At 43.8% G+C, this 144,179-nt stretch overlaps 2 protein-coding genes and 1 long non-coding RNA gene across 9 annotated transcripts; 1 reads left to right on the top strand and 2 right to left on the bottom strand.

Moving 5' to 3' along the window:
- Positions 1-6,996: 6,996 nt before the first annotated feature.
- LOC135555917 (uncharacterized) lies at positions 6,997-19,199 on the bottom strand. Of its 6 annotated transcripts, none has more exons than XR_010457921.1 (4): positions 19,181-19,199; positions 16,236-16,360; positions 7,902-8,009; positions 6,997-7,300 (listed from the first exon to the last, which is right to left on the bottom strand). It is a non-coding gene; the product is annotated as an uncharacterized LOC135555917 (long non-coding RNA). The 6 variants fall into 6 exon arrangements; XR_010457919.1 differs by lacking the exon at positions 19,181-19,199 and adding an exon at positions 18,959-18,977; XR_010457918.1 differs by lacking the exon at positions 19,181-19,199 and adding an exon at positions 18,611-18,715.
- Positions 19,200-33,985: 14,786 nt separating this feature from the next.
- On the top strand, positions 33,986-38,045 carry prl (prolactin). The gene is made up of 5 exons (XM_064988722.1): positions 33,986-34,074; positions 34,169-34,281; positions 36,083-36,190; positions 37,061-37,243; positions 37,381-38,045. The coding sequence occupies exons 1-5, from the start codon at positions 34,035-34,037 to the stop codon at positions 37,567-37,569; spliced, it is 633 nt and encodes a 210-aa protein (XP_064844794.1). The 5' UTR covers positions 33,986-34,034; the 3' UTR covers positions 37,570-38,045.
- A 13,219-nt stretch (positions 38,046-51,264) lies between these two features.
- On the bottom strand, positions 51,265-143,707 carry LOC135555913 (thyroid hormone receptor alpha). Of its 2 annotated transcripts, XM_064988721.1 has the most exons (11): positions 143,427-143,707; positions 99,131-99,523; positions 93,843-93,991; positions 76,003-76,285; positions 69,129-69,190; positions 66,556-66,677; positions 65,944-66,091; positions 65,592-65,797; positions 56,344-56,490; positions 55,350-55,608; positions 51,265-55,058 (listed from the first exon to the last, which is right to left on the bottom strand). In XM_064988721.1, exons 4-11 carry the CDS (start codon positions 76,056-76,058, stop codon positions 54,808-54,810), a joined length of 1,251 nt encoding a protein of 416 aa, XP_064844793.1. In that variant the 5' UTR covers positions 76,059-76,285; positions 93,843-93,991; positions 99,131-99,523; positions 143,427-143,707; the 3' UTR covers positions 51,265-54,807. The 2 variants fall into 2 exon arrangements, with proteins under 2 accessions (XP_064844793.1, XP_064844792.1); XM_064988720.1 differs by lacking the exon at positions 93,843-93,991.
- Between the last annotated feature and the right edge of the window lie 472 nt (positions 143,708-144,179).

The following is a 144,179-nucleotide window of genomic DNA, read 5'->3' as shown; positions in this document are numbered from 1 at the left end:
GTGGTCACCAAATGGTCGATCGGCAGTTGATTCAGAAGCCCTGCGCACCAGGGCTGCATTCCCAACATGAATTCAATTATGGGGCGTTTCAGGTCCGAAGAGAAAATAATTGTACACTCGCAGACCCCGTTAAAAACGAGGGCTGAGGGGCTTACATTGCAAACTTCCCTTGCTTGGCTAATCATTTGGACCCACGACAAATATGGCCGCGGGGATTCCCCCAAGGGCTTGAGGGTTTAGGCCCGAGGGCTGTCTACTTTGAGTTTGAAACGCAGCCCAGGTAGGTAAAGTGTATCCATTTGGAACCATTCAATTTGTGTGAAAACACAAACTCGCCCTATCAGGCGAACCGGCAGATCTGTGGCTAAATCGAGTGCGCCTACTGTGCTGGCCAATTGGATTGCTCAAATCACCGTGCCAACAGCTTCGAAGACCCGGCAACAGCGAAGTTTGATTTCATGACTTTTAAAAACATGACCAGAGAGACTGTCAAATAATACAGCAAATAGCTGCTGTTTTTATGAGTAAGTTTTGATTCGGCACACAGTTTTTATTAATCACTATTACAAAATATAAAACGGCAGCTGCAATGGATGAGTAGCCAAGTGTATAGATAGCCCAGCGTTTGTATTATTATTAGCAGCTTATGTCTATTTTAATATCAAGGAATATTTCACTTTCTCTGGTCATAGATGCGGCTCGAGTTTCGCCATCAGGTGGAAGACGGTGTCCGCTCTTTGCTCAGTCTAACGGGAGGAGAGGAACCGAAGGAGAGAGCAGTGACCTTCAGAGGTGGACCCTCTGCTGCTATCTCCCTACCTCCGCTGAGACTAATGCCGTGTTCAAAACTGGGCATTTTTACATCTCCTACTTCAGTGCGTTCAATACAACTGGGTTCTCGGGAGAGAAAAAACACTAGATCAGACTAGGAATAAATAGTTTTGAACGGTCATCCAACTCGGAATTTCAAGACGGAAACTCAGGCATCTTTTCTAGAGCTCCGACTTTCCGACCTGAATATCCCTGTTGTCATGATTTGAACTCGTTTTTCTCCCCAGTTCTCAGTTGTCTGATCATGGCGCAAGGCACATCAGTCCGGTCAAATAAAACATGGTCTGAGAAGAGAGAACATCGCTGGCATATATAGCCAATATGCTGTGTTAATCTGTTAGGCCTACTGCACAAACCTAATTCCTACAGAACTGATTGAGTTTGATTGTATTTTTACAGGGACAGTGCACATTAATCAACGTTTCAGTAAAAGTGCCGGTTTTAGCCAGCCGGCTAATTTCAACCGCAGTCCCTGGGCAGGTAAAAACAATTACAATATAGACAATCATTGAGCAGTGAGCACACGCAGAGCAACATAGGACAAGCAAGACAAAATTCATAAAAGCAACAAAGTGTTTCCACACCTCACAGACAACGTGGAAAGTGGCAATACACAGCTAGGGTTAATGATCACAAATCTGATTGACCTTTAGCAATGTCTTCGTGCATTTTGTGAAAGTGTGATAGGTGTTGCAGTTATGTGTGTCTGGTAGCATAACTGTTTTTATTAGGTTAATATAAATAAAATGCAAGACATGTTTAAAGGTTGGTGACCACTGATGTAATTGATTGAAGTCTTCTTATCCCCTGTGTATCCACAGACAGTAATAAATTAATCCTGTTAGTGTCTTTACAACGAATCATTCTCAATAACCGATAGAGTTCAGACTGTTGACCAGTCAGGTCAAGCAGCAGGTAACCTAGTGGTTTGAGCATTGGGCCAGTAACCAAAAGGTTGCTGGATTGAATCCTTGAGCGGACAAGGTAAAGAACTGTTGTTCTGGCTCTGAACAAGGCAGTTAACCCATTGTTCCCCGGTACGCCGTCATTGTAAATAAGAATGTGTTCTTAACTGATTTGCCTAGTTAAATACAGTTTTTTTAAAGCTTGGTGTAGGCTACTACTATGTGCACTACTATGTGCCCTAATAGACCAGCGTGGAGCTTAAAATGTTACCTACCATACACTACCACCTCCCAGTAGGGCTGAGCAGTATACTGTATTTTACGATATACCAGTATTGACGCATGGACCGGTTTTAGTTTTTACTTTACCTTCTATAACGGTATTTTAATGTTTGGTTTGTTATATGTGATAAGCCGTGTTTAACGTCCATTTTTATAATTTACTTCGCTACTTGAGTCATCCCTCTCCGCTCTCCCCATACGCCGCTTTCCACACAGGCCTAGCCCCGCCCCCTGTCACTCAACGAGCGCATGTGTTGCGCTCAATCTGCACGGTCAATGCAGCGCATTGCAACAATGTTGTTTTCGCTTTTCCCTCTTCATATAAATCCAGTAGTATTCTATAATTACACTATTAGTTTATGTTGCTTACATCTGCAAACAGCTAGTTTGTCTGTTCTTAGCAAGTTGGGCCTACATCTTGTTAGCCGATAATGCTAATCGCTAGGTAGCTAGCTAATACATGTACTGAGTCGGAGCTAACATAATTACTTATACAGCCTGATAATAGCAGTGATGGTGTAGACCTAAATCAGCATGTTGTTTGTGCAGCAGTACCTTCTAAATCAAAGAGGAATACAAGAAGCGTTAATGTGTTAGCGACATGAACTAGCCAAGAGAAAACACAATGTAGCCAAAGATTATAGGGTTCCCTAAGGAAGCAATTATCAACCATTTGGTTCCTAAAAAAACATTTTGGTTCCTACCCTATCACAATAACTCCTCCCTGGCATTTTCATTCGTTTTCATGTCAAACAACACTATTCAAACTGCCCACTATCATATTCCAACTATAGAATTAGAATAGTAATTCTATGTCCGTGATTCCAACATTTCACCGAAGTGTTTTGCTCCAAATCACAAGTCAAATCGCTATTACAACATTAGGTACAAAATAAGTTTGATATTGTTTGCCCATATCTTGCAGCCCTACATGGCAGTGTGGAAATGATCTCAAATGAGTGCAGGAAATGCAGAATTGTACTAACATGCAAAAAAATATATATTTTGGGTTGAAGTTAAATTGAACAGTATAAAACAATCAGAATGGAGAAGGACCCATTGAAATAATGTAGAATGTATGTGTTGCCACCCCGAGGTCATGCACTACCTATAAAGACATTTTAGAAATGTTATAGTTTAAAAACAAAATATCGTCAACGTTTTTTAAAAATAGCGTGATATATTTTGGCCATATCGCCCAGCACTCCCCGCGTCTTTATCCCCAGTCAAGTCAAGCAAGTGTACTATTGTTTACCCCTATCCCTTTTAAAGCCCCGGGGGAAAGTTGACCAGCGGGCGGTTTAAATGGTATTGTCATGAAACAGCAGGGAGCATGTCTCGAACCCTCGACCATCTAATCAAGCCCGAGGTCCGGCGCGCCATCGACTGTGCCGCAAAAGCATGCTCGTGCGGCAGAGTCGATTTCCGCGCTTATAAACCGAGGGTCGTTAAGGTATGTACCCCCGTCCACATAGACTACCCCACCCCTTCTCAACGCCCCCTTCCCATATGCCTCCCTGACACATAACTCTGGGATGAACCGAAATATCTCCTCCCTCAGTAAAATTCCACTCAGGCATAGGAGTCCCACTGAAGATCCAGGGGTCCAGTGAGGTTAGAGTAAATATGTCTGGATTGAGCGCTGTCCTGCGGGGTATACGAAGCAAGCTAGATCTACTCAGGGTTCTCTAAAACTAACCAGCTTCAGTTAGCTTCACCTTCCAATTCAGGCTTCATCCTTACGGTGGATATTGCGTGGCCACCTGCCGCTAACCCTAGCATGTTGCACATGGCTAATCAAACGCCGAACTGTTCGTTGAGACAATGCTGAAACTGATACAATACTTTATTTTATTTCTTATCCTTAATGCCGTCTTTGGTGTGCTTATCAATGCACTCACCTTTTTTCCCCCATTCCTTAAGTCATACTGTGCGTGGTTTAAAATGTATTCCGTCATTACTACATTTGCAAAGTGATATGTAACATTTTTTTTAACACACAAAACATTTGATTAATACAATATTGAATCAAGTCTTCCTCAAATCAAGGGTAGATGATGCAATCTTTGCAAGAGGGAGGCAATCTGATTTCAATGGTTCTCAACTCATGGTTCAGACATTTCATTCAGGGTAAGTGGAGTTAGCCTGCCCTGCCCCGGAGCTGGTTAGTTCTGAAGGATATGTTGCCATAGAAATTTACCTGGCTAAAAGGTGAGCCACTTTCGTATGACCGGTTATCCCATGTTGACCAAAGTTGCCTTGTTAACTCCTCAAACCTGTTTCGTAGGATACCCCTCCGGTGAGTGTTTTGTGTGTGTGTGTGTGGGGGGGGGGGTTAGTAAAGGTATGTTCTTTCACATGGAACTTTCCTGGGAAAGAAGTTGTTACGCACACACCCTCTATCCCTCACATGCAAGTACAGTCCCACCACCTACATGGCAATATCTCCTCTCCCATACACAGTCCACACATGCATACTAACCCTAATCCATAGCATGTGTTTCTCCTTTCTCACACACTCAGTTCACAGAGCATTTAACTCACATTTAAAGATATCAACTACAAGAGAGTAAGACTTCACGGTCTGGCGTCCACTTATGTGGCGCTCCTAGTTGTGTTGTGCCATGTCCCACTGCCCAGCCCCCTTCACACTCATACCCTCCTTACATGCACACATATTCCTTGCGTGCGGTCCCAGCTCTCTCTCTCTCGCTCTCTCTCCCCCATCAGCAGTCTGATTCTGGAGCACAGTGGGTTAGATTGACACTTTCATGTACTCACACCCCGAGTATCCTTTGAGTCTACTCACACACACACACACCATAGAAAGTGTGTGTGTCATACCTCCCTGAACCCAACCTCACCCACCTCTGGGCCTTCAGCCAATCTGCAGGACAAACACATATGCACTTAACCCTCAATGTCAGGACCCACTGATCCTGTGCAGTGTGGCCGAGTCGCAGTCGCAGTTCTACACCCTTTTCCAGAAGTGTACTTGCACTTTCCCTCCCCATCATGTTTTTAAAAGCATATGATTGGTGCAAGCATTAGCTGGAGTCAGTTTACACCATTCTGATGACCAGGTGGCGAATCGCATCTCTGCATGTCTGGCAGACATATCAGTGTGGATGACGGATCACCACCTCAAGCTGAACCTCGGCAAGACGGAGCTGCTCTTCCTCCCGGGGAAGGACTGCCCGTTCCATGATCTCGCCATCACGGTTGACAACTCCATTGTGTCCTCCTCCCAGAGCGCTAAGAACCTTGGCGTGATCCTGGACAACACCCTGTCGTTCTCAACCAACATCATGGCGGTGGCCCGTTCCTGTAGGTTCATGCTCTACAACATCCGCAGAGTACGACCCTGCCTCACACAGGAAGCGGCGCAGGTCCTAATCCAGGCACTTGTCATCTCCCGTCTGGATTACTGCAACTCGCTGTTGGCTGGGCTCCCTGCCTGTGCCATTAAACCCCTACAACTCATCCAGAACGCCGCAGCCCGTCTGGTGTTCAACCTTCCCAAGTTCTCTCACGTCACCCCGCTCCTCCGCTCTCTCCACTGGCTTCCAGTTGAAGCTCGCATCCGCTACAAGACCATGGTGCTTGCCTACGGAGCTGTGAGGGGAACGGCACCGCAGTACCTCCAGGCTCTGATCAGGCCCTACACCCAAACAAGGACACTGCGTTCATCCACCTCTGGCCTGCTCGCCTCCCTACCATTGAGGAAGTACAGTTCCCGCTCAGCCCAGTCAAAACTGTTCGCTGCTCTGGCCCCCCAATGGTGGAACAAACTCCCTCACGACGCCTGGACAGCGGAGTCAATCACCACCTTCCGGAGACACCTGAAACCCCACCTCTTCAAGGAATACCTAGGATAGGATAAGTAATCCTTCTCACCACCCCCCCCCTTAATGATTTAGATGCACTATTGTAAAGTGGCTGTTCCACTGGATGTCAGAAGGTGAATTCACCAATTTGTAAGTCGCTCTGGATAAGAGCGTCTGCTAAATTACTTAAATGTAAATGTTCAATCCATACGAGAAAGAGCAAGTGTACAGTTTGGTGGAAAATGGGGATGCAGGCGCTGTGTGCCTAGTTCAGAGTGCGTTCATGTAATCCGTGAGAATTAAGAGTGCATGAGTCGCATTTGACAGATTAAGGCTTAACTGCAGTAGTCAAATTAAGGGTTTATATCTCCTGGTCCTTTAAACCCATTACAAAGAGACAGAATAGTCCCAGGTTCAAACGCTTTCGGATTAAAGAGTTGAATCTTGAAGTAAGAAGTGCAAAGAGCGACGACGTCTTCAAATTAGACACATTCACCAGCTTTTGATGGTCTGAGCCCGTAATTCATGAAGCACCTCAGAGTAGGAGTTGTGATGTAGGATCATGTCCCCCTCTAATCTTGTTCATTAGGCGCTAAAAAGGCTAAACTGATCCTAGATCAGCACTCCTGAGAAGCTTTATAAATAAGGGCCCTGGTCTGCAACAGGTCTAAAAACCCAAAGCCATAGCCCAATTCAGAACATGAAACTGTAGAGACGGGCTAGCCGACAACGTCAGGATAACGACGAGCACGCTTCAATGGGGAAGAAGTCTGTGTGTCGTGACTATGACAAGAAGCTGCCATGGGGAGGGAATCGTCAGTGGCTCGTTTCACCTAGTTCTGGATTACCGTGGTCTTGTTTTGACTGATATCACGTCTATGCTAATGTGGCTCAAATTCGCTAGCTAGCTAACCAGCAACTGTAACGATGTATTTAAGAGACATTGTGCACATTAGGTTTTCAATAAACATTGGCGGCGAAACAGTTTCCATGCCAACAATCTAAGCCAACAAAGTCTGTTTCGCCCCATAGTTTCGCAAGCGTCGCTTTTGTTGCGCAACAACCAACCTGTCTGTTGAGGTTACAAAACTGTTCAAAGAAACCAGAATGACATTTCACATCATTTAAAAAGGAGAAAGCAAGACGCAAAATGTTATACCAATTTCATTTAGACTTTATTATTCCATTTAAAATGTATGCATCTCATGTGGACAACTTACATAAAACCCATGGGCTATCTGGGAATTGTCTACCAATGGATTTACTCAGCCACGGGTGGGAGCAGAGGATACAAATCGGAAGACACCATTTAAGCTGGGGGGGGGGGGGGGGGGGGGATGTAGGTAAGAGGTGGAGGGTTTCTGCCAGGCGCCGAGCACCGCCAGTATCATTCAGCCCAGTGCTCGTTGTGCAGAAGGGAATACTGGTAAACATGGAGGACTCAATGCAGTGGACCTGGAGAGAAAGTGTGCAGGAACAGAAAAGAGAGGGAGAGAAATTAGTTTCAGTCATACTGGCTTGACATCTGCCTTCCTGGCTAGAGTGGATAGACTGGCTGGCACACCATAAGCCAGGTCCTGCAGGCTATTCAAATCAAATTTTATTGGTCACATACACATGGTTAGCAGATGTTATTGCGAGTGTAGCGAAATGCTTGTGCTTCTAGTTCCGACAACAACTACCTAATACACACAAATCTAAGTAAAGGAATGGAATAAGAATATATATATATAAATATATGGACGAGCAATGACAGAGCGGCAAAGGCAAGATGCAGTAGATGGTATAAAATACAGTATATACATATGAGATGAGTAATGCAAGATATATAAACATTGTTAAAGTGATTAGTGATCCATTTATTAAAGTGGCCAATGATTTCAAATCTGTATGTAGGCAACAGCCTCTCTGTGATATTCAATTCACATTCCATGAGTGTGCCCCAATATTCAGCGAAGCATTTCCTGTGGCATGACAGAAAGTCCATTACTGGACAAAGGTTGGCTTTTGTTTTAGGAGTCTTATCAGGACATAGCGACCCTGCATGTGAACTTACATTTCCTGTGAGCCTAGCTCCTCCTCTCCTCACGACGCCTCCGCCGCACTCTTCAGACAGGCTGCAAACGCCTCCATCAGATCCTTACAGTCACCGCCCTCCTTCACACTGCAGAGAGAACACAAACACATGGTTAGGACCTCTGAGGTGGGGGACCTTGGATCCTCTCCTCCAATGCTAGTAACAGTTTGACAGAGATCTTTGAAGCACTTAGATAGGTTGGCATCGAGCTCAGCACCAAATGATCCCTGTCAATTCAACTAAAAATGTTTTGGCGTCAAGCAGTCAGCCCTGAAGTGTCCTGGTCCTACCCTGTCCCAGTATGACCTTTTCTAAACAATGTTGGCATTCCTCAGATTGAACCAAGTCAGACTGGTCATACAGACAAACACCCTCACTGAAAGGAGGAGTGAACTGGTTACATAGGTAGAGACTGTTGGCAGACTGGTTGAGGGAGATTATTTCAGGAACTCAGCACCAAACTGCAGGCAGACACTGACACAACGCATTAGGGTGATGGGGCGAAAGGGAGCGAGGGAAGAGAGAAGGGCGGCAGTAGCAAGAGAGAGAGAAACCAATCTGTGAGGGAGGGCGGACATCAGACGAAAAGTACGGGTAGGAGGGCAATGGTCAGAGACGGCAGGAGGGGATGGATTGACATGGCTTTCTGCAACCCCACACTACCTCACCATTCACCAGGGTGCATTTCAGGGTGCCCCCCCCTCCCCCGGTTCCATGCCCCCTCCCACCCCATCCCCTTGTCACTGGGCTGATCTCTATGATGTAACTCACAGCTGGTTTCTGCAGATTAAAAAGGTTTATGCAGCCGGTTGCTAGAGGGGGGTAGTGTAGTGTGTCTGTCAAGTCACTGAATGCATAAGAGTACATGTGTGCGTTTGGCAGAGGCATGGGGGGAGGGTGGGAAGTGATGCAGAGGCAGCAGAGATGACCCAACAGCAGCAGCAGAGGACCTGGCCCTGAGGCTGTGTGGCCAGATAATCCATCCACCATAGACACCCCCTGCTTTTACCACAGAGGAAGTGCAAAAACAGATATGGCTGGACCAAACCTACTATGAGAAGCAGGGGGGGGATAAACCCAAAACAGGCAGCCATTTTAATAATGAAATTACATTGAACTGTAATGAGGGAGGGAAGGGAAAGCGGGATGGATAGAAACACATTCCTTCTGCCATTTGTGGGTGCCCCACAAGTATAGCCCGGGGCCTCGTCAACCAACCAAACCAATTAAGATTCGTTATGTAATGCTGCCTGAACAGAACAGAATTCTCCTCTCTGTCCGGCTTCAGCTCCACACAAATGATTGGGGGAATCCTTTGTGAATGAACCAAGGGGATAACTTTTGGGGTTTGAATATACTGTACATAAAAAAAAGTATTAGTTTCAAGTTAAAATCTTGGGATTGAGTGGACAACATGCAAGAGTCATCTGCCGCAGAGTGTTATCTCTGGGCATCATAGAGGTTGCAAAGGCAGCGAATGGTGACATCACCGTGATAGCGATCACACAACGTGAGGGGGATGGGGGGCATCAGTCACGTTAGGGCATCGCCCCCATGTTGGCATGGCAATGGGCACCGACCACGTTAGGGCGCATCACAGAGCAAGTTAAAGAGGGTAGGATAGGGTGGCAAGGGCTGGGTTTGTATGGAAGGAAGATGACCGATCAGGTGGTTGGACTGGTGGAAACACTGCCTTTACAATCATGAAATTAAGATGTGAATTATTTAGGTCTGTCAGCCGGCCACTAGTTATGCATGGTTGAGCGGTTTGTTTATTAGCCATTGCTAATAACCCGTTCGATTTAGATATGTTTCTGCTTATAATTTCCAACATTTTGGTAGACTATTTATTAATCAACTTGTCTGTAATTAGATACATGCAGCTTCTCTTCTGTCATTAAACAGTTGAAGACGGAAGTCATTAAAACTTATTCTTCAGCCACTCCACAAATTTCTTGTTAACAAACTGTAGTTTTGGCAAGTCGATTAGGAGAGTAGTTTTTCCAACAATTGTTTAGACAGATTATTTCACTGTATCACAATTCCAGTGGGTCAGAAGTTTACATACACTAAGTTGACTGCCTTTAAACAGCTTGGAAAATTCCAGAAAAAGATGTCATGGCTTTAGAAGCTTCTGATAGGCTAATTGACATCATTTGAGTCAATTGGAGGTGTACCTGTGGATGCATTTCAAGGCCTACCTTCAAACTCAGTGCTTTTTTGCTTGACATCATGGGAAAATCAAAAGAAATCAGCCAAAACCTCAGAAAACAAATTGTACATCTTCACAAGTCTGGTTAATCCTTGGGACCAATTTCCAAACACCTGAAGGTACCACGTTCATCTGTACAAACAATAGTACGCAAGTATAAACACCATGGGGCCACGCAGTTGTCATACCGCTCAGGTAGGTGATGCGTCTGTCTCCTAGAGATTAATGTAATTTGGTCTGAAAAGTGCAAATCAATCCCAGAACAACAGCAAAGGACCTTGTGAAGATGCTGGAGGAAACATGTACAAAAGTATCTATATCCACAGTAAAAATTTGTCCTATATCAACGTAACCTGAAAGGCAGCTAAGCAAGGAAGAAACCACTACACCAAAACCGCCATAAAAAAGCCAGACTACGGTTTGCAACTGCACATGGGGACAAAGATCGTACTTTTTGGAGAAAGGTCCTGTGGTCTGATGAAACAAAAATAGAACTGTTTGGCCATAATGACCATCGTTGTGTTTGGAGGAAAAAGGGGGAGGCTTGCAACCCGAAGAACACCATCCCAACCGTGAAGCACGGGGGTGGCAGCATGTTGTTGTGGGGGTGCTTTGCTGCAGGAGAGATTGGTGCACTTCACAAAATAGATGGCTTCATGAGGGAGGAACATTATATGGATATATCGAAGCAACATCTCAAATCAGGAAGTTAAAGCTTGGTCGCAAATGGGTCTTCCAAATGGACAATGACCCCAAGCATACTTCCAAAATGGCTTAAGGATAACAAAGTCAAGGTATTGGAGTGGCCATCAAAGCCCTGACCTCAATTCCATAGAAATTTGTGGGCAGAACTGAAAAAGTGTGTGCCGAGCAAGGAGGCCTACAAACCTGACTCAGTTACACCAGCTGTCAGGAAGAATGGGACAAAAATCACCCAACTTATTGTGGGAAGCTCGTGGAAGGCTACCCGAAACATTTGACCCAAGTTAAACAATTTAAAGGCAATGCTACCAAATATTAATTGAGTGTATGTAAACTTCTGACTCATTTGGAATGTGATGAAAGAAATAAAAGCTGAAATAAGTAATTCTCTCTACTATTATTCTGACATCTCACATTCTTAAAATAAAGTGGTGATCCTAACTGACCTAAGACAGGGAATTTTTATTTGATTAAATGCCAGGAATTGTGAAAAACTGAGTTTAAATGTATTTGGCTAAGGTGTTTGGCTAAGGTATATGTAAACTTCCAACTTCAGCTGTATGTTACCCTAAAAGACTAAATAAATCCTTGTCCACCAGAATGTCATAAATCAATGCTTTAATCTGGTTGTCATTGGTAAAGTTCTGTAATCTCTGCATCTTTTGCAGAGCAAAGATGTTTAGGGACCGGGGAGAAAATACAATAAAAAATAAGTGAAAGATTGATCGGTTTCAAGAGAAAATACTGAACCAAAATATAAATGAAACATGTAACAATTTCAAAGATTCTACTGAGTTTCAGTTCATGAGGAAAATCAGTCAATTGAAATAAATTCATTAGGCCCCAATCTACGGCTTTCACATGACTGGGAATACAGATATGCATCTGTTAGTTACAGATAACTTCTTTTAAAAATGGGCCTCAGTATCTCATCGCGGTATTTTTGTGCATTCATATTACCAATCTAGAAAATGCAAATTGTGTTAGTTTTCCGCAGCTTATGCCTGCCCAATACCATGACCCCACCACCACAGGGCACTCTATTCACAATGTTGACATCAGCAAACCTCTCGCCCACACGACACCATACACATGATCTGCGGATGTGGGGCCGGTTGTACGTACTAACAAATTCCCTAAAACGTAGTTGAATAGGCAGCTTATGGTAGAGAAATTAACAATCAACTCTCTGCCAACAGCTCTGGTGGACATTTCTGCAGCCAGAAAGCCAATTGTTCACTCCCTCAAAACATCTATGGCATTGTGTTGTGACAAAACTGCACATTGTAGAGTGGCCTTTTATTGTCCCCAGCACAAGGTGCACCTGTGTAATGACCATGCTGTTTAAAATCAGCTTTTGGGGAACAAAACCAGCAATTGACATGTTCTGATAATATTTTTGTTTAGTGTAGAAAGCGGTGAAAACAACCCAACATGTTTCTGATAAGATTTCAGTTCAGGCTTGGATGCATATTTTATGTGATTAGTATTTCAATCAGCTTTTATGATGCTGATAAAAACCGTATCTCTACAGACTGTATCTAACACATTCTCTCAAGAAGCTAAAATAAAAAAATCATATTTCTCCACTTCTGTTAACTAGTATATATTTTTCCTACATTTGGTGTATCATTTAACTGCAGAAAATGCTTAATTCTGCCAGAGTTAATAATATTAAGGCTATGTAAGAGGTTATATACCTAGTCAGTATCCAGATTTCAATTTCCATTTAACCCATCTGAACAGTAGGCTTCAGTTCCCTTGACGTACCATAGGCCTATTTAAAGTCCCCATCTTTTGACTGTCAAATTTGTATAGAGCCTCAACCACTTCACTACATCTTTCCCTTGTTAGTATCCCAAAGGAACTCCTGCTCAATTCTGAGTATCAATCAAGTTTGCAGAACTCAGACTAAAAAAAGCATTGGTTTGGACTAGAACTCAACTAATTAGGGCCGATTTCAAGTTTTCATAAAAATCAGTCATCTGTGTTTTTGGACGCCGATTATGGCCGATTACATTGCAATCAATGAGGAAACTGAGTGGTAGGCTGACCACCTGTTACACGAGTGCAGCATCAGAAGGACCTTGTGGCTGCAATGAGCCAAGGTAAGTTGCTAGCTAGCGTTAAACTTATCTTTATAAAAAATAAATCAATCTTAACATAATCACTAGTTAAACTAGTAATATCAACCATGTGTAGTTAACTACCTTGTCCTGTGTTGCATATAATAAATGAGGTGCCTGTTAATTTATCAAATCACAGCCTACTTATCCAAATGGGTGATGATTTAACAAAAGTGCATTTGCGAAAAAAGCACATTCGTTGCACAAATGTACCGAACCATAAACATCAATGCCTTTCTTAAAATCAATACACAGAAGTATATATTTTTAAACCTATAAACCATATTTAGTTAAAATAAATGCATGTCAGCAGGCAATATTAAACTAGGGAAATTGTGTCACTTCTCTTGCATTAAGTGCAAGCAGAGTCAGGGTATTTGCAACAGTTTGGGTTGCGAAAGTCACTACACGGTGAAGAGTTCAATGGCATTGGGACGCCTGCGAGTGAACAACTATGGAGGGAACTAAGGGAATGCCCACAATGACAGGGATATCATTCTAGTACCAACACAAAACATTGTCTCAAATGGTTCACTGGGCTCTGGTCAAAAGTAATGCACTATGTAGGGAATAGGGTGTAATCTGGGACAGAATAATTATCGACGGAGCAGGAGGAGAAGAAAGATCAAAGCTGTGATAAAACTAAAGAAAACTAACTGCGAATGACTTGGTCGGTTTCCAGCTGGAACCCTGTTGAAGCGACGGGGTCTCGAATTGCATACCATCCACGTAAACCATACTTTCTGTCAAGCAGAGCAAGCACACACGTCTACATACAAGCCATCGGCCAGGGTCTGTGTGGAAGGCTAGAGTGTTGGCTTACAGGTTACACACAGTTAAGGAAGACTACCGAAGTTACCACAGAACCACATTTCAAAGTACACAGCAGGACCCATACAGGTAGCAGACATCCTGCAACATTTTAATGTACAGCACTTTGAGATATCAGCTGATGTACGAAGGGCTATATAAATACATTTGATTTGATTTAATGTTTAAAGGGGGCCGTTAGTTATCCGAGTCACACATTTACACGGCTAACTTCTAGGTCTCCATGTCCTGACTATGAGATGCACTACATACCGCGGGTAACAGGGAGGTCAGTAAAGGCCCTACAAAACACACACAAATACCAGGTTCAAAGGTCAGCCAATACAGGTTCTAGAATGTTAAGGCCGGGGGAAGCAAACTGAGCTCAAAGTACTTTCCAGGGAACTTGTTTGGCCCAGTGCCAAACTGACCCCTAGACCCTAAGGCATGTTTACTTCTGGATAACCGAGGATTATGCAGGTGTACCCAACAACATGATTTTTTTTTAGTTTGAAGCTGTCAAGGTGACCCCTCCAACTAATCCATGTCTTTCTAGGTGACATGTCTTGGGCACGTCAAGCCAGCCAAGATGGCCGCAGTTAGCTGTGCATATAAGTTTATACAGTACGTTTGCAAGTTCCAAGGGAAGTCGGCAACATGATTATGATCTATGGTCATAGGACCGGGGACAAGGTATCCTGGACGTTTACACACCAATCCATGCGTGACTATTTAGGATTCACGAGTGGAAGCTCGAAATACATCGTCCTGGTATACATTACTCAGTCAGCCCTCTGGTACAGCTAGCTACGCTGCCTTCAGCAGGTCCACTGCCGTCACGTGGGCCAGGTTACAGGATACAGTACCGTTTTGGCTCGTCGATGACAAAAAGCCCCAAGGACCGTGAGGTAAACAGTAGAACCCCCGGCCTGTAGGTTAGCAGTACAACCGTTGCCTGTAGGATTAACAAAGTGCCCTGAAAATTGCGCCAACACAGCACAGGGCCCTTGACTCATTTTCAAAGTAGATGTGATTTATTGTGACATAGACCAAAGTGCTGTACACTACAAAAAAAGTATAATAATTATAAAAAGAAATTGCAATATATGCCCTTGACCCAAGTGTTGAGAAATCCTTAATCTATTATCTAATGCAAAATGTACAAATTAAAAAAGTATAAATGCTGAGTTAAAAGGGCACTTGAAGCAAAGTGAACTATAGTAAAGGCCTACAACGTGCATCAACACTACCCTCCATTCATAAAAGGTGCCATACCATAAACACAGGGAACTTAATGCAAGGACATTCAATTCACCATGACTCAAGACCGCTTAGGCCCACTGAAAATGTTACTAAAACAAAACGTTACATCCAGCAGCCAACCTAGCCCATCCCGAGCATGCCCTGCAACCTACCACCCCCTAAACCCTTATCTCATCCCTCACACCCATCGGGCAGGACTTATCTGGCCTATATAGCCTGAGACACTCCAGGCCCTAGCCTATCCTAGCCTAGCCTATCCTAGCTCCAAACCCTGCAACAACACATCAAAATACAACACCAAGGGTCAAGATGCATTTTGGTTTTGGTGCAATGTCAATGTGAAGATTGACAGAGTTGAAAACAGCTGAAGGCTAGAGTAGACACGTTACATCAGCCATCGAACCGGGCTTTGACATTGCACTGTCATTGAGCCCTCACACAAACACCCGGGTTTCCTGTGTCTACACATTTCTAGAGATAAAACCAGCAATAATCTCACTCTGCACTAATCTTGCAGAGGGAGGACGGGGGGGGGACGGGTGTGCGCACACCTGTCGGGACAATGAAGCAGTGAGTTAGCGACGGCTAACGCTCACTCAGCGCACTGTTGACACAGCAAGGCCAGGGAAGCTGAGCGGGGACAGACATGGCAACATAACGAGGGGGGTGGAGTGGGGCAGCGAGCGGGAGAGAACATGACGTAGGCAAATTCCCTGCCTTCGATCAGGCGTGTGCGAGAGAGACTGCCGTGCTTTGACCCCCAAGACCCCTACGTGCGGACCCCCCATTACACTACAATAGGACCCCCCCCTCCTAACCACAATTTAAATTCAGTTACATTTAGAACATTAGAATTCTTCCATCACCATGCATTGAATTACTCAACTGTTCCACCATTTTATCATGGCGCAACACAAGGACGCCACACGACATCTGCTCATCATGCACCACTTTAGCCTATCTCTAAACCTGCAAGGGGGGGGGGGGATTCCACTAGCCGCTTCAAATAAACACAATTCGACACTGAAATCCACTTGGATACATTGGGAACCTCCAAGTGAAATGCACTTGAAGCACTGCGGCATTGCCATGTCCATCCATGGCTTCCAACTCATTGGATGGACATCCCGGAGACGTTGGTCCCGGTGGCAATAGAGGACACGAACAGAGAAAACCACATCTGTCCGTACGGACACTCACCATTTGTCCAGGTCTGCCTTGATGCTTGCACATGCGGCAGGGACGGGGGCCTCAGCGGGAGCGGCGGTCTCGGAGTCTGACATGTCTGTAGAGTTGCTGTGTGTGGGAGTGTCTCCTCTGTACGCCTGTGGGTTGAGTGTTCCAGAGAGAGAGGAAGAGAGTGAGAGGAGAGAAGAGAGCAGAGGAGCGTGTTAGTGGGAGGGGCAAGTGAACACATGAGGGGAGGGGAGAAAAAGTAACGGGCAGGACACATGTGAAAATAAGGGGCAGCTCAGTGACCCAGACAAAGTTCATCGGGAAAATAAATCAAGTGGAAAGATGGAGTAGAGAATAGTTCAATAGACTAAAAACGACTCTTCAAATATCATGAAATGCCAGATGGATACCCTTAATGTTCATGTAGGCCTAAAATTCATTCACCAACGATGTGGCAGTTGGCAACCCATACCGACAACCGTCTATTAAAGCAGCGGACAAAGCAAAAGTGATATTTTGCGCGCACTTCGCCACAGATACGCACGTTTTGGGGCCCGTGCGCGCACACGAATATGGAGCGCTGAGCGCAGCAGAAGGAAACATTTTTAAATCCATCAAAACGAAAGGATCCCTGCACGACCCATGGACGAGTGCCACCTACTGGCCTGTTTAAGAAATGACGCGCCCACTGTAGTAAATGCCCGAAAATGTCACCCCAAATAATGATGGATAACGTATACCTCAGTTGGTAAGCAAAACACGACTCCTACAATTAACCTATAGCTAAACTTAAAAAAAAAAAATCAAAACATGAATATTATAACTACTAGTCAGTAGTCCATACAGGAGTTTTTTTTTTAAATCAAGCATGTTTCGGCTATGGAACATAATGGGCGTGTTTGAGTGGTAAAGCGAAAGCAACCGACTGCAGAGAAAAGAGGAGTGAAGTCAGGGAGGTGCATGTGAGAAATACGACAGTCAGACACTAATGTGGTTTTCAACCAGCAAGGCTCAGATCATTGTTCTCTATAATGTCGAAATAAACATGGCTCCAACCGCCACATCACACACTCACAAACTGAACTGGTATGCGTGTGCATTGTACAATCAATGACAGAGAGAGACTGAGCTATCACATTGATTTGTATATATTATTCCACTGTATAGCCTACGTGAAGTTGGTTCCTGTTTCAGTCTTGTCTTTGGTCACGTTGGCTTAGGTCAAACAAACATCCTAATGATTGGTTGACAATAAAGCCTCCCACAATGCAGGTGACGGATGCAGGATGAAGTGCAGAAACTTGCAGTCACATCTTCATGACCTTTGATCATATGATTTCTGTAAAGCTCATGCAGTCCACTTGTCAACACACTTAAAAGCGGTGACCAACGACGGTCCCCGACCAGACAAAAGCGATCTCCTCGAACGCTCCCAATTTCCTCGGCAAAGGCGGCAGTGTCAGTCAGGCCCAATTCGTGCCCTTGCATGAACAGATCTATAGGGTTCTCAAGGGCACGGACATACAACCGTCATACAAGTTGTTATCTTCAAAGGCTACCGGCAGAAGTCAGTGCCATAGTTTGATAGCCAATGTTCAGTAACCATCCACGTGTTTATAGAACATTAAGTAACCAAAACATTTTCTCCCCAACCATGAACGGTTACGAACCCATTTAATATTAATCGAGCCTGGGCAAGGATGCGCAATAAATCCAGATGAGTAGCCTACATCAAAGTAGACTACACATGTACAGGGTTGGGGGAGACTACGGAAATTAATTTCAGTTCGTGTTCAAACTCCGTGGTAAACTTTCATAAAACTGTCATTATATTACTCTGTATTTGTCATGTCACTTTTCGTTGTTGTGAAACCCTTAATATTTTTTTAGTTGTTCATATTTTTTCAATAACTATCGTAATTAATTCAAACACACTACACTCCGAGGACATACAGCTAAAAATAATTTTTGCACGGGGTGTGCACATTCTGCTAAGCAAAAACCACAATCGTGTTAAGTATACAAAGGCTAATAGCATTGACTCTATGTAGGCTACTACACAATTCGAAACGCATATTTAATACATTTACTGTCAAGTATTTGCATTTTGGCAGCTGTCATTGCGACCAGTCACAAACCAAAAGCCTAAACACAGGAATGTGGCACATGGAGCACAGGTAACCCTTTTGCAAACAGTCCAGTTAACAGTTGTTTTTTACCGAAATATTCGCGACTCAAAAAAGAGGAATGGCGAATAAATCTCAAGTCTAGGGCGTACGTGTGTATATTTGTAAGTCGCTCTGGATAAGAGCGTCTGCTAAATGACTTAAATGTAAATGTTAAATGTATTTCAGTAAAACAGGTTAAACCGCAAACATTTCTCAACCAGGATGTCTTACCTGATCCCCCTGTTGTCTGTTTCAACAAACGCTATCGGCTTTGCTTTATAGGCTACCTCATCCCCTCAACACACTAGCAACCAATTAAAAGTAGTGATGGGTCGTTCGCGTACGAGTCAGCTCTAAGAGCCAGCTCTTGTACGTTGGGAGCCGGCTCGCATATCAGAAGAGCCGAAGAAGAGCCGAATCTATTTTTTAAAATATATATTTTTTTATGAATAATCAAAATATTTAAATGAATAGAATTAACGAATTCAAAGAACGAAAAAACAACAACAATTATATAGGCCTAAATGCTCAAGTGCACACACATTCTTTCTGACTGTCTGCTCAGAATAACAGCCTCACCTGTTGTTCCTGTCAATCAGACACACCGAGCCAACTCACTCACAGTCACACACTAAGCAGCCGAGGAGAGAGAGGAAGGACAGCTGTGAAAAACCAGCTGGAAAATGAGTCGGAAGCACAGTAGCATTTGGATGCATTCTAATAATGTAGACAATGTTAGAGCACAGTGTAGAATTTTCCAAAACATATTCTCATATAAAGCCGGTTCTATGTACAACCTACACCAGCATATGTGAACTGTGCACCCAACTGTGGAGCGAGCTGTAGTGGAGCTTCAAGAAACTAGCGGTCCTTCTAGTGATAGTGGTGGAGCCAGCACCTCCACACGTGGAGATGTATCCACTCAGTCAAGTCGACCTACTCCGCGACCCACAGCAACACAGTCTTCTATGGATCAGTTTATACCAAAGTCCATGTCTGTAGCAAAACAAAGCCAAATTGATATTGCATTGGCTAAAATGATTGCCACCGATTTCCAGCCATTTTCGATCGTGGAGAACAGAGGTTTTAGAAATTATAGCAATAGTCTAAATCCAATGTACACAGTTCCAAGCAGGAAACCCCTTTCAAAATCACTTATTGCACAACTGTACAAGAGCACACAGGTTTCAGTGCTGGAAAGAGTCCAAAAAGCTACTGCAGTTTGCCTTACCATTGACTGTTGGCCATCAAGGGTAACCACTTCTTACATGTCGGTTACATGTCACTTCATTGAAGATTTTTTTATGTCTGGTTGTCTTCTGGACTGCTTTGAGTTCAGCGACAGACACACCTCAGAGAACTTGGCAGAGGAACTGTTGAGAGTGGCAAGAGAATGGCAAGTAGATGGAAAAGTGTTCTGTTGTGTTAGCGACAATGCAGCTAATATAACCAAAGCCATGAAAATGTTAAAATGGACCCATCATCCATGTCTTGCCCACACAATCAACCTGATTGTAAGAGATGCTCTGAAGGTGATGAACCCCACTGTGGACAAAGTGTTAGCAGCTGTGGAATACTTCCACAGGAGCACAGTAGGTGCTGAACAACTAGTCTACACAACGCCAGATGGGGATGCCTGAGCTGAGGCCTAAACAAGACTGCAAATACAAGGTGGAATTCAACATTTAAATGTTGCAGCGGTTTCTTGAGTCAAAGGACGCCATCATCGCTACCCTGGCCATTGTCAATGCACCTGTTGATGCTCTGACCCAAGAGGAATGGGAGGTGGTGGTGGAGGTGTGCAGAGTCCTGGAACCCTTTGAGCAGGTCACTGTGGAGATCAGTGGAGAGAGGTACAGTAATCAGTTATTACTACATCATTATTTAATCCAGTATTATATATGTATATGAGCAGTAGGTGAGAGTGTAGTATCAGTAGACAAAACATGAACCTGAACTAATAAGTTACTGTTCTCTCTTTTCAGCTATGTGACAGCCTCAAAAATGATACTCCTGTGTAAGGGTCTGCAGCGAATCACAGTCAGCCGCCAGAGAGAAGCAAATGTAACCACAGGACATGTGACAGAGTTGATGGACACCCTATGTTTAACAATAGACAGAAAGTTCCACAGAATGGAATATAATCACATTCTATCAGAAACCGCTGCACTTGACCCAGGTTTAAAAAGTTAGCCTTCAGTGATGCCAGAGCGAGTGATGAGGCTCAAAGAATAACCTCAGCAGCAGGGAGGGACAGCCCCAGCAGTCAGCTGGCTCAGGCACCAGGGCAACAGGAAGTAGAGGGAGCAGATAGAGCAGAAGCACCAGTAGTAGTGCCACAAATGTCTGCTGTCAGGATGCTGTTTGACGAGAGAGCAACTGGGGATGCAGCACGAAGGAGTCCCTCATCCATAATGGAGGGCCAATCCTATTTGGAGGATCTGCAGATCCTCTGAGCTGGTGGAAGAACAAGGCCTCTGTCAACCCACGGCTTACTAAAGTCATGACAGGGAGACTCTGCATAGTGGCCACATCCGTTCCCTCTGAGAGGGTCTTCTCGAAAACAGGACAAATAATTACTGAGAGAAGAAAACGCAACAGCCCCTCAAAAGTGAGGCAGCTTGCATTACTGAATGCAAATCCTAATAAAATCAGAATATGGTCAGCATTGCTGTGTGCTGCTGGTTATAACATGGGAATAAAGAAGAGAGAGAAAAAGGGACCAGTTTAATGTTTTAAGTGGGATGCTGCAGATTGGCACATTATTTATTTTTCTATTTTATTTCACCTTTATTTAACCAGGTAAGCTAGTTGAGAACAAGTTCTCATTTACAACTGCAACCTGGCCAGGATAAAGCAAAGCAGTGCGACACATACAACAACACAGAGTCACACATGGAATAAACAAACGTACAGTCAATAAAACAATAGAAAAAGCTTATATACAGTGTGTGCAAATGAGGTAGGATAAGGGAAGTAAGGTAATAAATGGGTCATAGTGGCAAAATAATTACAATATAGCAATTAAACACTGGAGTGATAGATGTGCAGAAGATGAGTATGCAAGCAGAGATACTGGGGTGCAAAGGAGCAAAATAAATAACAGTATGGGGATGAGGTAGTTGGATGGGCTATTTACAGGTGCAGTGATCTGTGAGCTGCTCTGACAACTGGTGCTTAAAGTTAGTGAGGGAGATATGAGTCTCCAGCTTCAGTGATTTTTGCAGTTTGTTCCAGTCATTGGCAGCAGAGAACTGGAAGGAAAGGCGGCCAAAGTAGGAATTGGCTTTGTGGGTGACCATACCTCCTGGAGCGCGTGCTATGGGTGGGTGCTGCTATGGTGACCAGTGAGCTGAGATAAGGCGGGGCTTTACCTAGCAAAGACTTATATATGACCTGGAGCCAGTGGGTTTGGCGACGAATATGAAGCGAGGGCCAGCCAACGAGAGCATAAAGGTCACAGTGGTGGGTAGTATATGGGGCTTTGGTGACAAAACGGATGACATTGTGATAGACTGCATCCAATTTTCTGAGTAGAGTGTTGGAGGATATTTTGTAAATGACATCGCCGATGTCAAGGATCGGTAGGATAGTCAGTTTTACGAGGGCATGTTATGGTAGCATGAGTGAAGGATGCTTTGTTGTGAAATAGGAAGCCGATTCTAGATTTCATTTTGGATTGGAGATGCTTAATGTGAGTCTGGAAGGAGAGTTTACAGTCTAACCAGACAGCTAGGTATTTGTAGTTGTCCACATATTCTAAGTCAGAACCGTCCAGAGTAGTGATGCTGGACGGGCGAGCAGGTGTGGGCAGCGATCGGTTGAAAAGCATGCATTTAGTTTTACTTGCATTTAAGAGCAATTGGAGGCCACAGAAGGAGAGTTGTATGGCATTGAAGCTCGTCTGGAGGTTAGTTAACACAGTGTCCAAAGAAGCACCAGAAGTATACAGAATGGTGTCGTCTGCGTAGAGATGGATCAGAGAATCACCAGCAGCAAGAGCGACATCATTGATGTATACAGAAAAGAGAGTTGGCCCGAGAATTGAACCCTGTGGCACCCCCATAGAGACTGTCAGAGGTCCGGACAACACGCCCTCCGATTTGACACACTGAACTCTGTCTGAGAAGTAGTTGGTGAACCAGGCGAGGCAATCATTTGAGAAACCAAGGCTGTTGAGTCTGCCGATAAGAATGTGGTGATTGACAGAGTCGAAAGCCTTGGCCAGGTCGATGAATGGGGGATGACCGCGGCAGCTTTCCAATTTTTCGGGATCTCAGACGATATGAAAGCGAGGTTGAACAGGCTAGTGATAGGGGTTGCAACCATTTCAGCTGATAATTTTAGAAAGAGATTGTCTAGCCCGGCTGATTTGTAAGGGTCCAGATTTTGCAGCTCTTTCAGAACATCTGCTATCTGGATTTGGGTGAAGGAGAAATGGGGGAGGCTTGGGCAAGTTGCTGTGGGGGATGCAGGGCTGTTGACCGGGGTAAGGGTAGCCAGGTGGAAAGCATGGCCAGCCGTAGAAAAATGCTTATTGAAATTCTCAAATATCATGGATTTATCGGTGGTGACAATGTTTCCTAGCCTCAGTGCAGTGGGCAGTTGGGAGGAGGTTCTCTTATTCTCCATGGACTTTACAGTGTCCCAGAACTTTTTGGAGTTTGTGCTACAGGATGCAAATTTCTGTTTGAAAAAGCTCGCCTTTGCTTTCCTAACCGCGTGTGTATATTGGTTCCTAACTCCCCTGAAAAGTTGCATTTCACGGGGGCTATTCAGTGATAATGCAATACGCCACAGGATGTTTTTGTGCTGGTCAAGGGCAGTCAGGTCTGGAGTGAACCAAGGGCTATATCTGTTCTTAGTTCTACATTTGTTGAATGGGGCATGCTTATTTAAGATGGTGAGGAAAGCACTTTTAAAGAATAACCAGGCAACCTCTACTATGGTGCAATATTCTATTATTATGTTGTTCAGATTGTATTAGTTTTGAATGGTTACATTTATATGCACTGTTGATATACATTCAAAAAGTTATACATTAAATGCAAATGTTTAACAGCATTCTTTTTAATAACAAACCAATGCATTTTTAAATACATTGTGGTTAAGGTAGAGTATGATTTAATTTAATAATTTAATTAGAATTGTTTTAACACTAATCACAGTCAAACTATCTCAAACTGTTTGACTTGGAAAAAATACAAAACATATATTTTTTTAAAGAGCCATTTGGGAGCAAAAAGAGCCAGCTCTTTTTGAGGAGCTGAGTCGAACGAGCCGGCTCACTGGAAAGAGCCGGAATGCCCATCATGAATTACAAGGGGTCTATGACTCGGGTCTGGTAAACGTAGTCTTTTGGACACAGCCTACAGCTGTGTCCAAACCTCCTAAACCTAACCTCCTATTACTATACCATGTTCTGTACTTTGCATAATGCTACATAAGAAAGCATAGGCATTTAACGTCCAACCTCCCAACAAGTGACGTTGCTCGCAACAACAACAAAAAAATGAGGATACTGAAGAGAGAACCTAACATCCGTGGTGAGATCGCCCCCCGATGTTCTTATACCATCTTTGCTGACGCCCCCCTTCACCCAACCCACTTCCCTCCGTCCTCCCGAGATAAGCCTTGTGCATGTCCATTAATAGCTCCTATAGATTCATATTCACCACGAGAGGCTCAACTCTAGTTCTAATTAAATTACCATTAAATGCCACCCAATTACCTTGTCCTGCAGCAGGACTGGATTAGACCGGAATGAACAGGGACTTCAGTTCAATGCATAACTGAAACAGGAACACAAATGTACTAAAAGCAGTAGGCGTACACTACACATAGCAGCAGTGCACCTGTCAGACCCTCTTGATGTGAGAGTTACATGTACATAGCCCGTGTTTGAATCAACGAGAACACCTTGGAGCCTAAGCTTTTACAAAACATACAGAAACTTGGTCGAAGTCAGCGCATGGCTATTGAAGTGTATTCCCAGGGCATCTGTTCTTTTCCCTCTGTAGGCGATAGCTGTTCTTCCTCTGTCCATCCAAAGCCTTCTGCTTGTCACAATGAGCAACATAGCAAGAACGTTACGGAGGCCGGAGACAAAGAGATCATGGTGGCACACAATAAAAGTATCCATTGTGCCAAAACTGACCACAGAACAGCTTTAATCCCAGTGTAAAGTATCAAATCCCACCTATCCGTGCAGATGTCTGATCGTAGTCTTGTGTGACAGCAGGTGTATTGAGGAATTGTGATGCTGAAGTCTCCAAACACCTTCAACGGTTTCCTAAGGTACCGGTGAATGTGATCCTATGGACAGAGGGGGTGTGTTGCAGTTGGGTCTGTGTGTTTGTGTCTGTGTCTCTATGTGTGCTGCACTACAGTAACGTATAGAGTGCCATAGAGGTAGTGGACTTTCCTTTACACAAACTAAGCAGAGCCAACCCCTTTCACTGGAGAGAGAGAATTCACAAAATGGGACAAACACCAAATTGAGACTCTGCATGCAGAATTCTGCAAAAATGTCCTCTGTGTATAACGTAAAACACCAAATAATGCACGCAGAGCAGAAGTAGGCCAATACCCGCCAATTATCAAAATCCAGAAAAGAGACGTTAAATTCTACAACCACCTAAAAGGAAGCGATTCCCAAACCTTCCATAACCAAGCCATCACCAACAGAGAGATGAACCTTGAGAAGTGCCCTAAGCAAGCTGGTCCTGCCTCAGTTCACAAACACAAACAAATCCACAGTTCCCCAGGACAGCAACGCAATTTGACCCAACCAAATCGTGAGGGAAAAAAATATAATTACTTGACACTTTGGAAAGAATTAACAAAAAAACAGGGCAAACTAGAATGCTATTTGGCCCTTAACAGAGATTACAGAGGCAGAATACCTGACCACTGTGACTGACCCAAATTTAAGGGAAGCTTTGACTATGTACATACTCAGTGAGCATAGCCTTGCTATTGAGAAAGACTGCCATAGGCAGACCTGGCTCTCAAGACAAGACAGGCTATGTGCAGACTGCCCACAGAATGAGGTGGAAACTGAGCTGCACTTCCTAACCTCCAGCCAAATGTATGACCATATTAGAGAGACATATCTCCCTCAGATTACACAGATCCACAAAGAATTCGAAAACAAACACGATTGTGATAATCTCCCATGTCTACTGGGTAAAATACAAGAGTACAGAAGTAAGATTTGTGACCTGTTACCACAAGAAAAGGGCAACCAGTGAAGAACAAACACCATTGTAAAAATTTCCCCTTTGTACTTCCCCTTTGTACTTTAACCATTTGCACATTGTCACAACCCTGTATATATACATCATTTGACATTTGTAATGTCTTTATTCTTTTGGAACATCTGTGAGTGTAATGTTTACTGTTCATTTTTATTGTTCATTTCACTTTTGTACATTATCTATTTCACTTGCTTTGGTAATGTTAACATATGTTTCTCATGCCAATAAAGCCCCTTGAATTGAATTGAGAGAAGTTGCAACAACCCCTTTTAGAAAGAGAGGGAGAGCAGAGGAGGGACAAGGACAGAGAGAGATATATATATGATAGGCGCAGCGAGAGATAGAGGCTCTGCCAACCATTTTAGGTGAGTGAGTGAATGAGCAAGGGATAAGAAAAAAAGAACAGTAAAGCCAACTCTTTGAGGAAGAAAAGGAGGGAGAGAGAGAACAACAGAGAGAGAAAAGGGTGGAGAGAGAGAGGCACCATGGTTAGATTCCACATGGGCAGGACATGACAAATAATTGTTTCATCATGGCAGGGGAGGAGTGTTTCAGATGGTTTTTCAGGTCCTCTCTCTCTGTCTCTCTCTTTCTCCCCCCTCTCTCTACCCCCCTACCCCTCACTCTCTCTACCCCCCACTCACTCTCTCTCTACCCCCCACTCTCTCTCTCTCTACCCCCCACTCTCTCTCTCTACACCCCCCACTCTCTCTACACCCCCACTCTCTCTCTATACACCCCCCCACTCTCTCTCTCTACCCCCCACTCTCTCTCTCTCTACCCCCACTCTCTCTCTCTCTACCCCCCACTCTCTCTCTCTACCCCCACTCTCTCTCTCTCTCTACCCCCCCACTCTCTCTCTCTCTACCCCCCACTCTCTCTCTCTCTACCCCCCACTCTCTCTCTCTCTACCCCCCTCTCTCTCTCTACCCCCCACTCTCTCTACCTCCCACTCTCTCTCTCTACCCCCCACTCTCTCTCCCCCCCCCCCTCTCTCTCTCTCTCTACCCCCCACTCTCTCTCTCTACCCCCCACTCTCTCTCTCTCTACCCCCCACTCTCTCTCTCTCTCTACCCCCCACTCTCTCTCTCTCTACCCCCCACTCTCTCTCTCTCTACCCCCCACTCTCTCTCTCTCTACCCCTCACTCTCTCTCTCTACCCCTCACTCGCTCTCTCTACCCCTCACTCGCTCTCTCTACCCCTCACTCGCTCTCTCTCTACCCCCCACTCTCTCTCTCTCTACCCCCCACTCTCTCTCTACCCCCCACTCTCTCTCTACCCCCACTCTCTCTCTCTACCCCCCACTCTCTCTCTCTTGCTTTGTTGTCTCTTTACACCCTCCCTCTAATCATTTTGTTTTCCTCATATTTGTGGTTTCATCACTGGTTTGCATAAGATCAGGCTGGCCAACTCTTCTTCAGGCTCCTACAGAGATCACATCTACCTGAGACTATCATCCATAGCCACACCCCTGGCCTGAAGCCATTTCCCCCATTCCTCTACTCCACATCACATCACATCACATCAAGCCAGCACAGCACAAATACAGCCACACCTACAATTATTGTTTTAGTAACAGTAAGCAGTGGAACATTTTGAGAGAAAAAGACGAGAGAGAGATTTGGAGAAGTTTTTATATTTTGTGTTACAGCAGTTGGTAAGGAAATGTTTGGGAGTAGTTTTGTGTTCAAGTAGGAGTTGGTAAGGAAAGGGTTGGTAAGGAGAGAGAGCCAGTGGGAGTTACTTAACTCCAGGGGCACCTCTAAGGGGAAGTAAATTACAATTAAAGTCAGATGTATAGGTCATACTAGGGGGGAGAGGAGGAGTGTTTCATGTGTGTGTGTTGTATGTGTGTTAGTGTTCCTGTGTGTGTGTGTGTGGTTAGAAACAGCCACTGTGAAAGGACGACGTAGGGGGAGGGTGTCAGCCAGCAGCAGAGGCACATGGGTAATCTATAGGGTGAACGTCCATACGGTGAGACCGGTTGTTCCACACATGTTGTCTTTGTGTACTGAAACCCCATATATAGGACCTTGTGTTTATCTCATAACCACCACCCACAGGGCTGGAGAGCAACTTGTGAACGATTCACTAAATAGTCTACCCTCCATGCATGCACCATATAGATACACACCATATAGACGCCTGCACACACACACACACACACACACACAAAGTTACAAGCTTATACAGGGCACACACATAAAATAAAGCTATATACCTTAAATTCACACACACATAGATAGCACACATAAGCATACATTCGTTCTCATGCCAAACACACACACTGCTCTAGATTCATAAGGAGCAATGCTCTGGCTTGATGGCTTTCTATGAGCTGTCTATAATTTATTCCCCAATAATGGCAGTTTTAGACCATTTCTTGAGGACACAGGAGCCCTTCAGTGAAGTGTAGGCCTAATACCAAACACATGAATTCTAGCCTGGGTCTCTCTCTGTCTGGAGAGAAGAGCAACCTCTGCTGGCTCAACAAGGTGTGACAGTCCTGAACAACTCTGGCCCAGTCCATGGAAAAGATAAATAGAATTTGTGCCATTAGGCTGGATTTGAGCCCACTGTGATACAATATATTGGTGCACTAACTGCTATACCACCCCATATGTAGATCATGTTTTTATTTTATCTTTATTTAACTAGGAAAGTCAGGTAAACAACTTCTTATTTTCAATGATGGCCTAGGACCCGTGGCGCAGAATGACAGATTTGTACCTTGTCAGCTCAGGGATTTGAACTTCCAAACTTTCGGTTACAAGTCCAACACTCTAACCACAAGGCTACCCTGCCGCCCCATTATTGAAGATAATTTATTGATGTCAATGGGATGAAAATTCTAGACTACATTTTTATTTAAAAAAAATAAAAAAATACAAATTATTAAAAATTTAACAAAAAACAGCCCTGAAACTAAACGTAGGCTGAAAATAATTTGCACGTCATCTTACAGGAAAAGACTCACAGAACCACCTGAAGTCACACATTCAGATTTGCCACTTCAAGCACAAATATTTCATACTTTGACAAAAACGACGACTTATTGACTTCCATGGTTGTGCAACACCATGGGGAAGCATTGGCCATCGTCTTTCAGCTGGGAAAGGTGGATTTCTAATGGTGTAGGCGTTTAACGTTCTCAAAACGGAAACTATTGGTTATTTTAAGGTAATTACAGTGCCTTCAGAAAGTATTCACATTCCTTGAATTTTTCCACATTTTGTGTTACAGCCTGAATTTAAACTGGGTTAAAATGTGATTTTATGTCATGTCATCTATACACAATTACCCAAAATGTCAAATTAATTAAAAATGAAAAGCTGAAATGTCTTGAGTCAATAAGTATTAAAACCCTTCGTTATTGCAAGCCTAAATAAGTTCAGGAGTAAAATTTTGCTTAATTAACAAGTCACACAAGAAGTTGCATGGATTCACTCTGTGTGCAATAATAGGGTTTAACATGATTTTTTGAATGACTACCTCATCTCTGTACCCTACACATACAATGATATGTAAGGTCCCTCAGTTGAGCAGTGTATTTTGAAAACAGATTCTACCACGAAGACCACTGAGGTTTTCCAATGCCTCGCAAAGAAGGGCACATAATTGGTAGATAAAAAAAAGCAAACATTGAATATCCCTTTGAGCATGGTGAAGTTATTTATTATTTATTTATTTGATTTATATTATACTTTGGATGGTGAATCAATACACCCCTCACTACAAAGATACAGGCGTCCTTCCTAACTCAGCTGTTGGAGAGGAAGGAAACCGCTCAGGTATTTCACTGTGAGGCCAATGGTGATATTCCAAAACATGGATTATGTTTGCAATAAGGCACTAAAGTAAAACTGCAAAGAATTTGGCAAAGAAATTAATATTTTGTTTGGGGCAAATCAAACACAACACATCACTGAGTACCACTATTAATTTTTTTTAAACATGATGGTGGCTGCATCATGTTGTGGGTATGCTTGTCATCGGCAAAGACTAGGGAATTTTTTAGGATAACATTTTACGGAATAGAGCTAAGCACATGCATAATCCTAGAGGAATACCTGGTTCAGTCTTCTATCCAACAGACAAATTCACCTTTCAGCAGGAAAATAACCTAAAACACAAGGCCAAATATACACTGGAGTTGCTTACCAAGACAACATTGAAAGTTCCTGAGTGACCGAGTTACAATTTAGCCTTAAATCAGCTTGAAAATGTATGGCAAGACTTGAAAATAGCTGTCGAGCAATGATCAACGACCAACTTGACAGAGCTTGAATAATTTTAAGAATAATGCACAAATATTATACAATCCAGGTGTGTAAAGCTCTTATGAGATTAACCCAGAAAAAGTCACAACTATAATTACTGACAAAGGTGATTCTAACATGTATTGATATTGATATAGATATTTCTGTATTTCATTTTGAATAAATGTGGTGATTCTAACATGTATTGATATTGATATTTCTGTATTTCATTTCAATACATTTGCAAAAGATTTCAAAAACATGTTTTCAATTTGTCATTACCTGGAATTGTGTGTAGATGGTGAGATTTTTTATTTATTTAACTCATTTTGAATTGGGACTGTAACACTACAAAATGTGCAATAAGTCAATGGGTATGAATACTTTCTGAAGGCACTGTAAATAACTTTCTGAGAACAACAGACTTTTAATAACACTGCTCGCGTAATTTGGGTTAGCTGTTTTGAACTCCACAGATACGACACATGTAAATTAAGTTGCTTAGGCAAAACATGTCTTTTTAATTGTGGCACGGCGTCAGTGAGATTTGAACCTATGCTCTTTTGCTCTCTATCCATGGAATTAATCCACTATGCCACCAGAAAAACATGCCATGTTTTTAATCTCATAAAAAGCTGTTCATTTTTAGTCTATTCACACAGACTCTGTTTCAAATGAAACAGGCACTCATTAAGATCAGATGTGGCCAAATAATGGACAAACTTAACACATTTAACAAGATAGAATTTTATATTTTTTGATGCCGAGAACGGAATATATACGTTTTAAATACCTTTTTTTAACATTACTAAGGTTTTCTGTTTTTTTTTTAATGGACAATTTTCTTAAAGTTCTGAGAACATGACTTTAAATAGAACCATGAGGAAACCTGTAGAAAAAGTATTGCTGAAGTTCTGAAATTCCAACAGAAGAAAAGTGTTTGTTAACATTCTCTGAACAATTTGAGAACATTACTTTCAATAGAACCATGAGGAAACGTTCTGGGAAGGTTGTATGCAAAATAACCATAGGACCACTACGCTCTCACCAAATTCTAAGAAACATATGGTTCTCAGAATGTTATGTGCCAACTGGGGTGTGCTTCACAACGGTAATGTTACTCATTTATTGACACATTGGCATCATTGATGCTGATAGGATGTGTGTGAAGACAGTAATGGTACAGGTACAAGGTTGGAATTATGCTCTGACACTTGAGGTTTGCCCTGTAAAGATAATGGTCTGGGCTAACATTTTAAACACATATGGGGTCATCTAGGCTGCCTGTGCTAGCCTGTTGAGCTAAAGTCTAGGCATTCTCTTAGGGAGATAACACAAGTCTTCAGGACTCAGGAAACTCATATGTTAGCGCAAAGTGCTGCTTCAGATGAACCGGCCTCAACAATTGTCCAACCTCACCCCAATTGAGATGGTTTGGGATGAGTTGGACCGCAGAGTGAAAGAAAAATCAGCCAGAAAGTGCTCAGCATATGTGGGAACTCCTTCAAGATTGTTGGAAAAGCTTGCCAGGTGAAGCTGGTTGAGAGAATGCCAAGAGTGTGCAAAGCTGTCATCAAGGCAAAGGGTGGCTACTTTAAGGAATCTCAAATATAAAATATTTTTTTGATTTGTTTAACACTTTCTTGGTAACTACATGATTCCATATGTGTAATTTTATAGTTTCGATGTCTTCACTATTATTCTACAATGTAGAAAATAGTAAAAAATAAAGAAAAACCCTTGAATGAGTAGGTGTGTCCAAACTTTTGACTGGTACTGTATACATTTTTAAAGGGAATTTTTGCTTTTAATTAGACCGATAAGATTTAGAATCAACGGGGGAGACAAATTTGGGAAAGGTGGAGAGGGGGATTGAACCCCAGATTTGAACTCCAGGGTTGACTGTATGTGGGCCTGCATAAAGGATTGTTGAGAGGCGTTTGTGTCACATCGCTGTGGGAAAGTTTGTGTAAGTCACCCGTGATTGGTGGGACTTATTCAACAGTCATGAAGAACCTTCCAGATCAAGACCAGGATCCAATATTGTAGTCAGCCTTCTGGAATATTCTTAATATTCTTAGCCTTCTGGAATATTCTCACGTTCTTGTGATGAGGTAGCCCTGCCTGCGACTTCAAAACCAGTGTCACCATCTAATGCATTGATATTCACAGTCGGAGTCCCTGCAGTTGGGTTGCCAAATGTATTTATTTATTTTGGGAACAAAACATTTACACTACAGATAATTGTATGGGACAATATACAAACGTTTTTGAGAAAGATCATTTGACAAATATAATTTTATTGAGTAAAGGTATTTATAGGTTTCTTTTCAATTTGATAAGAGATGATAATGCAATTAATAAAAGGTTGTGTCATTAGATTTGGAGTGGGGCTGCAAGAAATTTTGGTGGGAAAAAAAAATGGGGTCCCTGCTGAAAAAGTTTGACTACCAATGCTCTAATGGTTAAGATGTTAGTTACCGAGCGGGAGACTGGGGTTCAGATCTTGGGTCATCAGTGGCAGAGATGGAAGGTATTACATCACCACACATACTAGTCTGCCAGAGGACAATAGAATGGTTACTTTCCTCTCTGTTTTGTATTTTTTCAGATATTTAATTCTAGAGAATAGACAGTATATAGAAGGGAAGAGATGAGCTGGTGGCAGTGATTCCTGGATTCAAACCTAACACATGCGTTCACGAGCACACACGTGCTGATAGCAGTGGTGTTAACCACTAAACCACTCCAGTCCAGGCCATGTGGAAAGATGACTTGTGTGGAATACAAACTGGCTCATAGAAAGTGGTTTATTTGTATTTACATTTTTTTTGTGTATTTTCTCTCCAATTTCGTGATATCCAATTGCGAACTTGACGGAAGAGGCGAAGGTCGAGTCATGCGTCCTCCGAAACATGACCCGCCAAACCGCGCTCCTTAACACCCGCCCGCACCAATGAGTTGGAGGAAACACAGTTCAACTGACGACCAAAGTCAGCCTACAGGTGCCCGGCTCACCATGAGGAGTCGCTAGAGCGCAATGAGCCAAGTAAAGCCCCCCCCCGGCCAAACCGACCCCCAACCCAGATTATGCTGGGCCAATTGTGTGCCACCCTATGGGACTCCCGGTCATGGCCGATTGTGACACAGCCTGGGATCGAACTCGGGTCTGTGCCTCAAGCACTGCGATGAAAGTGGTTTTAGTGAGAGAGAATGAGACAGTGTAATAATGATATGATAAGAAAGATGGTAATTTAGCAAATGCTTCTAGCTGGTGAATATACCTACAGGGTGCAGTGAACACTGGTTACACTGGCCAAACTAAAGGGAAGAAAGGGTTGTTCGTGTGCTGTTGGCTCTATCAAATACACTTCTAAACAACCCTATCAAATACTCTGCTAACAACCCTATCAAATACTCTGCTAACAACCCTATCAAATACTCTGCTAACAACCCTATCAAATACTCTGCTAACAACCCTATCAAATACTCTGCTAACAACCCTATCAAATACTCTGCTAACAACCCTATCAAATACTCTGCTAACAACCCTATCAAATACTCTGCTAACAACCCTATCAAATAAACAGCCAACAACCCTATCAAATAAACAGCTAACAACAGGAAAAAGACCAGATGTGGTGTTCTCTCAAATCTGGGAGTAACACATGACAGTTAAAGAGGCTGTACAGAATTTCTGACAGAAACAATTAGTAACTTAGCTTCCATCGTGTACCGTGTATTCAAGTTACACAAATACAGACGATCCCACCTTGTGGGACGAGTCAATGATTCCATTCAAAACTCATACTAAATGGAATCTAATTGCCCTTCACCCCCCCCCCCAGACCCCCTCTCTTTTTTCCAAAAGCTTTTATCCACCTCACTATCTCACCTTAAAAAAATACCATGGGTATTGATGAGTACATGCCTAAGGGACAGACCACCCCGAAAACAATGTTTCTCATTAGTGATCAGGAGAGAACTAGTTCTGAACAATACGCACAGTCACCAGACTTATGCATTCACAAATGAAGAAGACAAGGGCATTATATAAAGGGGGCGAGAAGGAACAACAGCCAAAAAGCAGGAGAGGAAGGACAAGAAGATAAGGAGAGAACCGAAAAGAAGGAAAGATGGCTCGCCGATCCCAGGGTACCAAACTCCACTTAGCAGGTGAGATGAAATGTGTGTGTTTAGTCCGTGTGTGAGTTTTTGATGGAGGCAAATTGACTAAAGCCAAACCTCTCTCTTTCTCTCTCACCTCTAGTTCTGTGTCTTGTTGTGTCCTGTCATGCCATTGGTCTTAGTGACCTAATGGAGAGAGCTTCCCAGAGATCAGACAAGCTTCATTCACTCAGCACTTCCCTCACCAAGGACCTGGTCAGTAACAACCATCCCAGCTAGCACATTTGGTTCCTTGGAAGTTGTGGGAACGTATGTTTTTGGTTTCACATTGGTTGTGGGAACGAATACGTTTCCTGACCGGTAAAACTGAACGCTTTTTAAATGTTCTGAGAACAGAGGTGAAAATGTTGCCTTTTCTGGGAACATTTATCTTTAGGTTGCAGGGACGTTCAGAGAACATTTTTGCTCTGGTTCCTTGAAAGTTTTCCTGGGAGGTTTTATTATCGCTCTGAGAACTAAAATGATAGGTTATTTGTAGGATTTTTAATAACTTCCTGAAAACTTTCACTGAATATTTCAATAACACTTTCAGATTATTTTGGGTAAACTTTTTTTAGCTCCAATCCCAGATGTGGCACATGGAAATGCATTTTCTTTGGCATTCATCATGCAACTTTAAAAAAATGTGACACGCCATCAGTACGGTTCAAACCTATAATCTTCCGTCCTCTATCTGTGGAATTTGTCCACTGCACCACCAGGATGGAGAAAATATGCCATGTTTTTTTTACGCATACAAAGCTGTTAATTTTAGTCTATTCAAACAGAACCCATTTCTAAAGGAAACAAGAACTCATTAAGATCAGGTGGGGCCAATTAGTACACGCAGCCAACCCACCTGAACATGATTTTAAATAGACCCAGGAGGAAACCTGTAGGAAACGTTATGCTGAAGAACTGAAATAAACGTTCTCTGAACTATTTGAGAATATTCTCAATGCCAAACCAGTTTACGAACGATAGAACATTTCAAAAAGGAAAATTAAATGTAACCACGTTTGAACTTTTAGGAAACGTCATGTAAAAGTAATGAAATACCAAGAAATTGTTTTTTTGTCAAGTTCCTTAATACAAATCAAATGTATTTATATAGCCCTTCGTACATCAGCTGATATCTCAAAGTGCTGTACAGAAACCCAGCCTAAAACCCCAAACAGCAAGCAATGCAGGTGTTGAAGCACGTTGGCAAGGAAAAACTCCCTAGAAAAGCCAAAACCTTGGAAGAAACCTAGAGAGGAACCAGGCTATGAGGGGTAGCCAGTCCTCTTCTGGCTGTGCCGGGTGGAGATTATAACAGAACATGGCCAAGATGTTCAAATGTTCATAAATTACCAGCATGGTCAAATAATAGGTCTGGGACAGGTAGCACATCCGGTGAACAGGTCAGGATTCCATAGCCGCAGGCAAAACAGTTGAAACTGGAGCAGCAGCACGGCCAGGTGGACTGGGGACAGCAAGGAGTCATCATGCCAGGTAGTCCTGAGGCATGGTCCTAGGGCTCAGGTCCTCCGAGAGAGAGAAAGAGAGAGCATACTTAAATTTACACAGGACACCGGATAAGACAGGAGAAGTACTCCAGATATAACAAACTGACCCTAGCCCCCCGACACATAAACTACTGCAGCATAAATACTGGAGGCTGAGACAGGAGGGGTCAGGAGACACTGTGGCCCCATCCGATGACACCCCCGGACAGGGCCAAACAGGAAGGATATAACAATAAAACAATAATAATTAAATAATTAAATGTGCTGAGAATGTTCCAAAGCCAAACAACTAGCCTGCACCATTCCCAGAAAGTTGTGAGAAGGTTAATAACCATGGACAACAATGCACGTGTACTTGGGTCTGTGTGCGCATGTATCTGTGTGTATACCTGGTCTGTTTGTGTTCAAGATGTATATATCGTTCGTTACATTATGTTCAGAGTATTGTGTCAGCGCATGTTCAACTTGAGTTAACTTTATAACCACTTTTGTGCCGTTCTCTCTCTCAGGACTCTCACTTCCCACCAATGGGACGAGTGATGATGCCACGCCCATCTATGTGTCACACCTCCTCACTCCAGACACCCAAGGACAAGGAGCAAGCGCTCAGAGTATCGGTCAGTAGAGCTCTGTGCTCTCCTCACTCATCTATTTCATCTCTCTATTTAGTTATAATCTATCCCCCTTCTCTCTTTTCCCAATCTACCTGCTTGAGTACTTTATTGAAAAAATCTACAGCCCTGTCCAGCAACAACATCTAGCACCTAGGCACAGATCTGAGAGGATTGGAGAGCTGGGGGCAATATGCATCCAGCAGTCTAAGATTAGTGGAGTCGTGCAGATGAAGGAAAGGAGACAAGGAGAGGAAGCCCCCTAACTCAGATGTACCCTTCCTCTCCTCTCACTCTAGATTTGTCTCCTCCCTGTGGTGTATCTATGTTAGTATTCACTCCGTTCTAAAAGAGCAGCACATTTAACAACCTGCACAAGGCCTTCCTTGACTAAACCCCCAATGCCTAGTCCCTACTCCTACTCCCTGTCACGCCCTGACCTTAGAGAGCCTTTATGTCTCTTTTTGGTTTGGTCAAGGTGTCATTTGGGTGGGCATTCTATGTCCTTTATTTCTATGATTTGTGTTTCTATGTGTTGGCCGGGTACGGTTCTCAATCAGGGACAGCTGTCTATCGTTGTCTCTGATTGGGAATCATACTTAGGTAGCCCCCCCCCCCTCCTTTCAGTGTGGGTAGTTGACTTTGTTAGTTTTACTATAGCCCTCTTAAGCGTCACGGTCGTTTCCTTGGCTACATTTTCTATATATAAAAGGAATATGTACGCTCACCACGCTGCACCTTGGTCCACTTCTTATGATGCTCCCCTTCGTCGAGCTTGATTAAGACCTTTTGTGTTGGAGCATTGCACTCCGTAAAACTGCAGGAGCATTCTACAGCGTGCAGGATCTATCTTTCTTTCATGACTGTGTTCGTCAGGAGAATGAGCTGATCTCCCTGGCTCGCTCCCTCCTCCTGGCCTGGAACGATCCCCTGCTGCTGCTCTCCTCAGAGGCGCCCACTCTGCCACACCCCTCCAATGGCGACATCAGCAGTAAGATCAGGGAACTGCAGGACTACTCCAAGAGCCTGGGAGATGGACTGGACATAATGGTCAACAAGGTGGGTGACTTACGCTGTGTATCTGTTTTTATGTGAAGCATACCAAACTGTTTATGTACTAGTGGGTTTAGTTCAACAATTGAACACTGTGCAAGGTGACAACTTTTTGCTTTAAAAAAGTGTCTCTTTCTCTATAGATGGGACCCTCCTCCCAGTACATTTCTTCAATCCCCTTCAAGGGTGGAGACCTCGGCAATGACAAGACCTCCCGCCTCATCAACTTCCACTTCCTCATGTCCTGCTTCCGCAGGGACTCCCACAAAATCGACAGTTTCCTCAAGGTCCTTCGATGCCGGGCTACCAAAATGCGACCAGAAACATGTTAGGAGAAAATGACAGGCATTTTGGTTCTGGATTGTTCCATTTTCAAACTGATAGTCAAAATGGGGTAGCCATTTGAAGGAGAATTCAGGGGATTGTTTGTTGAGTTTGATTATGTGAAATGACTAATGCTGCCATCTACATCACATTTGGACTATTCATAGACTATACGTTCTATTCAACCTGTTATCTGAACCACATTTGACCATACAACTTAAGGTAGTTTATGTTCGGTAATGCATATCAAAAATATGCAACCTAATATTGGCACTTATAATCATATTCAATGATTTATATAGATAACAAAGGATCCCTCCAAGTCATTCTTAGTAGATACAGAGGGCTGATATCATGACGGTCATTGGTCAACTAACATTTGCACTTTAGAATATTTCTCAAGTCACTTCTATTACTTCTCTTATACTATACTCAATGTACTGTTTCACTAAATACCAAATAAAATCTTTATTGCATTATAAAACATGAATACTTGCAGTCCAACCAGAGCTGTAGATCAGTTCAAACCGTGAAACAGGGTTCAAACCTTCTGCGGCAAGTCTGTGTGTCCTTGTTATTACTGTCGGTGTATGATGAGAGAGATGTGAAAAGCTGACTCCTCTCCTGGCCGCTCCGTAACCTGACACCTGCTCGCCATATGACAGCTCTGCTCTAGTCAAGAAGAGGATGAAGCAAAACCAGAGAGCAGCCTACCGTGCCAGCGCCAGAGTTGACATGTCAGTGCAGCAGCTCAATGATCTGTGTGCCAACGGTGACGGTTACAACAGCATGCCAATACACCGTGTCGTCGAGGTGTTCCGCCAAGAGATATGTTGGAAACGCATGCGTTTCATTTGCTTGAGTTCAATGTGTCAATGAAATGTTAATTCTAAACTTTATAGATGGGTATGAGGCTATTTGATCAACTTTGGTCTTGGCAACACTTATCTGAAGCATTATGATATTCAAATGGAGTATAGCCTAAGTACATCCACACTGGTTGTATAAAACATTAAGAACACCTGCTCTTTCCATGACAGCCTGACCAGGTGAATCCAGATCATCTATGATCCCTTCTTGGAGTCACTTGTTAAATCCACTTCAATCAGTGTACATGAAGGGGAGGAGACGGGTTAAAGGAGGATGTTCAAGCATGGAGACAATTGAGACTTGGATTGTGTATGTGTGTCATTCAGAAAGTGAATGGGCAAGATAAAAGACTGAAGTAGCTTTGAACGGGTTATGGTAGTAGATGCCAGGCACACCAGTTTGTGTGTCAAGAACGGCAATGCTGCTGGGTTTTTCACACTCAATGGTTTCCTGTCTGTATCAAGAATGGTCCACCACCCAAATGGCATATAGCCAACTTCCCACAACAGTGGGAAGCATTGGAGTCAACGTGGGATCAGCATCCCTGTGGAACACTTGACACCTTGCCCATGCTCCAACGAATTCAGGCTGTTCTGAGAGCAGGTGGTGCAACTCAATATCAGGAAGGTGTCCCTAATGTTTTGTACACTCAGCGTACAGTAGTTCTGATAGCCAATAGGACTACTGCAGCCTATGTTGTGAAAATAACTTAATGGTTTTATGTTTGCTTTTATCATCCTGATTTCTTTATGAAACATTTGTTGACAAAAGCCATACTGAAACAAAACTGATTAGATGGATTAAATATTAGCATATCACATAAGATAGTCTATGATGGAACAATGAGTTTAAAATAAGCTGACAGTTTAGTTAGGGAATAAGTATAAGGCAAAATTTTAATAATTTGATGGCATGCATGCTCTCTACCTGAATCTACCATACACACCCCCCATCCATCATCGACCTGGCCAAGGCTTTCGACTCTGTCAATCACCGTATTCTCATCGGCAGACTCAACAGCCTTGGTTTCTCTTATGGCTGCCTCACTAACTACTTCTCAGATAGAGTTCAATGTGTCAAATCGGAGGGCCTGTTGTTCGGACCTCTGGCAGTCTCTATGGGGGTGCCACAGGGTTCAATTCTCGGGCCGACTCTTTTCTCTGTATACAATGATGTTGCTCTTGCTACGGGTGATTCTTTGATCCACCTCTACGCAGACGACACCATTCTGAATACATCTGACCCTTCTTAGGACTCTGTTATCAAACCTGCATACGAGCTTCAACACCATACAACACTCCTTCCATAGCCTCCAACTGCTCTTAAATGCAAGTAAAACAAAATGCATGCTTTTCAACCGATCGCTGCCCGCCAGCCTAGCATCACTATACTGGACAGTTCTGACTTAGAATATGTGGACAACTACTTTGCTTTGCTTTATCTTGGCCAGGTTGCATTTGTAAATGAGAACTTGTTCTCAAACTGGCCTACCTGAAATAAAGGTGAAATAAAAATGGCAAAATCCTAGAGGAAAAGCTGGTTCAGTCTGCTTTCCACCAGACACTGATAGATGAATTCACCTTTCAGCAGGACAATAACCTAAAACACAAGTCCAAATCTTCACTGGACTTGCTTACCAAGAAGAGAGTGAATGTTCCGGAGTGGCCAAGTTGAGTTGACTTAAATCTACGTCAAGACCTGAAAATGGAATGTCTAGCAATGATTAACAACCAATGACAGCTTGAAGGATTAAAAAAATAAACTGACAAAATGTTGCACAATCCAGGTGTGGAAAGCTCTTAGAGACGTACTCAGAAAGACTCACAGTTGTCATTACTGTCAAAGGTGCTTCTACAAAGTGTTGACTCAGGGGAGTGAATACTTATGTAAATTAGATATTTAATTTAAAATAAATGAGCAAGAAACAAATCTATTTAAGCCATTTTTAATTCAGGATGTAACACAACAAAATGTGAAATAAGTCAAGGGGTATGGACAGTACCACTCCAGGTTTGTGACAGTTATGACACCTACGGTACTTTGTTGCACACGAGTTGGTGAAGTGCAGGCCGACGGAACAAAACACTTTGAGCGATAGTGTCTAGCCACCTCTTTCTTTTAAAATAAAACAAAGATGGGAAGGGTAAGGTAACAGTGTATTGTTGTGGCGTCCACCTCTGGATGAGATCAGTGGAATAGAATACAATACAGTACATGACATTATCGAGCGAAGATGATGAAGAAGGGCTGTTGTGGTCTAATGGGATGACTCCGTTTCAACACGATCACTCTAGGGATGGTTGCAGAGTCGACTTCAGAAGAATCAATTATTTTAATAGATTTTTGGCATCGTGCATTTAGAAACTGGAAATTTAGTTGAATTCAAATGCAGAATTGTCTCAACTTAGAAATAAATTAAATACATTTTGATGGAACATTTTATCCCGGTATGTGATGTAATATTTTATCCTTATTTGTTGCAATATTGCATCCTATTAGTTGATGCTATATTGTGTCCCGTTCTCTCGGACCTCGAGCCCCTCACCCTGTCCCTCAGGTAAAGTGTATGTCTACTGCAGAGAGGGTGACAGCCGCTCCCCGAAGCTGGTCATCGCATACCTGATGCTGCGCCACAGGATGGACGTTCTCTCCGCCCAGTCCATGGTACGACTGAAGAGAGAGAGATCAACCCTAACGACGGCTTCATGCGGCAGCTGTGTCGCCTTAATGAGATGCTGGCGGCCGAAGGAAAGTTCTAGAACCAATTCCAGTTTTGGCTGGAGGGGGTTTCTTTCCCTTGTACCCGTACCTTACAAGTATATACAAATAAACAGACACGTGAAAGTGAGTAGGTATTCAGGACACCTGAAAAGTATGTACCTGTAGATGTACACAGACACACACATTCACCGACTGCCATCCTTGTTTTGTAGGCTGGCTCAAGCATGACTTATCCTTTGATTTCTATTCAGACAGGCATTGTATACAAGTGGATCTTCACACTCCGGAACAATGCTGCTACCATCCCTACAACTCCCCCTCCGTCTCTCTCCATCCAACCTTGACCCAATTCCTTCAGTCAGTCACACTGCCAGTCTTGTCTAGCCTCTATGCTGTGTAGCTTCCATCTACTCGTCAAGGTGATTTCTAGCGAACCATTGAATGGTTATGTTGTCAGGTTTACTTTTCCTCCTGTTCCATCGAGTGTCTAAAAGAGAAATAGTTCTCATTTTGTTGTAGCATGTATTTTCTTGCACATTTATGAGAAACTGTGTGATGGTTAACATAGTGAGGCCTACAGTCTTACTGAGATCATGCTATATTCTTACACACACACACACACACACACACACACACACACACACACACACGAGGACTAAACTATGACCCCTGGCCAATCGTTTGTATGACAGACAGAACAGATGGGATTTGGTTACTTTTTAGTTAGAGACTTATGTAGTTAACCTATGTACTGAATATTAAAATGTACAATTTTGATGTCTTATTGTTTGTAGGCTATGAAATATGATTGAAGATAAACAGAAATGCATTTATTTTTGTATCTGCACGTCATTGACGTGTTTTTCTCCATTACTGAATCTTTATGCAAAGTAAGCGCTGTGTACATTTCGGTTCTTGTGGGCACAGAAGCGCACTTTTTACTGATAAACACTGGTCCGTGCACTTTGTCCCAAACAAGGTCCTGTCATTGTTCTCTCTTTTCATGATACAGCGTCATACGGCTCTGGTCAACGGAATAGGGCGCAATTTGGGACAAGCCTAAAGATGAGCTTCCATCATATTGTCGTCACCCGTATTTTTCAAACATTGCAGATGAAGGGGAGGAGACGAGCAGAGGGCAGTAAGTAAATTAAGAAATTTGGGACATTCATCAGTTTGTGCTGGTGAGAACACTGTGGTAAGACTGTAAAAGAGCAGCTGCATATTATATCTCAGGTTTAATAGTTTGCGTTTTGTTTGAAAGAAGAAACTAGAAATTACAGATTGTATTTCTTATTAAGTTTGGTTGTTATTTTTTCAAATTATAATTCTTCAGTGAATACCAGGTATACTGACAATACTGAAACAGTTGTGGAGAGATTCTGCTATTGACCAGCATGGGTATGGAGTCCACTATACCTTTATGAGAGCAGCAGAATATCAGGCTGGACAACATTTGATGTTCTCTGTCTGTATCAACTGGTCTGGGGCTGGCTCTGCTGATACTCCTGTAATGCCTGCATACCGTTAGGAATGGGATAGGAAGAGGGTAACTGGACCTGTATTCAGCAAGCGTCTCAGAGTAGTGGTACGTAACAACACACCCGCCACGCTGATCTTCAACATAGGGGCCCCTCAGAGGTCTGTGCTCAGCCCCCTCCTGTACTCCCTGTTCACTCATGACTGCACGGCCAGGCACGACTCCAACACCATCATTAAGTTTGCCGATGACACAACAGTGGTAGGCCTGAACAGCTACAACGACGAGACAGCATATAGAGAGGAGGTTAGAGACCTGGCAGTGTGGTGCCAGGACAACAACCTCTCCCTCAACGTGATCAAGACAAAGGAGATTATTGGGGACCACAGGAAAGAGGACTGAGCACATTCCCATTCTCATAGACAGGGCTGTAGTGGAGCAGGTTGAGAGCTTCAAGTTCCTCGGTGTCCACATCACCAACATGGTTCGAGCACACCGAGACAGTCGTGAAGAGGGCACGACAAAACCCATTTCTCCTTAGGAGTCTGAAAAGATTTGGCATGGGTCCTTAGATCCTCAAAAGGTTCAACAGCTGCACCAGAGAGCATCCTGACTGGTTGCATCACTGACTGGTATGGAAACTGCTCGGCCCCCGACAGCAAGAAACTACAGAGGGTAGTGCTTACGGCTGAGTACATCACTGGGGCCAAGCTCCCTGCCATCCAGGACCTTTATACCAGGCGGTGTCAGAGGAAGGCCCTAAGACACCACGTCAAAGACTCCAGCCACCCTAGTCATAGACGGTTTTCTCTGCTACCACACAGCAAGCAGTACCGAAGCGCCAAGTCTAGGTCCAAGAGGCTTCTAAAACAGCTTCTACCCCCAAGCCATAAGACTACTGAACACCTAATCAAATGGCTACCCAGACAGTGTTGAACTAAACTGAGCAAGAATTCAGTCATAGAATTCACTGGCTTGTATGTGAAGCAGTAATCGTTTCAAAACATCTCCTGCCATGTCACTGATGCGTCATGAAACAGTGATGAAGGTATCGTCTGTATCCTGTTTTTGGCCTTTTCCCCCAGCATTGTTCAAGCCATATCAAAGGCAGCAGGAAGAATTAAGTCCACCACAATAGTATGGGGCTTGCCTGTCCTAGCCACTCGGTAGTTCACCATATAAGATGCTTCGAGCTCCTTCTTAATGTCATCTGTTGCTTTTATAAGTGTCTTACTACTCAAAAGTAATTCATTCATTCTCACTCCAAATATTCCTGGGGCTTATTTTTCAAATGGGCATGTTTTGTTTCTTAATGCCTGCGCAAGGGTGAAGGTGTCATTCGAGTTGTGAGATAGTACTTTTGCACATATCACACACTGTGGCTGCGGAAAGGCACTACTCCCAATATAAGTGAACCCCAAATCAATGTAATTCTCATCATATTTGTGCCTCTCCGATGGTCCAATGTCCCGGTCTGTTGTTTGGTGCTTTCCCGGGTAAGGGGGCAGTAGCTCTTCAGCTGCATCAGATTCACAACTGTCAGTGTCCATGCTCGCTGGGCTAACACCACATGTAGAATTACTGATGCTAGTATTGGATGTGCTTGTGGAAGCAGAACAGCTTGTGTTGTCGTCAGGTGCAGGTGTAGTACTGCTGGTAGTAGCAGTACTACCAGTAGAGCTGGTATGCATCTCTATGGACACAAGCCTTTTTTTAACCATTTATCCCTTTTCGAGCAAACAGAATTCCAGCGAGAGAGTAACGGTTAATGTGATTGATATTAATTATTTGACTAGGCTACCTGTTTTTGACATTGTGTTATTTCACTGAACACTACACAGGCGAGAGAAGAAAAAAAATCACCCAAATGTATCACCTGTTGGAAAATGTAAATAACTGTTTGAAAACATGATTTTTTTGTTTTGTTACATCAGCATAGCTCAGGCAGTAGGAAGCTCTCATCCCTTTATATGCAGATGATAATCTTCTACTCAACTGGCCCCTCCCTGGATTTTGTGTTAAACGCTCTAAAACAAACTTTTTAGTGTCCAACAAGCTTTCTCTGCCCTTAAACTTGCTCTGAACACCTACAAAACAAAGGTCATGTGGTTTGGTAAGAAGAATGCCCCTCTCCCCACCGGTGTGATTATTACTTCTGAGGGTTTAGAGCTTGAGGTAGTCACCTCAATCAAATACTTGGGAGTATGGCTAGATGGCACACTGTCCTTCTCTTAGCACAAAATTAAATCTAGACTTGGTTTCCTCTATCTTAAATTGCTCCTCTTTCACCCCAGCTTCCAAATTAACCTCGACTCAGATTACCATCCTACCCATGCTAGATTATGGAGACGTAATTTATAGATCGACAGGTAAGGGTGCTCTCGAGCAGCTAGATGTTCTTTATCATTCGGCCATCAGATTTGCCACCAATGTTCCTTATAGGACACATCACTGCACTCTATACTCCTCTGTAAACTGGTAACCTCTGTATATCCATCGCAAGACCCACTGGTTGTTGCTTATTTATAAAACCCTCTTAGGCCTCACTCCTCCCTATCTGAGATATCTACTGCAGCCCTCATCCTCCACATACAACACCCGTTCCGCCAGTCACATTCTGTTAATGGTCCCCAAAGCACACACATCCCTGATTCTTTTCAGTTTGCTGCAGTTAGCGACTGGAACGAGCTGCAAAAAAAACTCAAACTGGACAGTTTTATCTCCATCTCTTCATTCAAAGACTCGACCATGGACACTCTTACTGACAGTTGTGGCTGCTTTGCGTGATATATTGTTGTCTCTACCTTCTTGCCCTTTTGCTGTTGTCCATGCCCAGCAAATGTGTGTACCCTGATTTGTGCTGCTCTATGTTGTGTTGGTACCATATTGTTGTCATGTGTTGCTACCATGTTGTTGTCATGTGTTGCAACCATGCTATGTTGTCGTCTTAGGTCTCTATGTAGTGTTGTCTCCCTTGTCGTGATGTGTGTTTTGTCCTATATTTTTATTGAATAGATTTTTATTTCTAATCCCAGCCACCATCCCCGTAGGAGGCCGTTCGCCTTTTGGTAGGCCGTCATTGTAAATAATAATTGGTTCTTAACAGACTTCCCTAGTTAAATAAAAGTAAAAAAAATATATAAAAAAAACTCGGGTCTGAAAATGTTGGAAACATTAACTTGCTTGACCTTGCTGTAGGTCATGTTTCCTTGCTGTAGGTCTGTTACTGTACCTGCAATATGCTTTGTGGACTTCACTGGACAGAGTTTGCCATCTGGCGTTGTGATAAAACAAAAAGTTGTGGTTGAATTAATTCTGCCACTGTCTTCTTATCGTCTCGGCCTCTAGGCCTACAGTATATATCACGGTGACAAGGCATATGAATAAACATGTCGTAGAGCAAACAGCACAATTATCACAACACATATGGCCTCGGCTTCCCCAGTGATTTTACCCACACACCGCTACTGCTTATGTAACACCGTTATGCATGTGTGTGTGTGTGTGTAGAGGGGGTTGGGTGGTATTGTTGTATGACGCATGAACGGCAGGCTATTTAGATTTGCAGAGTGAAGGAACTCGTGCTTGAATTAACCTGTGCTCAGGCACGTGCGCAAACACTGTACTGATGCCATGGACACCTCACTTTACTCAAACATTGGTTTCAATCTAACAACAGTCTCATACAGTACCTGCAAGGTTTCTAAGTGTGTGTTTGAGCACTAAGTAGTGTCCTTTTTTAATGTAATGCAATTTGATAAGTGTGTGTGTGTATGTGAGCACGCTATTTTTGTGCCTTTGTGGTGCTGCAAGCACTCTCCTCTCCTGAGCAGATAAATCTGTAATGGATGTCTGAGTGAGTCTGTCAGCCTGTGTGTGTGTGTGTGTCTGCGTTACTCTGTGAACTCAGAGATGTTTGCAATCTGTCTGACGCAGAGAGGAGCCGCTCTCTCTGCACAGAGAACAAGGGCCGGGAGCGAGGTGGGAAAGACAGGCTCGTGATTGGTTGAGAGGAAGACTGCTTTTATGACGTCATCTCCTCCACAACAAATCTAAAGCAAACTCCCACCGAGTTCACAGTGCTGTACTTACTCAGGTTCAAGTTCAAAACAGAAGCTGCACCAAGACAGATAAATACATACTCTATTAGATGGATATACTGTGAATAGACTAGCCACAACTACCATACAAATTACATTGGTGTCAGAAGTGATCAGACCTCGCATTTGTGTCGTTGTAGTACACCGCTTGTATAATTCAATACTTATTTATTTTTTACATTTTAGTCTGACAAAACCCCTGAATTTTTATTTGACTAAAGAACCTTGGCACATTATAGCCACATGGGTTAACAACAGTAACGTTTAAATAACTTTAATACTTGTAGGACCTAGGCTGTGAAACCCTAATGATTACTGCATGAGGTTGTGTTTCTGGGGGAGAGAGACACACTCCCCCAGAAACACAAAAAATAAGCAACGACGACCAGTGGGTCTTGCGACGGGTATACAGAGATGACCAATTTACCGAAGCACCCTGTGCTTTCACTTGAGCGAAAATTGCGGTTTTATAAGAGAACAAGTGTCAACAAGTGGCCATCAAAATGGAGGGGGAAAAAAAGAAAGAGACGCCCATCTTGCTCGTATCATAGCCCAGTTAAGTGGCAGATATGGTGTAGCAGTAACACTTAACGCACGCCGGAGGCCTGGATTCAATCCCCGAGTCGCCCCTTCCAACTTCCTCCCTTCTCTGCCTCTGTATCACATTGTCATTTCTAAAACTCTTGGAATAAAGCTTGAAAATAAGCTTAAATTAAACAAATTGAGGGGTACTGAATCTATAACACGACAACCTACGGTCACATTCACTAAGGGAAAACCAAAATGAGAACTCGAATTAGAAAAGTCATTCTATTAGGCTCCCTCGATTTTTGAAACAGCATCTCCCGTTTTGTGCCTTCGTTTGGAACATGACCATAGCCGTGGGACGTAGGAGTGCTGAACGTGCTGCAGCATCAACTGGTACATTTCCAAAATCAAATTATTATTATTAATTATTAACTAACCAAAATGAAACACATAGTCCTGTTTGTACATTGGCCTAAATAAATACAATTATTCAAAATACTACACCAGAGAGGATAATGTAGCCACTGAGGATCAATATCTTCTTTAAAAAATATATAGCTGTGAATTGCTTTAATCACCAGCGTAGCAGTGTGCTTAATATCAAACCGCTGATCTTTAGCTGCTGTTTCCTGACAGCCTCAGCGCCACATTGGCCTTATATTTCAGAACAGTTTTGAAATCAAATGGTTATGGCTGAAAAGAGAAGAGACTCTAAAATCGGTCTGTAGTTAGGCTACCAATACTGAGAGACCAGCGGAGCGCATCTGCCATTAACCGTGAGTGAAGCTATTCCCAGAAGCCCAGCCCAGGCTTCACTAACTTCATAATTGGGGAGTTTGTGCCTCTGAATTATGACATTTTTTTCAATATTTTGATTCTTTGTATTTTCTTTGTGTATTTCCTATGCTGCCTTGACTGTGTAATTGCTTGTCATGCAGGGCTGCCTTGGAAAAGACACCTTGTTCTCAAAATGGGACTCCACACTGCCTAAATAAATTACACTAATAGCATGTCAAATGAAGCAGATTTCCTGATCTCAAACCCCCGGCCTTTCATTATCACTTAGGTGAAAACAAAATCCTTTGTTCCCGGTCAGTAGATTCCAAATTCAAAACGGAACTCGCACATTTGAGCTATCTTTGTTGGAGGTGCATGGTAACAATTGAATAAGATGAGAGAGGGAAAAAAAAAAAATTGCCCGCACACTGCTCTTTATTTATTAAGCTTTACGTATCGACCTTCGTCAGAGGTGACAAAGGCCTCGAGGCCGATAAGTAAAGCTTAATAAAGAGCAGTGATACCAGGAAGAGCAGTGTGCGGGTTTCTTCTTTTTCGTCACCCTGTCAGTAGACTGATATCACAAGACTATGATTTATGTACGCAGGCTATTCAATTAGCACAGGCAGACCAATTCTTAACTTAAACATTCAGATTGAACGCATATTTAACCATTGAAATTGGACATTTATGGACCAGGGTTTGGAGATCTGATACTGCATACAACAGAGCTTACTGCGTCAATATGACAAAGGAGTATAAAAGTTGTGTTTACCCCAGCTTGAGCCAATCGCGACACTAGATTGATCCGCATTCAACACTGTCACAGCCACACCCACTTACCTCTCATCTGCCCAAGACAAGGCACCAACACAGACAGTCAAAGACGCGTGAAGGAACAATGGTTTGAGTCTAAATAATCATTTATTAAAGTGAAAAGGTCATTGTTTTCTTATATACCTGAGTTCAACCACCTCCTGCTGCTTTCCACTCCACAATGACTGCATGTGAAAGTGTGCACGAGTCTGTGTGCAGGTTCCAAATTGTCTTATTTTACGTGTCTTTTACTATAAATTCTCTGAAAATAGATTGGCCTATACTTTAGAACGCCTGGTGTGTCTATAAGTGATAACTTTGCTGATGGGACCTTCCAAATGCCCCTGTCACCATATTTCAGTCATGCCTTCTACGGTATCCAAAGTGACATTCCATTTTGGATCTACCTGGGGAATTTCAGGCATCATCGCTAATACTTAAGACTATTTGTCACCTTTTGGCGTGACATATGGCATGTTTGAATACAATGTGCTGGGGGGGGGGGGGGTTGTATAAAAAGCCAATGAAATCACATTTATGTCTCGGAGCAATGTAACAAGTGGTCACAACCACATCCCACAAACACAGAATTCTGTAGCCTCCGTTCACCCCTCTATATAACATCGAGTCAGACCTGAGTGAATTTGTTAACACATCTACACAGTTTGTCTCATTGGAAATTGCAGACGTTTTTCATTTTTATCAGAACCAATATGCTGCATAAAAATGGTTTCCCCAATCCTGGTCCTTGAGTTGAGTAGTATAGAAACCTCCCCATCCCATCTCCAAATCAGACATGCTCTACAGTACACCATTCAACTGGTGGGAAGAGCAGATAACTGTTCAACTGAAAAAACTCAAGAGGGTCATTCACTTGTCAGCAATAATAGGGGTAATACCCTTACCTTGCCAACCCAAAGACCAGGATTGAGAAACACAGGAGTAGTTCATGGACTGCTCCCTCTGCCTATACAGTGTTCGCTCCCAGCTAACCCACAACCTCCCATTCTATATACCCTACTTGACTAATGGTTACCACTGGAAATGGATGAGTTACCAGACTGCTTTCACTTATCTGGTCCTTTCAGATCAGTGTTCATGAAGGTAAGCTGAGAGAAGAGCAAGCACATAGTTAAATGGCCGATTTCAGAAAAATAATTGGCTCAAGAGCAGGTTGAGGAAGGGAAACGTACCCAAGTAAGAAACTGGACATTAACAACTTTTGACGTAAGTAAGTAACTTTTTAACAACACAAATAAAGAGCTCTGGGATGCCCACCATCTCTCAATGTATGTTTTTTGTTGTTGTCATGACATAATGTCATAACCTATGAAACCAAAAACAATTGATTGGTGAGTGTCTGAGCGCAAGAGCCACTATCGCATTCTGCAGAGCAGCAATGTCTATATGATTTGTCTAGCGTTACAGGGGTACTGACATAGCCTGCCTCCAGACCGGTTTGTTCCATCTTGCCAACTGTGATAATGACCATAGGAGTTTACAAGACAGCCTGATCTGGGACCATGCTTGGTTAGGCAGTTATGAGGGACATAAACAAGAGTTATAGACATAGATCTTGTTGAGCTACATTTAATACTGAGCCAGGACATAACATCCCAATACACACTATGTAGAGGGAACCTCACCTAAACATCTCCTGATCCTGTGAGTCTGAGCCTATTGGATTAAGTGGTTGTGAGAAACTGCATGATGTCAGAGCGATTGTCAAAAGCCTAAAATACCGCTTGAATTTAAGATAGTGTCGTTTTATATACAGTTCCTGTCAAGAAGCTTCACACAAACGATGTGAGCGTATGATGCGGCAGCTGGCTATCCATGCATGTGAACCACAACTCCTTTTCATTCCTTTTCCAACTTCATTGTCTGAGGTATGAACAGTTGTTAAAAAAAAAAAAAAAGTTTGTTTTGTAATTTTTTGATTTTGTTTCTTAAAAAAACACAATATTCCTGTTTACATTAAGACAGACGGGCAAATTCATGGGTGACGTTTCCCCCAAGCTCTCAACTAAAGGTCCTTTTTTACTTTAACCCATTAGATCAAGGTTAAGATTGGGTAGAGTATAAGCAGAGCACAGATCAGTGTTTTAGGGGCGTCTTCCACCTGGAGCCTGGAACAGTACAAACCAGCTGAGATCAAAGTGAAGTTTCACGAAGACCTAGTCTGCGTCAGAAATAGGGGGTCATTTGGGACGCAGCCCGACACTGCGCAGACGTTCAGAAAGTGTCTACAGCTGTTTGTTTTACACAGTAAAGCATCATATCAGTCAAGCGCCGACAACACAGACATTAACTTTGAAATTAAATCAAATGCTAAACAACAAACAATAATTATTTAAAAAACAAACAAACAAAAAAAAACAATTATCCAAGTTGTCTTTTCTTTCCCTCCGTCTCTTTCTAAACAAAAAAAAATCTTTATTGAGACCAATGGTCAGACAAACAGCATTTCAACCCAGAAGTATGACATCACAAATATGCAGAACGACACTTATTAGTGCACAACATTTTCAGTCTGGGACTTCTCCATTTCATTTAGTCTTTTTTTTTTTTTTTTTTACATTCCTCACAAAGACATATCATCCATGCACCTGGGCTTTCCGTTCCTCTCTTAAGTTCTCAAAGTGCTACTTTTGGTTGGGGTTCGATTGGATGTTCGGAGGGGAGCGAGACAGCCATGTTGTGGGGAGGAAGGGGTTATGGGTAGGTTAAAGCGAGTGAGGGCAAAGCATGAGATTGGCATAACGGGGAGGGGGAGATTGGGGCTAGTTTCCTGGACCCAGATTCAGTCTAGTCCTGGACTAAGAAGCATGTTCGATGGAGATTCTCCATTTAAAGAGGTGAATGGGTGTCAGGGTAGAGATGTGTTCCAGAATGTACATGATATCCCTGGTTTAGTAGTGTGGTTAGTTAAGGTGGTGCAATAGGAACAGTGTGGAGAATGGGAGGTGTGGGGGTAGCGTGGAAGGACATACCTAAGCTAACATTTATCGGTTGATTGTATCCACACTGTCCTGACACGAGGATGGCTAGCGAGAGCCTGAGGATCTATCTGCTGTGCTGGTGCGATTGATGGTGTCTGAAGGCAGTGTGCTCTGCGGTGCTGGTGAGTCTGATTCTGTGTGAGATTGTCAGTAGTCTAGGGACCACTGGCTGTGTAGGAAAGCTCCCTTCTTCGACATGTTGTTAATCACGACCCCTCTGGGGAACATTTCCATGTTGTTCACAGCTAAAAGCCAACCCTCTTCTACACCTTATCCCAAACCAACCGTCTGGTCAAAGCCTGGCTCGTTCACAGTGACAAAGAGTTGATTATCATTATGCTGCATATTGTTTTATTTAAGTAGGAAAGTCACATTGAGATCGGCATCTCTTTTTCAATCGCCGTGCACGTGTTTGAATGACATCCTATTTTCCATACAGTTAAGAGCTTCTAGGTTCCTTTAAATCCCCTTGTGGTAATACTGAGAGTGTGTGTGTTGTGACAGAACGTTAGGCACCGGGCTGAAGCTAGGGATTAGAGTAAGCCTGCAGGAGAGGGGAGGTATTGTATTAGGAGCGGTGGTGATCTGGATTGTGTCGCAACACGGCACATATATAGGGAAAATACAGGGGGAGACATCCCTTTAGTGCAAAACAAACAACTGTCAATGGCTTTGAAGGAGAGGAGGGGGACATGTCGAGAAAGCGCAGAGCTGGCTGGGTGTAGGATTGGATGTGTGGAGAGGACAGTCAGAGAATCATCTCAAAGGCTTTGTGGCTCTCTGGGGAAATCCTTTTTCCATACTTTAGTAGAAAGAGGGTTGCTACTGTGAACGGTGCTGTAAAAAGTACATTATGTGGCAGGTTGCATTGGCTGGGCCTCTCATTCTTGTCTCGTCTCTGGACCTGCCACATTGAGAACCAGGGTATCCATCCACAGGTGAATACTACTGAATTGAGTTAGAGATTAGAGTATGTTTGTTTACCACAACAACAACAACGATAACAACGTCTACAATAACAATGCTTTGGCCCATCCATCGAGCTCAGTTGGCTTCCAAGGTGTACGGTCTGTCTTTTCCAAAGAAATAAAAGTTTCCTTTGAGTTTGTCAGACACAGAATCTTTATTCCCGTCAGTGGGTTTGTTGTTTGTCTTGAACATAGATCGATGGGGGAATCCATTATGAGACTTGGTCTTGTGTGGTAAAAAATACTTGAAAAAGAAAAGTGTAAAAGATAACGACAGCTATGCATGTTGATCTGCAGCCTCTCCCATTTCATGGGGTCTTACTGAACAGGGTAGTAGGGGGACCAAACAGGTCCACATTGGCAACTGTGGAAGTATATGTGTTTTGCACTCAGAGGGGCATCTCTACACTTGACATGAGAGGCGAGGTAGAATCTGTCAGTATTGGAGGTGGTGCCTGTGGTGTAACCACCGGCGAGGTAAGTACACCTCTCGCCGTCCCTCAACCAATCCCACATCAGAGGGGGCGTGAGTTCTGTGTGATGGGCAGGGCAACATACGAGACACACACAGTCTGCAACCAGGAAGTGCAGTGCAGTCCAAACAGGAGATGTAGTGGAGGTTTGGGATAGGTAGAGGTTTGGGACAGGTGAAATGACACAACCTAGGTGAGGATCAACTCACCTCAACTGTCATATGAGGTAAAAGAACAGCAAACTATTGTTTTGTGTGTACACACAGAGAGAGGTATGTATAGATGAGAGGTACCCATATACACAGGCAGAAGGTTATGTTTACTGTATGTATGTATGTATGTATGTATGTATGTATGTATGTATGTATGTATGTATATATTTTTTTTAAAGAGGTATGGCTGTTTTCAGGTAGACAGGTATGTATAGGATGAGAAGTACATGGAGGTAAACCAGTGGGTATATAATGCAGGTACAGAGGTATATGTGCATGCAGGTAAACCGGTGTACTGTATACATGCAGTAAGATAGGTATACAGTACTTGTATGTATGAGGGTAAAGGGTTGTGTATATACACATGACAGTACACTTGCACCTTTGCACAACAAATTGGATATTGTTTGTGTCCATTGTCATAAAGGGAGGTTTGTGTGTCACTCTGTGTAAGGGAGGTATGTAAGGTACAGGGAGGTAGGTTCACAAGTACACGCCTTGGCTAGGAGGAGTTTGGGCCGCACATCAGGGGGTGGAAAGAGTTCAAAAGGGAGAAGTGTGGGGGAACACTTGGTGACTGTCCCAGTGGAGGCCGGTGAGGAGGCCGAAGAGGGGAGCAGCTGGGAGGGAGGAGGCTCTGATGGAAGCTCGATTGTGGGACAAAATACAGCAGCTATCTGCCCTGCTCAAGTGACGGGCGGCTCTGAAAAGCTACGTCAGTCCCATGTATGAATATGTGTGTCTATAGCAGTGTGTGTGTGTGTGTAGATGTACATCAGTGGCTTTATGTGTGAGGTTTGATTTTGTAAACTTATTGTCTGTGAATGTACGTGTGTATATGTTTGTCTGCCTCTCAGAGCGATTTCCTTCCACTAACACAGAGCTCCACCAGTACCACTACCCCAACCGGACCTCGGGGGTTTGGGTTTGCATACATGTGCACCTGGTGTATAACAACACAGGAGCAGAATACCGCTCAGGGCTCCTAGCCTCTCTGTTAGATAGACGCACAGCGCAGTCAGAGAACCACACTTTAGAGGGGGGCCCCACACCCCAACTCAAAGTGGGGCCCAGCAGCCACAAGAGCCCCAAGTGCGGCCAGAAACGAATCATCAAAACGGCTACGCAAAAGAAAGCCTTTGGTTTTCTGAGACTTTTTTCTTGGTGATTATCCGTGTTGCTGGTGGTGGTAATATTGTGTTTCACAAAACAAAGAAAGCGGCCAATTTCTTTACCCCTTTTCTTTTCCCCTAATAATTCCCCCCTCTCTCTTCCATCTCTTCCAGGTCAGAAGTCAGTTCATACTTCCTGGTCCTCGAAGACCTCCAGGAAGAGCGGAGGGAAGAGCTCGTTGGGACACTCCACCTTCATGTGGAGGAAGCGGCTGGCGTGGCACGCCCCGATCATCCTCAGGTCCGTCACCTTCATCAGCAGCTTGGGCCAGAAGTGGGGAATGTTGTGCTTGCGGTGGTTGATGTAGTGCTCGAAGGCAAGCAGGTACGTCTCCTGGCACTTCTCGATCTTATCTACTGACGTCAGGCCCGAGCGATCTGAGAGGAACGCACAAATACATACCTTTTAAAGACCAATAATAATACTAGAGAAATGGTAGATATTGAAGCTTGTTCATAAAATGTTACCAACATAGGGAGACCTTCAGTGTGTTCATACAGCTGTTCTTTGTTCATAAAGATGTTATGTCTGTTCTTAAAGTGGTTATGATCCTGATGTCCTTCCATTGATTGACTGTTTTGTTTATAGTGCAGCTGTGTCTGTTCATTAAGATATTATGTCTGCTCATAGAGTTGTTATAACCTTTCCACAGCCTCCAGGGCCCTCACCTGAGCTCATGAGGAGCACAGCCTGCAGCAGGGCCACCTCAGAGTCGTCCAGGTTAAACTGTGCCAGACTCTTGCCCAAATCAAAGATGGCGTCCGACACCACGCCCAGCCCGCCATTCTTCAACTGCTCCCTCTTCACCGCCATCTCACCGCTCAGGGTAAGCGTCTCGCTCTCTGGGTCATAGCGCACGGCGGCACGCAGCGACATGATCTCCATACAGCAGCCTTTCAATAGGATGATCTGGTCCTCACAAGGCAGCTGGAGGGAGGATAGGAGAGGGAGACTGTTAGTGTGTACACCAAATAAACACTGATGTCATCCCATGGCAGTGAGGGGCCTGAGAGGAAACCTATAGTCAGCTGAGGTAGATTGCACTAAAGGTCAAGACACACACACACACACACACACACAGAGAGATATACAGACGTGAGGACTGCAGTGTGCATAAGGCAACTATAGGGCACATGTACATTATACACACATACACAGCCTGGGAACAAACTGAAAGATCCAGTTACTAAATATCCAGTAATTCTAGCAGCTACCACAACAACATTATTCCTCTGCTGGCCAGTGAGACTGCATTGATAGTCCAGCTACAGATTACATAACTGGTAAATCACAATCTTTCGGGACTGTCTGTCGGGGACCGTGGATGAAGGTGAGTTCTGTGCACCCTAGTCTGAGTACCGTGTGCATGCGCACGCGCGTGTGAGAGAAAGTGAGTGAGTGTGAAACAGCAGCATTATGTCCTCATTATATAGCAGATTGAGTCATATGCAGGAGGCAGTGGTGAATATACAGTATAACAAGCACGCACGCAGGAACGAACAGACACCATGACAATAAGTTCTGCGGAAGGAAGAGAAAGAGGAGGTAATCACAGTCAAGTGTGTGTTGATGAGCCCCATTAGAGACTCACAGGGACAAATGAGGACACAGGACAGAGACACACAGGAACTTACACACACATGCACAGTCCTTTAAACCCACCTCTGAGAACATGGGCAGTTTTTTGGCAAAGTCGACGACGCGTGTGATGGCAGGGGTGATGATCTTGGTGAACTCGCTGAAGGCCTCCAGGTCTACCTTGTCTCCGTCTGGGGTGGGAACCCCGGGGGACTGACCTATGTCCTCAGGCTGGGGAAACAAAGATGGTGTCTAATGAATAGTCACATCGGTCAAACAGTCAGATCAACCAACATCCACATCTGGTTTGATATTTAATTTTGGTTGTTCACCAGACCTGGGTTCAAATATATGTGTATTTATATACTTATTTTCTGTGCATTTGAGTATTTTCAAATAGTGTGGCAGAAATAAACTACTTATATTTGAAGTATGAAACTATTTTTAATTACTAAGCTATTTATAGGAAATCATTTAAAATAATTCATTCTCCTCTGAACAGTTGATGTTGAGATGTGTCTGGTAATTGAACTCTGAAGCATTTATTTGGGCTGTAATTTCAGAGGCTCGTAACTCTAATGAACTTGGGTCTTCCTTTCCTGTGGCGGTCCTCATGAGAGCTAGTTTCATCATAGTGCCTGATGGTTTTTGTGACTGCACTTGAAGAACCGTTCAAAGTTCTAGAAAATTCCCGCGTTGACTGACCTTCATGTCTTAAAGTAATGATGGACGGTTGTTTCTATTTACTTATTTGAGCGGTTCTTGACATAATATGGACATTGTCTTTCACCAAATAGGGCTATCTTCTGTATACCACCCCTACCTTGTCACAACAATTGACTGCCTCAAAGCCAAGAGTGGGCAAAACTGTCAAGGCAAAAGGCGGCTACTTTGAAGAATCTCAAATCTATTTTGATTTGTTTAACACTTTTTTGATGACTGCATGATTCCATGTGTTATTTCATAGTTTGATGTCTTCACTATTATTCTACAATGTAGAAAATAGTAAAAATAAAGAAAAACCCTGGAATGAGAAGGTGTGCCTAAACTTTTGACAGGTACTGTATGTATTCAAGTGCAGACTGTTTTGTCTCTGTGTGTGTGTCCGTGTGGTTAAGGTGATGTACTTAGTGAGTGTGGTGATGCACCGACTGAGTGAGTGACCGAGTGAGTGTGGTGATGCACCGACTGAGTGAGTGACCGAGTGAGTGTGGTGATGCACCGACTGAGTGAGTGACCGAGTGAGTGAGTGACCGAGTGAGTGTAGTGATGCACCGACCGAGTGACCGACCGAGTGACCGACCGACCGACCGAGTGACCGACCGACCGTGGTGATGCACCGAGTGAGTGACCGACCGAGTGTGGCGATGCACCGACCAAGTGACCGAGTGAGTGCGGCGATGCACCGAACAAGTGACCGCCCGAGTGAGTGCGGCGATGCACCGAACGAGTGACCGACCGAGTGAGTGAGTGTGGCGATGCACCGAGTGAGTGTGGCGATGAACCGAGTGAGTGAGTGACCGAGTGAGTGTGGCGATGCACCGAGTGAGTGAGAGACCGAGTGAGTGTGGCGATGCACCGAGTGAGTGAGAGACCGAGTGAGTGTGGCGATGCACCGAGTGAGTGAGTGACCGAGTGAGCGTGGCGATGCACCGACTGAGTGACCGACTGAGCGTGGCGATGCACCGAGTGATGCACCGACTGAGTGACCGAGTGAGTGTGGCGATGCACCGAGTGAGTGAGTGACCGAGTGAGCGTGGCGATGCACCGAGTGAGTGAGTGACCGAGTGAGCGTGGCGATGCACCGAGTGAGTGAGTGACCGAGTGAGTGTGGCGATGCACCGAGTGAGTGAGTGACCGAGTGAGCGTGGCGATGCACCGACTGAGTGACCGACTGAGCGTGGCGATGCACCGAGTGATGCACCGACTGAGTGACCGAGTGAGTGTGGCGATGCACCGAGTGAGTGAGTGACCGAGTGAGTGTGGCGATGCACCGAGTGATGCACCGACTGAGTGACCGACAGTGTGGTGATGCACCGAGTGAGTGAGTGAGAGAGTGTGGCAATGCACCGAGTGAGTGAGTGACCGAGTGAGTGTGGCGATGCACCGAGTGAGTGAGTGACCGAGAGAGTGTGGCGATGCACCGAGTGAGTGAGTGACCGAGAGAGTGTGGCGAGTGAGTGAGTGACCGAGAGAGTGACCGAGAGAGTGCCGAGAGAGTGTGGCGAGTGAGTGAGTGACCGAGAGAGTGACCGAGAGAGTGTGGCGATGCACCGAGTGAGTGAGTGACCGAGAGAGTGTGGCGATGCACCGAGTGAGTGAGTGACCGAGAGAGTGTGGCGATGCACCGAGTGAGTGAGTGACCGAGAGAGTGTGGCGATGCACCGAGTGAGTGAGTGACCGAGAGAGTGTGGCGATGCACCGAGTGAGTGAGTGACCGAGTGAGTGTGGCGATGCACCGAGTAATGCACCGACTGAGTGACCGACAGTGTGGTGATGCACCGAGTGAGTGAGTGAGAGAGTGTGGCAATGCACCGAGTGAGTGAGTGACCGAGTGAGTGTGGCGATGCACCGAGTGAGTGAGTGACTGAGAGAGCGTGTGGTGATGCACCGAGTGAGTGAGTGACCGAGAGAGTGTGGCGATGCACCGAGTGAGTGAGTGACCGAGTGAGTGTGGCGATGCACCGAGTGATGCACCGACTGAGTGACCGACAGTGTGGTGATGCACCGAGTGAGTGAGTGAGAGAGTGTGGCAATGCACCGAGTGAGTGAGTGACCGAGTGAGTGTGGCGATGCACCGAGTGAGTGAGTGACCGAGAGAGCGTGGCGATGCACCGAGTGAGTGAGTGACCGAGTGAGCGTGGCGATGCACCGACTGAGTGAGTGACCGAGTGAGCGTGGCGATGCACCGACTGAGTGACCGAGTGAGCGTGGCGATGCACCGACTGAGTGACCGAGTGAGCGTTGCGATGCACCGACTGAGTGACCGACTGAGCGTGGCGATGCACCGAGTGATGCACCGACTGAGTGACCGAGTGAGTGTGGCGATGCACCGAGTGAGTGAGTGACCGAGTGAGTGTGGCGATGCACCGAGTGATGCACCGACTGAGTGACCGACAGTGTGGTGATGCACCGAGTGAGTGAGTGAGAGAGTGTGGCGATGCACCGAGTGAGTGAGTGACCGAGAGAGTGTGGCGATGCACCGAGTGAGTGAGTGACCGAGAGAGTGTGGCGATGGACCGAGTGAGTGAGTGACCGAGAGAGTGTGGCGATGCGCCGAGTGAGTGAGTGACCGAGAGAGTGTGGCGATGCGCCGAGTGAGTGAGTGACCGAGAGAGTGTGGCGATGCACCGAGTGAGTGAGTGACCGAGAGATTGTGGCGATGCACCGAGTGAGTGAGTGACCGAGTGAGTGTGGCGATGCGCCGAGTGAGTGAGTGAGAGAGTGTGGCGATACGCCGACTGAGTGAGTGACCGAGTGAGCGTGGCGATACGCCGACTGAGTGAGTGACCGAGTGAGCGTGGCGATGCGCCGACTGAGTGAGTGACCGAGTGAGCGTGGCGATGCGCCGACTGAGTGAGTGACCGAGTGAGCGTGGCGATGCGCCGACTGAGTGACCGACTGAGCGTGGCGATGCACCGAGTGATGCACCGACTGAGTGACCGAGTGAGCGTGGCGATGCACAGAGTGAGTGAGTGACCGAGTGAGCGTGGCGATGCGCCGACTGAGTGAGTGACCGAGTGAGCGTGGCGATGCGCCGACTGAGTGACCGACTGAGCGTGGCGATGCACCGAGTGATGCACCGACTGAGTGACCGAGTGAGCGTGGCGATGCACAGAGTGAGTGAGTGACCGAGTGAGTGTGGCGATGCACCGAGTGAGTGAGTGACCGAGTGAGTGTGGCGATGCACCGAGTGATGCACCGACTGAGTGACCGAGAGAGTGTGGCGATGCACCGAGTGAGTGAGTGACCGAGAGAGTGTGGCGATGCACCGAGTGAGTGAGTGACCGAGAGAGTGTGGCGATGCACCGAGTGAGTGAGTGACCGAGAGAGTGTGGCGATGCACCGAGTGAGTGAGTGAGTGAGAGAGTGTGGCGATGCACCGAGTGAGTGAGTGAGAGAGTGTGGCGATGCACCGAGTGAGTGCGTGAGAGAGTGTGGCGATGCACCGAGTGAGTGCGTGAGAGAGTGTGGCGATGCACCGAGTGAGTGCGTGAGTGTGGCGATGCACCGAGTGAGTGCGTGAGTGTGGCGATGCACCGAGTGAGTGCGTGAGTGTGGCGATGCACCGAGTGAGTGCGTGAGTGTGGCGATGCACCGAGTGAGTGCGGCGATGCACCGAGTGAGTGCGGCGATGCACCGAGTGAGTGAGTGTGGCGATGCACCGAGTGAGTGACCGACCGAGTGTGGCGACGCACCGACCGAGTGAGTGACCGACCGAGTGTGGCGACGCACCGACCGAGTGACCGACCGAGTGTGGCGACGCACCGACCGAGTGACCGACCGACGCGACCACGCACCGACCAAGTGACCGACTGACCGTGGCGACGCACCGACCGAGTGACCGACTGTGGCGACGCACCGACCGACCGACCGTGGCGGCGCAACGACCGACCGACCGTGGCAACGCAACGACCGAGGCGACGTACCGACCGACCGACCGTGGCGACGCACCGACCGACCGACCGACCGAGTGTGGCGACGCACCGACCGAGTGACCGACCGACCGAGGCGACCGTGGCGACGCACCGACCGAGTGACCGACCGACCGTGGAGACGCACCGACCGAGTGACCGACCGACCGTGGCGACGCACCGACCGTGGCGACGCACCGACCGTGGCGACGCACCGACCGACCGACCGTGGCGACGCACCGGCCGACCGACCGTGGCGACGCACCGGCCGACCGACCGTGGCGACGCACCGACCGTGGCGACGCACCGACCGACCGTGGCGACGCACCGACCGACCGACCGTGGCGACGTGAGTGAGTGACCGACCGACCGTGGCGAGTGTGGCAACGCACCGACCGACCGACCGTGGCGACGACCGAGCGACCGACCGACCGTGGCGTGACGCAGCGACCGACCCGACCGTGGCGACGCACCGACCGACCGTGGCGTGACGACCGACCGACCGTGGCGACGCACCGACCGACCGAGGCGACATGACCGACCGACCGTGTGGCGACCACCGACCGTGGCGGCGCACCGACCGACCGAGTGCGGCGACCGACCGACCGAGGCGACGCACCGACCGACCGTGGCGACGCACCGACCGACCGAGGCGACGCACCGACCGACCGAGGCGACGCACCGACCGACCGTGGCGACGCACCGACCGACCGTGGCGACGCACCGACCGACCGTGGCGACGCACCGACCGAGTGAGTGCGGCGATGCACCGAGTGAGTGCGTGAGTGTGGCGATGCACCGAGTGAGTGAGTGTGGCGATGCACCGAGTGAGTGAGTGTGGCGATGCACCGAGTGAGTGACCGACCGAGTGTGGCGACGAGTGTGGCCGACCGAGTGAGTGACCGACCGAGTGTGGCGACGCACCGACCGAGTGACCGACCGACCGTGGCGACGCACCGACCGAGTGACCGACCGACCGTGGCGACGCACCGACCGAGTGACCGACCGACGCGACCACGCACCGACCGAGTGACCGACGCGACCACGCACCGACCGAGTGACCGACTGACCGTGGCGACGCACCGACCGACTGTGGCGACGCACCGACCGACCGAGGCGACGCACCGACCGAGTGACCGACCGACCGTGGAGACGCACCGACCGAGTGACCGACCGACCGTGGCGACGCACCGACCGTGGTGACGCACCGACCGACCGACCGTGGCGACGCACCGGCCGACCGACCGTGGCGACGCACCGGCCGACCGACCGAGGCGTGGCGCCGAGTGGTGACCGGCCGACCGACCGATGGCGACGCCGAGTGGTGACCGACCGTGGCGACGCACCGACCGACCGTGGCGACGCACCGACCGACCGTGGCGACGCACAGACCGTGGCGACGCACCAACCGACCGTGGCGACGCAACAACCGACCGACCGTGGCGACGCACCGACCGACCGAGGCGACGCACCGACCGACCGAGGCGACGCACCGACCGACCGAGGCGACGCACCGACCGACCGACCGACCGTGGCGACGCACCGACCGACCGTGGCGACGCACCGACCGGCCGTGGCGACGCACCGACCGACCGAGGCGACGCACCGACCGACCGTGGCGACGCACCGACCGACCGTGGCGACGCACCGACCGACCGAGGCGACGCACCGACCGACCGAGGCGACGCACCGACCGACCGAGGCGACGCACCGACCGACCGTGGCGACGCACCGACCGACCGTGGCGACGCACCGACCGAGTGAGTGCGGCGACGCACCGAGTGAGTGAGTGTGGCGATGCACCGAGTGAGTGAGTGTGGCGATGCACCGAGTGAGTGACCGACCGAGTGTGGCGACGCACCGACCGAGTGAGTGACCGACCGAGTGTGGCGACGCACCGACCGAGTGACCGACCGACCGTGGCGACGCACCGACCGAGTGACCGACCGACCGTGGCGACGCACCGACCGAGTGACCGACTGTGGCGACGCACCGACCGACCGAGGCGACGCACCGACCGACCGTGGCGACGCACCGACCGAGTGAGTGACCGACCGAGTGTGGCGACGCACCGACCGAGTGACCGACCGACCGTGGCGACGCACCGACCGAGTGACCGACCGACCGTGGCGACGCACCGACCGAGTGACCGACCGACCGTGGCGACGCACCGACCGAGTGACCGACCGACCGTGGCGACGCACCGACCGAGTGACCGACCGACCGAGGCGACGCACCGACCGACCGACCGACCGTGGCGACGCACCGACCGACCGACCGTGGCGACGCACCGACCGACCGACCGTGGCGACGCACCGACCGACCGACCGTGGCGACGCACCGACCGACCGACCGTGGCGACGCACCGACCGACCGACCGTGGCGACGCACCGACCGACCGACCGTTGCGACGCACCGACCGACCGACCGTTGCGACGCACCGACCGACCGACCGACCGACGGCCCGACCGACCGACCGACCGATGCGACGACCGACCGATGCGACGACCGACCGACCGTGGACCGACCGACCGACCGTGGCGACGCGACCGACCGACCGACGCACCGACCGACCGACCGGACCTTACCGACCGACCGACCGACGCACCGACCGACCGACCGACCGAGCGACGCACCGACCGACCGACCGACCGTGGCGACGCACCGACCGACCGACCGTGGCGACGCACCGACCGACCGACCGTGGCGGCACCGACCGACCGACCGTGGCTACGCACCGACCGACCGACCGTGGCTACGCACCGACCGACCGACCGTGGCTACGCACCGACCGACCGACCGTGGCTACGCACCGACCGACCGACCGTGGCTACGCACCGACCGACCGACCGTGGCTACGCACCGACCGACCGACCGTGGCTACGCACCGACCGACCGTGGCTACGCACCGACCGACCGACCGTGGCTACGCACCGACCGACCGACCGTGGCTACGCACCGACCGACCGACCGTGGCTACGCACCGACCGACCGAGTGTGGCGACGCACCGACCGAGTGAGTGACCGACCGAGTGTGGCGACGCACCGACCGACCGAGTGTGGCGACGCACCGACCGAGTGAGTGAGGCGATGCACCGACCGAGCGAGCGACCGACCGAGCGACCGACCGAGTGACCGACCGAGTGACCGACCGAGTGACCGACCGAGTGACCGACCGAGTGAGTGACCGACCGACCGAACGACCGACCGAGTGAACGACCGACCGAGTGAACGAACGACCGAGTGAACGAACGACCGACCGTGGCGATGCACCGACCGAGTGACCGACCGACCGAGTGTGGCGATGCACCGACCGAGTGACCGACCGACCGAGTGTGGCGATGCACCGACCGAGTGACCGACCGACCGAGTGTGGCGATGCACCGACCGACCGAGTGTGGCGATGCACCGACCGACCGAGTGTGGCGATGCACCGACCGACCGAGTGTGGCGATGCACCGACCGACCGTGGCGATGCACCGACCGACCGAGTGTGGCGATGCACCGACCGAGTGACCGACCGACCGAGTGTGGCGATGCACCGACCGACCGAGTGTGGCGATGCACCGACCGACCGAGTGTGGCGATGCACCGACCGACCGAGTGTGGCGATGCACCGACCGACCGAGTGTGGCGATGCACCGACCGACCGTGGCGATGCACCGACCGACCGAGTGTGGCGATGCACCGACCGAGTGACCGACCGAGTGAGTGTGGCGATGCACCGAACGAGTGACCGAACGAGTGAGTGTGGCGATGCACCGAACGAGTGACCGAACGAGTGACCGACCGACCGACCGAGCGACCGACCGAGCGAGCGACCGAGTAAACGAGCGAGCGAGCGACCGAACGACCGAGTGACCGACCGACCGACCGACCGAGTGACCGACCGAGTGAGTGAGCGACCGAGTGAGTGAGCGACCGAGTGAGTGAGCGACCGAGTGAGTGAGTGACCGACCGAGTGAGGCGATGCACCGACCGAGCGAACGACCGAGCGAGCGACCGAGCGAACGACCGAACGAGTGAACAACCGAGTGAACCACCGAGTGACCGACCGACCGACCGACCGAGTGACCGACCGAGTGACCGCCCGACCGACCGAGCGAACGACCGAGCGAACGACCGAACCGAGCGAACGAGTGACCGACCGAGTGAACGACCGAGTGAGTGAGTGACCGACCGACCGACCGACCGACCGAGGGAGCGATCGACCGAGGGAGCGATCGACCGAGGGAGCGACCGACCGAGCGAACGACCGACCGACCGACCGAGTGCGTGACCGACCGAGTGCGTGACCGAGTGACCGAGGGACCGACCGACCGACCGAGGCGATGCACTGAGCGAGCGAGCGAGGCGATGCACTGAGCGAGCGAGCGAGGCGATGCACTGAGCGAGCGAGGCGATGCACTGAGCGAGCGAGGCGATGCACTGAGCGAGCGAGGCGATGCACTGAGCGAGCGAGGCGATGCAACGAGCGAGCGAATGAGGTGATGTCCTGAGTGTGAGGAAGAGAGAGACACAGATTGTACCAGTACTCCTTCTGTTATGCCTGTTTTTGAGGCGGTGGTTAACACCACATCAACTTTACTTTCAACAATAAAACTCTTCATACTGCGTCTCATTTGCCTGGTTGCCTTGCAACAACTTAGTCTAACTTAGCCCTAGCCTAGCCAACTTTAGATTAGCCTAGCATCTCACCAGGAACTTGCGTTTCTGTTTCCAGTGGGAGCCCTGCGCGTTGGTGTGGCGGTGGGCCTCTGTCACATGGCGAATCAGCTCCCACTCCGAGTTGTCGGGCTCCGGACGGGTCTGCAGTGTCTTCACAATCTCGTCTTTCTTCCTCTTCTCCCGGTTCTCCTCAATCAGACGCCGCTTGGCAACCCGCTTAGAGTCGTCCAGCACCACTAAGGACAGAGTTGTTTTGTGAACCTACTGTATTTCAGTACTAAATGTAGAGGTAATGGGAGTGTAAAGCAGTGAGAAGGTAGGTGTGATATATATGATTGACACTCATGGTTACACACTCATGGAGTGTGTGTGTGACACTCACAGTCCATAGCCATGCCAACTGCGATGCACTTCCTGAAGCGACACAGTTGGCACTGGTTCCTTGTGATCTTGTCGATGATGCAGCAGCCATCGTACTTACAGGAGTAAGCCGGGTGAAGGTTCTTCTGGATGGTGCGCCTGAAGAAACCCTGTGGACATTGGTAGCGTCAACTTAGCTATGTCAAAATACATTATCAACTTAATGACGTATCAACCACGTTGCTAGTTGTTTAGCTTAGAGACTAAGTTTACAAAAAAATACAATTGGTTCTGCAATGAAGAAAATCCGATGTGTGGAGACCAAAGTTTTTTTTTCAATTTCAATTTATTTTAGAATAGGGAACTTTTTTCTTTAAGAAAAGTGCAAGGGTGACAATATATGCTAGTTGGACACAATTGTATACATTTTTTAAATGTCACTAGTATAATTTGTCAATAATTTTGCAATAATTCTCGATAGTTAAATCAGAAATAACACTAACTCATTTGATGCATATACGAAGGAAAATCAGGTTATTCCCTAGAAGTTACATTGGAATGCCTAGGTCATATAACATTTGACCAAACCAGTCCTTGAAGTCCCACAGGCCAGTCATGGGCCATGGTCTCTCACCTTGCAGCCCTCGCATGTGATGCAGCGGTAATGGTAGCCGGTGGCCTTGTCTCCACATACCACACACGGCTCATCCTTCTCCAAGTAGCTGGGGATGTATCCTTGGACAGAGAGGCTCAGTGCTGAGTGAGAGATGGACAGGAGGAAAAGGAGAGGAGGAAGGAAGAGGAGGAAAGAGGAAGAGTAGAGGAGGTAGAGAGAGTACAGGAGGAGGAGGAGGGGAAGCAAAGGAGGAGGAAAGACAGTGGAGGAGAAATGAAGAGGAGGGAGGAAGAGAGGAGTACACGAGGGGGAAGAGAAGGAGGAAGAAGAGGAGGAGGGAGTAGAGAAGGAGAGAGAGCGGAAGAAGGAGAAGTGTTAACACAGGAGCAACAAAAGCACATGTAATATGTGTGTGTGTTTGATTAGGTCTGTCTGTTTCCTGTGTGGGCACACACGTGCACACACACAGTTGAAGTCAGAAGTTTACATACACCTTAGACAAATATATTTAAACTCAGTTTCATAATTCCTGACATTTAATCCTAGTAAAAAGTCCCTGTCTTAGGTCAGTTAGGACTACCACTTTATTTTAAGAATGTGAAATGTTAGAATAATAGTAGAGAGAATAATTTATTTCAGCTTTTATTTCTTTCATCACATTCCCAGTGGGGCAGAAGTTTACACACGCTCAGTATTTGGTAGCATTGCCTTTACATCGTTTAACTTGGGTCAATTGTTTTGGGAAGCCTTCCACAAGCTTCCCACAATAAGTTGGGTGAATTTTGGCCAATTCCTCCTGACAGAGCTGGTGTAACTGTGTCAGGTTCGTGTGCCTCCTTGATTGCACACACTTTTTCAGTTTTGCCTACAAATTTTCTATAGGATTGAGGTCAGGGTTTTGTGATATCTACTCCAATACCTTGACTTTGTTGTCCTTAGGCCATTTTGCCACAACTTTGGAAGTATGCTTGGGGTCATAGTCCATTTGTAAGATCCCTTTACGACCAAGCTTGAACTTCCTGACTGATGTATTGAGATGTTGCTTCAATATATCCACATAATTATCCTGCTGCCATCTATTTTGTGAAGTGCACCAGTGCCTCCTGCAGCAAATCACCCGCACAATATGATGCTGCCACCCCAGTGCTTCACGGTTGGGACATTGTTTTTCGGCTTGCAACATAACAATGGTCATTATGGCCAAACCGTTATATTTTTGTTTCATCAGACCGGAGTACATTTCTCAAAAAAGTACGATCTTCGTCCTCATGTGCAGTTGTAAACCATAGTCTAGCTTTTTTTATGGCGGTTTTGGAGCAGTGTTAGTTTATGTTTCTTCCTTGCTGAGAGGCCTTTCAGGTTGTCGATATACGACTCTTTTTACTGTGGATATAGGTACTTTTGTACCCGTTTCCTCCAGCATCTTCACAAGGTCCTTTTGCTGTTGTTCTGGGATTGATTTGCACTTAATCTCTAGGAGACAGAACGCGTCTCCTTCCTGAGCATTATAAAGGCTGCGTGGTCCCATGGTGTTTATACTTGCGTACTATTGTTTGTACAGATGAACGTGGTAGCTTCAGGTTTTTGGAAATTGTTCCCAAGGTTGAACCAGACTTGTGAAGGTCTACAATTATTTATTTTTCTGAGGTCTTGGCTTATTTCTTTTGACTGTCCCATGATGATGTCAAGCAAAGAGGCACTGAGATTGAAGGTCGCCCTTGAAATACATCCACAGGTACACCTCCAATTGACTCAAATGATGTATATTAGCCTATCAGAAGCTTCTAAAGCCAAGACATCCATTTTTTGTGAATTTTCCAGGCTGTTTAAAAAGGCACAGTCAACTTAGTGTATGTAAACTTCTGACACACTGGAATTGTGATAACAGTGAATTATAAGTGAAATAATCTGTCTGTAAACAATTGTTGGAAAAATTCCTTGTGTCATGCCCAAAGTAGATGTCCTAACCGACTTGCCAATAGTTTGTTAACAAGAAATGTGTTGAGTGACTGAAAAACTCATTTTAAATCACTCCAACCTAAGTGTATGTACATTTCTGACTTCAACTGTACAGTATACACACGCACATACACACACCACTCTGACCTAATATCACTCCAGGGGAAATCCTAAAGTCACTCACCTCAAGTCTTCAGAGCAGAGAACCACATTTACCGCATGGCGGTGCCAAGACTACACAGCTGAAACATATTTATTCCTGACAATTCTAACTTGGAGTCCCCTCTTTGCAAACGACCTACTTAAATGAAAATGGTTCTCCAATTCATCTCCTGAAACGCGTGCCCGCGTCTTTGTCGAAAACACTGAAAGCAATTTGGCAGATACTCCACATATTGTAATACACCATATGGTTTAAGTAGAGAAAATAAATACTAACCATCTGACCACCTAGGAATGCTGTCCCGCCCTCATAAAAAAAGAAAATGCTTTATAGAAGGGTATCCAAACTATGTGGCTGAGTGGCTAGAGTGTAAGTGCTTAGAAAAGCTACATGATACAACCATTTGTTAATGAGCGTCGCCTTGTCCTTAACTGAGGAATGGTGGCCATTGGCTTGTACACAAACTTACCAGACATGCTCTTCACCGAACATGTGCTGTTCTTTCTCTTCCTTTTTGGGCCATCAGGCCACCTGGAGAGAGGGAGGGAGAGAGAAAGACAGAAACAGACAGACAGAAGGGTAGGGAGAGAGAGGAGGATAGATAAAGCGAGACAGAGAAAGAGGATAGATAGAGAAATGGAGAATGTAACTTCATTCGAACACACAACCAGCACCTTTAAATAACATTCCACCAACCAATCTGCCCTGTAACTAAAAATCCCGCCACCAAAACAAGCCCACTACAAAGCAGGGCAGCCACACAAATCTCTTCACAAGCCGATTACCATTTCATTGACAGAACAAACTACCTCCCATCCACCGAACAACATATTATTCCGAAAATTGCCTAATGTTATTCAGTTACTAGGCTCACAGTAACCTGGTTCTTATATGTAATCCACATGACATGACCATTTTAGTGATCTCACAAAACATACACCAGGCATACAACATCTGGACTACTGCCTGAGAAGACATGAGGGAGAGGTACTGAGGGAGAGGTACTGAGGGAGAGGTACTGAGGGAGAGGTACTGAGGGAGAGGTACTGAGGGAGAGTGTTAGAGAGAAACCATAGAAACAGAGGGGAGAGCTAGAAAGAGAAAGGTGTGCAACTGGATCACAAAAAAACTCACCAAAGGTCACTTCCACTTAGAAAACTGAGGTTTGTCCTAGCACACGCTACACACATTACCATCAGTTGATACCCAATGTTACAACACATCTATTTGGGTATTTCGGTTTTATTTTAACATCAAAGTCATTGACGTGTGCTGCTGCTCCCCTTAGGAGGAGCGGTTGTCTTTAGCCTGGTCAAGCAGGCGGACCACTGTACTCATGCTTCCTTTCACAAGAGAAGCTAATCGCGGAATCAGGCTGCTTTCATAAGGACATGTTTTCTTGGAATCAGAGAGCTCTTTCACTGTGCTGGACGAAGTCCCCGTGTCTTTCTCTACGCATATCCTCTCTGACATTGTCAATGTGATACGGTCACTCCCTAACACCACCATTCGTTTTTACCTCTCATTCACCCAGCCTCAAGTGTTCTGTGGAGGGTACAGCGCCAGGGCATTCATTTAACCACACTCCACACACGTACGTACAGATGCCACAAGAGACTAATTCCCTTGACACCATCATTCGTCCATACATGATAGTTTTACAGATCAACTTCTGTCAAGCATCCTCTTAAATTGTGCTTCATCTAAATGACTGGTCTATCGTTATATAACATCAAGTTACAGTTGAAGTGAGTCATTATGATTGGCTTAGCACATTGCCTTCAATGTGAGTTCAGTGATAAGAGATTCTCCGTCCTCTCTCCTCTATACCCCTCGACTTGTCCCCTCTCTACCCCTTTTCTCCATTCAATCTCTCTCCCTCTCCCGGTTCCCGCTCCCCTTCTCCATCAGAGATATGTTAATCCCAAAATGGTCTCTCCTCCTTTTCAAATGTGATGATGCAAGCTAGATTGTTTTCCATTTCTTTCACAGTGAAGGTGCGCTTAAAGCAAGAACGTTCAACTACATTTCAAATACACTGTGGTCAACTTGGCTTTTGCTGTCATAAGCTCACACACACAGAGACACACACAGAGACACACACAGAGACACACACAGAGACACACACAGAGACACACACAGAGACACACCTGTTGATGCAATAGGGCTGCAGAATATGCATGGCTGTCGTCTGTATATCCCCCTGAGAGAACTGTATAGTATATTTTTCCAGAGCGATCCTCTCGGTACAGTATCTGGGATGCTGTGATGTTCGCTGGGTGCTTCAGCCCTCAGTACTCTCTCTCTCTCTCTCTCTCACTCCCTCCTTTTCTGGCAGGGAGTACGTTACTTTGCTTTCACTTCCCAACCCCTCTCCCTCTTTCCATCTCTCGCTCGATGCTTCCCCCTCCCTCTCTCGCTCATGCTTTCATCTGTTGACGCCCCCCCCCCCCTGATGACAACCAATTAGTGATAACTATCACCTGATGTGACAGAGCTTTAGAAGACCTCTCCCTGTTCCATCCCTTCTCAAAATCCCTCAGTCCTCCTCAGAATGACTTGATCTTCAATCCCAAGTCACAGAGGCTTTGCTTATATAATCATGAAGATTGTAGAATACAATGGGACCCACAGCTAACATGCTGTGACTTTATTATGGAACACCTGGTAAGTATTCCAGGGAGCTTCATCTAAATGACTGGTTGTCTTTTAATGGTGTTACAAAGGAAAATAAAGATAGGTAAATGTGTTTGATTGATCAATAATATCAATGGGTTTAATCAATGGCTCTTCGTTTTCAGAAACACAAGCAGATTTTTATATACACACACTGAACAAAAATATGACAATTTAAGATTTTACAGAGTTACAGATCATATAAGGAAATCAGTCAATTGAACTGAATTAATGAGGGCCTAATCTATATATTTCACAGGACTAGGAATAAAGATATGCATCCATTAGTCACAGATACCTTTCAAAAAAAAAAGGAAGGGACGTAGATCCGAAAACCAGTGACCACTATTTGCCTCCTGCAGCGCAACACGTCTCCTTTGCATAGAGTTAGTTAGCGACATGGGGACGTGCATTATGCTGTAACATGAGGTGATGAGGCGGATGAATGGCATGACAATGGGCCTCAGGATCTTGTTAGGTTCTCTCTGTGCATTCAAATTGCCATAGATAAAATGCAATTGTGCTTGTTGTCCATAGCTTATGCCTGCCTGCCCATACCATAACCCAATCGCCAGCATGGGGCACTCTTAACTACATTGACATCAGCAAAGCACGCGCCCACACGTAGAAAAATGTACATTCAATTCTCTGGCAACATCATAGTCAGCAAGCTAAATGCACACTCCATAAAAACTTTTGACAATTGTGGCATTGTGCTGTCTGACAAAACTGCACATTTAAGAGTGGCCTTTTTTTGTCCCCAGCACAAGGTGCACCTGTGTAATGAAATGATCATGCTGTTTAATCAGCTTCTTGATATGCCACACCTGTCAGGTGGATTTCCAAATGATGTCCAATCAATTGAATTTACATCAGGTGGTCTCCAATCAAGTTGTAGAAACATCAAGGATGATCAATGGAAACCGGATGCACCAGAGCTAAATTTCGAGTCTCATTGCAAGGGGTCTGAATACTTATGTAAATAAGGCATCTGTTTTTTATTTTTAATACATTTGCAAAAAGGTCTAAAAACCTGTTTCCACTTCGTCATTTTGGGGTATTGTGTGTAGATTGATGAGCAAAAAGTTTTTTTTAATACATTACAGCCTTATTCTAAAATGTAACAAAATGTGGAAAAGGTTAAGGGGTCTGAATAATTTCCGAATGGACAGTATATACAAAAGTATGTGGACAGCCCTTCAAATTAGTGGATTTGTCTATGACAGCCACACCCGTTGCTGACAGGTGTATAAAATCGAGCACACAGCCATGCAATCTCCATAGACAAATATTGGTAGGAGAATGGCCTTAGTGAAGAGCTCAGTGACTATCAACGTGGCACCGTCATTGGATGCCACCTTTCCAACAAGTCAGTTCATCAAATTCCTGCACTGCTAGTGCTGTTATTGTAAAGTGGAAACGTCTAGGAGCAACAACGGCTCAGATGCGAAGTGGTAGGCCACACAAGCTCACAGAACGGGAACGCCGAGTGCTGAAGCGCATAAAAAAAGTGCTGTCCTCGGTTGCAACAATCACTACCGGATTCCAAACTGCCTCTGGAAGCAACTTCAGAAAAATAACTGTTTTTCAGGAGCTTCTTGAAATGGGTTTCCATGGCCAAGCAGGCGCCCACAAGCCTAAGATCACCATGCGCAATGACAAGTGTCGCTGGAGTGGTGTAAAGCTCGCCGCCATTGGACTCTGGAGCAGCATAAATGCATTCTCGGAAGTGATGAATCACGCTTCACCATCTGGATGAATCTAGGTTTGGCAGATGCCAGGAGAACGCTACCCGCCTGAATGCACAGTGCTGACTTTAAAATTTGGTGGAGGAGGAAGAATGATCTGGGGCTATTTTTCATGGTTTGAGCTAGGTCCCTTCATTCCAGTGAAGGGCAATCTTAACGCTACAGCATACAATGACATTCTAGATGATTCTGTACTTCCAATTTTGTGGCAACAGTTTGTAGAAGGCCCTTTCTTTTTTCAGCATGACAATGCCCCCGAGCACAAAGCGAGTTCCATACAGAAATGGGTTGTCGAGATCAGTGTGGAAGAACTTGACTGGCCTGAAATCAACACCATCGAATATCTTTGGGATGAATTGTAACGCTGAATGCGAGCCAGGCATCAATGCCCGACATCACTAACGCTCTTGTTGCTTAATGGAAGCAACTCCCTGCAGCAATGTTCCAACATCTAGTGGAAAGTCTCCCAGAAGAGTGGAGGCTTTTTTATAGCAGCAAAGGTGGGGGGGACCAACTCCATATTAACACCCATGATTTTGGAATGAGATGTTTGACGAGCAGGTGTCCACATACTTTTGGTCATGTAGTGTAGATATAAACCACATCAGGGAACAGGACATTATTTTTAAGGCCTTACAGTTGCTTAGATACCTTTATATGTGGTGGGTCTAGGTCAAGGCTAAAGATGTTTGAAACGTCTTGACAACAGACTGACTGGCCAAACATTTGTTTCTTCACTGTACCTTTCATTACATTGAGATCAGGTTAACGGTCAGCTGGCTGGTTCCTTTTCACAGATCCTCTTTACCTTATGCATCTAGTCCTGTCCCTGAGCTACCTATTCACTCATAAGTCCGGTGTGTGTGTCTGCCTATTAACTAGGCTGGGTTCTTGGACTGCAAAGCTTTCAGTAATCAAGGCTGTGATGACACACACTGGCATCACTGATATGACTAGTAGCTGATGTCACTATCTGGCTGTGATGTGCTCTGCGATAAAGTAAACTCTGTTAAACATTTAGTAAACTAACATGCGTAAACATTACAATATTCTCTCGGTCACTGACCAGCCCATCAGGTCAAACATTTGTCAATAAACGCGCACGCACGTGTACACGTGCACCCACACGGACACACGGTGCTAGGACGTCACCCTTGCAGGGAAAAGCTTGTGAATAGTAAACAGGCTTGTTGTTGCAATTCAGAACATAGTGTTTGAGGGCAGAGTCTGATGGGAAGACAACCTGGTCTCAGAGCATTGTGGGCATCAAGTTAAAACACTGACCCCATTTTACAGGACACGTGAGGTCATAGTCTAGGAAGGCAAGTAGAGTATTGAGAAATGGAATTATTTTACTTATCTAGATAATCGATATGAATATTCGAGAATGCATTATCTAAAGCAGGGCTCTCCAACCCTGTTCCTGGAGAGCTCCCGTCTTGCAGGTATTTGCCCCAACCCTAATCTAGCGCACATGACTAATAATTAGCTGGTTGATAAACTGAAAATCAGGTTAGTTACAACTGCGATTAGAGCGAAAACAGACAGGGAGGTAGCTCTCCAAGAACATGGTTGGACAGCCCTGATCTAAAGTGATACTGAAAGAGTATATTGATCAATGCATGAAGTTACTGTAGATACCGACCCTAAAATCAATGCCCACTTGTACCTGAAGTTAACGAATAACAAAGGTTTGAATTTGAAACAGCTTGAGGACTCTTTGGTTCCGTTGTTGATCTTCAGAGTGGATAAGCAAGGCCCCTGAATAGATTTCAATTCATCACCGCTTCATTCTTTTTCACACTCCTTATTAAATTAAAGCTGGTAAGTGAATTTATGTGGTGGGCGCCAAACCTCCCTGAGAAGAGAACTCTAGACTGCTGCTCTCTAGAGTTAATCCTAATGTGCACACACGCATGGGCACACACAGTAGCGGCGTCACTGTGATTGCCCCAGGGCTTGTGCGTGTGTGTGTGTGTGTGTGTGTGAGACCAAAGAGCTGAGTGACTCAGATCACGGGGGGGGGGGGGGGATGCATGAGGCAGCTCACACAAGGACACGTGCACAGACATCCTCCACACACACACACACACAATTGCACACAAACAAAACAGCAACTCACACACACACAAACATACACAGAGACATAAATAGCGACACACCAGAGACAATCCCCTGCTGGCGTCACATATTGACGTGTCCTGAGTTGTCCTGAGTTTGCTTTCCTGCCATTCCATCTGCCCCCACACTCCTAATCCTGCACTCTTGTTCTGTTAATCCCTGCACAATGGACACACTCACATGCACACATAAACACCATACACCTTCACCACATCCTCTGTAGTATAGGCCTATAACCAATACATCCCTTCACTAACATATAAAATACAGTACATTCGACACACACAGATTTAACATCTAACGTGTGCATTTCTCTACCGCCGTCTGTGCTCATTTAAAAACGGGACTCCAATTCGCTGGATAAATTCAGCATCTTCACATTTAATGAGAAGGAAGGCGCCGCGCATGTGAGCGCACGTGTTGGGCAGGAGGCAGCGCTTCCCTACAACTCCCTCTACATTCCTCCCCTCATTTTTACATTGCGATTGCGGTAGATCCATGGTGTGGGTGCGTCCATGCCAGTGTTTGTGTGTAGAACATCTCTTTACAACGACAATGGTGAGACACTTGCGTCGTCTCTCGATTTATATATGAAATTGCATTATATAAACGTCTAACTCGTCCTCTGAACATATGACACACTGGTATGCAACCCCCAGAGGCAGTGTTCAAAAATTATTTGACATGAACTAAGTGGTGTATTGTGTATCTGAAATGTTACGGACGTTGTTAGTTACAAACCCACGCACAGAAATCCCACTCGTACACACCAGGGAATAGGGAGGAACATGGACTGACCGTTTCTCATCTCCCTCTGATGAGTTGGGGTCCTCGACGTTGGAAATGGGCTCCATTCACCTTAATTCCATCCAGCAGCCAATGAGCGGAGACTGAGGGCGGGCCCCAACCTCACTAGCCTGCTCAGCATTCGCAGTTGGCCCCGTCAAACGACGGCCATCGATGGACGGCAGCGGTGAAGCGTTCCCCGGAGATGGTTGTGTGGAACATCGGCGGGGCAGGCCCACCCCTGGTTCTAGAGGCTAGCACGTGATGTGCTGAGAAGAGGAGACCCAGCTGAAACCTGTGAGGGGACAAACAGAGAAATTAGAGACATAAAATATACAACATATAGTAGGGAACAAATGCATTATGAGACCACTGGTAACCTTTTATGAATTTATAATAGCTGTTATATCTAAAAGGTTTATTAATAGCTGTTGATCAATTCTACTGAAACAATTCAACTGAAAGTTTGGCTTTTAAATGTTTTGGAGAGCAATAAATAATTCATGACAGTTGTCATACACTGAACAAAAATATAAAACGCAACATGGAAAGTGTTGTTCCAGGAGCTGAAATAAAATATCAAAATATTTCTCACATTTTGTGCACAGATTTGTCTACATCCCTGTTAGTGAACATTTCTCATTTGCCAAGATAATCCATCCATTTGACAGGTGGCACATCAAGAAGCTGATTAAACAGCATGATCATTATTACACAGGTGCACCTTGTGCTGGGGACAAAAAAGGCCACTAAATGTACAGTTTTGTCAGACAACACAATGCCACAGAGGTCTCAAGTTGAGGGAACGTGCAATTGGAATGCTGATTGTAGGACTGTCCCCCAGATAATTTTATGTGGTTTTTCTACCATAAGCCGCCTCCAACATCGTTTTAGAGAATTTGGCAGTGCGTCCAACCGGCCTCGTAACCACATACCATGTGTAACCAGGCCAGCCCAGGACCTCCACATCCGGCTTCTTCACCGGTGTGATCGTCTGAGAACAGCCACCCGGACAACTGATGAACTGATGGGGAGCATTTCTGTCTCTAAAGCCTTTTGTGTGGAAAAACTCATTCTGACTGGCTGGGCACGGCTCCCCAGTGGGTGGGCCTATGCCCTCTCAGGCCCACCCATGGCTATGCCCCTTCCCAGTCTTGTGACATCCATAGATTAGGGCTTTTTGTGAATTTATTTCAATTGACTGATTTCCTTATATGAACTGTAACTCAGTAAAATCTTTTTTAATTTTTAATTGATTTATTTAACCTTTATTTAACCAGGTAGGCTAGTTGAGAACAAGTTCTCATTTGCAACTGCGACCTGGCCAAGATAAAGCGTAGCAATTCGACACATACAACAGAGTTTCACATGGAATAAACAAAACATAGTCAATGATACAGTAGAACAAAAGAAAACAAAATGTCTATATACCGTGAGTGCAAATGAGGTAAGTTAAGGAAATTAAATGGGCCATGGTGGCGAAGTAATTACAATATAGCAATTAAACACTGGAATGGTAGATCGGCAGAAGATGAATGTGCAGGTAGAGATACTGGGGTGCAAAGGAGCGAAATAAATAAATACCAGTATGGGGATGAGGTAGGTAGATAGATCGCCTATGTACAGGTGCAGTGATCTGTAAACTGCTCTGACAGCTGGTGCTTAAAGCTAGTGAGGGAGATGTGAGTCTCCAGCTTCAGAGATATTTGCAATTCGTTCCAGTCATGGGCAGCAGAGAACTGGAAGGAAAGACGACCAAATGAGGAATTGGCTTTGGGGGTGACCAGTGAGATATACCTGCTGGAGCGCGTGCTACGAGTGGGTGCTGCTATGGTGACCAGTGAGCTGAGATAAGGCGGGGCTTTACCTAGCAGAGACTTGTAGATAACCTGTAGCCAGTGGGTCAGGTATGAAGCGAGGGCCAACCAACGAGAGCGTACAGGTTGCAATGGTGGGTAGTGTATGGGGCTTTGGTGACAAAACAGATGGCTCTGTGATAGACTGCATCCAGTTTGTTGAGTAGAGTGGTGGAGGCTATTTTATAGATGACACCACCGAAGTCGAGGATCGGTAGGATGGTCAGTTTTACGAGGGTATGTTTGAGTGAAGGATGCTTTGCTGCGATTTAATTTTGGTAAAATCTTTGAAATTGTTGCATTTCTATTTTTGTTCAGTATAGCTACATCTCAGTTACAGGAGGTATGACTAAAAGCTGGTGACAGTGCAGGTCATGTGTGTATGAGAATGTTCTAGAAACCATTTGCCTAGGAAACTTTTCCTTTGAGCTTTTCTAGAAACAGCATCCTGAGTGAGCGGCTAGACCATGGCTAACATATTTACAATGCTTAGCCTCAAAAAGCCACAATTCTGAGTTTTTGTTGCAGCCCAACTGCAGTCCCTCAACTTGGTTAACTTTCATAGATGGAGCTATGGATCCAAGGACTGATAGCTCATGAAATCAATATGATAATACAAATGTTTTAAAAGCTATACATAGTTTCTACACAAAAACAAAATCAAATGGGGTGGCAGGGTAGCCTAGTGGTTAGAGCGTTGGACTAGCAAGCGAAAGGTTGCAAGTTCGAATCCCCAAGGTGCAAATCTGTTGTTCTGCCCCTGAACAGGCAGTTAACCCACTGTTCCTAGGCCGTCATTGAAAATAAGAATTTGTTCTTAACTGACTGGCCTAGTAAAATAAAGGTAAAAAAAACAAAAATGACAAAACAAACTTATATTTTGGTTTATGATAGTGTAAGACAGTTGAACTAAACTCATGTGACTTTAATAAGTTATATTCAAGAATCAATGGGTTTGTATCTTCCACTGAAATGACCAATGAGCAGCAGTAAATATCCGAGATTGCCCCTTTAACCTATGTTAATTGTGTGTCCTGCCTGTGTTGTGTGTGTAAACTGGTTTGCCTGCATACAGTGTCACGGTCAGACTTGTGTCATCGAGGATCAAGGTATTGTGCAACATCACACCTCGACTCAATATCCAATGGCTCCATTGCTGATCAATGCATTAGTCAAACACTGAACAAGCTAATGTTTAGTGACCTAAACCTAATTTAATCAATGCTTTGAAATAGATGAAACATCTGGAATGGAAAAAGGGGGGTGTGGCAAGACAGGTTCATTGAGAACACAGGACTAATTATATGTATGCATGCATGGACATACAGTCGTGGCCAAAAGTTCTGAGAATGACACAAATATTAATTTTCAAAGTCTGCTGCCTCAGTTTGTATGATGGCAATTTGCATATACTCCAGAATGTTATGAAGATGAATTGCAAAGTCCCTCTTTGCCATGCAAATGAACTGAATCTCCAAAACATTTCTACTGCATTTCAGCCCTGCCACAAAAGGCCCAGCTGACATCATGTCAGTGATTCTCTCGTCAACACAGGTGTGAGTGTTGACGAGGGCAAGGCTGGAGATCACTCTGTCATGCTGATTGAGCTCGAATAACAGACTGGAAGTTTCAAAAGGAGGGTGGTGCTTGGAATCATTGTTCTTCCTCTGTCAACCATTGTTACCTGCAAGGAAACGTGCCGTCATCATTGCTTTGCACAAATTGGGCTTCACAGGCAAGGATATTGCTGCCAGTAAGATTGCACCTAAATCAACCATTTATCGGATCATCAAGAACTTCAAGGAGAGCGGTTCAATTGTTGTGAAGAAAGCTTCAGGGCACCCAAGAAAGTCCAGCAAGCGCCAGGACGGTCGCCTAAAGTTGATTCAGCTGTGGTATCGGGGCACCACCAGTACAGAGCTTGCTTAGGAATGGCAGCCGGCAGGTGTGAGTGCATCTGCACGCACAGTGAAGCGAAGACTTTTGGAGGATGGCCTGGTGTCAAGAAGGGCAGCAAAGAAGCCACTTCCCTCCAGGAAAAAGATCAGGGGCAGACTGATATTCTGCAAAAGGTACAGGGATTGGACTGCTGAGGACTGGGGTAAAGTCATATTTTCTGATGAATCCCCTTTCAGATTGTTTGGGGCATCCGGAAAAAAAGCTTGTCCGGAGAAGACAAGGTGAGCGCTACCATCAGTCCTGTGTCATGCCAACAGTAAAGCATCCTGAGACCATTCATGTGTGGGGTTGCTTCTCAGCCAAGGGAGTGGGTTCACTCACAATTTTGCCTAAGAACACATCCTCCGAGAGCAACTTCTCCCAACCATCCAGGAATAGTTTAGTGACGAACAATGCCTTATCCAGCATGATGGAGCATCTTGCCAAAAGGCAAGATATTTTGGGTGCATGGCCAGGAAACTCCCCAGACCTTAATCCCATTGAGAACTTGTGGTCAATCCTTAAGAGGCGGGTGGACAAACAAAACCCCACAAATTCTGACAAATTCAAAGCATTAATTATGCAAGAATGGGCTGCCATCAGTCAGGATGTTGCCCAGAAGGTAATTGACAGCATGCCAGGGCGGATTGCAGAGGTTTTGAAAAAAAAAGGGTCAAAACTGCAAATATTGACTCAAATATTGCATCAACTTCATGTAATTGTCAATAAAAGCTTTTGACACTTATGAAATGCTTGTAATTATACTTCAGTATTCCATAGTAACATCTGACAAAAATATCTGAAGACACTGAAGCAGCAAACTCTGGAAATTAATTTGTGTGTCATTCTCATAACTTTTGGCCACGACTGATTGATATAGATATAGTAGATCTCTACTGTATCAATGTTGCAATGAGATTACTGGTCAGGACAGCTCTACTAAACAGACAGAAAACCGACCGTTTCCTCAGTAATCACTTCACTTCTGTTGCTTTGACAGTAGATGGCGCGTGTGTGATTTCAGGTCAGGCCTTGCTCACTCTCTATAGAACATCACTGCCGGGAGAGAGACATGGAAGATTTGAATTGACTGTTAATTTGAGAAATTTACCAGACCCATATTCGTTGGGTGCGTAACCCGTTAGGGCCGTCTACTCACGATGCTCGGAATGTCACCAATCACATTTAGATTATGGTAATTCATCGTAACAGAAGTCAGGCTATCAGCGTGTCTCCCACATTACAATGTGGGCTGGAGGCAGAAGGCTATGCATTTTGAAAACAAAGACATAATTGTTTGAAACCTGAATGTTTTACAACATGAAGAGTAATGAAAATACACAAGTGCCAATTTAATTCCACTAAATTATGCAAATTAACCTATAGACCGATAAGTATGACCATCAAATGTATTTCCATCAGCAAATGCAAAGTTTCTCTCCCATTTAATGTGGATGGCAACAATTTTATTTATTAGCTTTTCATAATTTTTTTTCTGGCCAAAAGCTGCCATTTACCAACTAACGGAAACACTGACACACACACACACAAGCGATGCGCGGGTTTGTCCGCGTGGCGGGCGGGTTTAAGTCATGAAATATTGTGTGGATGAAGGACGGGTGGTTGGCGAGCTGGATGAATAAAAATAAAAATGCATTGAAAAACCCAGAAATGTATTAGTCTTGTGCAATTCATATCTGTAGGCTACATTGAGGTTTTTCTTTCATTCTTCTTTTATCTGGCGTTAGGCCCTAAAGCTTAGGCTACGCACTAACTGTAGCAGTGTAATTGCCAGATGCTTTTGGGAACTCAGGCAGTTCAAAAAGAAGTAAAAGACAATACAAGAAAGTTGTGTCTAGTAAAAGTTTAATGCCGAGTGCAGGAGTCTCTCCATTTACAAACATCAGTATCAAACCCATCTGTCAGTCTGGACTTCATCACATCATCTTACAAAGTCTCCATGTACTGGCTTCATAGATGCATCTGTGAACACATACACTGTCACTGTCCTATTACCAATGGCAGTTATGATAGGTGACATCTGACAAACAAACAGTTTCAACAGTTCGGACTAAACCTACCTAATTCTGGTCTCCCCATCGACGACCGTTGGTGATACTGGTCGGTCCCACACAAACACAGAGCACTGATTTCCTTAATAAATGGTGGTTATAATCACGATTTGGAGGCACAGTTGAAAAGGTAACGCACTGGATTAATTAGAAAATGATAGCAGTCATTTTTTCAATGCGTGATAAATAAGAGATGTGGCTTATGAGTGTGAGAAGAGGGTCAAATAGCATGTCTCACACCCAATGCATGAGAGTTGGCAGCACCGCCTCAGTCATCAGAGCAGTAACTCAGTCCAAGCTAAATCTAGGTAATCACTTCATACCACAGCCACAAAGTCATACAGGGCACCCATTTCTACAATTAGCTTTTAAACCTTAACCACACTACTAACCTTTAACCTGATGCCTAACCTTAAATTAAGACCAAAAAGCTCCTTTTTGTTTTCATGAATGTTTACAATATAGCCACTATGTGGGTGTGGTAACTAGTGGACACCATAATTGTTGTTCTTGGTTCACTGTATTAGTCAGACTCAAACCTGAGTTAACTGCCACCATTATTTTGTTTTGCCCTAGGCAATACAAATTGTATAAGCTACAAATTAACTTGCAAATCCAACTTGTAGGGTAATGTTAGCTATCTAGCCAAAATGACCTAGCCTGTAGCTAGCTAGCAGTATCTAGACAATACACAATAAACTTGTATGAGCTACGACTTAAGTTGCAATGCGGTAGCTAAAACGTTAGCTAGCCTGCCTCGCTAGCTAGCCTGTAAATGGAACAATATTTTTGTTGCACATCTTTAAGTTGCCTCATTAAATTATTTCTATATGTTTTATATGTATTCATACACTTTAGTTGGTTTGAGTTTTTAAGTCACAGAAATTGCGATATTGACCTTGTCCCATGTACATTGGGTAATACTGATGGTCCTAAATAGCCCCATAGGTATATCGAATATCTATCCAAATTGACCATGGGAATTCAGATCTGGTTGCAAGGAGCTGCGCTCCGAATTGATGATTACTTGGATGCTGCCAGCTGTGGGCATGATTAAAATAATAAACTTAACAATTTATCTTCCAACACTAGTCTTTCTGGCTATTGTTTCTCAATTATTTTATATTCTTTTCACTAATCCCTAGCCTTTTACATGTCTCTTCTGTTCACATCTCTTGCTCCTCTCAATTACTATGCTGTGATTTATTGCTAAGAGAATTACAAATCCTTCGGTGTACCTGCCTCGGGGCAGGGAAATTTAGTCTACTGAGTATTACCGAGGCAGAAATGTCATACATTTTCTGTCTGCTGATCTTTCTGACTTGATTAATAACTTGTTTTTCCACTTTTCTCTCCTGCTTAATTGCATTCTCTGTGTGTCTTACTCTACTGATCTCACACACACACACACACACACACACACACACACACACACAGGGGTAAAAAAGTATTTAGTCAGCCACCAATTGTGCAAGTTCTCCCACTTAAAAAGATGAGAGGCCTGTAATTTTCATCATAGGTACACTTCAACTATGACAGACAAAATGAGAAAAAAAATCAAAAAATCACATTGTAGGATTTTTAATGAATGAATTTGCAAATTATGGTGGAAAATAAGTATTTGGTCACCTACAAACAAGCAAGATTTCTGTCTCTCACAGACCTGTAACAACTTCTTTAAGAGGCTCCTCTGTCCTCCACTCGTTACCTGTATTAATGGCACCTGGTTGAACTTGTTAGCAGTATAAAAGAGTCCTGTCCACAACCTCAAACAGTCACACTCCAAACTCCACTATGGCCAAGACCAAAGAACTGCCAAAGGACACCAGAAACAAAATTGTAGACCTGCACCAGGCTGGGAAGACTGAATCTGCAATAGGTAAGCAGCTTGGTTTGAAGAAATCAACTGTGGGAGCAATTATTAGGAAATGGAAGACATACAAGACTATTGATAATCTCCCTCGATCTGGGGCTCCACACAAGATCTCACCCCGTGGGGTCAAAATGATCACAAGAACGGTGAGCAAAAATCCCAGAACCACATGGGGGGACCTAGTGAATGACCGACAAAGATCTGGGACCAAAGTAACAAAGCCTACCACCAGTAACACACTACGCCACCAGGGACTCAAATCCTGCAGAGCCAGACGTGTCCCCCTGCTTCAGCCAGTACATGTCCAGGCCCGTCTGAAGTTTGCTAGAGAGCATTTGGATGATCCATAAGAAGATTGGGAGAATGTCATATGGTCAGATGAAACCAAAATATAACTTTTTGGTAAAAACTCAACTCATTGTGTTTGGAGGACAAAGAATGCTGAGTTGCATCCAAAGACCACCATACCTACTGTGAAGCATGGGGGTGGAAACATCATGCTTTGGGGCTGTTTTTCTGCAAATGGACCAGGACAACTGATCCGTGTAAAGGAAAGAATGAATGGGGCCATGTATCGTGAGATTTTGAGTGAAAACCTTCTTCCATCAGCAAGGGCATTGAAGATGAAACTTGGCTGGGTCTTTCAGCATGACAATGATCCCAAACACACTGCCCGGGCAACAAAGGAGTGGCTTCGTAAGAAGCATTTCAAGGTCCTGGAGTGGCATAGCCAGTCTCCAGATCTCAACCCCATAGAAAATCTTTGGAGGGAGTTGAAAGTCTGTGTTGCCCAGCAACAGCCTCAAAACATCACTGCTCTAGAGGAGATCTGCATGGAGGAATGGGCCAAAATACCAGCAACAATGTGTGAAAACCTTGTGAAGACTTACAGAAAACATTTGACCTCTGTCATTGCCAACAAAGGGTATATAACAAAGTATTGAGATAAACTTTTGTTATTGACCAAATACTTGTTTTCCACCATAATTCGCAAATAAATTCATTAATAATCCTACAAGGTGATTTTCTGGGGGGTTTTCTCCTAATTCTGTCTGTCATAGTTGAAGTGTACCTATGATGAAAATTACAGGCCTCTTCTTTTTAAGTGGGAGAACTTGCACAATTGGTGGCTGACTAAATACTTTTTTGCCCCACTGTGTGCGTGTGTGTGTGTATGTATATATAGCATTTGTCTCTCTTGATTGTGTAGCTCTATATTTCTCTCGCTCTAATATTGTACTCTGTTTTACCGTGTAGCGCTCTCGCTCTTTGGTTATTGCTTAATGGAATGGTCTTTGAACAGGGCACCTAAGCCTCCCTCTAATGCACGTGGGTCATTCTCACAAAACTGACATTTGACCCAAACATTCTCAAGTGTAATTTTTCAAGAAATTTCCCCTTGGATCGCTGAGATTAGGATCTGTACTTATCCATTTCAGAATTATTACTATTTGATTAGATATTATACATTGTACCACAAATAAGTAAAACTGTCCAGCAGGCATCAGCTATGTAGCCAAGTGATCATAGTGTCCAGGGGGCAGCAGTAGATGGAACAGGGAACCCGCCACTACGTTAACAGGCGACAAGGCGTAAACAAGAAGTAAAACCAAGATGGCGTAGCAGCGAAGACGTGTTTTGTTCATGTCTCGTGTACTTTTCGTATATATATTTCAATCTCTTTTTGATTTTTAATTTGATTATACCTTCCGTTAACCTGCCTCACCCAATGTGATATGGTATCGCTATTATTTTTAATTTTAGAACACATTCAAGAACCTCCAGAAGCTAACCAGCTAATTAGCTATTCAGTCATTGTTAGCCACTGCTAGCGGCTTTAACCTTCTGCACAGATACCAGCCCTGTTCTTAGCCTGGATATTACTCGCCAGTCTACTAGTATCGGACTGTCTCTCCACAACAACGCCGGATTCCTGCCGTAATCCCTGGACCACTACTTCTGATCTTCACAGCTAGCTTGCAGCTAGCTCACCGTGACACCCAGTACCGAAGCTATCCCTGAGGCCCACCTCGCAGGCCTACTCAGCTGTTCACCCGAACCTCACTCATACACGGCTAGAGCCCGATACATCACCGGATCCTTGCTGTAAACTCTGGACCTTGGCACCGGATCACCGCTGCTACCGATTGGCTATTGTGGCTAACGCCACTGCCACGAAGCTAGCACCAGTTAGCCGCGAGCCAGGCGCATCTAATGCCAGCAAACTAAATTCTACAATACCTCTTTCGCCATCTGGCTTGGATTCCCTGTCGACATGGCGCCCCGCCACCACGACTGGTCTGCCGACGAATACTCCATCCGCTGTGCCTTCAACTGGCCTCCGTCGGAGGGCCACTAACTTTAAACGCCTTGTCGCCTGCTAACGTAGTGGCGGGTTCCCTGTTCCATCTACTGCTGCCCCCTGGACACTATGATCACTTGGCTACATAGCTGATGCCTGCTGGACTGTCCATTAAATCACAGTACTCCATTCTGTTAATTTTTTTTTTATCTGTCGGCCCCAGCCGCGAACTCAGGCTCTGTGTGTAGTTAATCCGACCCTCTGCCTAGTCATCGCCATTTTACCTGCTGTTGTCGTCTCACCTGTTGTTTTAGCTAGCTCTCCCAATCAACACCTGTGATTACTTTATGTCTCGCTGCATGTCTCTCTCAAATGTCAATATGCCTTGTATACTGTTGTTCAGGTTAGTTATCATTGTTTTAGTTTACAATGGAGCCCCTAGTTCCACTCTTCATACCTCTGATACCTCCTTTGTCCCTTCTCCCACATATGCGGTGACCTCACCCATTACAACCAGCATGTCCAGAGATACAACCTCTCTTATCATCCCCCAGTGCCTGGGCTTACCTCTGCTGTACCTGCACCCCACCATACCCCTGTCTGCGCATTATGCCCTGAATATATTCTACCATGCCCAGAAATCTGCTCCTTTTATTCTTTGTCCCCAACGCTCTAGGCAACCAGTTTTGATAGCCTTTAGCCGCACCCTCATACTACTCCTCCTCTGTTCCGCGGGTGATGTGGAGGTAAACCCAGGCCCTGCATGTCCGCAGGCACCCTCATTTGTTGACTTCTGTGATCGAAAAAGCCTTAGTTTCATGCATGTCAACATCAGAAGCCTCCTGCCTAAGTTTGTTTTACTCACTGCTTTAGCACACTCTGCCAACCCTGATGTCCTTGCCGTGTCTGAATCCTGGCTTAGGAAGGCCACCAAGAATTCTGAGATTTCCATACCCAACTATAACATTTTCCGTTAAGATTGACAGTTCTAAGGGGGAGGAGTTGCAGTCTACTGCAGAGATAGCCTGCAAAGTAATGTCATACTTTCCAGGTCCATAACCAAACAGTTTGAACTACTAATTTTAAAAATGACTCTCTCCAGAAATAAGTCTCTCACTGTTGCCGCCTGCTACCGACCCCCCTCGGCTCCCAGCTGTGCCCTGGACACCATTTGTGAATTGATCGCCCCCCATCTAGCTTCAGAGTTTGTTCTGTTAGGTGACCTAAACTGGGATATGCTTAACACCCCGGCAGTCCTACAATCTAAACTAGATGCCCTCAATCTCACACAAATCATCAAGGAACCCACCAGGTACAACCCTAACTCTGTAAACAAGGGCACCCTCATAGACATTATCCTGACCAACTGGCCCTCCAAATACACCTCTGCTGTCTTCAACCAGGATCTCAGCAATCCCTGCCTCATTCCCTGTATCCGCTACGGGTCCGCAGTCAAACGACCACAGTCAAACGCTCCCTAAAACACTTCTGCGAGCGGCCTTTCTAATCGACCTGGCCCGGGTACCCTGGAAGGATATTGACCTCATGCTGTCAGTTGAGGATGCCTGGTCATTATTTAAAAGTAACTTCCTCACCATCTTAGATAAGCATGCTCCGTTCAAAAAAATGCAGAACTAAGAACAGATATAGCCCTTGGTTCACGCCAGAACTGACTGCCCTCGACCAGCACAAAAACATCCTTGGCGGACTGCAATAGCATCGAATAGTCCCCGCGATATGCAACTGTTCAGGGAAGTCAGGAACCAATACACGCAGTCAGTCAGGAAAGAAAAGGCCAGCTTTTTCAAGCAGAAATTTGCATCCTGTAGCTCTAACTCCAAAAAGTTCTGGGACACTAAAGTCCATAGAGAACAAGAGCACCTCCTCCGAGCTGCCCACTGCACTGAGGCTAGGTAACACGGTCACTACCAATAAATCCATGATAATCGAAAACGTCAACAAGCATTTCTCAACGGCTGGCTCTGCCTTCCTCCTGGCTACTCCAACCTCGGTCAACCCAAATCAGCTGGGCTTGACAATCTGGACCCTCTATTTCTGAAACTATCCGCCGCCATTGTCGCAACCCCTATTACCAGCCTCTTCAACCTCTTTCATATTGTCTGAGATCCCCAAGGATTGGAAAGCTGCCGCAGTCCTCCCCCTCTTCAAAGGGGGAGACACCCTGGACCCAAACTGTTACAGACTTATATCCATCCTGCCCTGCCTATCTAAGGTCTTCGAAAGCCAAGTCAACAAACAGATCACTGACCATCTTAAATCCCACCGTACCTTCTCCACTGTGCAATCTGGATTCCGAGCCGGTCACGGGTGCACATCAAGAACGCTCAAGGTACAAAAAGATATCATAACCGCCATCGATAAAAGACAGTACTGTGCAGCAGTCTTCATCAACCTGGCCAAGGCTTTCGATTCTGTCAATCACCATATTCTTATCGGCAGACTCAGTAGCCTCGGTTTTTCTAATGACTGCCTTGCCTGGTTCACCAACTACTATACAGACAGAGTTCAGTGTGTCAAATCGGAGGGCATGTTGTCCGGTCCTCTGGCAGTCTCTATGGGGTGCCACAGGGTTCAATTCCCAGGCCAACTCTTTTCTCTGTATATATCAATGATGTTGCTCTTGCTGCGGGCGATTCCCTGATCCAACTCTACACAGACGACACCATTCTGTATACTTCCGGCCCGTCCTTGGACACTGTGCTATCTAACCTCCAAACGAGCTTCAATGCCATACAACACTCCTTCAGTGGCCTCCAACTGCTCTTAAACGCTAGTAAAACCAAATGCATGCTTTTCAACCGTTCGCTGCCTGCACCCGCACACCCGACTAGCATCACCACCCTGGATGGTTCCGACCCAGAATATGTGGACATCTATAAGTACCTAGGTGTCTGGCTAGACTGTAAAGTCTCCTTCCAGACTCATATCAAACATCTCCAATCTAAAATGAAATCTAGAGTCGGCTTTCTATTCCGCAACAAAGCCTCCTTCACTCACGCCGCCAAACTTACCTTAGTAAAACTGACTATCCTACCGATCCTCGACTTCGGTGAGGTCATCTATAAAATAGCTTCCAATACTCTACTCAGCAAACTGGATGCGGTTTATCACAGTGCCATACGTTTTGTTACTAAAGCACCTTATACCACCCACCGCTGCGACCTGTATGCTCTAGTTGGCTGGCCCTCGCTACATATTCGTCGCCAGACCCACTGGCTCCAGGTCATTTACAAGTCCATGCTAGGTAAAGCTCCGCCTTATCTCAGTTCACTGGTCACGATGGCAACACCCATCCGTAGCACACGCTCCAACAGGTGCATCTCACTGATCCTCCCTTAAGCCAACACCTCATTTGGCCGCCTTTCCTTCCAGTTCTCTGCTGCCTGTGACTGGAATGAATTGCAAAAATCGCTGAAGTTGGGGACTTTGATCTCCATCACCATCTTTAAACATATGCTATCTGAGCAGCTAACCGATCGCTGCAGCTGTATATAGTCCATCGGTAAATAGCCCACCCAATTCAACTACCTCATCCCCATACTGTTTTTATTTATTTACTTTTCTGCACACCAGTATCTCTACCTGCTCATAACCATCTGATAATTTATCACTTCAGTGTAAATTTGCTAAATTGTAATTATTCGCCTACCTAAAATAAATTAAATGCATTACATTTTGTAATGATATAGATAATAATGATAAAAAATATATATAGACAATCTAAAATATATGCGTTTTCCGAGTGTTGTGACTGAAGTCTATTAGTAAGACAAAGGTCGACTATGGAAGAACTAACGTTAGTTGACACTCTGTAAAAGGGTACCGGGTATAGACACCCACCCTGAAAAGGAGCAAATTCAGCATTTTATCCGGACTGCCGAAACCTGAGTCCAGAGTTTAAAACACTCTTTATTGATGTTTGCACACAATGTATATAGACTCTTTTTTTCTCTTTTTTTCTAGTGTGTTATTGACTTGTTTATTGTTTACTCCATGTGTAACTCTGTGTTGTTGTCTGTTCACACTGCTATGCTTTATCTTGGCCAGGTCGCAGTTGTTAATGAGAACTTGTTCTCACCTAGCCTACCTGGTTAAATAAAAGGTGAAAAAATACCAAACGCAGCTTACATTCATTCACAGCTAGCCATTAGACATTCTTGGAATGTTCAAGTCAACAGAACCTTGACCTTTAGGGTATAAATTGCTTAAAAAAGGAAACCCTGATACATTAACCTTTGTGGTTCTGAAAGGTCATTAATTTACATTTGAAATTATATATATATACACATACATATATACATATACACATATATACACACATATATATATACACACACATATATATATACATACATATACACATATATATATACACACATATATATATACACACATATATATATACATACATATACACATACACATTTATTGGATATACAAACATATAAACATAACTAAAAATATTTTATCCCCCTTATAATACTACACATATACACATATATACATATACATATATTTATTCCTACAAAACATATATACATGGAGATATATAACACAGTATAGTATACATATATATACATATATATACACACACATGGATATGTATATATTTGAACATTCATTGTATTTTGCTTTATATCACACACACTCATATATAGGTTTTCTTCCAGAATGGTCCTGTATATCCACACATATTTTATATACAAGAAATACAAACATATATATGTTTGACACTTGGTACACATATATAATATTACACACAGTGCATGTTTATAAATACAAATCAAACACACATATATATGTATATATATGCACACACAAAGCACAGACTACACATATATTTATAAATATTACCATATTGTATTTATCACACACATATATATATATATATGAACACACACATATTTATATATACACACACAATATTTCAGTTTTTGATTTGTTAAAAAAGTATATCCACATATATATACACACACAAAAAAATATATATATACACACACACATATAAGGCACTGTATATATAACACACACACACATATAACTAGTGTTTAAAAATTGACCATATTATATATTGATATATTAGCATACATATGGGGCATATATATATACACATACACATACACATATAGATATACAGGGCATCACATATTCATATATTAACCCCACATAAGCCTATTTCCAATATGGCCACCAAACATATTGGGCTCCCGATAGAGGTCAAGGCACTTCATATATATATACACATACATAATATCCTGGGCTGTATCACAACCGTATAGTCCCACACACACACATATAGGGTATGGAGGCACATACAAATAACCTATATACACACACAAAACAATATATAAACTGCATTTCTCACAGAAACTAGAATATATATAATTCTCAGATTATATACATATACACACACACAAACACAGCCTTATTGCTGGCGAAAGTAGGAAAATTAAATCAGAAGTGCCCCTTGAACTTTTCCTATGCAAGCCTATCCTTTTGCCACATTTCAGGCTTTAAACATAGATATAAAACTGTATTTTTTTGTGAAGAATCAACAACAAGTGGGACACAATCATGAAAAAAACAACATGAGGGTTAATTATAAAAAACATTTGACATGTTTCTGTGGACATTATGGATATTATTTGGAATATATGTCTGTTGTCGTGACCACTTTCCTGTGGATTTCTGATCATAACGCGACAAACAAACGTCGGTATTTTGGGTATAAAAATAATCTTTATGGAACAAAAGGAAAATTTGTTGTCTAACTGGGAGTCTCGTGAGTGAAAACATCCGAAGATCAAAGGTAAACAATTAATTTGATTGCTTTTCTGATTTTCGTGACCAAGTTACCTGATGTTGCGCTATGCTATCGATAAACTTACACAAACACTTGGATTGCTTTCGCTGTAAAGCATCATTTCAAAATCTGAGATGACAGGTGGATTGACAAAAGGCTAAGCTGTGTTTTGCAATATTGCACTTGTGATTTCATGAATATGAATATTTTTTAGTAATATTATTTGACTGTTGCGCTATGCTATTCAGCGGTTGCTGACGAAAATGATCCCGCTAACGGGATGGGTAGCGCCAAGAAGTTAACTGACTTGCCTAGTTAAATAACTATATATATTTATATAAATAAATAAATAAATATATATATATATATTATATAACTCAATAGGGTCTTTATTAGATCAATATCTGTAACTGCAGTATTTTATCTTCAAACATGTCAAATGGATATGTACAAGTGAATAGTCATGGATGTGAGCCGACTCAAATGATATACGTTATCCTATTAACTCGCTGGTTGCTCAGCTCCGAGAGGAACTCTTTGTCCAAAACCATCTAATAGAAACACGGAGGCTTTGTTCCCCGGTGGGGAAAGGAAAAGGAGATAAGTTGCCCTGGATAAGAGCGTCTGTCAAATGACTAACATGTAAATGTTACATGAGATAAGGAGGCGGCAGGGTGGACAAGAAGCAGAAGAAGGGGTCTTGATTGTAAAAGCGGCAGATGCATGGCCTCCTAAGCGAGGATCGAGGGGGGGGGGTTAGAGGGAGTGGAACTCACATCTCATCAACACTCTATAAAAGGTGGAAGTTCTACTTTCATCATATCGCCCTCCCCCCTTCTCTATAACCAGAAGGCAGTCATGTTCTATATTTCGAACTATATTAGTGTGTGTGTGTGTGTGTGGGGGGGGGGGGGGTGTAGGATGGTAATGCAAAGCCTTATGTGGTGCAGCCATCTGCTCATGGTGGGAAGTATGTGGCTTAAGCACCAGCTATCTTCATACTAACGGTCTCACGTTACATCTACTGTACATCGCGTGTAGGTGCTGTTGTTGGCCCTGTGTTTTGCTGGTCTGCCTAAAAACAGGGGCTCGATTCAATCAAAATCATAGGACATAAAGACCTCGCTACTTCTACCAGGTGCTTCCTCACAGGTACACGTTTGTGTGTGTGATCGAATGTGTGTGCGCATTCCTGCATGTGTGCGTTGAGCCACATGTGGGAAGTCGTGTTAATTCTGATGAAGCATTCTCGTAACACTAATACCTCCAGAACAGGAGCAATGACTTCCCAGGCAGCTGCCCTGACCAAGGGGTTGGTTTGGTGGGTAGTCAGTCCACTCATCCTGCATGCTTGGCAGCTTTTATGAACAGGCATGCCCAAAACCCCTGCCTGGCTGCGTCACCACCCAAAACACACAGCACAGGGAATCCTCTTCCCCTAGCTGCAACCAGAGTATCTGTGTGTACTGTGTTTGTTTGAGACTGACAAAAGTGGGCCCTGAGCCACAAGCACTCAGGTAAGAGCAGGAGCTCAAGGTGAGAGTGCTACACACAGATGCACGCGCACACTTCCCTTTGCAGTGAGGCTGACTGAATTTGCATTCCAGTGTTCACAGTAAACCATCAAAAAATTAGATCGTTTCATATGCACCAACCAGAGATGGAGATCAATGGTGCTGCTGAGAAGGGAAATGAATCCTCTCCCTCCCTCTCATGAAAAAGGAAGCTGGACTGTTGAACATGCTCCGAAATCGCATAAGATACGGTTGTTACTGTAATGAATGCTTCAGAAAGGCCACAGTGTTAGAATAGCAACACAGAGCATACCTATGGGGAGTGACAGATGGGCCTGGGTCCTAAATGGCACCCTAATCCCTTTATCGTGCACTTCTTTTGATCAGGGCCCATAGAGCTTTAGTCAAAAGTCGTGCACTATATAGGAACTTGGGTGCTATTTAGGATGCAGACAGGGTCCTACGGTAGATACCTGTATTGTTCTCCAGGGAGAGGTGACTGGGAGAGAAGGAGCAGAGGTGGGGTGGTGGAGGGTCTCTGGTTTCCTTTTAGCCATAATCTTGCGTGACTGCGAACAATGTACTTCAAAAGGTGAGACGGCACTGGCCTTCTTTAGGGCCCCTGTAAAACCAAGCCCCCCCTACAATATCAATGAACATGAAAGACCCTAAGGGTACACAGTGATTGCAAAAGCAATAACGGCAGGAATATGGGGATAGGTGTGTGAGGAGACACCCAAGTTCCAGTATGGGAAGCAGAAAGCACACCAGACCTCAGAGCTAACCTTGCATGTGAAAGAAACCCTTTAACGGTGAATAGATTTAAAAAAAAAAAAACATGGTCTCTCTCTCAGGTCTCGGAGAAAGAAAAAAAAACAGAACCACAACACTCAAACTTGACCCATACACACCTCTAACACCCAGGTCCAGTCCTAGTGTTGACGTGAGCCTAACCATGTCTAAGATTCTCTACTGCACTTGGTCTGCCTTCCACATCTCATCCACACAGATAGGCAGAGGTGTGTGTGTGTGTGTGTGTGTGTGTGTGTGTGTGTGTGTGTATTTATATATTTGTAGTTGAGTACTCAACTTGTTGTGTTAGTTTATTAAAAAAGGTTAAGGCATTCCAAATGGGTTAAGGAACAGACAATATATTAATTTCTATCAGTATTTATCAGTGAAAATTACGGTTAGTAGACAGGCCTTTGTATCTGTATCAATCAAACTTTATTTACTGTATAAAGCTGAGACATGACTAAAAAAAGGCATTTAAAAGCGGAGATCCGCGAAGGTAAAAACCCCCCACAAAAGACAGTCACTGGTCGCCCCAGGCGCATTTGTTGTTCTATTTTTCTTTTTAAAGAGGTGTTGAGCATCCAGTGACATAACAGAAAAGATAGAACATACGCTGCTGTTCAATTGTGCGTGTAATGATGTACAGTGATGACCAAGGGAATAAAACAGTGTTGATTGTTTAGCTTTGACTTCAGGAAAGGCATTGCCAATTTTGTATGTTTTTGGGGGGGGGTTCTGCATGTCATTACAATTGTGGAATAGTTCTAGTTCTGTGGACACATCAACAACTGGACATCAACTGCAGACTTCCTAACTTGAAGCTGAAGTTTATCATGTGTGATGTGTATGGAACTGGAGCTTGGAGGGAATAGTAAGGCAGACCTGTTGGCTGGTGCTAAGCAGACCAGGCCTGTTATTAAAATATGGGCTGCTTTCAGACTTGATATACTGTACATGCTGCTTTCTGACTTCATATACTGTGCAGTTGTGAATTCTTGTTCTCCATGCATCCAGCAGTCTGTCTGACAAGTCGACAGAGCATTGAAGCCTGCCACGTGAGGCTTACATTCGCTGGATTTCCCCGTGAGTATCTCACGTCCCTTTATGGCTCCTTAAAAGGATAGTTCACTCCAAAATCAACGTGTTTCAGGCCTTTTAGGATCTCAAATATGGTCAAAATGTCGAGATGAGTCCCACACCATCTGTTGTGTATATCCAGCTATAAGCCTCAATCCCAAATAAATGGGAAAGAAAGCCACCACCAGAAATGATGACATAAGACATCCAGCTACATCTATACAACAGATGGCATGGTTCATGCCACAGAGTCATCTCAAACATTTGACCACTTTCAGGGCCTGAGCAACAACATCAATAAATAAAACAAACATTCATTTGTGTGTGAATTGTTCCTTTAAATCCGGAATCTGACTGACAACAGGGCAAAGGTTGTGATGGAGCATGAAGGTATAACTTTATCAATACTGTAGGGCTACCTGTGGAACAACCCAGTTCTCGTGGCCGCGGCCACGACCAGGGCTAGTCAGTATTATTCCAGAGCAGTGGTGTGGTGGGCGGAACGTTCCGCAGGGTTCCGGAGTGTTAAGAGTGAGTCTGGCCTGGAACTCCCCACCAGCAGCAGGGCAGTAGGCCCCAGGTGGGATTTATGAAGTGTTAAGAATGTTTTGATCTCAAAACCTGATGCAGGCCATCTGGGAGCAGTCTACACCTCACTGGCGCCTCGTCCTCCATCCACCCACTCCCCCTACAGAAAACACTCAGTGTATCTAATATACAGGGAGGTAGCCTGGGTAGGGTAGGAGAGTTAAAAAGTTGGAGACCATGCCCTCTTTTCCCAAGCCACAAGGCCCCCACAACCCCAACATCAATCTCCATCTGGCACAAGGCAGGCTGTCACATTCCTTCCCCAGAACACCCTACCCAACTCGACCAAATATGGACTGGGCTGATACATTCGGTACTGCTGACAAATGTGTCTCAAGTGATTGAGCGGATTAAGTCTATCAGCACAGCCCTTTTATAGGGTGAAGAGCAAAAGCATCCACTTGCTCATTCATTTCTAGAGCGGTCTGAGCTGCAATCGCTCCCAAGACCCCATGCATGCTTCACAGAAGTTTACACACTTGAATAATGCAACACAGCATGTAGAAATGTTGACACTGTTCATTACTGTTCGCAAAACAATGTCCATACAGGCTAGAACACTATCCAATGCAAGATGATACATACCACCACAGACCGATGCTGGCACAAAGACCGCACACTCAATGAGCTGTATACCGCCATAAGCAAACAGGAAAACGCTCATCCAGGTGGCGCTCCTAGTTGCCAGGGACTTTAATGCAGGGAAACAAATCAGTTTTACCTAATTTCTCCCAGCATGTTAAATGTGCAACCAGAGAGAGAGAGGAAAAAAAAAAAAAAAAAAAAAAAAAAAAAAAAAAAAAACTCTAGACCATCTTTACTCCACACACAGAGACGCGTACAAAGCTCTCCCTCTCCCTCCATTCGGCAAATGTCACCGTAATTCTATCCTTCTGATTCCTACGTACAAGCAAAAAATTAAAGCAGGAGCACCAGTGGCTCGGTCAATAAAAAAAGTGGAATGAAGCAGATGAAGCAGATGCTAAGCCACAGGACTGTGTTGCTAGAACAGACTGGAATATGTTCCGGCATTGAGGAGTACACCACAGTCACTGGATTCATCAATAAGTGCATCGATGACATCGTCTCCACAGTGACTGTACGCACATACTGCACGATATTGTCAGTGAACATATCGGAATCGGCCGATATTAGCTAAAAATGCCAACATCGGTATAGGCCGATATCTGACAGAGCAGTAGCTTGGATCAAGTGCCATTCTGGCTTTGGCTAATGAGCCTTATTTTTTTGTGTGGTCTCGTTTTGGTATTGAGATAATAAACCTGGTATCGGTATTCAAGTCAAAATGCTGGTATCGTGGCAGCACTAGTTATAGGGCTATAGGCAAGAGTCATAGATTCTCCAGCCGACGTTGCGCGTCGTCTCTGACTGGTAACATATTGATCTGCATGATGAAAGCATCTACCTTCAACTCTGTTTGCACTCTGCAGTCTGGACACATGCTGAGCTTCAGCAGGCAGGGAGGGAGGGAGGCACACACACCGGTTTTGACAATACCAGTGTTACAATGTTTTTTCCATGGCAAAAATGTAAACACGAAGCTCTCTTGGTCCTTTAAAAACCTGCTGCCTGTAAAATAGTGTGCTATAGCTTGGAAAATAAATACATGTGACTCTGGATGACAACATAATGGTGTTTATTTCCAACATCAGGGCTGTTTTCCTAATAAAGTCACATTCGCTTCGTGTTTTGTTTCCTTGCCATGATACGAACAAGTATCGTACAGCGCACACACAAACGCACGCATGCTAGCACGCACACCAACACTCACACAAACGCATAGCTTCCACAAGTTCAGTAAGGTGAGCACTCCACGGCAGGAGCCTCTGATTGGTCGGCCTGGGGTTCTGGTTTCTATACATCAACCTGTTGCTCAGCTGTTCCCGTGCAGCATGTGCAGGGAAGGGAGGACATTACCATGGCAACACAAAGTGCAGGAAAGGGAAAGGTGTTATGGGTGCTAGTATGATGCGTGAGACGATTATCAATAGAAGTTATTACAAGTGACATTTTCACAGCAGAGGGAGTAGGGAATGCTGAGAGAATAGAAAGGGGGTTCCCTGAGGACGGGGTCAAAGATACGAGTGTTTTGTCACACGATGAGGAATATGGAAATAGCATTGTTTATGTCAAATAAAGAATGGAGCCTTGGGAGCGGCAGGTAGCCTAGCGGCTAGATCGTTGGGCAACCTGAAGGTTGCTGGTTCTAATTCCCGAGCCGACTAGGTGAAAAACATCTGTCCATCTGCCCGTGAGCAAAGGCCTAAAACCTTAATTGCTCCAGTGTCCCTGGCCGTGACCCCGCTGTCCGCTGGGGTTTTAGGGGAGGGGGATGTGCAACAAAACACACTTGTTACACACCTGTACATGTGTGAAACAGAACAAATATCAGCACTTTCGGTATTGAGCTACGTTCCTAACCCAGAATCCCATTGAAACACAGGGACTGGTTTAATCCTGACTTTACCCCTCAGGCATCATAATGGAAGACATTAGATCAAGGGGATCAAAAGGGGACATGAGATCTGTTTGATCCAACTTATTTGAGCTAAACACACGACGAGGGAGATCCTCATCTTAGACTATGAAGCACAACAGTCAAACATCAACCCCGAGGTGTGTCCACACCAAATGTACCACATTGGTGTCAGCAGTGGGATATATCCATAGCCCCACAGCCAAACAATCCGGAGTGCACTAGCACAGTCGTGTTAAAAAGGCATACAGAAAAGGGCTCGGCCGAAGGAGGACCTGATCCTCCATCAGCACTCCTACTCCGAGATGCTTTTTTAACATAGGCCCTGTTCAGTTGGATCAGTCACTTCGATCTCTGACAGCCTAGCTCCCTCCTCCACTTTGACTCTCCCCCCCCAGAAACCCTCGCGCCACCTGGCGGGTCACGGAGGATTAGCCAATCAAAAAGGTCAGAGGTACATGGAGCTTCCAGTGGATTAACGCCACAGCCAGACAACAAACAAGAGGCAGTGGACTGGTTTACTCAGGTTACTCATGTTGGGAAATAAGTTAGTCGACCGCATTTAGAACAATTCCTTGACTCAAGACCACCTTAAGAGCACCCTAAATCTATACCTTAAGCCTTGAGATAACCTTGCCTCGCCTTCTCAAATTCAATGTGCAGATATGGATATAAAAGAGCTGAAGCTCTGAGCTATCCAATCAGGCCCCAGTCTTACTACTCCTGTTGTTTCACCCACTGCATCATAAGGCGGAGAGAAGGGGCAGAATGGGAAGGAACTAGAGAAGGAACCAGAGAACTCACCTGTGGATTGTTCTTCTCACCCTCGCTCTGCTGGGTCTTACTGTTCTTCTTACAGCCTTTGCCACCTGGCGGGCTATTAACGGCTGATAATAGGCTCCCCTTTCAGTCCCTAAGGCAGCGCTCTGCTCTCAGGGTCCCCGAACCATTCAGGCTTGCCGCTGTGCTGTTTAATGTAAGTGACTGACCCCCAAGCATGCAGCCTTCTGGTTTTGACTGCCTCCCAGGTGGGCCATTTTCCAGATGTGATGCTGCCACCCAGGCAAACTGTTTTCAGGCTCTCTCTCTGCTTTATTTTGGCAGCAGCTCGCTAGCTCGGCTAGCCCTGGGTCTGAAAGCCTCAGACGTGCCCCACTGCTCGGTCCTTGTCTACCTCCCAAAAAGGTCAGCCTGCACCTGTAAGACACACACAGAACAGAAGGGTTCGACATAAACACAGAGAAGCCAACTAACTGAGTACAAAGAACCTTCAAACTCACAGGGTAGATTATCAGAGGACTGGTTTCCGGAACACAGATTACGCCTAGACAAACTCACAGGGTAGATACTGTAAAAACAGTCAAAGCCTTGATTTTACTGGTGTGTCATTGAGTTTGGTCTGCTTTGCTGTTGTGGTATTGTGGAGTTGAGGTCAACATTATTTTAGGGAGGTATTACTTGAAGACAAGTTCAAGTAGGGAGAATAGCATTTTAGAAAATCTATAAATTGCTACCTCAAGAGACTGTTTCACATACAGTGCAAGTAGGAAATGGCCTATTCTGCAAGTAGGAAATAGCCTACTACGGCCCAAAGCAAGTGGAGTTTGTCAAAAGGCACCTAAATGACTCTGACCATGAGAAACAAGATTCTCTGGTCTGATGCAACAGGGACTGGGAGACTAGTCAAGATCGAGGGAAAGATGTACGGTGGGTGCACAGTAGAGAGAGATCCTTGATGAAAACCTGCTCCAGAGTGCTCAGGACCTCAGACTGGGGCGAAGGTTCATCTTCCAGCAGGACAACAAACATAAGCACACAGCCAAGACAATGAAGGAGTGGCTCGGGACAAGACTCTGAACGTCCTTGAGTGGCCCAGCCAGAGCCCGGACTTAAAACCAATTAAATATTTCTAGAGAGACCTGAAAATAGCTGTGCAGCGACGCTCCTCATCCAACCTGACAGAGCTTGAGAGGATCTGCAGAGAAGAATGGGAGAAACTCCCCAAATACAGGTGCGCCAAGCTTGTAGTGTCATACCCAAGAAGACTCGAGGCTGTAATCACTGGTCAAAGGGGCTTCAACAAAATACTGAGTAAAGGGTCTGAATACTTATGTAAATATGATAGTTATTTATTTTTAATACATTTTCCAACATTTCTAAAAACTATAAATTTTTCCTTTGTCATTATGGGGAATTGTGTGTAGATTGATGAGGGAAAAAATATAAATTTTAGAATAAGGCTGTAAAGTAACAAAATATGGAAAATGTCAAGGGGTCTGAATACTTTCCGAATGCACTGTATCTTTAAGCATGGTCAAGTTAATAGTTATGTTGTGGATGATGCATTAAACCACCCAGACACATAAAAGATGCAGTCATCCCTCTGAACTGAGCTGCAGGACAGGAAGGAAACCGGCTTAGGGATGTCACGAGGCCTTTGGTGATTTTAAAACAGTTAAGAGTTCAATAGCTGTGATGGGAGTAAACTGAAGATGGAGTCACTACAATGTTGATCTATGATAATGACCTAAATGACAAAGTGAAAAGAACACAAATATACAGAATAAAAATATTCCCAAACATTCAAAAGTACACAAGGCACAGAATTAAAAACAAATACCGTATAATTGCTGTTTAGCTATGATCCCCAACACCTTGACAGAGCTTGAAGAATTTTTAAAAGAATAAATGGGCAAATATTGCACAATACAGGTGTGCAAAGCTCTTAAGAGACTTACCCAAGAAGACTCACATCTATAAATCAAGCGTTTCTAACATGCATTGACTCAGGGGTGAATTCTTATTTAAATCAATGTATACAGTGTTTAATTTTGTATTCATCTTTTTTTAATTTAATTTTTCTTACAGTTTGACAGTATTTTGTGTAGATCATTGACAGAAAATGACAATGAAATCCATTTGAATCCCAGTTTGGAACACAAAATGTGAAGAAATTCAAGGCAGACTTTCTATAGTCACTAAAGTAGGGCTACAAAGAGTCGGAAACCTTCCGGGAAATTTCAGGACATTTTTAATGGGGAGGTTAATCCCGGGAATTCTCCTTAAATTCATCAACATTTTTAGTTTATATCAGTCAAACTTTTTTTGTGGGATACACCTAAGACAATTCTAATTCTAACTCCAGCCACTTTAATAATGGAAATTGATGGGAAATGTAAATATATCACTAGCCACTTTAAACAATGCTACCTTATATAATGTTACTTACCCTACATTATTCATCTCATATGTATACCTATATACTGTACTCTATATTGTCGAGTGCATCCTTATGTAATACATGTATCACTAGCCACTTTAACTATGCCACTTTGTTTACATACTCATCTCATATGTATATACTGTACTCAATACCATCTACTGTATCTTGCCTATGCTGCTCTGTACCATCACTCATTCATATATCCTTATGTACATATTCTTTATCCCCTTACACTGTGTATAAGACAGTAGTTTAGGAATTGTTAGTTAGATTACTTGTTGGTTATTACTGCATTGTCGGAACTAGAAGCACAAGCATTTCGCTACACTCGCATTAACATCTGCTAACCATGTGTATGTGACAAAATTTGATTTGATTTGATTTAGGTCTTGTGGCATGTTATGGTTAAACTATCCCCAATTCAATGGAATTGCAACCCTTTGCATGCACAGTGCACTTCATCACATGTACAGCTGATTCTCAAGATCTTGCACAGGAATGAGATGCTATTGAGCCCACACTACTAAACTGTCTGAGCCAAGGACTACATGCTTTCTGGTATGTTTTGATTACAATACTGGGTGGGGTGAATATATTTTATACGACATACAATATTTTTTGTTAACTAATAAATAGTATCCTACAGCAAAGTGTGTTTAAATCATTTCTAACTTGTTAACAATTTCTGCTAGTTGGTTTTTGCTACCATGTGGGTTTTTAGCTTGCTTGAGCCTGCCAATTGAGTGTTAATTCACCTGTTTCCATACATTTCATTTTAAAACATTTATCTTACAAATGAGTTGTTTAATCTAACTGCTTAACTATTTATCTGTACATGGAATTGTTTGTTTTTTTACTCATTTGTCTTATTTTACAGGAAAATGCCACGGGCATTATCTGACACGTGGAGACATTTCACAGCAACTAATGTAGAAGGAAAAGCTGTGTACATTTGCAAATGTACACAGCAACTAATGCTAAATTATGTGAAAAATGCAACAAAGATGCAGAATCTGGCCATGCGCATAAAGTTCCCTCAGCGCTCACAACAAGCAACCTCTGATAATTTTCACCTTGAATAGAACTTTTGTCAATCAGGCTCCTTATTGATAGCAACAGCTCATGGTCCTCCTGGAATCAGAAGTTTTTCTTTACTCAATGGGGGAACGTAGTCAGAGAAATTCTGATGAATGTCTTGCTCGAGCTGTATTAGAAGAGATTTCTGAATGTTCTTCGCCCAGCATATACCCCTCCAACCAGACATGCTTTATCTACTAATTTGCTGGATGCAGAGTTCAAGTGAAGGTCAAGCAAATCATAGAGAAAGCAGATTATTGCAATCATCTCTGATGGGACATTGAACGTTCGTGGACAAGGAATAATTAACTACATTATCTCCACCCATCAACAGTCTGCCGATATGGACTTCCCCATCAAGAGGATCCTCCTGGATGATATATTTTGGGAGAGAGTGGTAAGCAGCCTGAAACTCCTTAAACCTATAGCAATAGCCATTGCACTGATTGAGGGAGACAATGCCATCCGGTCTGATGTTCAGACTCTGCTTGCAGATGTAAGAGAATAAACTCATACTGCCCTGCCCACTTCACTGTTGCTCCAAGCAGAGTAAACTGCAGTTCTGAAATACATCAAAAAGCATGAAGACTTCTGCCTGAAGCCCATATATGTCGCAGTGTACATGTTGGACCCCAAGTATGCTGGCAAGAGCATCCTGTCTGGTGCAGAGATCAACAAGGCCTATGGTGTCATCGCTACCATGTCTCGCCACCTTGGCCTGGATGAGGGCAAAGTTCTTGGCAGTCTGTCGAAGTACACTTCCAAGCAAGGGCTTTAGGATGTAGATGCAATGTGGCAGTCGTGCCAATATATCTCATCAGTCACCTGGTGGAAGGGACTTTATGGATCTGAGGCTCTTTCACCTTTAGTTTCTGGACTATCATTTTACAGATGTATGTTGAAAACATTTTTGGGAGAAGCGATGGATCATTGGGATCATTCAATATTCCCTTTTGTTGTTTAGTGATATCATCCCGTGTGAAGAGTCACAAATGTAACTTTAATTAAAATGAGTTGACTAAATAGTTGTTTTTTCTATTGGAAGGATTGAATCATTTGCAATTATGTCTACTTATGATCAGGTAAGATGTTTATGATTCGGTCTCCATATGAGATGGTAAATATGTCCAATGCAAAAAACACCTACATTTAAATGGTACTAATATTAATGTGCATATATTTCCGTTAATTCCCATATATTCCCGTTAATTCCCACAGAAAGTTTCCACCTCTGAATATTCCCCAAAATGTGCAACCCTAGCTGTAAGTAGTGGCCACCGGCAGCACTAACACCTCTACTGTGGAATTGAGGATACAGCTATTGTAAAATAAAGAAAATAAGTACTCTGGTGGGAAAATGTGCCATTCAAGACTACTTCATGCTCTATCATTATTTGTGAATTACAGGACTCCAGCTTCAGCTAGCAAGCATCAAAAACCCCAGTACCCAGCCCCTCTGTGAGACATTATGAACAGCATGAACTCATTTCCAGTACTCTTACAGCCCAGCCCGGAAGGCCTACTCAAAACTGTTTAAGGCAAGGACATATTTTTCACTGTGTTACTTTGGTAACGGCCTTGTGATTTTTAGCCATTGAACAAACAAGGAGAGGGTGACTCAGATCGACTCCCTGGCGCTTGAAAGAGTGACAGAGGGAGCGCAATCACAAACAAAACATCAATTATTTAGTTAATTTAATTAATGTTAGCAATCAGTGACTATCTGCCAAGGACACACTGACAAGGAGGGATGAAAATAACATATGGCATTGGCAAGACTTCTGTCAGAGACTGCCTTCCCTCCTTTCCCTTTTCCACATTTTGTTGTGTTACAGCCGGAATTTAAATTGATGACATTTAGATATTGTGTCACTGATCCACAAACAATACCTCAATGTGAAAGTGGGTTTGTTTGAACATTTTTGAGATTAATATAAAATGGAAACCTGAAATGTCTCGAGTCAATAAGTATTCAACCTCTTTCTTATGGCAAGCCTAAATAAGTTAAGGCGTGAAAATGGCCTTCACAACTCACATAATAAGTTGCATGGACTCATTGTGTTATGACTACCTCATCTCTGTACCCCACACATGCAGATAATTGTCACGCCCTGGTCTTAGTTCTTTGTTTTCTTTATTATTTTGGTTTAGGCCAGGGTGTGACATGGGTGATTTATTGTGTTCGTCTTGTCTAGGGGTTTATTAGAATATGGGGTTGTGTTCAGTTTTGTTGTCTAGGTAAGTCTATGGTTGCCTAGAGTGGTTCTCAGAGGCAGGTGTTTATCGTTGTCTCTGATTGGGAACCATATTTAGGCAGCCATATTCTTTGGGTATTTTGTGGGTGATTGTTTCCTGTCTTTGTGTTTTATGCACCAGTTAGAACTGTTACGGTTTTCACGTTTATTGTTTTGTAGTTTGTTCATGTTTTGAGTTCTTATTAAAGAACCATGAACTTCAACCACGCTGCGTTTTGGTCCACCTCTCCTTCCCAGGAAGAATATTGTGACAATAATTGTAAGGTCCCACAATCGAGTAGTGATTTTCAAGCACAGATTCAACCACAAAGACCAGTAAGGTTTTTCAATGCCTCGATTGGCAGATGCAAATATCCCTTTGAGTATGATGAAGTTATTCATTAGGCTTTGGAAGGTGTATCAATACAACCAGTCACTACAAAGATACAGGTGTCCTTCCTAACTCAGTTGCCAGAGAGTAAGGAAACTGTTCAGGCATTTCACCATGAGGCCAATGGTAATTTTAAAACAGTTAGAGTTTAATGGTTGTGATATGAGAAAACTGAGAATGGCTCAACAATGTAGATACTCCACAATACTAACATAAATGAGAGTGAAAAGGAAGCCTGTACAGTATAAAAATATTCAAAAACATGCATTCTGTTTGCAACAAGGCACAAAAGTAATACTGCAAAAAATGTGCCAAGGAAATTAACTTTTTGTTCTGAATACAAAGTGTTATGTTTGGGGTTAATCCAATTCAACACATTACCAAGTACCACTCTATATTTACAAGTGTAGTGGTGGGTGTATCATGTTACAGGTATGCTTGTAATCGTTAAAGGAGTACGGAGTTTCAGGATAATTTTTTTTTTACCCGAATGGAGAAAAGCACAGGCAAACTCCTAGAGAAACACCTTGGTTTAGTCTGCTATCCAACATATACTAGGAGATAAAATCACCTTTCAGCAGGACAATAACCTAAAACACAAGGCCAAATCTACACTGGAGTTGCTTACCAAGACGACATTGAATGTTCCTGAGTGGCCCAGTTAGTTTTCACTGATATCGGCTTGAAAATGCATGTAAAAAAATGTAAATGGCTGTCTAGCAATGGTCAACAATCAATTTGACAGAGCTTGAAGAATTGATTAAAGAATAATGGGTAAATATTGTACAATCCAGGTGTGCAAAGCTCTTCGAGACAAACCCAAAGACTCACAGCTGTAATGGCCGCCAAAGGTGCTTCTACAAAGTATTGACTTATCATGTTAAATGAAGAGTCCCTTAAGGATGTTAGGAAAGAATATCATGGGGTGGGACACGCATGCACACACGCACCTTCCCCAAAACACATGTAAATATTGTTTGATAAATTACCTGCACAGGATCGGTACATCCAAACATCACACCTGCGGGACAGGTACAGGATGGCAACAACTGCCCGAGTTACACCAGGAACACACAATCCCTCCATCAGTGCTCAGACTGTCCGCAATAGGCTGAGAGAGGCTGGACTGAGGGCTTGTAGGACTGTTGTAAGGCAGGTCCTCACCAGACATCACGGGCACAAACCCACCGTCGCTGGGCCAGACAGGACTGGCAAAAAGTGCTCTTCACTGACGAGTTGCGGTTTTGTCTCACCAGGGGTGATGGTCGGATTCACATTAATTGTCAAAGGAATGAGCGTTACACCGAGGCCTGTACTCTGGAGCGGGATCATTTTGGAGGTGGAGGGTCCATCATGGTCTGGGGCGGTGGGTCACAGCATTAAATACATGTTTTTTTTTTCCCTCACCCATCTACACACCCATAACGAGAAGGTGAAAATGTGTTTTCAGAAAATGTTTGTAAATTTGTTGAGAATGAAATACAATACTGAGTCAATACTTGGTAGAAGCACCTTTGACAGCGACTACAGCTGGGAGTCTTTCGGAGTAGGTCTCCAAGAGCTTTCCACACCTGGATTGTACACTCAATATTTTCACTCATCTACCAATAGGTGGCCTTCTTTGTACAGCATTCAAAAGCTTCCCTGGTCTTTGTGGTCGAATCTGTGTTTGAAATTCACTGCTCGACTGAGGGACCTTACAGATAATTGTATGTGTGGGGTACAGAGATGAGGTAGTCATCCAAAAGTCATGTTAAACACTATTATTGCACACAGAGTGAGCAAATGCAACTTAAGGACATTTTTACTCCTGAACTTATTTAGGCTTGCCATAAAGACATTTCAGCTTTTCATTTTTATTTATTCAAAATTTCGAAAGACAAAATTCCACTTTGACATTATGGGGTATTGTGTGTATGCCAGTGACAAAAAATCTCAATTTAAATCTATTTTAAATTTAGCTGTAACAAAGTGGAAAACATCAAGGGAGGTGAAGTGTTTCTGAAGGCACTGTTAATGCGTTGCAAAATAATGGGTGTAATGACCAATGACAATCCCCATGGTAATGTAGCCGGGCGGCAGTGTAGCCTAGTGGTTAGAGCATTGGACTAGTAACCGAAAGGTTGCAAGTTCAAATCCCCGAGCTGACAAGGTATAAAAAAAAGTTGACAGTGCATGTCAGAGCAAAGACCCAGCCATGAGGTTGAAGTAATTGTCAGTAGAGCTCCGAGACAGGATTGTGTCGAGGTAGAGATCTGGGGAAGATCTGGGGACCAATAAAGGTCCTCAAGAACACAGTGGCCTCCATCATTCTTAAATGGAAGAAGTTTGGAACCACCAAGACTCTTCCTAGAGCTGGCTGCCTGGCCAAACTGAGCAATCGGGGGAAAAGAGCATTGGTCAGCGACGTGACCGAGAACCAGATGGTCACTCTGACAGAGCTCCAGGGTTCCTCTTGGGGGATGGGAGAACCTTCCAGAAGGACAACCATCTCTGCAGCACTCCACCAATCAGGTCTTTATGGTAGAGAGGCCAGACAGAAGCCACTCCTCAATAAAAGGCACAACAGCCCGCTTGGAGTTTGCCAAAAGTGGCAGCAGTGTAGCCTAGTGGTTAGAGTGTTAGACTAGTAACCGAAAGGTTGCAAGTTCAAATCCCCAAGCTGACAAGGAACAAAATCTGTCATTCTGCCCCTGAACAAGGCAGTTAGAAACAGCGGGTTATTGAAAATAATAAAAAAAATTAACTGACTTGTCTGGTTAAATAAAATGCACCTATAAAAGGACTCTCAGACCATGAGAAACAAGATTCTCTGGTCAGATGAAACTCATTGGCCTGCATGAGGTCAATCTTGGTTTCATCAGACCAGAGAATCTTGTTTCTCATGGTCAGAGTCCTTTAACTTTTTATGGCTGAGTAGCTTGGATGAAAAGGTGCCCATTGGAAATAGCTAGCTCCTCAGTCTCAGTTGATAATATATGCATATTATTATGAGTATTGGATAGAAAACTCAAAAGTTTCCAAAACTGTCAAAATATTGTCTGTGAGTATAACAGAACTGATATTGCAGGTGAAACCCTTAGGAAAATCAAAACAGGAAGTGGCTTCTATTTTGAGAACTCCATGTCTCATAGCCTCCCTTTGCTGGATTTAAAGGGATATGAACCAGATTCCTATCGCTTCCTCAAGGTGTCAGTCTTCAGACATACAGTGGGGAGAACAAGTATTTGATACACTGCCGATTTTGCAGGTTTTCCCACTTACAAAGCATGTAGAGGTCTAATTTTTATCATAGGTACACTTCAACTGTGAGAGACTGAATCGAAAACAAAAATCCAGATAATCACATTGTATGATTTTTAAGTACGTCATTTGCATTTTATTGCATGACATAAGTATATTTGGTACAGAAACCTTTGTTTGCAATTACAGAGATCATATGTTTCCTGTAGTTCTTGACCAGGTTTGCACACACGGCAGCAGGGATTTTGGCCCACTCCTCCATACAGACCTTCTCCGGATCCTTCAGGTTTCGGGGCTGTCGCTGGGCAATACGGACTTTCAGCTCCCTCCAAAAAGGATAAATTGGGTTCAGGTCTGGAGACTGGCTAGGCCACTCCAGGATCTTGAGAGGCTTCTTACGGAGCCACTCCTTAGTTGCCCTAGCTGTGTGTTTCGGATCGTTGTCATGCTGGAAGACCCAGCCACGACCCATCTTCAATGCTCTTACTGAGGGAAGGAGGTTGTTGGCCAAGATCTCGCGATACATGGCCCCATCCATCCGACCCTCAATACGGTGCAGTCGTCCTGTCCCCTTGCAGAAAAACATCCCCAAAGAATGATGTTTCCACCTCCATGCTTCACGGTGGGATGGTGTTCTTGGAGTTGTACTAATCCTTCTTCCTCCAAACACGGCGAATGGAGTTTAGAGCAAAAGGCTCTATTGTTGTCTCATCAGACCACATGACCTTCTCCCATTCCTCCTCTGGATCATCCAGATGGTCATTGGCAAACTTCAGATGGGCCTGAACATGCGCTGGATTGAGCAGGGGGATCTTTCGTGCGCTGCAGGATTGTAATCCATGATGGTGTAGTGTGTTACTAATGGTTTTCTTTGAGACTGTGGTCCCAGCTCTCTTCAGGTCATTGACCAGGTCCTGCCGTGTAGTCCTGGGCTGATCCCTCACTTTCCTCATGATCATTGATGCCCCACGAGGTGAGATCTTGCATGGAGCACCAGACCGAGGGTGATTGACCGTCATCTTGAACTTCTTCCATTTTCAAATAATTGCGCCAACAGTTGTTGCCTTCTTACCAAGCTGCTTGCCTATTGTCCTGTAGCCCATCCCAGCCTTGTGCAGGTCTACAATTTTATCCCTGATATCCTTACACAGCTCTATGGTCTTGGCCATTGTGGAGAGGTTGGAGTCTGTTTGATTGAGTGTGTGGACAGGTGTAGTTAATACAGGTAATGAGTGGAGAACAGGAGGCTAAAACTAACAGGTCTGTGAGAGCCGGAATTCTTACTGGTTGGTAGGTTTTCAAATACTTATGTCATGCAATAAAATGCAAATGAATTACTTACAAATCATACCATGCGATTTTCTGGATTTTTGTTTTAGATTCCGTCTCTTACAGTTGAAGTGTACCTATGATAACAATTAGACCTCTACATGCTTTGTAAGTAGGAAAACCTGCAAAATCTGTAGTGTATCAAATACTTGTTCTCCCCACTGGAGTTTCAGGCTTTTATTTTGAAAAATGAGCCAGAACGATAAGATCGCGTCAAGTGGTCACATGAGTTTGGAAAGGTATTACTTTTCCCTCTCCTACTGTGAAAGACAGTTGCGGTTGATATATTATCGATTATATATTTTAAAAACAACCTGAGGATTGATTATAAAAAAACATTTGACATGTTCCTGTGGACATTATGGAAACTATTTGGAATTTGTCTGCGTTGTCATGACCGCTCTTTCTTCTGGATTTCTGAACATAACACGCCAAACAGAGGTATTTTGGATATAAAAATAATCTTTATGGAACAAAAGGAACATTTGTTGTGTAACTGGGAGTCTCGTGAGTGAAAACATCCGAAGGTAAACAATTCATTTGCTTGCTTTTCTGATTTGTGACCAAGCTACCTGATGCTAAGTGTACTTAATGTTTTGTCATGCGATCGATAAACTTAAACAAACGCTTGGATTGCATTTGCTGTAAAGCATAATTTCCAAATCTGACACGGCAGGTGGATTAACAAAAGGCTAAACTGTGTTTTCCTATATTGCACTTGTGATTTATTGAATATAAACATTTTTAGTAATATTTATTGAATGTAGCGCTATGCTATTCAGCGGTTGTTGATGACAGTTATCCTGTTAGTGGGATTGCAGCCATGACAAGTTAAGTGCCTTTTGGTGTCATGTCTGTAGGAAACCTGGCACCATTCCTACGGTGAATCATGGTGGCAGCATCATGCTGTGGACATTTTCTTCAGCGGCAGGGACTGCGAGACTAGTCAGGAAAGTCGTGAAAGATGAAAGGAGCAAAGTACAGAGAATTCCTTGATGAAAACCTGTTCCAGAGCACTCAGACTGGGGCGACGGTTCACCTTCCAACAGGACAACAACCCTGAAAAGACAATGCAGGAGCGGCTCGAAAGTCTCCGAATGTCCTTGAGTGGCCCAGTCAGAGTCCGGACATGAACCCATTCGAACATCTCTGGAGAGACCTGACAATAGCTGTGCAGTGACGCTCCCCATCCAATCAGACAGAGTTTGAGGGGATCTGCAGAGAAGAATGAGAGAAACTCACCAAATACAGGTGTACCAAGCTTGTAGCGTCATACCCAAGAAGACTCAAGGCTGCAATCGCTGCCAAAGGTGCTTCAACAGCATAATCATTATACAGGCAAGTGTGTGGGGGTGGATTTTGCAACTTACAATATTGCTCCATTGTTTACATTTGTTAATGGGCCCATTTGATTGTGGCTTTACTTTACTATCACAGCGATGGTGCATTGATTGTGTAGCCTAGAGATTAGTGATACAGGTTTAAACTCAACAGCCACGTGTACAGTGTACAGACCAAATGTACCCTATCAATAAAAGAAACAGCACATCCACTGCTGTGATGTCACATCAGATATTAGTCAGTAGTTACTGACAGCTTCCTTTACCTCTGAAAGAGAAGGGAGGAGGCCAGGAACAACTAGTGAGCCAAGAAAGAAAGAATGAAAGAAAGAGGAAGAGGAAGGCATCAGACATGAGACATTGAAAATAGATTAGATGGAGAGAAATAGCAGGAACAGAGAGAAGTGAGAGAGAATTTCAGAGAGAGGAAGAGAACGTTAGTGTGAGAGAGTAAAAGAAAGAAAGTGTAAGACAGGCTGAAAGAGAGGAGAAAAAAAAGTGAGAGGGAGCCTAAGGCAGAGTGAGTGACTATGCATTCTGTGCAGCAGCACCCCTGAGGGGCCCCTTGCTTCATTGGTTAGCTGAGGGTACATGAGGAAAGGAGAGGTCAGTACTAAACCTAACCCAGTCAGCCAGTCAAAGCAGAGGCTTGCCTGAGCAACAACTAGGGTGGAACTCTGCATATAACCTACATGGTATACATCTTCCCTCTCGACCCCCCCCCCCCCCTCCATCCATCCACCTCCGTTCCCCACCCTCTGTCTAAAAAGGCACGCTCTCCATACATAACTTATATTATACCCCCTCTCCCCCATCTACAACTGATAAGGTGGTCAAAGATAAGGTGAGATTGAGGATGACGAGGGTCTGCTCCAGGCCTGATTTAGGTCCCTTAGGAACATAGTGAGCAGGACTGATGGAGAAAAAAAAAAACACACGTTGAGCCAGCAGAGTAGAGGAGAGCTGAGCAGAGGAGAACAGTAGAACAAAGAAGCGAGCTGAGCAGAGAAAACGGGCTGCCTTCTGAGAATTTGCAGGCTGCTATCCATTCTATTGGCCAACATGCAATTATAGGAAAATAAAATGGATGACCTACGATCAAGATTATACCAAAGGAACATTAAAAATGAATATCTTATGCTTCACTGTGTCGTGGCTGAACGACGACACGGATAATATAGAGCTGGCGGGAGTTTCCATGCACTGGCAGGACAGAGAAGCTACGTGTCTATTTGTCAATTATAGCTGGTGCGCATTGTCTAATATTAAAGAAGTCTTGAGGTAATGCTCGCCTGAGGCAGAGTACCACACTATCTAACAAGAGAGTACTTATCTATATTATTCGCAGCCGTCGAGTTACCACCACAAACCGATGCTGGCACTAAGACCGCTCTCAACCAACTCAATAAGGCCATAAGCAAACAAGAAAATGCTCATCCAGAATCGGCGGTCCTCGTGGCCCAGGGACTTCAGACAAACTTAAATCAGTTTTCGCAAATTTTTACCAGCATGTCACGTGCAACCAGCGGGGGGGAGAAAATGACAAAAATAAAATTTAAAAAAATATTTTATTTAACTCTGGACCACCTTTACTCCACATACAGAGATGCAAACAAATCTCTCCCTCGTCCTCCATTTGGCAAATCTGACCATAATTCTATCCTCCTGATTCCTACTTACAAGAAGAAAAAAATTAAAAAGCAGGAAGTAACAGTAACTCACTCAATACGGAAGTGCTCAGATGACGCGGATGTTACAGGACTGTTTTACTAGCATAGACTGGAATATGTTCCTGGGATTCATCCAACGGCATTGAGGACTACGCCACCTCAGTCATTGGCTTCATCAACAAGTGTATAGACGACATTCCCACAGTGACCGTACGTACATATCCCAACCAGAAGCCATGGATTACAGGCAACATCTGCATCAAGCTAAGGGCTAGAGCTAACGCTTTCAAGGAGTGGGACACTAATCCGGACGGATAGAAGAAATCCTGTTATGCCCTCAGACGAACCATCAAACAAGCAAAGCGTCAATAAAGGATTAAGATTAAATCCTACTACACCGGCTCTGAAGCTCGTCGGATGTGGCAGGGCATGACAACTATTACAGACTGCAAAGGGAAACACAGCCGCGAGCTTCCCAGTGACACAGGTCTACCAGATGAGCAAAATGTATTTTATGCTCACTTCGGGGCAAGCAACACTGGAGCATGCATGACAGCACCAGCTGTTCTGGATGACTGTGTGATACATCGGCTACCGAGAGCATTAAGACCTTTAAACAGGTCAACATTCACAAATCCCCGGGGCCAAAAGGATTACAAGGACGTGTACTTAAAGCATGCGTGGACCAACTGGCAAGCATCTTCACTGACATTTTCAACCTCTCCCTGACCGAGTCCGTAATACCTACGTTTCAAGCAGACCACCATGGTCCCTGTGCCCACGGAAGCGAAGGTAACCTGCCTAAATGACTACCGACCCGTAGCACTCTATAGCCATGAAGTGCATTGAAAGGCTGGTCATGGCTCACATCAACACCATCGTCCCGGAAACTCTAGACCCACTCCAATTCACATACTGCCCCAACAGATCCGAAGCCCTTTCCCCCCTGGACAAAAGGAACAACTATGTGAGAATGCTGTTCATTGACTACATTCAGCGTTCAAAACCATAAAGCTCATCACTAAGCTAAGGACCCTGCGGCTAAACACCTCCCTCTCCAACTGGATCCTGGACTTCTTGACGGGCCGCCCCCAGGCAACAACACGTCTGTGTACAGCCCAGTACATCACTGGGGGCAAGCTTCCAGCCATCCAGGCAGTGTCAAAGACTCCAGTCACCCAAGTCATAAACAGTTCTCTGCTACCACACGGAAAGCGGTACCAAAGCGCCAAGTCTAGGACCAAAAGGCTCCTTTAACAGCTTCTAACCCCAAGCCATAAGACTACTGAACAATTAACCAAATGTTGTGTAGTGGTTCCAAAACTGTGGGTTTCAACCCAGCCAGGGCTCTAGGTGGGTCGCGGGATGACAGTTTGTGAAGAGCAAATTATTATTTACTTAACTTTCAGTATGGGAAAACGCTTTCAGTGTAAACTTAAACCAAGTATGTAGAAAAGACATACCTACAGTATATCTTTTTCAATAATAGCCTATAACCTTTGAGAATTTACAAACAAAATAAAAGCTAGACAAAAATCAGGCCCCCATTTACATTTGAGCCTAAGAACACAGCATTAGCCTCGGTCAAAATGTGTTACATTTTAGGGAATGAAGCTTAACTGCACAATTCTCTTTCAGCTCCATGGCAGGATGTGTAGAATTTCAGGAAATTACTTCTGAAACTACAACATTCTCTTCGCTGCCAAGATTATATTTTCTACTTATTTTTGGTGTGTGTATATTTCTTTCGCCACTCAACCATTATGGTGGGTTGCGGATCAAAAGACACCTCAATTGGTGTGTCAAAGCAATAAAGTTTGGGAACCCTACATGTAGTGTAAAGGGAGAAAAGGACAATTACACTCAATTTACACAACAGCGAGTGAAGTGGTTGACATGTATGAGGGGTGAACACGAGTACATAATGTCCTTTGAGGCACTAAGAGATGCAGACAGCGTGTACACACACACACTAACTCAGCGAGTGGATTAGAGGTCACTGATAAAAGTGTTTGCTCAGTGCGAAGCCTTTGCAGATGGGTGAGGCGATAAGGGAGTTCAATGGGGTGGCCTCGGGTGTGTTATGCAAATGAGGAAAGACACACACACACACACACACACACAAGAGAGACACACCAATGACTTATATATACACTAGATGACTAACAGGTGGGGGGGGGGGGTACTGTAAAGCCACTGTGCCTCCATCTTGACACCACCCCACCATTGTACTTTTGTTTACCAATAGAAATGCATGTATTCATGTCTACATTAGTTTTTTATCCATTTATTATATTACAGACAAATGTGCAGAGCTGTCATCAAGGCAAAGGGTGGCTACTTCGAAGAATCTCAAATATATTTTGATTTGTTAAACACATTTTTGGTTACTACATGATTCCATAGGTCTTATTTCATAGTTTTGACAGCTTCACTACTATTCTACAATGTAGAAAATAGTACAAATAAAGAAAAACCCTTGAATGAGTAGGTGTGTCAAATTTTGACGAATATATTATTTGTGTGTGTATTATTATTCGCCATAGACTATAAAAGCACCAGCTGCAAGTTATTTTAATTTAGGCAATCTGTTCAAGTATTTCCAAACATAATATAGAGACATGTGATCGTATGCAAATGTAAGCACGGTTTGAAATGATTATGTTTGTCAAATATAGCTATTTAGGCTTCTTGCTGTCAATTTGCGGTGTACAAACTATTTGTAATTATGTTTCGGCCCCCCGACCATCCATTCAAGAAAAAAAATTGTCTCTGGGCTAAATGTAGTTGATAATCCCTGCCTTAATACTTTAGAATTATATAAAATACTTATTTTTTTTATTCCTGAAAATCTATTTTTTAAGATTACTAAATGTTAGTGTCCCCTACCACCACAAAACTGTAGGATTGGACGACGGCCAATCAGTGGCTTCAAAGCTTCTTCATGGTCAATACAGAGCATCACCGCATGCACACACAGAGACACAGTACACACACACACACACACACACACACACACACGTCGCCCCAGATGGCACAGAGGGGCCTGGTATGTGTGATTGACCTTGGCTGCTGTGGCGATAGTCCAATTGGGCACCAGGCAAAAACAACCTCAGGAGGAGGGAGGGCTGTTGTCATTTTCGGCAACCCTTTAGTTACGCAATACTAAGCATAACCAAAAGCCCAGCTGAAGACAAGAAAAAGGAGGAGAAGGAGCACGTGTGTGAGTGTGTGTTCATGCATGTGTCCATGTGTGTGTGCACTAGTGTGTGGGTTGAATAAATAGAAAAAAATGCATACATTAAAAAAAAATTTTTTTTAAATATGCCAAAAGTATAATTCTTGTGCAATTCATATCTGTAGGCTACATTTATCTGGCGCTAGGCTCTAAAGCTTAGGCTATGCACTAACTGTAGCGCACCAAATACACAATTGTTAAATGCTTTTGTGAACTTCGGTAGAAAAAGTTAACACTGATCCAACCGAGGCGAAAAGGACAATGTCGGAGTTGAATTCAATAAGAAAAAAAAAAAGATCGGTGAAATGGAGAGTTGAAAAAAAATAGAAGGGAAGGTCAGAAGAGTAGGCTATTATCTGGAAAATATTTGGTGAGGTGGCAAAAGAGGATGATAGCAGTGCCAGCACTGGGGACTTCAAAATGGCACGTCAAGAGAACTGTACTGTTGAGATGGGTTAAATGGAATAGTAGCCTAACTGAAATTTGAACTGTAGGTCTTATAACCTCTCACATAGCCTAATATAATATTAACCCCTGCAGAATTAAGCATTTCTTGCAGTTAAATGATACACCAAATGTAAATTCTGACTCCGGAACAGGAGTAGAGAAATATGATTGGTTTCTTTCAGAATCTTGAGAAAATGAATGTGCGGTGCTACTGCTCTATCAGCATCTTAACAGCTGATAGTAGTATTTCAAAACATTCAAAATAAGCATCCAAACCAAACTGAAATCGTTTTTTTTTAAATTGTGTCGTTTGATAGATTTTAATTTCCTTCAAACCGGTGAAACTGATGCTATTTGGTGATTCTACACTGAAAATCTTTCCTGTATTTTTTGGTTTCGTTGAGTTATTGCATTTTCTCCCCAGTCCCTAAACGTCTTTGCTGCATGAGAGAAACAGAGATGAAAGAGGAAAGAAAACAAACCTTACTGATGTCAACCAGATTGAAGAATTCATTCTATCGATTTAGCAAATCAAATGTTATTGGTCACATACACACATTTAGCAGATGTTATTGCAGATGTAGAGAAATGCTTGTGTTTTTGTGACATTCTGGTATCTAAAAGGCCTGTCAATAAAAATAAAAAAATACTCCATCTTTGACTATATTAGTGGGTTAGGGTCGGGTGCGGACCTCACATCTTTAATTTATCACATATACGTCGGGCAGTTGCGGATGGGTTATTAGCAATTGCGGGCGGAACACACAGCTGACAATGCATCACTAGTGTGTGTCCGCATGCATGTTTATATACGCGTCTCTGTGTCCATGTACAGTGGGGCAAAAAAGAATTTAGTCAGCCACCAATTGTGCATGTTCTCCCACTTAAAAAGATGAGGCCTGTAATTTTCATCATAGGTACACTTCAACTATGGCAGACAAAATAAGGGAAAAAAATCCAGAAAAACACATTGTAGGATTTTTAAATGAATTTATTTGCAATTGATAGTGGAAAATAAGTATGGTATGATCATCTTAAAACATTTTTTCCCCCCACTTTGAGGTTAACTGTTTTTATAGACCACCTTCTCATTAAATCACTCTGCTATGTCATACATTCTACACTTGTCCTGGCAGAAGATGGATTTCGGCTAGTAGTAGGCACAGATCTAGGATCAGATTACACTCATTAAATTCCTCACTTTATCCCTCAGAGGGAGAAGAACTGAGGTGAGATCACCTAAGTGCATCTTAAGCCTACTCCTAAAAGTAAATGTAGGTTAGCCAATCCTGCAACTTACTGTGCAATGTGCACTAAACATTTGAATGTTACCCTGGTATGCCTGTTTTATAAGCATTGTATTATAACCTAATGATAAGGTTTATGATCAGGACAACTCTTCTCTCACAGATTCACTGTGACTCCTTTCCATTGAACCCAACTGACCCTTGTTGCTCAACTTTCAATTGAAAAATAGAGAAACCGCAAGAAAGTAGATTTCATAGCCATATGCATTACATTTAATCGTACGGGCCAGACAAAACGAGCTCTGACTCTTCCTTACCTTTGACTCTGGCATCTTGCCTAATTAAATAAAGGCAAAACCTTTATTTTTTTATTCTACAGTACAGAAGGTTGAGGAAAGTTAGATGGCTTGATCTCCAGGGTAAAAAAAAATTGACATTTAACCGGTGATCTAACGCAGCACTCGTCGCTTAAGTGGAGGTCATCTGCCTTCAGATCACTAGAAACCATTCAGGGAACATTCCCACAACCCCCCCCCCCCCAAAAAAAAAGTACATTCCCAGAAAGTTCTGGGAACCAAAATATATGTTAGCTGGGCTACAGTCCATTTCGCCACATCTCACACACTGACTACCTAGTAACAAAGAAAAACATTCCTGCTTGGTGTCATTAATGTAAATAAACAAGCCCAAAAAGAGTAAGACAACCTATATACCCAGCGTGACTCGTTGAATCATCTATGACCGGAAATGATAAACACTTTTGCTGAGGTGACATGACTTCGTTTCCATGGTCAGGGCCGGTTCCAGGAATAAGCGGCATACAGTGCCTTCAGAAAGTATTCACACCCTGTGACTTTTTCCACATTTTGTTGTGTTACAGACTGAATTTAAAAAAAGAGATTAAACAGATTTGGTGTCACTGACCAACACACAATACCCTATGTCAAAGACAAATTATTTATTTTTTCTTTAAATATACATATGCTTAAAAAATAAAAAGCTGAAATGTCTTCAGTCAATAAGTATTCAACCCCTTTGTTATGGCAAATAAGTATAACAACTCATATAATAAATTCCAAGGATTCTGTGTGCAATTAAGTGTTTAACCTGACTTTGATTCTTATCTCTGTACCCCACACGTACAATTAGATTTGCTTCAGAAAGTATTGGTACCCCTTGACTTACACATGTTATTTTGTTATAGCCAGAATTCTAAATGGAATAAATAACACCCCTCCCCAAACCATCTACACACACTAACCCATAATGACAAAATGAAAATATGTCTTAGAAATCTTTGCAAATTTATTGAAAATTAAATACAGAAATATCATGAAGTACTCACACCTCAGAATCACATTTTGGCAGTGATTACAGCTGTGAGTCTTTCTGGGTAAGCCTTTAAGTGCTTCCACACCTGGATTGTGCAACATTTGTTGCTAGACAACCATTTTCAGTTTTTGCCGTAGATTTAAGTCAAAACTCCCTCGGCCACTCAGGAACATTCAAAGTCTTCTTGGAAAGCAACTCCAATGTAGATTTGGCCTAGTGTTTTAGGTTATTGTCCTGCTGAAATGTGAATTCCTCTCCCAGTGTCTGATGGAAAGCAGACTGAATTAGATTTTCCTCTAGGATTTTGCTTGTGTTTAGCTCCATTCCCAAAAAAAATTTATCCTGAAAAACTCCCCAGTCCTGAATGATTATAAGCATACCCATAACATGATGCAGCCACCACTATGCTTAAAATATGGAGAGTGGTACTCCTTAATTAATGTGTTGCATTTGTCCCAAATATAACACTGTAGTCAGGAAGAAAAAAAGTTACTTGCTTTGCCACATTTTGCATCATCAGTCACATAATTAGCCCATTTTTTAGATTGGTAAATTAGTCTAACTGCCAGCTATCTACAGTAAACTTGTAGTAAGCATGGTCGAATTACCAACTGGGGTGGAGCCCATTTATCACCAGTTATATTAAAACCTGGTAATATCAGGATGTAACATGAACCTATCAACTTCAAAACATTTTTGAACTTGTATGTATAATATATATTATATTGTATGTATTTACACCTAGATAATGAACTTCTTTCAATAAAGTGTTTCACATTCTCCACTGGTTGAAAATAAGTATCTTTGAAATACTGTCCTGTGTCCTCAGATTAACGAAGAGGAAGGGAGTTAGATATGCAAAATCATGTTTCTAGTCTATTGCATAGTTACAATGTATAATTATTTAATGTCCCAGGAGCAGGAGTGAAACACTGTTGAAGTCTATAATTATTATGCATAACATTTTTTTTTAAATCAGCATAAAAAGAGACCTCCCTTTTTCAGGACCCTATCTTTCAAAGATATTTGGATTTTTGCAAATTAACTTCACAGATCTTCATTGTAAAGGGTTTAAACACTGTTTATGGTTCATTGAACAAGCATGGGAAACAATTCATGAACATGCACCTGTGGAATGGTCGTTAAAGACACAAACAGCTTACAGACGGTAGGCAATTAAAGGTCACAGTTATGAAAACTTAGGACACTAAAAAGAGGCCCTTCTACTGACTCTGAAAAACACCAAAAGAAAGATGCCAAGGTTCCCTACTCATCTGTGTGAACGTGCTTTAGGCCTGCTGCAAGGAGGCATGAGGACTGCAGATGTGGCCAGGGAAATAAATTGCATTGTCCGTACTGTGAGACGCCTAAGACAGCTGATCGTCCTCGCAGTGGCAGACCACGTGTAACAACACCTGCACAGGATCAGTACATCCAAACATCCCACCTACAGGATAACAACAACTGCCCGTGTTACACCAGGAACGCACAATCCCTCCAGTAGTGCTCAAACTGTCCGCAATAGGCAGAGAGAGGTTGGACTGAGGGCTGGTAGGACTGTTGTAAGGCAGGTCTTCACCAGACATCACTGGCAACAACATTGCCTATGGGCACAAACCTGCCGTCGCTGGACCAGACAGGACTGGCAAAAAGTGCTCTTCACTGACGAGTCACGGTTTTGTCTCACCAGGGGTGATTGTCAGATTCGCGTTTATCTTCGAAAGGAATGAGCATTACACCGGGGCCTGTACTCTGGAGCGGGATCGATTTGGAGGTGGAGGGTCCGTCATGGTCTGTGGCGGTGTGTCGCAGCATCATCGGACTGAGCTTGTTGTCATTGCAGGCAATCTCAATGCTGTGCGTTACAGGGAAGACATCCTCCTCCCTCATGTGGTACCCTTCATGCAGGCTCATCCTGACATGACCCTCCAGCATGACAATGCCACCAGCCATACTACTCGTTCTGTGCGTGATTTCCTGCAAGACAGGAATGTCAATGTTCTGCCATGGCCAGCAAAGAGCCCGGATCTCAATCCCATTGAGCACGCCTGGGACCTGCTGGATCGGAGGGTGAGGGCTCGGGCCATTCCCCCTAGAAATGTCTGGGAACATGCAGGTGCCTTGGTGGAAGAGTTGGGTAACATCTCATAGCAAAAACTGGCAAATCTGGTGCAGTCCATGAGGAGGAAATGCACTGCAGTATTTAATGCAGCTGGTGGCCAGACCAGATACTGACTGTTACTTATGATTTTGACCTCCCCCCTCCTCCCTTTTGTTCAGGGACACATTATTCAATTTCTGTTAGTCACATGTCTGGGGAACTTGTTCAGTTTATGCCTCAGTTGTTGACTCTTGTTACGGTCATACCAATATTTACACGTTCAATTTGCTGAAAATAAACGCAGTTGACAGTGAGAGGACATTTCTTTTTTTGCTGAGTTTACATGCAGACACAGCGTCATTCAAATAATGGAGTTGGATATGACTGAAAAAGAACGTCTCAGAGATTCATACCTGCACCGCACCTTTATTTGCCAAGGAAGAGTACATGATCAATTAATATATTCAATGAACAGGCTACAATGTGGAAATCTCATGCGTGGTAATAACTACAGTATATGTATATACAGTGCCTTGCGAAAGTATTCGGCCCCCTTGAACTTTGCGACATCTCAGGCTTCAAACATCAAGATATAAAACTGTATTTTTTTGTGAAGAATCAACAACAAGTGGGACACAATCATGAAGTGGAACGACATTTATTGGATATTTCAAACTTTTTTAACAAATCAAAAACTGAAAAATTGGACGTGCAAAATTATTCAGCCCCCTTAACCTCTTACACTTATGGTGGCGCTATTTCATTTTTGGAAGAAAAACGTTCCCGTTTTAAACAAGATATTTTGTCACAAAAAGATGCTCGACTATGCATATAATTGCTACTGTTCGAAAGAAAACACTCTGACGTGTCCAGAAATACAAATATCTTCTCTGTGCGTGCCCTTTAACGTGAGCTTCAGGCAAAACCAAGATGACTTGGCATCCAGGAAATGACAAGGATTTTTGAGGCTCTGTCTTTCATGATCTCCTTATATGGCTGTGAACGCAAGAGGAATGAGTCTGCCCTTTCTGTCGTTTCCCCAAGGTGTCTGCAGCATTGTGACGTATTTGTAGGCAGATCGTTGGAAGATTGACCATAAGAGACCACATTTACCACGTGTCCGCCCGGTGTCCTGCGCCGAAATTGGTGCGCAAAAGTCACCTGCCAGTATTTTTCCATGGGGCACAGAGAGAGAAGCAAGCTTCCACGAACTGCATGTCAATGAAGAGATATGTGAAAAAACACCTTGAGGATTGATTCCAAACAACGTTTGCCATGTTTCGGTCGATATTATGTAGTTAATCCGGAAAAAGTTTCACGTTGAAAACGGAACGGTTTCTCCTACACACAGACGCTTTCAGGAAACACTGCGCATTTGGTATGTGGCTGGGAGTCTCCTCATTGAAAACATCAGAAGCTCTTCAAAGGTAAATGATTTTATTTATTTGGTTATCTGGCTTTTGTGAAAATGTTGCGTGCTACATGCTACACAAAATGCTATGCTAGCTTTGCATACTCTTACACAAATTAGTCAATTTCTATGGTTCAAAAGCATATTTTGAAAATCTGAGATGACAGTGTTGTTAAGAAAAGGCTAAGCTTGAGAGCAAACGCATTATTTTAATTTTATTTGCGATTGTCAGAAATCGTTAACGTTGCGTTATGCTAATGAGCCTGAGGCTTAGTCACAATCCCGGATCCGGGATGGGGAGTTTCAAGAGGTTAAGTTAATACTTTGTAGCGCCACCTTTTGCTGCGATTACAGTTGTAAGTCGCTTGGGTTATGTCTCTATCAGTTTTGCACATCGAGAGACTGAAATTTTTTCCCATTCCTCCTTGCAAAACAGCTCGAGCTCAGTGAGGTTGGATGGAGAGCAACCGTTTCAGTCTCTTAAAATTGGTCTCGATCTCACGTTCCTCCCAAAGATGTTCTATTGCCTCAGCGAACCGACGGTCTGTAAATAGTGCTTTGATGGGCCGCCCCCCTTTTGCCTCGTAAATGACGTCATTACTGGTTAAAGAGACAGTCCGCACTTTTACAAAATAAGTAACTTCTATGCAAATGTTGTTGATCAGTGCAATAAAATAAGTCCCAAATGGAAGGAAAACAGAATGTCATCTGTAACCCCATCAAATCAGCCAAAACAAGATCAATAAAAAATAAAATAAATCTGTTGACGTGTCCTCGAGCAAGACAACCCTAATTGTTCCTGTAATGTCGCTCTGGATAAGAGCGTCTGCAAGATGACAAATGAAGAAAGAAAAGCGTAAACTAGTAACAAATAATTTGTGAATTATGCACTACCTCTGCAGTTGCCCTATAGCAGGCCTATACCCTGTTACATCCATCATTTAATCAGCCAATAGGAGTTCTTCTGAGGCTATGATGTAAAAGTATAGTTATCAACAAGTAAAGATAAGTAACAGCTTACACATTAGGACATATTCACCAACATCACTAACATGCATGCATGCCCCCTTCTCAACTGAGAATGTATTTTTCAGCTTCTCTTGTTTGAGGGGTGCAAAACCTTGTCACTTACATCTCACTCGATTGATTGCTTTCATTTTACTCCTGCGACCCTTTCATACTCTTGCATGCACCCATTATTTTTTCCCCCAGTTAATGTTACGACTGCAGAATGGTTTTTAATGACCTGTCAAACACATCCAGGTAATGGCTGAAACGGGCTCAATGGAATACATCGTCTTTCCGTTGAATCGATAAGAACGCCTCGTCTGTGATTTAATGCCTCGACAATTACATCATAATAAAAAGAGAAAAAAATTATATCTTTGTTTTGTTGGGTGCTCATTTTTTGTGGAATTAAAAAAATTGCCAATTTAATACAATGTAAATGTTTACAAATTAGATACGAAAGCAAATTCCAAAAATGAACACTCGGATTATAGTGATATTATGTCTGAACTCGCAAACAATGTAAAGTATGTATAGATAGGTGTAACCTAGAGCCAAGCATATTGATTGTGTAAATAGCAGGATACCTTCGGATTAACAATCAAATTATGGAACAGAACGTGACATTAACAGTCATTAATGAGTCAGTCTAGACAGCGCAGTTCAGTGTAGGTAGGCCTAGACAGAGCAAATTTTTGGTGTTTGCAGCCCTGTAACACCCCTTTATGTTAATCTATTCATACAGTGGGGAAAAAAAGTATTTCGTCAGCCACCAATTGTGCAAATTCTCCAACTTAAAAAGATGAGGCCTGTAATTGTCATCATAGGTAAACTTCAACTATGACAGACAAAATGAGAAGAAAAAAATCCAGAAAATCACATTGTAGGATTTTTAATGAATTTATTTGCAATTTATGGTGGAAAATAAGTGTGGTCACCTACAAACAAGCAAGATTTGTCTCTCAGACCTGTAACAACTTATTTAAGAGGCTCCTCTGTCCTCCACTCGTTACCAGTATTAATGGCACCTGTTTGATCTTGTTATCAGTATAAAAGACACCTGCCCACAACCTCAAACAGTCACACTCCAAACTCCACTATGGCCAAGACCAAAGAGCTGCCAAAGGACACCAAAAACAAAATTGTAGACCTGCACCAGGCTGGGAAGACTGAATCTGCAATAGGTAAGCAGCTTGGAAGAAATCAACTGTGGGAGCAATTATTAGGAAATGGAAGACATACAAGACCACTGATAATCTCCCTCGATTTGGAGCTCCACGCAAGACCTCACCCCGTGGGGTCAAAATGATCACAAGAACGGTGAGAAAAAATCCCAGAACCACACGGGGGGACCTAGTGAATGATCTGCAGAGAGCTGAGACCAAAGTAACAAAGCCTACCATCAGTAACACACTACGCCGCCAGGGACTCAAATCCTGCAGTGCCAGACGTGTCGCCCTGCTTAAGCCAGTACATGTCCAGGCCCGTCTGAAGTTTCCTAGAGAGCATTTGGATGATCCAGAAGAAGATTGGGAGAATGTCATATGGTCAGATGAAACCAAAATAGAACCTTTTGGTAAAATCTCAACTCGTGTTTGGAGGACAAAGAATGCTGAGTTGCATCCAAAGAACACCATACCTAGTGTGAAGCATGGGGGTGGAAACATCATGCTTTGGGGCTGTTTTTCTGCAAAGGGACCAGGACGACTGATCCGTGTAAAGGAAAGAATGAATGGGTCCATGTATCGTGAGATTTTGAGTGAAAACCTCCTTCCATCAGCAAGGGCATTGAAGATGAAACGTGGCTGGGTCTTTCAGCATGATAACACCATCCTTGGCAACGAAGGAGTGGCTTCGTAAGAAGCTTTTCAAGGTCCTGGAGTGGCCTAGCCAGTCTCCAGATCTGCATGGAGGAATGGGCCAAAATACCAGCAACAGTGTGTGAAAACCTTGTGAAGACTTACAGAAAACGTTTGACCTCTGTCATTGCCAACAAAGGGTATATAACAAAGTATTGAGAGAAACTTTTGTTATTGACCAAATACTTATTTTCCACCATAATTTGCAAATAAATTAATAAAAAATCCTACAATGTGATTTTCTGGAGAAAAAAAAAAAATTCTCATTTTGTCTGTCATAGTTGAAGTGTACCTATGATGAAAATTACTGGCCTCATCTTTAAGTGGGAGAACTTGCACAATTGGTGGCTGACTAAATACTTTTTTGCCCCACTGTATATGAAAATACACCCAGTGTATTTATGCAAATAAGGCACATAAAATAAAGAATCATAACACAAAATATATATATTTTTTAAATACCATTAGAAAATGTGCATAAAAAAGTGCAATAAATTGAATACTTGAACTCCATTCATTATTTGTCCATGCCAGTAAAAATGTTTCATGTGCTATATTTCAGGCAATATCTGATAAACCTGAATAAACCATTTAAAAAAGGTTTGGAGTGTATTCATCCATTGTCCAACAGTTGCATTTCTTAGAATTGTTTTTAGAACCTTTTAACAACTTTGATGACCGTTTGTACCAAAACACACGAAGGCCACGGACATATATTTCACAATCTACTATTGCACATTCCCGAATGAGAACAAACTGAGTTGAGCACATGGGAGGAGTCTGTTATTTTGTTACTATTGGTAGTGGTGGAATGTGTGCGTAGTGGAGGGGTTAATGAAAGCTGATGCCATGCAGTGTCCCCGTTCCTAAGCAAGGAGTGAGACAGAATCCTGCTCCAGACAGAGGTAGATGGGTTGGTGTGTGTGTGCGCACGCGTGTTGGAGTGTGTCCCTCCCTCTGTGCACCTGCCCTGCTCCTCACCACAGTACCGGTCTCGGTGGCAACAGAAGTGGATCCTGACCTTGGACCTCCATGGGGTTCACACTAGAGGGCATCGTGCTGGACCTGCAGCTCCAAACAGAGATCTCGGCATGGTTGTCTTTTTCATACTGCAGGAGTGGGTGGTCAGACCACTTTAGGATGCATTTTTGGGGGGAGTAGAAACTGTCATCGTTCTGCTTTGTATGCGTTTGCCTACCTATTGTATTAAAAGTACATATTTGTTGCATTATTCACACACATAGAATTCACCGTTTCAAGTCTAGTAGCCTACGTCTCCTCTCCGAGTTGGATGTGAGAGGTAAAATGTGTGGTCTCAATGAAATCGAGTAGGCTGCCTATGCATGGGCAGAGAATCAAGTGGCAGATAGCTTTCCACGGAAATTAACTTCAATATGATTAGGGTAAAGTTTATTTACAGACACTCAAAGTAAATAGCGATAACGGAAAGAAGTGGAGGGCGCTGAACCAACATGAGTGGAGGTGCACAACAAAAAAGTGTGATCATTGAAAAGGAAAATGTGCAATGCGCATACATTGGTGAGCAAGTGTTGCGCCTATTCCTGTTCAATAAACCCATGTATGCCTCTGCCTGCAAATCGTCCTGCTCCTAAGAATTAGGCTATATCCTGTATGAAAGACATAGCTCAAGAAAAAGTGCAAGTGTCTGCCCTCATCATTCATGCTGCTTTAAATCCAGTAGCCATACCTCTCTTCTCCTCGTTTGGCGCGCGAGATCAGGTGCGCATGTGGTCTCAATTAAATAGATTAGGCTATAGCTACGCATGGGCGGAGAAGCACGGGGCAGTTATCATTTTCAATTAAATTAACTTCCTAAATATGATTAGGCTATAGACTACATTGCATAGAAATAAATATTGATCACCAATATTTGTCTCCGTCTGAAAATCGCCACGCTCCTTAATAAAGGTAGACTCTATGCAAAAAGGTAGCCCAAAAGAAGTGTCCGTCCACTCTCTCCAACTGTACTCTATTCAAACTACTGTATGTCTAGCCTATTGGCTGACATAGTACAGTAATACTGACATAGCTAAGCCTAATATAATGGGCCACTTGAGAATCTATGGTAATTGAACCCATTTCTTAGGTTATTTTTGCGCATTTTGATTTTGCCTATAGGGTGCAAAATTGCTGGGACCATGGACATGGCCGAAGTGAGCTGTGTCACATATGCCTAAAATAACATTGCGGGACTGTGGTTGGTTTCCGGACCAGTTCTTGAAGGAGCAGGTGGGAGTTGGAGAGAGAAAGCCAGCAGGAGCGGGTGCGGAATGAAAAGCTGAGGGTCCAGGCAGGAGCGGGACAAAGAAATCAGTCTCAAACCAGAGGTCTTAAAACCATTAAAGCCCATGTCAAATTCATATGGACACTGCATGGTATCAGAGTGTAAAGACGCGTTTGTGAATGTTCAAAAGTACAAATTTGTTCTAGGTTAGATTTAGGCCCTATCCATTTGTAACTGAACAGCGTAAAACATTAGTATATTCGTTCCAAAAGACAGTGCCACATTTGAGTCAGTTTGACGTGTCTCAAGTCTGAAAAGCACAAAGCCAAAAAAGTAGCTACACATGCAGCCTGCAACGACAAATAGCCTAACCTACCAACTTTCTGTCACCCAACTACATGGAGCACCATTTTACTGACCCCATAAACGTGTATGAGAAACGCCACATGCCCACATAATGACAAATTACTTCTGCCCAGAAGAAGAAAATACAGTTAAATTAAGTGAATCTATGCCTGTAAGCATAGATCAAAATAGCCCAATCAGCAAGGGGCTATCTCCAGATGGCCCGACCACGATTTCTTTGATTAGTTTCAACAAAACGTTCTTGTATTTAAAACCTCCTTATGATCTAGGATACATTTTAGCTTCACAAAGAGTAATGTCTCATCTCCTCTAGCCTGAGGGAAGGGGGGAGGAGGAGGTTAGTTCACCAGGATATTGGAGTATTTGTCCCTTCTTTGTGTGTAGGCAGGAGGACATGCGGATCCAATTTTGGCTGCCATTGCCGGGAGGGAAGGGAATAGAGCGAGGAAGCATTTTCAATGGAGATACATAGTTTTGCAGAAACATGTCACGTGTCAACTATCATTTCATTTCTGGCAATTTGCTAAACCTCCCAGAAAATACTATGGAACATCTTATTCCGAACAAAAATGTACAAAAGCGGCTCATGCAGAAGATTTGTCAACTGACCGCTCAACTTGTTCTCGAAACCAGACAAACGTTACCAGTGGCGCCATGCAGAAAGTACAATAACTAAAGCCATCAGAATCTCACATCGTAAGCTATCGGTTCTCAGCAGCATCCAGTACATTAGGTAAATTACACTTCTGTCAAAGAGAAAATATAGGCCTATTTAGCTAACAGAAAAACTAATCCAGACAACGAGTCCTGCTGGGACAGCGGTAAACGTAAACTCACCCCATTCCGTACAAATGTGCGTAACGCAACATTCAAAGGAGGATACAAAGAAAACTAATGGGACTGTATTGACTTCAAAATCGGGGGTGTGAACTAGGTTTCTATTCAAGCGTTGATCAACATGGTAATGGCTCTATGGTATTGGAGAATAGTTGAAAAAAACTGACCCTCCTTCCTTTACATCGTGGCGTGTCATGTCGTAAAGTACAGCATGCATAAAGAAACTATTTCAGTCCTACAATCTCTCTCCACCAGGTGTAGCACCGTTGATTAGTTTTAGCATGGATTCATTCAGACAGTTGAGGCAGAAATGGCGTTCAGCAGACAATGTCACCTAGGTAATATTTTCTAAATGTTATGGCAGCCCATTGAAGCTGGACAACTTTTGATCAATCCCATTACCCTTTGTGAGATACGAGACAGATCCGTGCAATATCTGATGTAAGACAATGGGCATGTCGGTGATGGACATTTCCCTTCTCTGATAATGCTTACTCCTTGTGACAAGGAATTGTGGGCAAGGAGTGGGTTCGCCTTCTGTGTAGTAATAGACACTGACCTGTCAATCATGCAGTTTGATAAAGAAAACAGAGAATGGAGGGTGTTGAAAAAAATGTATCTTGTTTAATAGTCTCCCCATTTGATCGGATTGTCAAAGCATTGGGCAAAGGTCCAACATAACATAGACCTACTCACTAATTCCACGAAAATGCACAGGGACAGGACTATGGATGTACCCTCATTATTGTGTCAATATTTAAAGCTCCAATCTGGAATCTGTGTTTCAGTCCAAATGCAGCCAGCAGCCCCCTCCACTTGGTTTGAAACAGAATGAGCTAGGCTACATTTCTGGGAAATAGTCTATAAATTTGAGGGTAGTTCTGAGCGAGTGATGCAAGGACTGACATTAGACCGGCATGCTATTTTGAAACCGTATTTGAAATGGCCTATACATTATTCACTTGCAAAAGACAAAACAACGACATAATATCCTACAAGCTAAAGATTTGGTGTTATGATAGTAGGAATGTCTTACCCTAAGCCCATAAAGCATAGGCTAGTTTATAGACCCACTCCTCAGAATCAATTGAAGTGACCATTAAAAATGGCAGGAAAAGTTATGGTTTGTGGCTTTTAGGGCAACTTTTACACACCAGTGATTTTTGCAATCACATTGATGGATCATTTATTATTTTCAGATGGTGCTTTTTCACTAGGTTCAAGAGTGATAGTTGTTGTCTATGGGGGTAACTAACCACCACATCAACAACCAATTAACACACCCACCTTCCGAAAAGGAAAATATACAGATTCATTCCCTTAAAAAAAAAGGCTTAAATCTGTTGGTTTGTCAATCTGTTGGTTCAAGAACACAGACTGAGTTGATCGTTAATATGCTGGTACCATCATTATCATGTCTGTCTTTATGAGTGATATGTGTACACATTGGCTGGTACTAGTACAAAATAGACCAAGAACACATTGTAATTCAAGCCATATGAGTGCATAATGGAATACCATATTACTGTGTAACTGGGATTCAAAATGACCAGCAGGAATGTTGTAATGATGTTGGGGGTTTCTGCAGTTTGTGGACACACATACAGTACACATGCACACACACTTGGAAACTGATCATGAGGGGCCACAGTTGCTCGCGGATCTGCATACCCACATCCATACTCACACAACATGCATTTTTACTAGAGGTCGGCCGATTATGATTTTTCAACGCCGATACCGATTATTGGAGGACAAAAAAAAAGTCTATACATATATATATATATAAAAATAATGACAATTACAACAATACTGAATTACCACTTATTTTAACTTAATATAATACATAAATAAAATCAATTGTCTCAAATAAATGTTTAATTTGGTTTAAATAATGCAAAAACAGTGTTGGAGAAGAAAGTAAAAGCGAAATATGTGCCATGTAAAAAAAAAAATAATTTGAGATTTTCATAAATAGTTAACGTTACGCTAATGAGCTTGAGGCTATAACTGGATAAAGGATTTTTTCATAGCCAAACGTGAACAAAACGGAGCGATTTGTCCTACACAAATAATATTTTTTGAAAACCTGAACATTTGCTATCTAACTGAGAGTCTCCTCATTGAAAACATCTGAAGTTCTTCAAAGGTAAATGATTTTATTTGAATGATTTTGTTTTTGTGAAAATGTTGCTGGCTGAATTCTGGGCTTATAGCTATGCTAGCTATCAATACTCTTACACAAATGCTTGTGTAGCTATGGTTGAAAAGCATATTTTGAAAATCTGAGATGACAGTGTTGTTAACAAAAGGCTAAGCTTGTGAGTGAATATATTTCATTTCATTTGCGATTTTCATGAATAGTTAACGTTGCGTTATGCTAATGAGCTTGAGGCTATGATTACGCTCCAGGATACGGGATTGCGCGACGCAAGAAGTTAAAACCTGTTAGGGATAGGGGGCAGCATTTTCACTATGGATGAATTGCGTGCCCATAGTGAACTGCATCCTACTCTGTCCTAGATGCTAATATATGCATATTATTATTACTATTGGATAGAAAACACTGAATTTTAAAACTGTTTGAATTATGTCTGTGAGTATAACAGAACTCATAGGGCAGGCAAATTTCCAAACAGGAAGTGGAAATTCCGGGGCTGGTCGAATTTCAAGTCATCGCCTACTCACATCCAAACAAGATATGGATATGTTCGCACTTCCTACGCCTTCCACTAGATGACACCATTCAGTAGAACATGGAATAAAGCCTCTAGTGTGATGTATGACCGGATGGAAGGGGAATAAGTCAGTTGTCTGTCAGAATGCCAGTTCCTGGTTGCTCACATTACTGTTGATAACGCCTGCGTTCCATGACTCTGTAGACAAAAACGAATGCTCCGGTTGGAACGTTATTGGATATATGAAAATAACATCCTGAAGATTGATTCTCTACTTAGTTTGACCAGTTTTTTCGACCTGGAATATCTTTTTGAAGTTTGTCCGAGCTCGCCTGGACCAGCGCCAGCTGCTTTTGAACATGTGGACTAACAGTTCTAGCAAAAGCAGCTAATTGGACACTAGTAATGAACATTATGGAACAAAAACAATGATTTATTGTGGAACTAGGACTCCTTGCACTGCATTCTGATGAAAGATCAAAGGTAAGGGAATATTTATGATGTAATTTCGTATTTCTGTTGACTCCAACATGGCAGAGAAATATTGTTACGTCTTAGCACCGTTTTAGATTATTGCATGGTATGCTTTCTTCGTAATGTTTATTTTTTTTTTATCTGACACAGCGGTTGCATTAAGAACCAGTGTATCTTTAATTATATGTAAAATATGTATCTTTCGTCAAAGTTTATGATGAGTATTTATGTTATCTAGCGTAGCTCTCTAATTACTCTGGATATTTTGGAGGCATTTCTGAATATGGCGTCAATGTAAACCGAGATTTGTGGATATAAATATGCATATTATCGAACAAAACATAAATGTATTGTTTAACATGTCATATGAGCGTCATCTGATGAAGATTATCAAAGGTTAGTGATTCATTTTATCTCTAATTATGCTTTTGTGACTCTTTGGCTGGGGAAAAAAAGAAAAAAAAAATTGTGTGTGTTTTTTTTGGATTTGGTGGTGATCTAACATGGTGTGTTTCCGCTATATATAAAAAAAATAAAAAAATAAAAAAAAGTTTTATCAGACACAAATGGGTAGGTTAACAAGATGCTTATCTTTCATGTGCTGTATTGGACTTGTCCAAACACCTGAAGGTACCACGTTCATCTGTACAAACAATAGTACGCAAGTATAAACACCATGGGACCGCACAGCCGTCATACCGCTCAGGAAGGAGACACCGTCTCCTAGAGATGAACATACTTTCATGCGAAAAGTGAAAAATCAAGCCCAGAACAGCAAAGGACCTTGTGAAGAGGCTGGAGGGAACAGGTACAAAAGTGTCTATAGCCACAGTAAAACTAGTCCTATAAATCGACATAAGTTGCTGAGCGGCCTTTCAGGTTATTGTGGGAACTTGTGGAAGGCTACCCAAAACATTTGACCTAAGTTAACCTGCTGAAACTCTAGGGGCGCTATTTCATTTTTGGATGAAAAACGTTCCTGTTTTAAACAAGATATTTTGTCACAAAAAGATGCTCGACTATGCATATAATTGATAGCTTTCGAAAGAAAACACTCTGACGTGTCCAGAACTACCAAGATATTTTCTGTGCGTGCCCTAGAACGTGAGCTTCAGGCAAAACCAAGATGAGACGGCATCCAGGAAATGAGCAGGATTTTTGAGGCTCTGTTTTCCATTGTCTCCTTATATGGCTGTGAATGCGAGAGGAGTAAGTCTGCCCTTTCTGTCGTTTCCCCAAGGTGTCTGCAGCATTGTGACGCATTTGTAGGCATATCATTGGAAGATTGACCATAAGAGACCACATTTACCAGGTGTCCGCCCGGTGTCCTGCGCCGAAATTGGTGCGCAAAAGTCAGCTGCAAGTATTTTTCCATGGAATTTAGAGAAGAATGCAAGCTTCCACGAACGATATATCAATGAAGAGATATGTGAAAAAACACCTTGAGGATTGATTCCAAACAACGTTTGCCATGTTTCGGTCGATATTATGGAGTTAATTCGGAAAAAGTTTGACGTTGTAGGTGACTGAATTTTCAGTTCGTTTCGGTAGCCAGATGCGATGTACAAAACGGAACGATTTCTCCTACACACAGACGCTTTCAGGAAAAACTGCGCATTTGGTATGTAACTGAGAGTCTCCTCATTGAAAACATCCGAAGCTCTTCAAAGGTAAATGATTTTATTTATTTGGTTATCTGGTTTTTGTGAAAATGTTGCGTGCTAAATGCTACTCAAAATGCTAAGGTAGCTTAGCATACTCTTACACAAATTAGTCAATTTCTATGGTTCAAAAGCATATTTTGAAAATCTGAGATGACAGTGTTGTTAAGAAAAGGCTAAGCTTGAGAGCAGACGCATTATTTTCATTTTATTTGCGATTTTCAGAAATCGTTAACGTTGCGTTATGCTAATGAGCCTGAGGCTTTAGTCACGATCCCGGATCCGGGATGGGGAGTTTCAACAGGTTAAACAATTTAAAGGCAATGCTACCAAATACTAATTGAGTGTATGGAAACTTCAGACCCACTGGGAATGTGATGAAAGAAACAAAAGCTGAAATAATTATATTGTTCTGACATGTCACATTCTTTAAAAAAATTGGTGATCCTAACTGACTTAAAACAGGGAATTTCTACTATGATTAAATGTCAGGAATTGTAAAAAACTGAGTTTAAATGTATTTGGCTAAGGTGTATGTACACTTCTGACACACACACACACACACACACACACACACACACACACGTTATCAGCCTCAGAAATTGCAGTCCAAATAAATGCTTCATGGGTTTCAAGTAAAAGACACATCTCAACATCAACTGTTCAGAGGAAACTGTGTGAATCAGGGCTTCATGGTTAAATTGCTGCAAAGAAACCACTACTAAAAGGACACCAATAAGAAGAAAGTTCCAATGGACTTGTTTGGATCAAGAAACACAAGCAATGCGCATTCGACCGTTGGAAATCTGTCCTTTGGACCGATTGCAAATTTGAGATTTTTGGTTCCACAAAGAAGGTGAACGGATGATCTCCGCATGTATGGTTCCCACCGTGAAGCATGAGGGAAGAGCTGTGATGGTGCTTTGCTGATGACACTGTCAGTGATTTATTTAGAATTCAAGGCACACTTAAACAGCATGGCTACCACAGCGTTCTGCAGCGATAGATACGCCATCCCATCTGGTTTGCGCTTAGTGGGACTATCATTTGCTTTTCAACAGGACAATGACACAACACACCTACAGGCTGTGTGAGGGCTAATTGAGCAAGAAGGAGAGTGATGGAGTGCTGCATTAGATCACCTGGCCTCCACAATCACCCGACCTCAACCAAATTGAGATGGTTTGGGATGAGTTGGAACACAGAGTGAAGGAAAAACAGCCAACAAGTGCTCAGCATATGTGGGAACTCCTTCATGACTGTTGTAAAAGATTTTCAAGTTAAGCTGGTCGAGAGAATGCCACAAGTGTGCAAAGCTGTCAAGACTAAGGGTGCCTACTTTGAATTCTCAAATATAACATTGATTTTCATTTGTTTAGCACTTTTGGTTACTTCATGATTCCATGTGTTATTTCATAGTTTTGATGTCTTCACTATTATTGTACAACATAGAAAAAAGTTAAATAAAGAAAAAACATTGAATGAGTCAGTGTGTCCAACCTTTTGACTGGAACTGTACATGTCATGAGTGAGGAAGCATGCTGTCATTTCCCAGGGTCCAACATCTTGTACATTGCCAGAACAGGCTCTTAAATAGAACATAATTCAGGATGGAATGTAGCTTACTGCGGTAAACATATTTCCACACAACTGAGCTTGAACACACACACACACACACACACACACCAAAACAGTTACCCCTCCCAGTCTTTGGGTATTAAATCTAAGGTAAAAGATTTTAAAACACCCACAATTTTGGCCAAACTCAATGCATAGCCAACGCCCCTGTGTGCAGAAACTTCAAAAGATCCATACACATTTAAACAAAACAATAGGCTACAGCTTCAGAATAATAATTTGTCAGCTGCAGAGGCGCCATGAAAAAAAAAATATGGGAAAAAAAAGTCACCTTATTCCTTGGAATGGAGTCAAGAGTGGCAGCCTGGTTTGCTTGGCGCTTGTGCACATTTTACTGCTATGCATTAATTTAAAGTGTTGAGAAATGTACAGCCCTGCCGCTGACCAATCAGATGTTAACCCCACCCTAAACAGGAAGTGAAGCCATTACACGGCGACATTAGTGGAGGTTTGCCCCTTCATTGTCGGTGTCCAAGGACACAGTACTGTTGGTCCTGCATCTGCCGATTGGGAATATCATTTTACCATTAATCACATCAACATCCACCAAATCATCCATCTACTAGGCTATACGCTGCATAGAGATCATTTGAAGGATTATGTCTTGTTTGTTCAGCTTCAGAAAACGTAACCAGAACATTTAAAAAAAAAAAAGTCAACAATCAAAAAGACCCAAACATGATAAAGATCATTTGTGTGTGTGCCGCCTGATGCATATGTGCATCTCGGAGTTACATCACAGTGACCGCAGCAAGGCAGAGAGAGCCGAGGGCCTGTTTGTGGGAACAGCTCCAGGAGGAGGCCGATACTAAGTCAGCCATCTGCGACAGACGGGCCCCGCTAATCCTCCACAAGAGAGGAGAGAAGAGCCATGCAGTTACACCACTGAGCACTCGAGCACAGTGACAGCCAGGCTCAGCTGTACCAAGCCCTGTGGAGAACAGAGGCACAGCTACAGATGCCGCATCTTAAAATGTGATCATCCTGGAGTTTCAGGATGTTTCCTGCGCAACAGAAAATGCAAACTTGTAGTTTGTTGAAGGTCATAAAAAGGCTAAAATGTTGGTCATTTCCACTTTAACACGTACGAACACACAAGTGTGCTCATTCTACTGTGGTCCCTGCAGTGATTAGAACGTCTAGTTACAATCGACACAACAGTTCGCGTTTGAGCTGGCCACCCCCCCACCCCCCCCCACCCAAGTGTTGTGCAGAAGTAGCAACAGCATAAGACAATTCTCATCCAAACCCGGGAAACGTAGGCTACATTAGTCCTAGTGCTAACGGAGGAGACGGAGCCAACACAAGTAGTCGTATTTTGCCTCTCCTCTCCAAACAGCATGTTGCTAGCACGCAAAAGCAATCATCAATCTCAGGGAAGAAAGATGTCCAATTCCAATTAGGTTGGCAAGTTATATTCAATACTGTGTGTGTGTGTGGTTGCTGAAAGTACAGAATAAAGAGGATTTAGTAGTCAGAATAAAATCAGGATACAGCAATAATACACTGTTACAATGAAGTAACATGACTGAAGCGCTCCACAAGGAGGGGGGTCAGGGCAGAGCTATGCTAAAGAAGCTCAATTAATACACAGGCCAATGCAATGGTCATGCTAAGGCCAGGGCAGCTTCAAATGGATACGACAAGCTAAATACTTATTTGACACAATTAGCAATGTTTTACAGAAGTTATAGAAAAATTTAACTAGATAAGCACAATTGAGCATAACACCATTATGAAAATCAGTATCTAGCTTGTCCACGGTTATAAAAAATAAAAAAACACGCAGAATACATTATGCAGCATACATAAATACAGGGGGGCTACAATAGATAAATACATATCACGATATACATAAACTGTATTACGATAAAGGTAATAAGGTAATAAGGCACTTACTTTAATAAGAACACACACAGTAAATATTTGTAAGGGAAACAACAATGAAGACAACGCAGGCGCGTCTGGGGTTTCGGCCAGGTTCTGTCCTAACTGGAGATAGGCCAAGTTTGCAGACATTTGCACGAGGGAACACTGGGGGAGTGCTTGAGCTCTCATCGAAGAGAGAAGTTTGTCCGGCTCATCCAGCTAATCCTTGCCTTACATTAGCATAGCATGCCTCAAATGTAAATTGACCGCGACAGTGAAATAGGCTACTTCTATGTGAATTAGTGAGGTGGAATGCGGTTGTTTGAAAATCATATGAAATTTACAAGTTGATACATAATATATATATATATAGATATATTAGCAGGCAGTGCCTTGATTTGAGGGCAGCCCAGGTTAGCGAATCCGCGAGCTGACAAGGTAAAAATCTGTCGTTCTGCCTCTGAACAAGGCAGTTGGCCACAGTGGGTTGTCATTGTAAATAAGAATCTGTTCTTCACTGACTTGACTAGTTAAATAAAGAATAAAACTGTCCTGTTGCATAACAATACGTTTTGGAACAGTGAGCGAATTCTGACATCACTCATAAGAAATCTCAAATGGGGAATTTGGTCGAGATGCCTAAAAAGTTACATATTGCAGCTTTAAGTAACTTCAAACCAAATATAGAGTTGATTTTACGTGATTTGGACATTATTTTTATTATTATTTTTTTTTTTAAACATGCTTACCTCACTTCCATAGATTTTTAGCTAGAGGTGGCTAAAGTTAGCTGAAGTTTGGTTCTCTTTAAACAGTCATTACAAACTATGGATTTCAGTTTCCCCTGGCCCATGGTTCCTCACTCTGAAAGTAGTCTAACAAGTTGTAAAATAGTCCTTTAACTCTGATGACCTGGCTTGAATCTATATAAGCTGGGCAAGCTGAGCAGAGCGGGGAAAACAGGGTTTACCCAATCAAGAGATTTCCTCCACTTCAATTACTCTCCATGCAAAACAACGCATTTGGGATCAGTTGTCCCTGTGTTCACCCTGTATATGAGAAGCTGGACAGCATTGGATCTGTGTAAGCATGATGAGAATTTATTTTCACCATGCTTCTTTTGCCAGTCATTCAATTTTAAATCCATGAGGAGGAGTGGAGCGACCAAGTGTATCCTTCAGGGGAGAAAGAGAGCTAGAGAATTGGCCCTCAGCTCCTATAGCACCACTAGTGGTGGAGCAGCTGACCGCGTCTTTTAATGGTCTTCCCGGGCCACTTTCTCACGTGGGCCACGCCTGACGGCCCTCCCTGATTGGCCAAGCAGAGTGGAGCTTGTTAAGTCCTCCGACCCATCACAACACTGATGTGGGGGTTTTCCGTTTGCCTGCCTTGGCTTTCTATCAAAACAATGCCAGTCCTCAGAGAGTTAATACTGATCCAGCCTGAAAGGGATAGTTCTGGATTTTGGAAATGAAGCCCTGTATAATTACCCAGAGTCAGATGAACATGTGGATGCCATTTTTATGTATTTGCGTCCAGTATGATGTAAGTTAAAAGGTCGTTTCACAAGGAAATGCTAGCTAGCACTAACACAATTACCAGAAGTCTACAGGAACACCTAGCATACTAGAACTTTGCCAGAGGCTTGTGTTTGCAATCATGTCTGAAAGTCTAGGTCTAAAAATGGGCATTGCCTTTAAAACAGCCAGAAAGGCTTATTTATAAGATCACCATGGTAACACATTTGAAATAGGTCAGTGTCCCTGTTTAGGGTCGGGTTAATATGATTTAACTGTAAAATCGCTCCCAAATGGACGATTATGAGAATTTTTTTTATTGTAACTTAAAAATAGATTTGAAACCAATACTATTTACAACATAGGCACTACCCTCTATATGAAGTCATTACCATTTATTACACCTTGTTCCCTGTCTATAGCGGCTATACCATGCATATAAACTGAGAAGGGTGTAATTATGGCCTACTCCTGCATGTGGGCAATTTATACTTCTATTGGTCCATTTTTAAGCAAGGGACTCCAGTACACAGGTGGGAGGCAGGGCATTCCAGTATAGTAGGTGGTGGTAATGCACTATAACGTTGGATGCCAACTAGAGGTCGACCGATTCATCGGAATGGCCAATTAATTAGGGCTGATTTGGCCCCCCAATTTTTTTACCACCTTTAATTAAACGAGGCAAGTCAGTTGGGAACACATTCTTATTTTCAATGACGGCCTAGGAACGGTGGGTTAACCGTCTCGTTCAGGGGCAGAACAGATTTTTACCTTGTCGGCTCGGGCGATTCAATCTTGCAACCTTACAGTTAACTAGTCCAACACTAACCACATGATTACATTGCCATCCACGAGGAGACTGCCTGTTACGCGAATGCAGTAAGCCAAGGTAAGTTGCTAGCTTAAGCATTAAACTTATCTTATAAAAAAAAACATAATCACTAGTTACCTACACATGGTTGATGATATTACTAGATAATCTAGCGTGTCCTGCGTTGCATATAATCGATGTGGTGCGTAACGTTGCTTCAATGTATACCTAACCATAAACATGAATGCCTTTCTTAAAATCTATACACAGAAGTATATATTTTTAAACCTGCATATTTAGCTAAAAGAAATCCAGGTTAGCAGGCAATATTAACCAGGTGAAATTGTGTCACTTCTTTTGCGTTCATTGCACGCAGAGTCAGTGTATGTGCAACAATGTGCCGCCTAATTTGCCAGAATTTTACGTAATTATGACATAACATTTAAGGTTGTGCAATGTAACAGGAATATTTAGACTTATGGATGCCACCCATTAGATAAAATACGGAACGGTTCTGTATTTCACTGAAAGAATAAACGTTTTGTTTTCGAGATGATAGTTTCCAGATTCGACCAGATTAATGACCTTAGGCTCGTATTTCTGTGTGTTATCGTGTTATAACTAAGTCTATGATTTGATAGAGCAGTCTGACTGAGCAAAGGGTAGGCACCAGCAGGCTCGTAAGCGTTCATTCAAACAGCACTTTCGTGCATTTGCCAGCAGCTGTTTATGACTTCAAGCCTATCAACTTCTGAGATTAGGCTTGTGTAACCGATGTGAAATGGCTAGCTAGTTGCAGGGTGCGCGCTAATAGAGTTTCAAACATCACTCGCTCTGAGACTTGGAGTGGTTGTTCCCCTTGCTCTCGTTGGGTAACGCTGCTTCGAGGGTGGCTGTTGTTGTTGTGTTCCTGGTTTGAGCCTAGGTAGGAGTAAGAAGAGGGACGGAAGCTATACTGTTACACTGGCAATACTGAAGTGCCTATATAAACATCCAATAGTCAAAGGTTAATGAAATACAAATGGTATAGAGAGAAATAATCCTATAATTCCTATAACCTAAAACTTCTTACCTGGGAATATTGAAGACGCATGTTAAAAGGAACCACCAGCTTTCATATGTTCTCATGTTCTGAGCAAGGAACTGAAACGTTAGCTTTCTTACATGGCACATATTGCACTTTTACTTTCTTCACCAACACTTTGTTTTTGCATTATTTAAACGAAATTGAACATTTCATTATTTATTTGAGGCTAAATTGATTTTATTGATGTATTATATTAAGTTAAAATAAGTGTTCATTCAGTATTGTTGTAATTGTCATTAATGCAAATGAATTAAAAAATAATAATAAATCGGCCAACTAATCAGTATCGGCTTTTTTTGGTCCCCCAATAATCGGCATTGGCGTTAAAATCATAATCCGTCGACCTCTAATGCCAACCACCGATAAACCCCACAGAAGAAGAGGAGGCGGTGGCGACAAAGGTAGCTAGCTGGCTAGGATACCAGTAGACAGTGTCTTTTACCCCTGCCTGTTGGGCACTGCTTTCCCACAATTCTGTTAACAGCAGGTGTTCGGCAAGTGGGAACAAAGGACACTATGTTAGCTAGCTAGCTAGAACTCTGGTACACAGCAGGCGGGATAGGTAGCTAGCTAGCTAGGACAATGTCCTCCTTCCCGAAAAACTCTGAAAACACTATTATTTTTCTTTTGACACCCATTTTAACCACATAGACAATCAGGGGAAACCCAAAATATCAAAACTGTCACACCAGCATGAAGATGGCATGCTCGAGGGGTGGGGCATTCATGCAGGAACCAATGGGATGTTTGAGGGGTGTGTGGGGGTGTTCTGAATTGTGAGCTTCAATCTCACACTATTGTGTAAATATATATTTTTTTATTTCTCAGTTGATGAACTGCCATGCGCGACATATCGGGATAAATTTATGCATTGGTGGTGCAGTGTTGACCTGAGCAGACAAGGTTAACCTGCTGTTTTGTAGCTTCTGACATAACTGGTGCAATGAATTCAGACTATTGGGACAACAACTGAACTTTCATTTCCCACTGGTTAGCCCAATAAAAAAAAATTAAAAAATAATTCATTTAAATAATAGGATACTCATTCAAAGTCATATTCTTTCAATTTGAAGAGAATCATTTTTTTTCTACTTTAAAAAGAGTAGGATAATATTTTATCAGATTTTTTTTTTATGATAGTAGACCTATATAGGCTACTTGGAAAAGTTTGAATGGACAGTAATTTATTTTGTTTTATAAGCTGTACAAACTATAACCAGGTGAATTACAGCCTTACTTATTGCCAGTGTAATTTACCTTTGAACATTGTTTTTGCCGATCTACAACAGTGGGCTGGCTATTCAGTGTTGGGGGAACTAGCAAATATCCAAAGGAACCAGTGGCGGTTGGTGCCATTTAAGATGTGGGAGGAGGATGTATTTTTCAAATGAGCATGGCCTTACTTCTATTACAGCCTATTGGATGACTGTCATTCATTTTCAATTCACCCAGCTCATTGTAACATCGATAGGTTTAGGTTACTGCATGATATTTGAATTTTCCTTGTACCCGTCATGGGGTTGCTACAACCTAGTCCATGAATTAAAATTTACAACGTTAGTCAAACACAGTTCACTTTCATAGCAGCCATGTAAAAACACCATGATCACTTTGCTCCTTGTATATACATATAATTCCTTCTGGCAACTATCTACATGCTCTCCTCCTCTCACCTTTTCCCTTCACTTGTGGACTTCAGTGCAAAACACATCAGCTGTCTGTGACCAGGCGGAAAAAAGGCACAGCCTACATCGTGGTTACCTCATAGTCAACATATCTATTCAAACTAACGCTAGTAAACCCATTACAATCATGCAGTATAGTGTACAGTTTGTGCAGGCCCCGTTGGCAAAAAAATATATATATAAAACCAAAAGCTTACCTTGACTTGGAAGAGTTCAAGTGTTGGATAGACATAGCCTGCTACCAACATAACATCCCTCTTTTTAAATGTTCCAATATTTATGAAATTCACTGAGGATAGTCCTCCCACTCCTCTGAGGAGCCTTCACTGAAAGGAACCATGTGACAATCAATGTGGCTAAATTAACTTAGAAATGTAGGCTGGAGAGAGATTTAGGCTAAATGCCTATCATTCCACATAGGCCTTTTTGTAAGCTATTATAGGCTTCTAGTTACGCTAATAGACACAAGGGGGCAGTTCGTGTAGGCTAACATTGTTCTTCTATGAGTACCTGGGCTTTTCACGTTCAGAACAACCCCAATGGCTGTTGTGAACGTTTTTTCTTTTTTTATGTAGTTCTATCCTTGAGCTGTTCTTGTCTATTAATGATCTGTAATATGTTATTTTTCATGTGGACCCCAGGAAGAGTAAAGCAGCTTATGGGGATCCTAATAAAATAACAAAACTGCGGATGTCATTCCAAAGGAATGTTTACTTTGACCGCGCAAACCAGAAACACATTTCACTGGGAAGACATTCATATGAAAAGTACTGCATCAAAATAACTAGGCTTCTAAAAACTCTCATTACGACGATGGCAAGATCACACGCCCCCTGTGACAAAACAGTTTCACAATGTTACAGTAGCTACGCAAGTTGCATTGCTACCAAGTGATTAAGAGCTCAATTCACATGGCTACAAAACGAGGCCAAACTGTGTAAGCAAAGTGTTGCCTCGCATTCCAGATTATGTCTGACTGCACAGACTGACCTTGCTGCTAAGAATTGGGGTAATATTAAATGAACGGACACCATTCGCATGGGCTTTACAGCTCGAGTTGACATGAGGACAGCAGCACTCACCTTGCCGCAGACGAATAGGTGCCTTCTCGGTGACAGTCACCGACGGATTCAAGTGTCAAATCCAACCAGTTTCCTGGCTACCGGTGGTTGTCGTACGATAGCTCACCGTTAGGAATTTAACGCACAGCTCAGTTTAGAACTTATCAGACGTTAAACGTTAACCAGCCATCTGTAAACATGCTGCGTTGAGCAGACCATTTCAGAAAAGGAGTAAATGAGCGCTTAATACTCGACTTTTCCACTCTGAATATATTAGCACCGTTCACGTTCCACTGCCACGACTGGGAAATGTAACAGACAGCAATAATACATAGGTCCCTCCCCTTTAAAGTATGGGTGCGTGCAGTGTGCAGCCAAGAGTTTTATCGAAATGTCTACTGCTCTCTATAGGGCAATGTTAAAGCTGCAGTTCAACCCTATAGAGCAGGGTTTCCCAAACTCAGTCCTGCCCCCCCTGGGTACACGTTCTGGTTTTTGCCCTAGCGCGACACAGCTAATTAAAATAATCTAAGTTTGGTGATGAGTTGGCTATTTGAAATGTGCACCCAGGGGGGGCCTAGGACAGAGTTCAGAAACCCTGCAGCCGTTTTATTTCAAAATCAAATTATTTCTTGGTAACAATTAAGTACATTACTGTAAAATAACATGTATTAAACTAGTCAACATGAAACAAAAATAGCTTCTTAGCAAAGAGTTTTAGTTTCAAGCAAGAGTTTTGCTAGGACTGTCTTAATTAATTGCCTGGCGATGTCA

This window comes from Oncorhynchus masou, chromosome 15 (genome assembly GCF_036934945.1).
Source record: "Oncorhynchus masou masou isolate Uvic2021 chromosome 15, UVic_Omas_1.1, whole genome shotgun sequence".
Taxonomy (NCBI): domain Eukaryota; kingdom Metazoa; phylum Chordata; class Actinopteri; order Salmoniformes; family Salmonidae; genus Oncorhynchus; species Oncorhynchus masou.
Note: the sequence above shows the minus strand (reverse complement) of the source record. Positions and strands in the feature narration are given on the sequence as shown.

Bases quoted from the DNA above. Each gene is read 5' to 3' on its own strand.
- prl (XM_064988722.1), top strand. From the start codon at position 34,035: ATGGCTCGCCGATCCCAGGGTACCAAACTCCACTTAGCAG. The intron at 34,075-34,168 runs GTGAGATGAAAT...TCTCACCTCTAG, and splicing joins TACCAAACTCCACTTAGCAG to TTCTGTGTCTTGTTGTGTCC. The intron at 37,244-37,380 runs GTGGGTGACTTA...CTTTCTCTATAG, and splicing joins TGGACATAATGGTCAACAAG to ATGGGACCCTCCTCCCAGTA.
- LOC135555913 (XM_064988721.1), bottom strand. From the start codon at position 76,058: ATGGAGCCCATTTCCAACGTCGAGGACCCCAACTCATCAGAGGGAGAT. The intron at 69,191-76,002 runs GTCAGTCCATGT...CCCTCTCTCCAG, and splicing joins TCAGAGGGAGATGAGAAACG to GTGGCCTGATGGCCCAAAAA. The intron at 55,059-55,349 runs GTGAGGGCCCTG...CGTTCCTCTCAG, and splicing joins TGTGCTCCTCATGAGCTCAG to ATCGCTCGGGCCTGACGTCA.